The 113,087-nt window shown below is 39.9% G+C and overlaps 2 protein-coding genes across 4 annotated transcripts; both read right to left on the bottom strand.

The window, feature by feature from the left end:
• Positions 1–10,845: 10,845 nt before the first annotated feature.
• On the bottom strand, positions 10,846–52,843 carry LOC113893980 (ceruloplasmin-like). The gene is made up of 19 exons (XM_027543702.1): positions 52,689–52,843; positions 51,392–51,642; positions 49,505–49,717; positions 48,843–49,013; positions 47,321–47,563; positions 44,019–44,184; positions 40,561–40,691; positions 39,961–40,101; positions 39,472–39,683; positions 36,381–36,531; positions 35,581–35,793; positions 31,521–31,728; positions 29,403–29,542; positions 27,442–27,570; positions 21,910–22,016; positions 20,695–20,896; positions 18,147–18,286; positions 13,068–13,230; positions 10,846–11,008 (listed from the first exon to the last, which is right to left on the bottom strand). The coding sequence occupies exons 1-18, from the start codon at positions 52,841–52,843 to the stop codon at positions 13,072–13,074; spliced, it is 3,132 nt and encodes a 1,043-aa protein (XP_027399503.1). The 3' UTR covers positions 10,846–11,008; positions 13,068–13,071.
• Positions 52,844–70,345: 17,502 nt separating this feature from the next.
• On the bottom strand, positions 70,346–95,079 carry TM4SF18 (transmembrane 4 L six family member 18). 3 transcript variants are annotated; one of them, XM_027543682.1, is made up of 6 exons: positions 94,824–95,073; positions 94,531–94,724; positions 91,258–91,347; positions 76,576–76,718; positions 71,409–71,589; positions 70,346–70,645 (listed from the first exon to the last, which is right to left on the bottom strand). In XM_027543682.1, the coding sequence occupies exons 2-6, from the start codon at positions 94,705–94,707 to the stop codon at positions 70,631–70,633; spliced, it is 606 nt and encodes a 201-aa protein (XP_027399483.1). In that variant the 5' UTR covers positions 94,708–94,724; positions 94,824–95,073; the 3' UTR covers positions 70,346–70,630. The 3 variants fall into 3 exon arrangements, with proteins under 3 accessions (XP_027399483.1, XP_027399477.1, XP_027399492.1); XM_027543676.1 differs by lacking the exon at positions 76,576–76,718 and having other exon boundaries at positions 70,361–70,645; positions 94,824–95,077; XM_027543691.1 differs by lacking the exons at positions 76,576–76,718; positions 94,531–94,724 and having other exon boundaries at positions 70,361–70,645; positions 94,824–95,079.
• Positions 95,080–113,087: the final 18,008 nt, after the last annotated feature.

Below are 113,087 nucleotides of genomic sequence, written 5' to 3'. Positions count from 1 at the left end.
CTGGATCTCTCTCTCTTTGTCCTCCATCCTACCCTCTGAGTAAGTTACCCTATAATAAATGAATCCAGTGATTATGTGAAGCTGCCTGCCTCATTTTCTGGTGTCAAGATACCTTCTCAGTTCATGGGCACTTTTTGTCCCCTCCATGCCCCAACAATTGGTGAGCCAGCCAGGAGACTGAAAATGAGACGGGAATGGGCCATGCTGGGGGAAAGCCAGGTGCGGTGGGGTAAACCCAGGCTGGCCATCTCTTCTGTGTGGGGTGACCTAGCTACGTTCATGGGACCCTTCGGGCTACTGTGTGAGTTCAGGACACCTGGAAAATGTCAAAGCGCTTCCTAGATATATTAACTGCAATGGTGGGAAAGGGAAAGTGGATAAAAAAAGAAAGTGAGCAAACTATTTTAGCTATTGCATGGCCTTTGTTATATCCTATAAGGATTAGCACAGAAAAGGAATTACAGTTCAGCAGGAAACTAGAGAAAACGAGAGATTTTGGTGTTAGAGGGGGATGACTAGAGGGCTTGTTCTGCCACTTCTTTTTTTAAAAAATAATTTTATTGATTTATTTGTTTTTGACTGTGCTGAGTCTCAGTGTGCTGCATGTGGACTCTCTCTTGTTGTGGCAAGCAGGGGCTACCCTCTCGTTGTGGAGTGCAGGCTCTAGGGCATGTGGGCTTTACTGGTTGCAGTGCATGGGCTCAGTAGTTGCAGCTCCTGGGCTCTAGAGCACAGGCTCAACAGTTGTGGCACCCGTCTTAGCTGCGTCATGGCATAAGGGCTCTTCCCAGACCAGGGATCAAACCCGTGTCTCCTGCATCAGTGGGCAGATTCTTTACCACTGAGCCACCAGGGAAACCCATGTTTTACCACTTCTGACTTCATATCAAAGAAAATACAACAGGAAGAGCATACTGAAGTGATGGCAGGTAAGATAGCTAAAATGCAGGGCAGTAGGCTCAAAGGTGAGGACTCTTATTTCACAGCAGAACTGGGACCTAGAGGTGTGATCTTTGGGATAAAGACTTGTCAGAAGATGAGGACATAATTATAGAGGAGGAAGAAGAAGCACGGCCTCTGATACAAGCTGAAACACAGGCCGCTAGGGAACCAGGAGATAATTGAGAGGAGACCCTCACAAACTCCAAAACAGCAGTACCAGCATATTCCTCTCCCGAGTTAATAGAATTAACTGTCAGGTTTAACCAAAATAGTAGAGAAGGAGTGGCAGCCTGGGGGCTCCATTTTGGGATACTTGGGGAGATGGCATCATGTTAAATGGGTCAGAAATGTCTAAGATGTCTAAAATTACCACAGTTATAGTGCAGCCTCTGGCAATGTTTGTATGTGGCCAAGGTGGCCTAGCTAACTTGATTGAATTGGTACATGCAAGCATTTGTCTGGCTTAGCCAAATGAGTGAGGCATACTGTACCCACCCTTAGGATGGCATCTTTGCAAGATTTACAAGAAACAGTGAGGGAATCAGGAATGAAGCATGCTATCTATGCTCCTAATTTCCAAGACCTGTTGAGGAGTTATTTGTAGCAGGTATGAAGGATAATATCCTGCAGTCCACTCCAGGAGCTTGGTTGCTGACCTGAGATAGGGACCTTAGTTTCAGTTTTGACTGGGATGGTTCATCAACCCATTCAGACTATGGTGGCTATGACAGCTGAATTAAGTGAGACTGAAAAGATCTGGCACGAGGGAAATGAACAGGTGCCATGCTTAGTCGCTTCAGTCATGTTCAACTCTTTGTGACGCCATGGACCTCAGCCCACCAGGCTCCTCTGTCCAGGGGATTCTCCAGGCAAGAATACTGGAGTGGGTTGCATGCCCTCCTCCAGGGGATCTTCTTAACCCAGGGATTGAATCCCCATCTCCTGCATTGCAGGTGGATTCTTTACTGTTGAGCCACCAGGGAAGCTCAAATAAACAGGTAGATAAAGCCATAGAGAGAGAAAAAACAACAACAAAAGTGAGGAAATTAAAGGGGGCTCGACTAGAATTTCCTACAAACAGTTATGGCAAGACCTTGTATTAATCAGGACCCCTGAAAAGAATATAAACAATCTTATGGGGTCTTTTTAACCTTATGGAAAGTGTTATTCAAAGAAAAACCGTTTATTCTACTGACAGCAAGAGGAAGAGGCACAAGCCTGCACTCTGTCACTTTGGGAAGATGAAGAATAGGGGTTGATACTCTCAGTTCTGGGGATCAGGGCTGGGGTAAAAGCTGCTCCTTGGTGTGGGCCATAGGGCCACAGATACATAACTGTGGAGGCCCCATGTTGAACTATTTATCAGTCTCGCACCAATAGGAAGACCACTCTGGCTTAAGAGATATCTGTGCCCAGTGCACCCAGATTTATGGGAATCCATCCAAGTTCCAAGGGGCAATATGACCCACTGATGGATATGGAGGCTGAACGGTATGGATGAAACATATGAACTTGTATTTACTAATTGGAAGATTGCCTCCCCATCCCTTTCTGGTTTATATTTCACTCATCAGTTCAGTTCAGTTCAGTTCAGTTGCTCAGTCACGTCCAACTCTTTGCAACCCCACAGACTGCAGCATGCCAAGCTTCCCTGTCCATCACCAACTCTTGGAGCTTGTTCAAACTTATGTCCATTGAGTCAGTGATGCCATCCAACCATCTCATCCTCTGTCGTCCCCTTCTCCTCATGCCTTCGATCTTTCCCAGCATCAGGGTCTTTTCCAATGAGTCAGTTCTTTGCATCAAGTGGCCAAAGTACTGGAGCTTTAGCTTCAGCATCAGTCCTTCCAATGAATATTCAGGGCTGATTTCCTTTAGGATTGACTGGTTTGATGTCCTTGCAGTCCAAGGTACTCTCAAGAGTCCTCTCCAACACCACAGTTCAAAAGCATCAATTCTTTGGCGCTCAGCTTTCTTTATAGTCCAACTCTCACATCCGTAATACCCATACCTGGATATGTTATTGGGTATAGATGTCCTATAAGACCTGGACTTCACAATCACCACCAGCAAGTTCTGCTTATGAATCCATGCTGTCAAGTGTGTAGTGGTGGATAACACTAAATGGGACCCTGTAGAGTTGTCCATCCCTAGGAGAGTGGTGACAATAAAATAGTATCGCCTACCAGCGGGACAGGACGGAATATGGGCTACCATCATAGTATTAGAGAAGGTAAGGGTTATAAGACTGCACAAAGCCTATGTTGCCAGTGGAAAAAAACAAATGGCACCTGGCTCATGACAATAGACTGTAGAGAATTAAACACAATAACACCCCTTATTTATGCAGCAGTTCCAAATACAGCTGAACTCTTGGACACAAATCTCCTTTTCTCTCAAGACAAATCACTGAGTCTACAATTGTGTGTTAGTTGCTCAGTCGTGTCCAGCTCTTTGCGACCCCACAGACTGTAGCCCGTCAGGCTTCTCTGTCCATGGATTCTCTAAGAATACTGGAGTGGATTGTCATGTCATTCTCCAGAGGATCTTCCCAACCCAGGGACTGAGCCCTGGTCTCCTACATTGCAGGCAGATTCTTTACCATTTGAGCTACAGGGAAGTCCCATAGTCTAATGCCCTTTTCAGTATTCTCTTAGATAAGGGGTATCAGGACCAGTTAGTCTTAATGTGGGAAGGGAGGCAATGCACTTCTACTGTCTTAGCCCAAGATTATCTGCACAGCCCTACTATATGTCATGGGATTTGGCTTGGGACTTGGAGAAATGGGCTCTCCCTCCCTCTTTCTCTCTCTGTCATTACATTGATGACATCACATTAACCCATGAAGGCTTGCTGTCTCTTCTCAAGCTGCTGCATCACCTCAGGGATATTTAAAAGCAAGGGGATGGGAGGCAAATGCTGACAAGGTGCAAGGACCAGGAGAGTCACTAAAGTTCTTGGGAATGATGTGTACTGGTAAGACTGAAGTGATGCCTGAGGTTGTTTTTTTTATAAAATACAGCAAGTCTCCTACATATGAACCTTCAAGTTGCAAACTTTCAAAGATGCAAACATGCATCTGGTTCCAGCAAGGAACTGAAACATGTGCCATCAGTCAGTTCCCTTTGCTGATGCTTTTATTGTTGGCTTACTTCTCTCTAGCTAAATGAGGAAGCATAGTTCTTAGTATTCTTTTATCATCAGTAGGAATTTTTTGTTCTTGCTGCTGCTCATATTGTTACTGTGGGTTTGGGGCACAAGCCACCTCTGGTATCTGACCCTAGGGTCTCTCAACAAGAATAATGATAAGATTGTTGACCCATCACAATATTGAGGGTGGAGTGTATGGCTGCTGACATAACTGATGCCATCTTGGTCTCATACAGTTCCTCCTGTCCTTCCACTGACCCTACCCAGGACTGTAGTACATGGGAAATCACTTCTCTATCATCAAGGGCTTTGTAGCTAATAGATATTGTTTGATGACTCTTAGGTCCAGGTGGCCTCGGTACTCTGTTAGCCTCCAATGATGAAGACCTTTTCTGACACATTCCTGGTGAACCATGAGACCAGTTGCATGCATGCGTGCATGCTTAGCCACTCAGTCATGTCTGACTCTTTGTGACCCCATGGACTGTAGCCCACCAGGCTCTTCTGTCCATGGATTTCCCAGGCAAGAATACTGGAGAGGTAACCATTCCCTTATCCAGGGGATTTTCCCAACCCAAGGATTGAACCTGGGTCTCCTGAATTGTAGGCAGATTCTTTACTGTGTGAGCCACCAAGGAAGCCCTTCCATATTCTAGGTTAACTATAAAATTGCCTCAATGGCCCCTCAGTGATGTGGAGTGCAGCTATAAATGCTTCTGGGTCATTGTGCACCTAATCCTACTCAGTGAGTAAATTATCCTGTAGCAGATGGATTCACTGATTATTTGGAGCTGCCTGTCTCATTTTTTAGTTTCAAAATACCTTCCAGTTTAGGTGAGCCCATTTTGTTCCCTTTCATCTGAGTTTCCAGGCATTTTCTTCTTACTCATTTTCTACTCTATGTAGGATGGAAGGATGGTGCTCAGAGCACCGCACAAGTCCTGAAGTCACTTCTTCCAGAAACTTCTACCCTCCCCCTCTACTCATGCTCAGATAGTTACTGAGCTGAAGGCTCCAGAATATATCCTGATAGAACTCATCAAGTGTTAGTCGCTCAGCCGTGTCTGACTCTGTGAATCCATGGACTATAACCCGACATGCTCCTCTGTCCAAGGGATTCTCCAGGCAAGAATACTGGAGTGGGTAGCCATTCTCTTCTCCAGGGGATCTTCCCAACCCAGGGATCAAACCCAGGTCTCCTGCATGGCAGGCAGATTCTTTACCCTCTGAGCCCCCCAGGGAAGCCCATAGCACTCATAACTGTGCTGAAATGAAACGGTTAAACAGTAACACCCTTGACCAGTGCAAGTAAACATTTTATGGTGCAATACAGGAAGGGTCAGGAAGTCATATTTCTGTCCTGTTTTGAGACAGTTGACCTTCCAGTTAAAACGCAAGTAGCTGCTTTCAGGAAGTGGGGAGACGGCTGTGAACCTCAGGGCTGTCTCAGTAAGAGGCGAGGTCACTGGGCCCTAGTAAGTAGCCAGTTGTGGGCAGTTAACCCTAAAGAACCTCCTTACAGTGATTCCAGAGTTGGTACTCAAGGGTGAACTTTGAATAATGTTGCAATTGAGAATTTCTGCACTCTGCATAGACTAGGATGATGCAAGAAGGCAGAGGAACCAACAGGAGAGATTTAGCTGACCGAGGGCATTTTTGAAAAAGAGAAGAGAGAACTCTAAACTGGATCAAACAGCCATTCTCTTAGCTGTGTATGTCAGAAGGTTTTTTTTTTTAGATTTTTTTTTATGTCTTTATTGAATTTGTTATAATATTGTTTCTGTTTTATGTTTTCCCACAACCTCTGTATTGGAAGGCCAAGTCTTAAATAACCACTGGACTACCAGGGAAGTCCCTGTCAGATTTTTACCTCAGAACCCCAAGGTATAACTTTGTAGCTTGTTATAATTAATTACTGTATTCCCGAGTTAACCATTTAGTAACCCAAGTAGAGTTATATATAAATTTGGGGTTTTTTTTGCGAGTAGGGGGAGCGAAGGCCTCAGCTTGTGGGATCTCAGTTCCCCAACCAGGGACTGAATCCAAGCCTTCAACAGTAAAAGTCCAGGGTCCTAACCACTTGAACACCAGGGAATCCCCACATATCACAACTCTTCATTATTTTCCACAATTTTTTTTCTTGTCAACAGAAAGACTTCTGGACTGGGTGGTTCTTCTCTACATTTAGCAATCAAAATTCTGAATGGCTACAGAATATCGCTCCAGCTGTATCTGGCTGGCAAGACGCAGTCTTTTTGTTACCTCCACTATTCATTCAGTTCAGTGGCTCATTCGTGTCCAACTCTTTGCGACTCCATGGGCTGCAGCATGCCAGGCTTCCCTGTCCATCACCAGCTCTCGGAGCTTGCTCAAACTCATGTCCATCGGGTCGGTGATGACATCCAACCATCTTCATGCTTATACTCTAATTTGTTTCTTTTTAAAAAAATAATTAATTATTTTTGGCTGTGCTGGGTCTTTGTTGCTGTGCACTGGCTTTCTCTAGTTGCAGGGAACAGGGGCTACTCTCTAGCTGCAGTGTGCAGCTTCCCATTGATGGGGCTTCTCTTGGGGAACACAGGCTCTAGGGAGTGCAGGCTCAGTAGCTGTGGTTCTTGGGCTCTACCACAGTTTCAATAGTTGTGGTGTGTGGGCTTAGCTGCCCCTCGGCATGTAGAATCTTCCTGAACCAGAGATTGAACCCATGTCCACGCCCCCTGCATTGGCAGGCAGTTCTTAACCACTGGACCACAGGGAAGTCCTCTAATTTGTCTCTTGCTGACTCGTGAGAACTGGCTCTTAACCTCTACCCTATGTCTCCAGAATTATTAACAAAGCAACCACCACTGTGACAGCAGGAGACAGTGAATATAAATAGCAGGTCATTCTGGCCTTGACCAGTCAGACTCCCCACAGTGTTGTCTTTTTCACAGGAAATTGCATGACTCTGGAATTTCATCAGTGAGTGGGTCACACGCAGAACTTTGATAGTGAGTCCCTGACTGACTCAGTGCAGGGCGAGCATGGCCTAACCTCTTCTCTGCCATGGATCAATTCAGGACTGCTTAGGGAATGATCGGCAGATAGGTCCTTGATGACTTCATCTCCTTTGGCTGCCCATTAGTGGATCAAGGTCTCACTCATCACCTTCTGTCAGGTTAAGGGGCCATAGGCAGGGGAAGAGAGAAAGCCAAAACTCTAATCTAGCAAAAACTCTTATCTATGGTATTGATGTCTACAGCATTAAGGGAAAGGGGATTTTTTTCTTTAATGGCATAAGGTTTTCAATTGTTCTTTCATCCTTGTTCTTTCTCTCCCTTGAATAATATAGAAAGCAAAGGATTTCATTTATTAACAATGAAAGAGAACCACAAGGAGGCAACTAGGGATATGGACTTGGGATTGAGGGGTTTTTGTATATAAAAGTCTGGCTCACAACAAGTTGTTACAATTTCAAGGAAATAACTAGCTCTGGAAGCAGCAGTCCCTCCCCAGCTAGCAAGTTCCCCCGAAGATGTCACACATCATAAAATATTAAAATTTAAAAACATAATTTGTACATGTTTTATATCAGAATGGTCTGTTTATGTGACTGTCTCCTCAGATGGCTTCCTTGGTACAACTATGCTCTGTTTTATATTGAATCTCAAGAACCTAGCATGGTGCTTGATACATAGCTTAATAAATATTGAAAGAATGAATGAATGTTAACTCTAATAATGTTGTTGTTTAGTCACTAAGTCATGTCTGACTCTTCTGCAAACCCATGGACTGTAAACCAACAGGCTCTTCTGTCCATGGGATTTTCCAAGCAAGAATGCTGGAGTGGGTTGCCATTTCCTTCTCCAGGGAATCTTCCTGACCCAGGGATTGAACCCTGTCTCCTGTATGAAGGTGGATTCTTTACCACTGAGCCACCCGGGAAGCCTATAGTCTACTCATAATTATTAGATGGTTACTGTATGCCAACACAGTGTAAAAAAGCCTTATACATTTTATCTCATTTAATTTTCACAGCAACCAATTAGATAGATGTGTAAAAGTTTTTTATTGCTGCGTCACAAATGGCCATAAACTTAGTGACTTTAAACATATACATTTATTATCTTACAGTTCTGTATGCTGAAAATCTGACATATGTGTCACTGGACTAAAATCAAGGTATCAGTGGGCCTGTTTCTTTTAGGAAGTTCTAGGGGAGAAGCTATTTCCAGTCTGTTCCAGTTTCTAGAGGCTGCCCACAGTCCTTGGCTAATGGCCCCCTCCCATCTTCAAAACCAACAGGGGCAGGGGTGTCTTTCTTTTTTTTTTTTTTAAGAAAATTTATTAATTTTAATTGGAGGATAATTGCTTTACAATATTGTGTTGGTTTCTGTTGTACACCAACATGAATCAGCCATCAGTCAGTCAAGTTCAGTCACTCAGTTGTGTCTGACTTTTTGCAAGCGTGCCAGGCTTCCCTGTCTATCACCAACCCCCAGAGCTTGCTCAAACTCCGGGTGCCTTCTCCAGCACCATGGTTTCAAAGCCTTTTAGAACTGAATTGCAAGTAGTGCTAACCAGGTAATTCCAGATCAACTGGATTAAAGTTCCATTCTTGGGAGAAGCCAATGCTTTTATTTTCAGTATTAAGTCCCAGTTTGGTGACATAGGGCTTAGCATATGTGAGTCAATTTGGGGCCTATTCTCTTTCTCTTTTTTTTAAACATCAAGAATATCTTCATTTTAAAGATAAAGAAACTATGGATGAGAGAGATTTTATACTTTGCCCAAGATTCCATGGCTAGTGAGTGGCGTAGCTGGAATGCAATTACAGGCCTGCCTCCCAGAGCTGCACAGTGGACCTAAGGGCATGAGAGCCTGGCTCCAGACTGTGTCAGGCTGGGCCTCCAAGTTGCTCTGCCCTTTGGAAGAATTCTGTTCAGGGTTTTGATTGGCAGTTGATGGATTCAGAACCTTCTTTTTGTCGGTTTACATAAAGATGACCAGGTTCAGAGGGCTAATTGATTTTAAACAAACTTGGAGAATATATCAATATAGTAATTTATACATTGAAAAGTAAAGCAAGATGGGCATATATTATTGGCCTCTGAAAAACTTTGTTTATAGACTTACTCAGAAAATATTTATATTTATACTCAGAAAATAGACTTACTCAGAAAAGTTGTCTTAGTAAATATAGAATTTGAGCAAAAAGGTATATTTCCTTTTTTTGGCTTTAGCACGTGGCTTGCAGGATCTTGTTTGCTCAACCAGTGATCAAACCCATGGCAGTGAAAGTGCCAAGTCTTAACCATTGGACCTTCAGGAAGTTCCCAAGTGTATTTTCTTAAAGCATGTTCCTTTAGTTTTTTAATTTAAAATTTTTCTTTTGTACTAACAGTGTTTCTGTTTAGATACGGTTAGGTACTAATTGTTAGAATAAGAAGCACCTTCCAATAACTGTACAGGAGACACCACCCACTGACACATTCTAAGTCTTTGACTCTTCCCTGTTAAGACTGCATTGCAGAGACTTCTCTGGTGGTCAAGTAGCTAAGACTCTGCCCTCCCAATGCTGGGTGTCTGGGTTCGACTCCTGGTCGGGTAACTTGATTGCACATCCTGCAACTAAGAGTTCACATGCCACAACAAAGATTGAAGATCCTGAATGCCACAACTAAGATCTGGCACAGCCAACTTAAAAAAAAAAAAAAAAACAAAAAAAAACGCATGCAGACATTTACTCTTCCACTCAACTCCAGTCACTAAATCACACTCCACATGTCCATTAAACCAGGGTTGATTTTAATAGACTATGATTCCTGTCCACCTCTGAATCCCCAAATCTAAGATTATGCTCTTAAATAAATGAATGAGTGCATGAATTAGGGATTATTCTTGGTGAGATCTGGTCAATATTTTTTGCAATTTCTTAAAGAATATTCTAGTTTTATCAGCAAAACTTTTAAAAACTCTGAGTCTTGGATGTTTCTTGGGGTGAGTGGGGGGTTCTAGTTGCCTCTAAGCTTTACATGTTCTTATTAGTTTCAATATCAAAGAGTAAAATAATATTGTCAATTTTGTTTCATGTTACAATCACTTTATTAGTATATTAATTTTTAAAGTCCTCTTCTGGAGACACATATTGGAGTATTTTGTGGTGAAATGATATCATGTCTTGGATTTACTTGATAATATTCCATGTATTCATGCCTTACTTATGAAATTCAGAGGCAAAAAAGTGAAAAGAATGAAAAGTGATTTTGGTTTCAATTCTCATGTTGAATGCTTTTGTTTAACTAATTCCTGCTTGCAAATATTCTTACTTATTTTCTAAGGCAGAGACTTGTTAGCCAAACCACAAGAAATTTCTAATTCCTTTTCCCTGTTATTTACATTATAGAGGCTACAAAGGCTTGTTTCCAGCCTTTTTTGCAGTGAAGAGTAGCCAGATAATAGCTGTTTGACCAATGAGATATAAGCAGAAATTGGCTGGGTCTCCTTGGAAGATTTTTGCTTTGTTGATAAAAGGAAAAGGTGTGGTTAGTTTTCCTTCTTCTCTGTCTTCAACCTAGAAGTAATGTATGGAGTTATAGCAACCATCTTGCAACCATGAGGCAACAGTTTTTTTTTCTACCTGAGCTAGACTTTTATTTGCACCTACCCTTTTTGTCCTGCTTGCCCACTTCCACTGCTATTTATTAAAAGCCTTGTTACAGCCCTACAGATGCTATTCCATGGACAGAAAGATGAAGCAGCTCATATACAAAGTTTACCAAGAAAACTTTTATTTGTAGCTAGTTTTCCTGGCACATTGCCATGAACATCTTTAGACAGCCCCTCCTGTACTCCTTCATTCCTACAGTTTTTCTTCTTCATCAACTTTAACTCTGCTCCCGGACTTGTCAACATTCATAGCAGGCAGATATTTGTGCTACAGAAAAGAAAGTTTCACACAGTTTCAGGGTGGAATGTTAAACTAAAATGGTTACATAAATTTAAGGAAAAAATATTAAGTTTGAATAAGTCTTAAGAACATCCTTAAAATGACTACCAGTGCTTTTGCAAGAAAAGTTTACTCACCAAATCAATAGCAACATCACTGTCACTCTGCCATGTGGGCAGAAAGACCTGAAGACCCAACCAAGTTTTGCTTTAGAGTATTTGTAACACAAAAACCTAGTTTCCCAGAGAAACCACGTTAAAAGTGGGGAGTTTGTTTCTTGGACAGCACACCAAAATATCGTTTATTAAGGATGAATATGTTGGGAGTTTGGAATTAACATATATACACTACTATACATAAAATACATCACTGGGACTTCCCTGGTGGTCCAGTGTTTAAGACTCAGCACTTCCACTGCAGGGGACATGAGTTCGATGCCTAGTCAGGGAACTAAGATCCCATAAGCCATGCAATATAGCCAAAATAAAAATAAAATAAAATAGGTAACCAACAAGGACCTACTGTATAACAGAGAACTATATTCAATATTTTGTAATAACCTATAAGGGAAAAGAATCTGAAAAAGAATATATGTATATTATATATATATAATATATATGTATTAAATATATGTATATCTGAATCACTTTGCTATATACCTGAAACTACCACAACATTGTAAATCAACAATACTTCAATTAAAAAAGAATGAATATGAATGATTACAGGAATAAGAGTAATAATTACTATTACTGTGTTAATAATATTATTCTTGATGTTAATATTTTATTGTAGGTAAAAATTATATTTGGAGCTAATACATCTTTGGTTTTGTAAGAAATGTGGTCCTTAAATTCAAAGAGGATCCCAAAGAACTCAAGAGTGGCACAGCATATTTTAAATAGTGTATGACATATATGTTCAATAGTGTTCCTGATTTTAAAAGTAATCTGCTTTTAAAAGTAAAAGCAGAAGTAGAAGCATACAAGAAGAAAATAAACCTCACTCAGAATTTCACCACCTAGAGAAAGTGACCATTAACATTTCTGTTAATGTACATATATCTATTATATATATATATATATATATAAAATTTGGATTATATTTCAAATACTATTTTGTAGACTGGTTTTAACCACTTAGTATTGTATTATAAGTATTTTCCCATTAAAATTTTAAGGCATGATTTTTTAAATGGGATAATACTTCAGATAATAAATGTAGCAAAACTTATAATAGATCATTTCCTAATTTTAAGTTTTCTACCAGCATAAAATTACATAGTGACAAATATTTTTCAGTATTGCTGATAATTTTCTGAGATCAACTGTCATGTAAAATTACTGAGTCAAAATGTTAGAATCATTCTGTCAAAAGACCAAAGGATAATGATTTCATGAATAGTCTAAGTAACCAAGGAACTGATAAAAATCTCAGTAACAAAGACACTATTTTCATAAAAAGTTGCTAATAAAATGTATCCGAGAAGGGGGAGATGGAAATGAGAGAAAATAAAATGTCACTTGAATGTGAAAATGAAATTATTAGAATTGTTACTTATCAATAGTTTCTTACCAGAACTGTGAAAACAGTATATACTTCCACCAAAGTATGTGCAATTACCCTCTCACCACACTGTTATTGATACTATCAGTGAAAAAAAACCTTGCCAAATAGATTGCTTTCTTATTCAAAAGTATCTTATTGTTGTCTAAATGCAATTTTAAGTGATTTGATTATAAGCAAGTTTGTATATCTTTATAGGTTCAGTAGTCACTTGTATTTCATCTTCATGAACTATCTGTTCAAATCTGGATGCAGATATTATAGGAATCTAGAAATTACATTTAACTCTAAAATATCTTTTATCAGATTATACACAATTTACCTAAATTTATAAAGAAAATAAGCTAGATTATCTTGGTCACATCAAAACAGTAATCTTTGATTACTGTAAATGTAAATATTCAGTAGATCAGATATACTTATATAAACACTTTTATATGAATTTATTTAAATATCAGCACTTCTAATGAATTTCACATACCTTTTCACTCGATTACAGTGTAAACGCTTTCCATTCCTGCCCCGATGTGAACGTTGACATGGCAATGAAATAACCATATTCCAACATCTTTTGGATACATTTTTACAGTTTGATAGCTCCCAGGAGGAAGGTCATACACATCAGAGCGAAACGCTCCCATGTCCTCAACAAAAAAGGCAAAACACAATTAAATAGCTTTTAAGAGATATCTGTCATTTACACCTTTTGTTGTCGTTCAGCCTCTAAAGCATGTCCGACTCTGCAGCCCCAAGGACTGCAGCCCCAAGGACACCAGGTTTCCCTGCCCTTCACTTGTTCCTGGTTTACCCAACTTACCGTTTGCTATAACTCCTCTCTTGTATGTACTTTATCAGATGATGATTAGAAAGCATTAGGTGCCACTGAACCTCTCCTCTGAATACAATTGAGAGTTTGGCGAAGGAAGTCCCAGGGCTTTTTAGCGAAACGCCACAGGAGAAACATCTCGCTCTAAAAGGGTGCTTGTGTGAGTATAGGTTTTAGATACCTTGTCAGAGTCTCATACAGAGTGCTACAGGTTTCAGAGAACATCAGTTTCACAAATCCCAAATGTTCTAACTGTAACTAGGGATGTTGGTGACATGAATATGACCATTTCTCAAGATGTAACTAATCAGGAAAAATCACAGTTTCAGGAAAGAGAAGAGCCACATCTCTGCTCTCTGGGGTTGAGCCTGAAGGCTGAGGGCTTAATGGCTAATTCCTCCCCTAAACAGAAAACCTGAGGTTTAGCAGACTATCTCGTCTGTAGGCTACTTTGATTTTGATAAATGAAGTGCAAGGCCTGGCTTGGATGGATTAGAAAAAGAGTAAGAGGGATTGAATTTCTCTGCATCATATTGATAGATGGGAGGTGTTTGGAGGGTGGGGGATGTGTTGGAGAGTGCAGCTCATGATGGGGTCCAGAATAATTTGAAGAGAAGAGAGAAGAGAGTCAAGAGAGGAAGAATGCAGAGAAAGAAGTGTTGAGAGTGACAGTAAAAAGCAAGAGAGCCAAAGGTTCATGGTGGAAGGAAAATTAAAAACAGCGACATTTAATGTCAACTGATAACAACAATAACAGTTTCACTGTGTAATAATAATAATAAAACCCCTCTAACTTACCCCCAAAATTTCACTTGAACTCTATGACCCACAATGTCCTTGATTTTATACTTGCACAGGTAAATCTTAAGTAATGGGGGTGTATTCCAATTTGGAGCTGCTCAGAGAGATGAGAAAATACCAGCCACAGGAGTTAGGGGAGAAGGCAGGAAGCTGAGCAGATGCAGGAAGTGAGAGTTGTAAATGACTAGAAGAAATTTAGGCTGTTAAGACTCTCTGGAGAAACTGGAAGGTAGAGAGGAGGAAGGCTGAACTATTTCCCACTAGAGGCAGAGTGGGGCCTTAAGTCATTGCTATTTAGGGAAATTAATTTTGCATCAAAGGTGACAATAATAAGGATGACATTAGATACATTTCTAAGATGTCAGAAAATTTAAGAAACAATTTAAATGAATTGACAATGTCAGGCCGTAAAGCATCTGTCTACAATGCGGGAGACCTGGGTTCAATCCCTGGATCAGAAAGATCCCCTGGAGAAGGAAATGGCAATCCACTCTAGTACTGTTGCCTGGAAAATCCCATGGACAGGAGCCTGGTAGGCTACAGTCCATGGGGTCGCAAAGAGTCAGACACAACTGAGCACATTTTCACTTCAAGGCGTGCACAAGGTACTGGGAAATGTACCATATATACCTGGAAATGTATACGAAGGAAATCATAGCCTTAGGGAATAGGAGGTGACTGGCTGGTCTGTCCCAAGACCCAGTTAGTAACCCCAGAGGGCTGCTCTGCTGTCCCTAGATGTCCCAGAGAGTAGATTCCAGCAGCTGGATCATTGCTGGAGTAATTAAATTCAGCCTTAGTACCATTTTTCTAGATTCCATATATACGTGTGTTAATATATACTTGTTTTTTTCTTTCTGACTTATCTCACTCTGTATATAATTATGACTGATTCCTCTTGTTGTATGGGAGAAGCCAACACATTATAAAGCAATTATCCTCCAATAAAAAAATTTTTTTAAATAAAGATAAATTCAGCCTCAAGAGAAGGGAAAGACTTCTTGTATCCATCTGCGGTGAATTTAGAATGGGCGGCTAGAGTTGATAACTGGTGGTACTAGTCTGCATGGTACAAACTGGATCATTCTAAAGGAAGGCAGTTTTGTGAAGAGGTTGAGTGAGGGGCTCTGGAGTGAGAGCCAGGGGTTCAAATCCTAAGTTTAACACTTCTTGCTTGTAGGAAAGTTCTTTATCTTGTCCATCCTTCACTTCCCTGTAAAATGGTGATAAAATAGTATGTCTTTCACGGGAAAGTTGTGTGGGTTCAATGAAAAATCCATGCAAAACACTAAGCATATCATCTAGCACATAAAAACTCAAAGGTTAGCTATAATCACCACTATAGAAGTGTTGCCATAAATTCCACTTAATTTGACACCTTATACTGTGATCATTTATATAAATGTAGCTCCTGAAAGATAAATCTGATTTCATCTCCACATAGCACTTGGCATGGTTATAGGAATATCACAGGCATTGCTGAACTGAACAATAAGTACACTGTAAAAAACTATATCTGGGTTTTAATCTCTTTTATTCTAATTTTTTGGAGAAGGCAGTGGTGACCCACTCTAGTACTCTTGCCTGGAAAATCCCGTGGACGGTGGAGCCTGGTAGGCTGCAGTCCATGGGGTCGCTAAGAGTTAAACACGACTGAGCAACTTCACTTTCACTTTTCACTTTCATGCATTGGAGAAGGAAATGGCAACCCACTCCAGTGTTCTTGCCTGGAGAATCCTAGGGACGGGGAAGCCTGGTGGGCTGCCGTCTATGGGGTCGCACAGAGTTGGACACGACTGAGGTGGCTTAGCAGCAGCAGCAGCATTCTAATTTTTAAAGTCTAATATAAACATCTAAGAACTTAACAACAACCCTAGGTTTTTCCTTAACAAATATGAGGAGTGTAGATGGAAGCATGGAAATGTCAAGACTGCTGGACCTGGGCAATGGATAAAGAGATTCATTATATTATTCTGTGTACTTTATTATATAAAATTCCCTATAATAAAATTAGTTTTTTAAGCAAAAAAAATTTACAGGGAATAATTTTTTTTATTAAAGGAAAGAAAGCAACACACAAATAAAACTTTGTCTAAATTAAGTTGTACATAATAATTTATTTCTATGATAGACCCAAAGCATTAAAGAAACTATGAACGGAATGCATCTAGAATTCAGGAAAGCTTTATGTGAAACTTCTATAAATGTGTAAAAGATAGACTGTATCATGCCAAGCGGTTAGATTGGAAGTTTGAGGTGTCGAATGCAAAAAATATAATTGATCCTGCATTGCACATTAACATTTATATAAGGGATTAGGATGAGGAAATAAAGAGAAAGCTCTCTACGTAAATAAATGATACTAACTTGGAGACAGAGGAAGGATAAAATTGAAAATACTTATAATAAACTAGAGAAATAGCCAGCAAGAATGGTCAGGAAAAACAACTGTAAAGAAGTATGACAGGTGGAGGGATGGGAAGCAAACCAGACAGAAGCTATAAGGAAACTAAGAAATCATAAAGTAGAAAAAGATGGCAATATAATAATAATAAAATAAAGGAACTGTAAAGCCACTTCACACCTAGTTCCATATTTTAATTTTATAGCAAATGTTAAAAGAATGGTAGAATTGGAAAGTCACCATTTGGAATCCCCATTAGAAAAACTGAGTCAGGCAAGGATCATCAATGGATACTTTTTAAACTGTAAGATGAAAAACTGTTGTAATAAACCACATAAAAATCACCTCACAGATTACTTATTAGTTACAATAGGAAAATGATACTTTCAAAATGGGGAGAATGGTACCCATCACCTTCAGAAACTTATCAAACTTTAACCTTCACAGTATTAGGACCTGTTGACACTGTGTACCTCTTGATGTTATATACGAGAAATACACAGCATCCCCTAGGTAGTGTTCTTGCCAAGGGGTTTGACATGGATCCAATCACAAGGAAATGATCAGAACAATACAGAATATGGCACATTCTACAAAACTGGCCTGGACTCTTCAAAAATGAAAGATCATGAAAGATCAGGGAAATAAACGTCATATGGTATCCTGATTTTAGGAAAGATATTCAGTTGGTAAAGAATTTGCCTGCAATGCAGGAAACCTGGGTTTGATTCCTGCATTGTGAAGATCCCCTGGAAAAGAAAATGGCACCCCACTCCAGTATTCTTGCCTGGGAAATCCCATGGACAGAGGAACCTGGTGGGCTATAGTCCATGGGGTCGCAAGACTCAGACACGACTTAGTGACTAAAACCACCATGACAATGACAACCAAATGCTAAGTATAAATGGTTAGATCTGGGATTAAAAGAAAAACCATTACAACTAGCATTTTGGGGCCAACTAGTGATATTTGAATGGACTGTATGTTAGATTATATTATCAATGAATGTTAATTTAAAGGGTATGATAATATTATTGTGGTTGAGGCAGGATTGTCTTCATTCTTAGGATACACCTGCTTTAGTATTTAGGAGTGAACAGTCGTGATGTTTGCAATTTACTTTCCGTTGGATTCAGAAAAAAAAAAAAAAAAACAGAGAGAAAGCAAATGCAGCAAAAATATATAGGCGTGTTCAAGGTATTTTTATTTTATGTGACTGAGAGTTTGAAAATTAAAAAGATAAGTTGGGAAAGAGGGGTAAAATTAAGATGATTATAGATGTTTTATTTACTTATTGAGAAACATCAGAATAGAGGAAGAAGTGCAATTCATGTATTCAGAAGCATTCATCAAATGTCTGTAGGATACAAAGAGCTAAATGTGTAACTATTGCATCAGACATACTGCAGATTGTATGTAATGAACTTGCGTTCTGGTGTGGTCATTTCCTTTCTTATCCTGTTATCTTTCTATGCTACCCCAATAACAAGGTACTTTAGTAATTAAGAGGAGCTGCCCAGGCCTCTTACCGTGAAGACAAAGCTGTGGCCGTGAAAGTGAACTGTGTGCAGGCCAGACTCATCCCCTATGCCAATCAGATACCAATTCACTTCACTCCCCACGTGAAATACCAGGCCTTGGTTATTTGCAAACATTCTTCCGTTAATTGCTGTGGGTGGAGAGGGGGACACAGTTTGTTATATTCGACCAGGATTTGAAATAATGTTTTTTAAAAAACACCTTATAGAAAGCACCATGATGTGTTCAGAGGCCATGAGGGTTTTCAAGCTAGCCTAAGGACGCTGTTAAACATGACCAAGCCACCCTTTCATGGGTGTGTCTGATGCTGGAGAGTTTTTCCTTGCCCGAGGAAATGAGGCACTGACTTTAACATAAGTGGGTTGTTCTAGAATAATTCACAACTAAGGATACTTAAGTTGGTGGATACTTGAATAGGTCTATAAATTTAAAGCATACTTGAAATTATCTCAATAGGCTCAGAACATTAGCAGTGTGATCCCATTTCCTTCATGACCTGTCATGAGTATGACTGGAATGGCCATTTGTTGTTCAGTCACTAAGTTGTCTTGTCTGACTCTTTGCGACCCCATGGACTACAGCCCGCCAGGCTCCTCTGTCCATGGGATTCTCCCTGCAAGAATACTGGAGTGGGTTGCCATTTCCTTCTCCAGGAATGGCCATTTGCCTGAGGTCTTGTCTTGCCCCCGCTTTAATCCTCACCAGATATGGCTTCCAATGGGTAATAGGAAGAAAATATTAAGATAAAAAACTATATATCCTTCTTTTTCCTTTTCTATTTTGTGTCTGTCTTTGGAAATACATGGAATATATTATCACAGTGACACAAATATATAATTAATTCAGGAAGCCCTTTTTTTGGGCTTCCCAGGTGGCTCAGTGGTAAAAGAATCCTCCTGCCAGTGCAGAAAACACAAGAGACATGGGTTCCATCTCTGGGTCAAGAAGAGCCCCTGAAAGAGGAAATGGCAACCCACTTAAGTATTCTTGCCTGGGAAATCCCATGGAGAGAAGAGCCTGGTGGGCTACAGTCCATGGGGTCGCAAAGAGTCAGACACGACTGAGCACAAGGGCACACACATATCATATGTAATTAATAACCATTTATCTGTGGAGGTTGAGCTCTAATGCTTTTAGCTGATGGAGGGAAGTAACAGGAAAAAACTAGGAGACACTGACACGCTGCTTTAGATCAGTGCTTCTCAAACTTTAGTGTGTGCATGGCTGGGAATCTTGTTAAAATGCAGATTGTGATCCACTGGGTGTGTGAAGGCTGAAATACTGCATTTCTAACAAACTCTGAAGGGCTGCCACTACTACTGGTTCACGGGCCACACTTGGAGCACAACTGCCAGAATTGTTCGGAACACATACATCTATTTCTATTGTTCTCTAGCTCACTGCTCTTGAAACCTTTAGCATAGTGGTTCTCAACAGGATCTTCTCCTCTAAGGGAGGCAGTGTCTGGAGACATTTTTTTAGTTCTCACAACCTGAGCAGAAGGGCTACTGGCATCTAGGGGGTTGGGAGTATGGCTCTGCTAAACATCCTACAATAGGACAGCTCCCCCACAAGGAGTTATCCAACCAAAAATGTCAATAGTGTCAACTTTGAGAAACCCTGGTTTAGATCAAGTTTAAATTATTAACAGGGTATTCATTCCCCACACTGATGGCTTTTTCTTTCCAGGTGCTCTGTGACCTAGCTTACCTTCTTCCATCCACCCGGAAGGTCATTCCCTTCGTTTTCCACTAGAGAGGCTCCTAGGCATCTTTAAATACTCAAAGTTCTCCTCACCTTCATGAAACCTTTCTTGACCTCCCAAATAAGAATTTAAAACACAGTGCTATTTATAATGCTGTCAGAGCATCCCTTTGAGTCAGCCTTTTACTGTGGAAACACGCTGAACAACTTGAGAGATGATCCACCTTATGGCTTTTGTATCTCCTCAAGGCCTCAGACAGTGCTTTAGAGCATGTAGTTAGACCTTCAAGGAATGTTAGCGGATATCCTCAGTTTTACATTGTCCTCAGGGCTCCAGGGACATTAGAATTCACCACGCTGCTAGGACAGTGGTCTACAGCCTGAGTGCCAGCTCCAGCTCACTCACTGTCCTTTTCTCTACTGCTCATGAGCAAAGACTGGTTTTTAAACTTCTCAACAGTTGAACAAAATAAAAAAAAAATATATTTCCTGATGTGAAAATTGTGTGAAATACTATTTCCAGTGCACTTTTACTGACTTGAAGCCACTTACATTTGCATGTAAATACTCACTTACATGTGAGTGTTTTGGTGTCACAAGGGTTGAGTAGAAGAGTTCAAGGCAGAAACGCTATGGTCTACAAGTCTAAAGTCTTTACTATCCAGCCCCTGATGGAAAAAGTTTGCTGGCCCCTAGTCTATGTGATCTGCACCCCAGCTCTATGGATTGTGTTCTTTAGACTGTGCTGAGAGTGACGGATGCAAACCTTTATCTGTTCCCTTTGGGCAGAACCACCTGTAGGCGCCAGTCAGTGAGTTAGTGAGTGGACATTACCATGCATTCTGTTGCTTCGTTTAAAAGTAATATCATTCCTGTCTACTTGGTTTGGTTCTTGAGCATAGGTATTGATGTTTTCTTCAGTGTACCAGGATTCATTCTCATCAAAACTCAGGAAGAGGAGAACACGGTGAACTATGTTTTCTTTGGTGTCTTTTCGACATACAATCAAAGGACCTACCAGTCCACTATTAAGATCCTGGAGAGACAAAGCAAGATGATGAACTGTGTCCACAGCTAAAAAACTCCCCCAGACAAGGAAAAGAGTGGGAACAAGTTTTTGTTTGAGTGAGGTTAGATCCTGAGTTTTGAATGATTAGGGTTCTAACTCTGAGCATAAGGAACAATATTTGACTTGCTAAATTCTCTTCCTTTTTTCTTTTTTTTCAAATCAGAATTTCCACAAATAACTTGCTAAATTCTTGATTGGAAAAAAAAATCATCATCTCACTCATTAGAGTTGAGGTCCAAAGTGAACAACAAACTCTTGAAAGGGATTTTAGATACATTCCTGAGTAGATTTAGCTTTATCTTTGAAATTTTAATTAAAAAACAGAACTTCGGTTTTAATTAGAATTCCCTTGCATTGGAGTTGGTTGACAGACTTGTCTAAAGGTCATGGATCCTCCCCCACCAATGATACATTTGTTCTTGCAGCCACTTTCAGTTGGGATTCCTGGTTTGTTTGTATTTATTTTCTTTTGGGGTTGAATGTCTGTGTCTGCTCTTGGTTTTGGTGGAAAGCAGGCCAAAAATAACTAAAAGGCCAGAAAATGAGCTCTTTTTTTTTTTAATACAAATGAACTGGACCTCAAGTTGAGAGTTTTTAAAAGATAAATACTGTGTGTCCATTAATTTGTAACTAATTACAGAATTTTAAAACTTCATCCTTAATTTTCTGGAAACTAAATCTTATTCAATGAAACAAAGAAGAGGGTATTATCATATAATTATACATATATATGTGTTTATCCCATATATATATATTCCATATATATATATGTACTTCAATCCACAGTAACATGTTGGAAAATATCCTAAATCTAAGTAATCATAATGTAATAATTTTTTGCTCTTGAAAAATGCAAACTTGTATAGAATTAAAACCTAAGCAGTATTTAGAAAGTTTACATAAAACTGAGATTTTAAAGAAAAATAAAACCTTGCTTTTGTCGTAATTTCTAAGTATAAAAACTGGAATTTGAAGCTTACCTTAACCATGTCCACGGTCGAATAGTAAAACCAAGGTATGCACTCAAAGTCATTTGAGGTAGGACCAGATCTTTCAGGAACCTGCCAAACGTATGTTCGGATCTCTCCTGAAATAGGTAAATGCAATGGGTTTAAACAGAATCTTTTAAATCGCATTTCTTTATGGAAAACCAGGAAATGAACAAACCCTAAAGCTATACAGATATTAAACAGCATAGTCCTCGTTTTCACTCCTGGCTCCACAGCTTCTGGCTTTGTGATCTTAGTCAATGTGTTTACATGGTTTAGACTTCTGTTTCTTCATGCTCAGTCAGGAAGACCCCCTGGAGGAGGATGCAACCAACTCCAGTGTCCTTGCCTGGATGATCCCAGGGACAGAGAAGCTTGACAGGCTACAGTCCATATGGGGTCACAGAGAGTTGAACATGACTGAGCGCCTAACACTTTTACTTCACTTTGCTTTTCCTCATGCACATAAAATGGGAATTTAGGGATTAGACAAGATGGGGAAGGGAAGCCCTTGGTGTTACGTCATCTGACCCACAGGGCAAGGTTGATGTCACTGTCAGGGTTGGTTGTTAGATTCTCAGCATTACAGGATCAAAACTTTATAATGGGGGCTTCTCTGATGACTCAGCAGTAAAGAATTTGCCTGCCAATGTAGGGAACATGGGTTCAGTCCCTGGTCTAGGAAGATCCCATGTGCCAAGGGACAGCAAAGTCCATGTGCCACAAATACTGAGCCAGTGCTCTAGAGCTCTAGAGCAACAAGAGAAACCATCGCAATGAGAAGCCCGCGCACCGCAACTAGAGAGTAGCCCCTGTTCACTGATACTAGAGAAAGCCCAGCACAGCCAAAAATAAACAAGTAAACTAAAAAAAAACCTTTATAGTGATTCTGCCATTGAAAAATATCAATTGTTAAATCTAATTCACTTGTTCAACAAATACTTACTGTCGTGAAGATAACTCAGTCTTTGAAATGTGACAGAATTGTTTTGAATCACAGCTCCGAACCTTCCAATCTGAAGATCACATGCACCTCCTTCCCCTCCCGACCCCAAGGCTGTTTGCATTAATTTGAATCTTCTTGACTCTTGCAGGAAAGTTCTTTTGGTCCCCACCCTCACCCCTTGCTGTATCATTCTACATCTCTCCCTTCCAGAGGTGTTTCCAAGCACCTGTGACATAGTCTTCCTTCTCTACTAACCAACCCCATCCTCAGCCTCCCCAGTTCCAAATCTTGAACAATCATCTTAGTATTAGCCCTCTCCTTCCAGCACACTGCACAGGTCCAGGGACACAGCAGGTACTCAGAAGTGTTAGTGAAATGCATGTAATGTGATCCTTTCCTGGCTAATCAGAACAAAGTGCTGACTTGCAAACTCCCTTGGCAGGAGATTCATCTTGGTCCCATGGTAGGACTGTCTACTTTTAAAATCAAAAGGGAATGTTCCACCTATCATCAAAGTCTATCTTTAGTCTTTCTGCCCCACAAATCTTTTTTTTTTTCTTCTGAATTTGACTCTTTCTTTGATTCCCTTAATTCCCAGAACTACTTATTGTTATGGGCACCTTTAGAGGACATTCTGCTGCTGCTGCTGCTAAGTCGCTTCAGTCGTGTCTGACTCTGTGCGACCCCATAGACGGCGGCCCACCAGGCTCCCCTCTCCCTGGGATTCTCCAGACAAGAATACTGGAGTGAGTTGCCATTTCCTTCTCCAATGCATGCATGCATGTTAAGTCACTTCAGTCGTGTCCGACCCTGTGCGACCCTATGGACAGCAGCCCACCAGGCTACTCCGCCCATAGGATTCTCTAGCCAAGAATACTAGAGTGGGTTGCCATTTCTTTCTCCAAGAGGACATTCTGGATGCCTCTTTTATATCCCCCTTGAAATATACTCCACCAGGTATCAACAGCCATGTCCCCCATGCCTGCATCCAATGACTGAGCAGGGATACAAAGGTGTCAGTTCTCTTACCCCAACTCAGGAGAGCTGCTGCTGCTTCTGCTAAGTTGCTTCAGGCTACCCAATCTTTGACATTTCTCAGAGTTGTGGCTGTGACTTCTGTTGAGGTTACATCTCTGTTAAACCTTTTTTCCCTGTCCAATTTTGCTTCTTTCTTTTTTTATTCCCCCAAAGTTGTTTATCCCAAGACCACTGTCTGCACACAAATCTTCATTTTAGGGTCTCCCTCCTGGGCATTTTTATTAAAAAGCATTCATTTCCTTTGAGTTTAGAATGCTGAGTGGCATGCTGTACAGGGTGATGTCACGATGATTAGCACATGAGGTTTCTCCCTTTTTCTTAGCTGCTCAACTCTTTCCCTTGCCTCCTCCCTCACACACTGCACCTTGTACTCAACTCCTACTTTGGCACTTGAGTTGCAGACATTGAACACAGCATAAATACCTGACAACTGGACAGGTAAAGAGGTGGGAGAGCTGCACACAAATTGTATACACATGGTGCCCTATCCTGGAAGCAAACTTCATTTGCAAAAGCAACTTCTCTCTCAAACTTGTTCTTCAGGCCCTTCTTGCTGTTGTTCAATTGCTAAGTCAGGTTCAACTCTTTGGGACCCCATGGACTGCAGCACTCCAGGCTTCCCTGTGCTTCACCATCTCCCAGAATTTGCTCAAACTCATGTCCAGTGAGTCAGTGTTGTCATCCAACCATCTCATCCTCTGTCGCCCCCTCTCCTTCCTAGTCCACTAATGTCTCTCACCTGGAACTATAATTCTATTTAAGAAAGAACATTAGCCCCACAGTCTTGCATAAAAGCTTTGGGGCTTTTCTTTTCCCCAAAGCAGTTACTTGGCCGTGTTTGTTTATTTTTGGTGGGATAGTTTGTTTTCATTCCAGGAATGGAATATCTTTCCATCTGTTTGTGTTGTCTTCAAATTTTTTTCTCAGCGTACAAGAGCTTTCTGTACTTTCTGAGTACAAGTCTTTTACCTCTTTTGGTTGGTTTGTTTCTAGGTAGTTTATTCTTTTGGTGTGATTGTGAATGGGATTAATTTCTTAATTTATTCATTAATTTCTCTTTCTGATATCTTGTTGTTAGTGTATATAAATGCAATAAATTTCTGTACATTAATTTTGTATCCTTCAACTTTATCAGATTCGTTGATGAGCCCAAGGAGTTTTTTGGTGGTGGCTTTAGGATTTTCAGTGTACAGTATCATGTCATCTGCAAACAGTAAGAGTTTCACTTCTTCTTTTCCAGTTTTGTATTCCTTTTATTTCTTTTTCTAGTTTGATTGCTGTGACTAGGACTTTGAATACTATGTTGAATAAAACTGGTGAGAGTGGGCATCCTTGTCTTGCTTCTGATCATAGAGGAAACACTTTGAGCTTTTCACTGTTGAGTTTGATGTTAGCTGTGGTCTTGTCATATATGGCCTTTATTATGTTGAGGTATGTTCCCTCTGTACTCAATTTGTTGAGACTTTTTATCATAAATAGTTGTTTAATTTTTCAAAAGCTTTTTCTGCATCTATTGAGATGATCATATCCTTTTAATCTTCAATTTGTTGATGATTTGTTGATGTGATGTATCACATTGATTGACTTGTGGAACGAACTATCCCAGGTGACGCTAGTGGTAAAGAACACATCTGCCAATGTAGGAAACATAAGAGATGCAGGTTTGATCCCTGGGTCAGGAAGATCCTTTGGAGATGGAAACGGAAACCCATTCCAGCATTCTTGCCTGCAGAATCCCATGGATGGAAGAGGCTGGCAGGCTACGGTCCATGGGGTCCATGGGGTCGCAAAGAGTCGGACACAACTGAAGTGACTTAGCATGCATCCCTGGGATAAATCCTACTTGATCATGGTATATGATCCTTTTATTGTATCATTGGATTTAGTTTGCTAGTATTTTCTTGAGGATTTTTGTATCTATGTTTATCAGTGATATTGGCCTGTAATTTTCTTTTTTTGTGGTATCTTTGTTTGGTCTTGGTATCAGGGTGATGCTGGCCTCATAGAATAAGTTTGGAAGCATTCTTTCATCTGCAATTTTTTGAAAGAGTTTGAGAAGGATAGGTGTTAACTCTTTTCTAAAAGTTAGGTAGAATTCAGCCATTAAGCCATCTGGTGCTGGACTTTGTTGTTTTTTCAACAGATTCAGTTTCATTTCATGTTTTCAATTTTTCTTCCTGATGCAATCTCAGAAGATTGCATATTTCTAGGAATTTATCTATTTATTCTAGGATGTCTATTTTATTAGCATATAATTGTTTGTAGTAATCTCTTATGATAATTTGTATTGCTGTGGTGTCAGTTGTAAGTTCTCTTTCATTTTTTATTTTATTTACTTGCACTCTCTCTCTTTTTTTTTTGATGAATCTGACTAAATGTTTATCAATTTTATCTTTTTGAAGAGCTAACTCTTAGTTTCATTGATCTTTTATATTACTCTTAAAATCTCTATTTCATTTATCTGTGCTCTGATCTTAATGTTTTCTTTTCTTCTGCTAACTTTGATTTTGTTTGTAAGTTGGAACAACCCATTATGGACAACAGTATGAAGGTTCCTCAAAAAACTAAAAACAGAACTACTATATGATCCAGCAATTCCACTTAAGGATATACATCCAAAGAAAATGAAAACACTAATTTGAAAAGATGCATGGACCCCAGTGTTCATAGCAGCATTATTTATAATAGCCAAGATATGGAAGCAACCTAAGTGTCCTTCAACAGATGAATAGATGAAGGAGATGAATATATATATATATATATCACTACTCAGCCATTGAGTCCCTGGTGGCTCAGAGGTTAAAGCATCTGCCTAGAATGCGGGAGACCCAGGTTCAATCCCTGGGTTGGGAAGATCCCCTGGAGAAGGAAAATGGCAACCCACTCCAGTACTCTTGCCTGGAGAATCCCATGGAGGGAGGAGCCTGGTAGGCTACAGTCCATGGGGTCACAAAGAGTCAGACACGACTGAGCGACTTCACTTCTCTCAGCCATTACAAAGAATGAAATTTTGCCATTTGCAACTACACAGATGGACCTGGAGGGCATTATGTTTAATGGAATGTCAACTACATAAAGACAAATACTATACTATCACTTATATGTAGAATCTAAAAATAAAGCACTAGTGAATATAACAGAAAAGAAACAGTCATAGATATAGAGGACAAACTAGTGGTTACCACTGGGGACAGAAAAGTGAGGAAAGGCGAGATAGAAGCAGGGGATTAAGAGGTACAAACCACTATCTATAAAATAAATAAGCTATAAGGATATATTGTACAGCATAGGGAATAAAGCCAGTATTTTATAACAAATAGAGTATAATTTATAAAAATTTTGAATCACTATGTTGTACACCCAAAACTAGTATAATATTGTAAATCAGTTACTATACCTCAATAAAGAAATAGGCATGGAATATAGTAGGTATTTCACAAAAGAAAGAAACAAACAAAAAAGGGGGAAAAAAGAGCAGATGTTATCCTCACAGTCCTGCATAAAAGCTTTGGGACTTTTCTTTCTCCCAAAGCAGGTACCTGGCTGTGTTGCAACAACAGTGGGGTTGTCTGTTTTCACTCCATGAGCATGAATAGAATATGGTCTTGAGGCTTTATTTTTGAAGACAACATAGATTTTCTCACCAGGGCTGAGAAATATTATAGGACCTAGGAAATACAAAAAGAAAAATGGATGGATAGTTGTTATTTATTTTAAATTATGAGTCATCTGCCCCCTTAAGATATACACAGTGACTTATTATATTCCTTAACATGCAGCCAAATGAAACACAAACACATTTAACAAATGGACCATTGCTGTTTTATGACACATGGTTTTTGCCTGGAAAATTTAAATCATCTAGAATTTTTATAAGCTCCAGTTCTAGAAAACTTACTTCAATGAGCATTAGTTAATGCCTATGAAAACACACAATTTAGAAATGGAACATTTTCTTTCTTGACCAACCTCACCATTTAAACCTTTTGTTCTGCAGCCACCCCCCTTTACCCTAGTGGAAGACTGGGAGAAACTGCAAGGTGTTTTCATTGACCCAGGGCTATTATCTCTCACAAATTGACCCTTCATTTTACTCTCTTTTTTATCCCATGCTAAAAGCTGGAGGTATATAATTCATTATAAAACTTCTATTTGAAGGCAGATAGAATTTGTGGCTCTAAAAATTCTGAAACAGAGATGGTTTTGAGATGAACTAAGGCTTCCCTGATGGCTCAGTGGTAAAGAATCCACCTGCCAATGAAGGAGATGCAGGTTTGATCCCTGGGTTGGGATGATCCCCTGGAGGGGGAAATGGAAACCCACTACAGTATTCTTGCCTGGGAAATCCCATGGACAGAGGAGCCTGGGGGGCCACAGTCCATGGGGTTGCAAAGAGTCTGACACCAGTTAGTGACTAAACAACAATAAAGCAGACAGAACTCTCCTTAAACACGTGCTATAACTATTAATATCAGAACCCCGAAGAGACATGGTAGATACTAGATACTAATGAAGTAAAGCACCTCTTTGCTGCCCATGGCAATTCTACCATCTCAAACACTATGCTTGCTTTTCCTTTTCTAAAAAGTGGGGTTTGTGTGTGTGTGTGTGTGTAAATAAAGGAATCTAGAGGGTCATATTGTGTTATTTATCTTAGTGCATTTGGCCAGAATCCTAGAGAAAACAAATATAATACTGTTACTTTTTTTGAAGGGTCCATTCAAAAGCACTGGAAACTGAATACCACAGACCTCCCTCCAGGGGTTGCAAAGCCCAAGAGGCTGACGCGGAGCCAAGAAAAGTAAAAATTCCTCCTTGTCAGCATGCACATCCATCTTCTCAGGGTGCCATGCCAGAACATGGCCTCCAATAGACACACAGATATCAAGACAGAAATAAGATCTGGACGTATGGATATGCCTTGTGACCTCTGGAAATATTATGCAATGTATGGACATGCCATTTGACATAACAAGTGAATACATTGTGTGACTTATGGAAATGCTGTGTGACTTATAGAAATGTTACATGTGGGTGCCTGGGAGCCACTTACTAGTTTTTTAGCTGATCTGTCAAAGGTGGGCTATATTTTTCTCACTCCTAGACAGAAGAGGAAATTAAATCTTGAGCAATTAACTGTTTTAACACTTAAATTTAAACAAAGAAGGCCCACTCCTAACTATATGAGGGTTTCTGGGATTTGTTTTAACTTCAAAGAAATTATCTTTAAATGTTATTTCTAAGGTCCCTCCCAGAATCTTGGGATTCTGTGTGCAAGAAGCCAGATAATCTGAAACTAACCGTATTCATTGTCTATGATATATTTGAATCACTTTTCTTTTCCCAATAAAAGTGTCTACCAGCAAACAAATTAAAGTTAGAATTATAGGCACTTTTCTCCATTGAGGTAGAAGTTGACAATATCCTTATGTAGACAACAATTTCCAGTGGTTGAGGACAAGATGACAAACCCCAAACCAATCTTCTAGTGTATCAATACCTAGTATATCCAGATGTATTTCATCTTCATTTCGTACTGTTTGATTTGTGAATGTGATGTCATCATATTGGCGGTATACGACCTTCTTGTATTTGGACCCAAGATATGTATCAACTCTATCCAAGTATATGTTTGTTTCGCTTTGAGAAAATAAAAACAAAAAAATACAGTTAATTAATTTAACCATTAAATTAGACAAATTCTCGTATGGAAGAACTTATTGGAATAATGAAATTTATTAATATCTAGAGTCTATTACATGAACCGTGAACTTCCAGATGTTCAAGCTGGTTTTAGAAAAGGTAGAGGAACCAGAGATCAAATTGCCAACATCCACTGGATCATCGAAAAAGCAGAGAGTTCCAGAAAAACATCTATTTCTGCTTTACTGGCTATGCCAAAGCCTTTGACTGTGTGGATCACAATAAACTGTGGAAAATTCTGAAAGAGATGGGAATACCAGACCACCTGACTTGTCTCTTGAGAAACCTATATGCAGATCAGGGAGCAACAGTTAGAACTGGACATGGAACAACAGACTGGTTCCAAATAGGAAAAGGAGTCTGTCAAGGCTGTATATTGTCACCCTGCTTATTTAACTTACATGCAGAGTACATCGTGAGAAACGCTGGGCTGGAAGAAGCACAAGCTGGAATCAAGATTGCCGGGAGAAATATCAATAACCTCAGGTATGCAGATGACAGCACTCTTATGGCAGAAAGTGAAGAGGAACTAAAAAGCCTCTTGATGAGAGTGAAAGAGGAGAGTGAAAAGGTTGGCTTAAAGCTCAACATTCAGAAAGCTAAGATCATGGCATCTGGTCCCATCACTTCATGGGAAATAGATGGGGAAACAGTGGAAACAGTGTCAGACTTTATTTTTTTGGGCTCCAAAATCACTACACATGGTGATTGCAGCCATGAAATTAAAAGACGCTTACTCCTTGGAAGGAAAGTTATGACCAACCTGCTGCTACTAAATCACTTCAGTCGTGTCCAACTCTGTGCAACCCCATGGACAAGCAGAGACATTACTTTGCCAACAAAGGTCCGTCTAGTCAAGGCTATGGTTTTTCCTGTGGTCATGTATGGATGTGAGAGTTGGACTGTGAAGAAAGCTGAGCGCCGAAGAATTGATGTTTTTGAACTGTGGTGTTGGAGAAGACTCTTGAGAGTCCCTTGGACTGCAAGGAGATCCAACCAGTCCATCCTAAAGGAGATCAGTCCCGGGTGTTCATTGGAAGGAATGATGCTAAAGCTGAAACTCCAGTACTTTGGCCACCTCATGCGAAGAGTTGACTCATTGGAAAAGACCCTGATGCTGGGAGGGATTGGGGGCAGGAGGAGAAGGGGACGACAGAGAATGAGATGGCTGGATGGCATCACTGACTCGATGGACATGAGTTTGGGTAAACTCCGGGAGTTGGTGATGGACAGGGAGGCCTGGCATGCTGCGATTCATGGGGTCGAAAAGAGTTGGACACGACTGAGCGACTGAACTGACTGACTGACTGATTACCTTAGAAATTAATTTCATTAAAAAAAATATATTTATTTTGGTAAGATTGTTGGATATTCATCCTGTACCTTAAAACATGTTTTTAGAATGAAATTCAGTTTTGATCAAATGAATAAATAGTAAGAGAGAAAAATCAGAGACATATCAAATTTTATACAAAAAGAAAAATTAGTGTCTTCAATTTGAGGTTCAAAGAAGAATAGCAATAGCCGGAAACAAATGAAGACAAAAAAATTCTGACTGATTCCAAATGTTAAATGTAGCTGAAATTATACTTATTATACCTAAAGTGGTGAGATTGGGTAGTAAAATACATAAGGAAGAGAGAAGACAAGAAATGAAAAGAGAGACAAGAGGAAACAGCAAAGAAGAATTATGTTAATATTTGGAAAGATTAGAAGTATTTATAACTGAAGACATCGCACACACATTTTGAAGTTATTTTAATTAAATGTGTCCTAAACTACACATGCCATACACATACCACACACAAAAAAAGGCACACACCACACACACACACACACACACAAGACTGAAGGGAAAGGGTGGAGGACTACAGAATAAACCCTGCCCAATTAGAGGTGGAAGTCACTGACATACTTATGTCCTTGGAGACGACGCAGTTCTCTCTCCCACTCCCTGCTCGGAGAATAATCCCACACAATTTCCTCGGCTGCGATATAAATAATCTTCGCCTCCTGGTACTGTGTTTGATCCGGGTTTGGCTCTGAACACTTCCTTACTTGGTATTTATGTTTCATGCCTCCAATATAGTGCTCTGAGGTCATACAAACCACATCAAAAATGCCTAGAGGGGAATAAGAAAAGAATACTTAAGGCATTGCATTCAGATTTCTTTTCTCTAAGTCATCTATAAGATATACATCCCCCAGAGAAATACTATAAGATGGTTCATTCATTCTTTCACTAATTTGACAAGTATTTATTGAGTATCTTCTTTATGCCAGGCATATTTCTGGGCACTTAGGAAACATTAATGAATAAAATAGGTAAACATTCTTGCCCTTGAGGTTTATATTGCAGGGTGTTGTAGAGACAGACAACCAACCTAGTAAGTAATGTTGATGTGGGTTGGAAGGTGATAAGTGCTATGGATTAAGGAAAATGTAGGACAGTGTAAGGAGTATTGAGAATTCTGGATGAATATGTGGAGGGAGAGGGCAATGAACAATATTTTATAGGATGATCAGGGTAAGTCTTGATGGGTGAGTGACATTTGGGCAAAGATTCACAAGAGGTAGATGGTGGATCCAGAGGAAGGGCAATCCAGCAAGAGGAAATAGAAAGCAAAATTCCCTGCCTGAGGGTCTGCTTGGTGTGTTTGAAGGCCATCTAAGAAGCCTGGGGGTCTGGAGTAGTGTGAGCAAGGCTGAGGGTACTAGGAGACAGGATTGGTGGGGAATGGAGGACAAAGTCACATAGGCCCTGTGGGCCATTGAAAAATCTGTAGCTTTAACTCTGAGTCTATGAGTGACATAGAACATTCTGGCAGTTGTGCTGAGAATAGACCAGAGTGGGCAAGGGAGGAAGGAAGGAGACTTGTTAGAAGGCTATTACAATAACCCACAAGGGATGATGATGGTTGGAGCACAGAGGTAGTGTGGAGGTAGTGAAAGGAAGTTGAAGGAAATCAGAATAATATGCAGAGTACATCATGAGAAACGCTGGACTGGAAGAAACACAAGCTGGAATCAAGATTGCTGGGAGAAATATCAATAACCTCAGATATGCAGATGACACCACCGTTATGGCACAAAGTGAAGAGGAACTAAAAAGTCTCTTGATGAAAGTAAAAGAGGAGAGTGAAAAGGTTGGCTTAAAGCTCAACATTCAGAAAACGAGGATCATGGCATCCGGTCCCATCACTTCATGGGAAATAGATGGGGAAACAGTGGAAACAGTGTCAGACTTTATTTTTGGGGGCTCCAAAATCACTGCAGATGGTGACTGCAGCCATGAAATTAAAAGACGCTTACTCCTTGGAAGGAAAGTTATGACCAAACTAGATAGCATATTCAAAGGCAGAGACATTACTTTGCCAACAAAGGTCCATCTAGTCAAGGCTATGGTTTTTCCAGTGGTCATGTATGGATGTGAGAGTTGGACTGTGAAGAAAGCTGAGCGCTGAAGAATTGATGCTTTTGAACTGTGGTGTTGGAGAAGACTCTTGAGAGTCCCTTGGACTGCAAGGAGATCCAACCAGTCCATTCTGAAGGAGATCAGCCCTGGGATTTCTTTGGAAGGAATGATGCTAAAGCTGAAACTCCAGTATTTGGCCACCTCATGCGAAGAGTTGACTCATTGGAAAAGACTTTGATGCTGGGAGGGATTGGGGGCAGGAGGAGCAGGGGACGACAGAGGATGAGATGGCTGGATGGCATCACTGACTCGATGGATGTGAGTCTGAGTGAACTCTGGGAGTTGGTTATGGACAGGGAGGCCTGGCGTGCTGCCATTCTTGGGGTCGCAAAGAGTCGGACACGACTGAGAGACTGAACTGAACTGAACTGAACTGAATAAGAACCCAAAACAATGACCACAATGAAAACAAATCACCTCAACAACAACAAACTCCAGCATGGATCAGACCAGAAAATTCCACCTAAATTCCAGTTGCCTTTTATTTTGGTAATTGTATGCCCTTCGTGTTCTGACTTAGTTTCTATTAATATTTATATCACCTTCATCAACATCAGCATACTCTTTCAACTCTGTACATATTTCTGTGGTTATTGTTACTTATCATTACACTGCCGTGTGTTTACTGTGGTGGATACTGTTTAGGAAAGAGGAAAAAAAGCAGACTACTTTTTTTTTTTTTTTTAAGACCAGGGAAACATCTACAGAGGAAAGGAGAGGAAGAAGTGGGAGGGGAATGGGTGATAACTTGCTACTAGGTGAATGACTACAGCAGAGAAGAGAAAGTAGTGAAGAAAGACCTTTCTTTTCTTCTTGTGATTACTTCTTTTTGGATAATCTTTTTAAAATATTATTTTTAAAGTGTAGTTGATTTGCAATGTTTCTGCCATACAATAAAGTGATTCAGTAATATGTATGTATATCTTTCAGAATCTTTTCCATTATAGGTTATTACAAGATACTGCATATAGTTCCCTGTGCTGTAAGTAGGTCTTGTTGTTTATCTATTTTATACATAGTACTGTGTGTTTATCCCCCTTTCCTCTTTGATAAACATGAATTTGTTTTCTATGTCTATGAGTCTACTTCTATTTTGTAAAGAAGTTCACTTGTATCGTTTTTTTAGATTCCACATATAAGCGATATCACACGATATCTGTCTTCCTTTGTCTGACTTACTTCACTTAGTATAATAAAGTCCATCATTGTTGCTGCAAATGGCAATATTTCTTTTTTTTAAAAATGGCTGAGTAATCTTCTGATTACTCATAATCACCAGCACTGTTTGTTTGGAAAGTAGAATAAAAAAATTTGAAATGTAAATATATAGTCAGATGAATTTGTGATATCACAAAGAGTTAAGACACAAATCCATGGTATTTATAGAGTAATTTGTTTATTGCAGTGCTTCCCGTATAGCTCAGTTGGTAAAGAATCGGCCTGCAATGTAGGAGACCCCGGTTTGATTCCCGGGTCGGGAAGATCCACTGGAGAAGGGATAGGCTACCCACTCCAGTATTCTTGGGCTTCCCTTGTGGCTCAGCTGGTAAAAAATCTGCCTGCAATGCAGGAGACCTGGGTTTGATCCCTGGGTTGGGAAGATCCCCTGGAGAAGGGAAAGGCTACCCACTCCAGTTTTCTGGCCTAGAGAATTCCATGGACTGTATAGTATAGTCCATGGGGTCGCAAAGAGTCAGACACGACTGAGCGACTTTCACTTTCACTTGTTTATTGTATAGCCAGTATTCAACTGGTGTCAGTACTTTTTGACCAAAAAGAGTTTTGTTTGCTTGTTTATTTTATTTTTTGTTAAGGTGGGATGAAAGAAAATACTAAAATTTTAAGTCTAACATATACCAGGCCCTTCACTACATTGCATCTATCTCATATGATTGTGTTTATTGCTTTTTATGGATTGTAAATTATTACAATCCCTGTTTTATAAACGAGGGTATTAGATTCAGAGGAAAGGGGAGGCTCCTCTGATTCCCTTAACAATTTTCTATACAAGGTGCTTTTAAAAAACTGCCAGAAATAGTCAACCTCGTTGAAGTAAAAATATTTCCCAAGGGAGCAAAACTAGCAAGGAGAGGGATAAGAAAGGAAGGCGAAAAAGAGACGGGTAAAAAAGAAGGGAAAGGTTGATGAAGGAGGAAGACCTGGGAAACAAATGGACAGAAGAGTAAGAAATGCAGCAGATAATAGAATGAAAGCAAATTAAAATGCTTCAGAGCATATTCGTTGCTTTTGAAAAGTATGGGTTGATTTAGAGCCTGATACCTGGGAAGAGAAAAATGGAAAGGGCTGAGAGGATTTTTGTGTACGGGAAAATGATATACTAACACTCCTATAAATTAAATGGAGCAGGGCAAAAGTATTCTTAAACATTATTTGGATAGCTTCCTTTTTTCCTGTACAAACAATATTCAGTGCATATGAAGACATTGCTTTTTCATAGTTTGGGCATATTTCAGGCTGATGGAGAAGATCTACAACTTACCTGTGGAATCAGGGGTCATAAGAAGTGTTTGGGAGTTATGGGGATTCACAACTATGGTGTCATCCCTTGATCCTAAGGAAGTGAAGGTATTTCCTGAAAAATATATCCCATGTAAGTCTTGACTTGATCCCACACTAAGAACATGCCATGAAACATTGTCTCCCAAGCACATATCTAGTCCAGGCAGATTTCCATACATGTATCCATTTATCGCTGCAAGATATTGTGACAAAGAAAAGATTGTTTAATTTATTGGTACTTGACATCTCTTGGAGTCAACCAAGGACTATTCATTAAGCAGTTCATTCATGTAAGATATCAAGATTACCCAAGCCAACCCCCTTTTTTTAGATTTGATGAAACTAAGGTCAGAGAGACTTGTTCAGTGTCATGAAGCTAATGAATGAAAATGTTGAGACCAGAGTCCAAGTCTCCAGATTCTAGACCATTCTTCTTTCCCTCCACACTTAAAAGTCTTCAGAAACCAACCAACCAACTCAAGAAACACCCCACCTATCCACTCCATTACTTTGGCAATAGAGAAATATGTCTTTTCTGTATCATATTTAGTAATAGCTAAAATAATGTATTGCACCAAAAAAGCATTGGTAAACATTTGATAGAATGTAGCATAATCACCCTAGTAGGCACTATTTTTATTGGGAAATTATATTTAAAGAAAACATGAAACATATTAGCCAACCATTGAGGGGAAAATATGTTTCTCTTAAAAAATCTGTAATTCTTTAGGCCTAGTGAAATTAAACTGCTTAATACATTTAAGTTAAGTGTTCTCTTACAATACATCTTGTTAGACTCTTGGAAGTTTGGATCCTCTGTATCCACATTTTCAGGCTCTGTGGTAAATATCCTGATATTTTTATCTAAGAGATAACTTCGATTTTCATCAAATATTGTGGCAAGTAGGTAAAATTCTTTGTCTATTCCTTTCTGTGGATGAGAACAGAAAAAATAAACAGACACAAAATATGCATAGTACATATCCAAAGTCTAGTCAAATGGTTGGCCCTCGTATAGGATTTCCCATGCAATGGGATTTGTATGTTCTTGGAAAAACTGATCAATTAACTTCCCCACTTATGGACTTTTTATACAAATGTATGAATCCCAGTGAATAGATTTATCGCAGAACTAAGAAGTTGGGAGAAATCTCTACCACTGTTTTCATGTAAAGCTCTTACTCTAGGGACCCCCTATATCTTAACTCCATAAAACTAAACACTATAATCACAGATGTTTATAGTGGCTTATCTTGGAAGCTTTGTAAAAAGTAAGTTAAATAAAATGTTTTCAATTCTAGAAAGTCTATATTTTAGGGTTTCTGAAGAAATATATGTATATATTTATATTTTTGGATAAAATAGAAAAATTATATGTACTATAAAAATATGAGGCTATATAATTTTGAACTGTGGTGTTGGAGAAGACTCTTGAGAGTCCCTTGGACTGCAAGGAGATCCAACCAGTCCATTCTGAAGGAGATCAGCCCTGGGATTTCTTTGGAAGGAATGATGCTAAAGCTGAAACTCCAGTACTTTGGCCACCTCATGTGAAGAGTTGACTCATTGGAAAAGACTCTGATGCTGGGAGGGATTGGGGGCAAGAGGAGAAGGGGACAACAGAGGACGAGATGGCTGGATGGCATCACTGACTCAATGGACGTGAGTCTCAGTGAACTCCAGGAGTTGGTGATGGACAGGGAGGCCTGGCGCGCTGCGATTCATGGGGTCGCAAAGAGTAGGACACGACTGAGCGACTGATCTGATCTGATAAATACATAGCCATATTTTAAAATAAAATATACACTCAATTTTATATATTTACACTGGGGATTTATAAGGCTTTTTTGTTGTTCTTTAGTTGCTAAATTGTGTCTGACTGTTTTGTGACCCCACAGACTGTTGCCCACCAGGCTGCTCTTTCCATAGGATTTCCCAGGCAGAAATACTGGAGTGGGTTGCTATTTCCTTTTTCAGGGCATCTTCCCAACTCAGGAATCAAACCTGTGTCTCCGGTATTGCAGGAGGATTCTTTACCAACTGAACCAGCTGGGAAGCCCTTATAAGGCTTTCCAATACATGAATTACAAAAGAACTTGGATATTACTTCACTTGTGAGTAAAGAACAAGGGAAATTCACTCATTAAGCATTTATTGAGCACCTACTACATGCCACAGAAGGACTGGGTTTGTTACCAAAAATTTAATAAAACCTTATCTATGGTTTCAAGGCACTTAGAGTCTAGTGGGAGAGACAGGCCAGTAAAAATAACTGCCTGGGGACGTGCTCTAACAGGGCTTCCCAGGTGGCTCAGTGATAAAGAATCTGCCTGCCAATACAGGAGACACAGGGTCAGTCCCGTGGTCAGGAAAATCCCCTGGAGAAGGAAATGTCAACCCATGCCAGTATTCTTGCCTGAAAAATCCCATGGACAGAAGAGCCTGGCGGGTTATGGTCCATGGGGTCACAAAGAGTCAGACACAACTGAAGTGACTGAGCACAGTGCTCTGACAGAAACCTACAGAAGGAACTGCAATAACCTGCGGGAACTTGAACTAACTTTAGTTGCAGAATATAGTTTGAAGAAAATGAAGGGACTCTCAGTCTGAGTTTTTATTAAAAAGTCTCCCCTTTTAGCAGGTAAAACCGTGAGGAAAGTCCGTTCCAGACAGAGAGAAGGGCAAAATCAAAGAGATGTGAACTAGCCATGCTTACTCAGGACTAACAGGCTAACTTTGCAGTAAGACCAGAATGGAGTGTGCAGGGTTGGGGGGCAGGGGGTGGGGGGGAGCATGGATCTGGAAGGATCCATGGGGTCTGATATGTTGCCTTCTGAGCCAACAGACTGTAGGGTGATTTTTAGGGTTGAGAGTGCTATAATCTGATTAGAAAGGGAGGAATGTGGAGCTATATTGAAGCAGAATGGAAGCAGGGATAGGAGTTAGGAGGTTACAGGAATTCAGAAAGAGATGATGCTGCCTCAAATAAGGCAATGGGATCAGAGAGCCAGTGACCAATGCTGGAGGTGAGAAACAAGGATTGTTGATCGAAGTCCTGGGCCTGGTGGTGTCCTTCTCTAAGACACAGGATAGAGGAAAAAGAGATGACTCAGAGAGGGGTGGGACACGCAGTGGCTGTCTAGAGGGAGACAAAGAGTTAAAACAGTCAAGTGGGGACTTCCCTGGTGGTCCAGTGGTTGGTACTTTGCCTTTCAATACAGGGGATGTGGTTTTGATCCTTGGTAGGGGAGCTAAGCGGAGAAGGCAATGGCACCCCACTCCAGTACTCTTGTCTGGAGAATCCCATGGATGGAGGAGCCTGGTAGGCTACAGTCCATGAGGTCGCCAAGAGTCCCACACGACTGAGCGACTTCACTTTCACTTTTCACTTTCAAGCATTGGAGAAGGAAATGGCAACCAACTCCAGTATTCTTGCCTGGAGATTCCCAGGGACAGAGGAGCCTGTTGGGCTGCTGTCTATGGGGTCGCACAGAGTCGGACTTGACTGACTCGACTTAGCAGCAGCAGGGGAGCTAAGATCCCACATGCCTCGTGGCCAAAACACCAAAACATAAAAAACAAGAAGCAATACTGCAAGAAATTCAATAAAGACTTTTAAAATGGTCCACATAAAAAAAAAAAAATCTTAAAAAAGTAACAGAACAGTCCAGCAGAATTAAAGGTGTTTGGAACATGCCCAGAGTTCACTGGGCATGAGAAGACACAGGTCTGAAGCTGAGGAAAGAGTAAAACTGAGAGACACCAGCACACAGAAGTTGAAGGTGCTCACTGCACACTGCCTTTCCCCTGAAGATCCGTTTCAGGCCACCTCTCACCAAGGCATACCCAGACATAGGTCCCATCACTTAACCTGTTTGCCATCCTCTCCAAGACTTCCATTTCTGCACACAAGAAGAGGCCCTATAAGGCCGCTGTTGATGTCTGTTTTAAAATCTACTGAGGAGAAGTATGACCAGGTCAGGCAGTTGGGGTCTGTGGAAGTGGGTCCCACATCTATTGGAACTTCCCATGTATAAACGAATGTTGCACCAGGATTTACATACGAGGAGGGCGACGGGGTACCTAGTAAGAAAGAAACATTTGTGAAATAGGACCTAAGACCCAAAGTACCCTAGTCTAGCTTGTGAGATCTCTGAGATCAAGAACTGTGTCCTGCTCACACTGTGGTACCTTGGGTGACAGCTGAACAGGGCCAAAGGACCCCCTCTGCCACCGTAAGTACACAGATCTGTGATGATGTGAAAAGTAAGCGGCCCAAGGATTTTAGGAGGAGTCTGATTTTCTTGCCACTGTATTGCTGTCTGCCTTGCTTGCGCCTGGGTTGAGCTGTGGTACTTGCCTCCTCCAGGTGTTCTGTAGAAGGAGCCCTCGTTGTTCTTGTTGTAAAGCAATCCATGGGGATGAATGCTGAGCGGCAGGGAAGCATTGTTATAGAAAGTGACCTGGATGATCTGCCCCACTTCTGCCTTAATGACAGGGCCTGGAAACCAACAGAGTTAGGAGTTGTCCTTGGTGTTCATAAATGTCATTGTCAGGTTGTGTTACTTGGGTGAGGTTCTTCTAGGAACAAACTGAAGGGATGATGCCATGAACCAGAAATGTGTCCAATGAAAAGAAGTCTAGGTGATTCAGTATCTTAGAAACTCACATGGATTTGCAGGGACAAAAAAAAAATGTAGTTTCAAATTGGATGAATCCCGCCAGACTCCTCTGTCCATGGGACTCTCCAGGCAAGAATATGGGAGTAGGATGCCATTTCCTTCTCCAGGGGATCTTACCAACCCAGGGATTGATACTGGTCTCCCGCATTGCAGGCAGGCTCTTTACCATTTGAACCACCAGGGAATCCCAAAAACTGTGAGTTGGTGAGTATTCTTTTGATGGCACAGAATATGTATAAATTGTGTTTATAATCCCACAAGCTATGAAATAATTTTACCAAGGAGTCCAAGGTGTGTTGCTTTTGCCTTCTGAGTTTGGAAGGAAGCATCTGTGTATTCAAAGTAAACTAGTTTTTTGTAAGTTCCTCCGATCCTGGTTGGGCCTTGTTCAAAATAGAAGTGGGATTCACTGTGCAGAGAAAGTAGAAACAGAGAACTTTTACACTTACAATAACCATGTGAAAAGAAAGCAAGAACCTACATGCATCTTTTAAGGTATTTGTAATCTAGTACTTGTAATCTATTTGTGGAAAACTCAGCAGTGGCCACAGGACAGGCAAAGGTGTTTTTGTTCCAATCTCAAAAAAGGACAATGCCAAAGAATGTTCAAACTACCATACAATTGCACTCATTCCACGTGCTAACAAGGTTATGCTCAAAATCCTTCAAGCTAGGTTTCAGTAGTACCTGAATTGAGACCTTCCAGAGGTACTAGCTGGGGTTTGAAGAGGCAGAGGAACCAGAGATCAAATTGCCAACGTTAGTTGGAAAATAGAGAAAGCAAGAGAATTCCAGAAAAACATCTGCTTCGTTGACTACTCTAATACCTTGGACTGTGTGGATCACAACAAACTGGAAAATTCTTAAAGAGATATGAGTACTAGACCATCTTACTTGGTTCCTGAGAAACCTGTATGCATGTCAAGAAACAACAGTTAGAACCATACATGGAACAACTGACAGGTTCAAAATTGGGAAAGAAGTACGTCAAGGCTGTATATTGTCACCCTTTTCTTGTTTAACTTCTATGCAGAATACATCATGTGAAATGCCAGGCTGGATGAATCACAAGCTGGTATCAAGACTGCTAAGAGAAATATCAACAACCTCTGATATGTAGATGATACCACTCTAATGGCAGAAAGTGAAGAGGAACTAAAGAGCCCCTTGATGAGGGTGAAAGAGGAGAGTGAAAAAGCTGGCTTCAAACTCAACATTCAAAAACTAAGATCATGGAATCACTTCATGGCAAATAGAAGGGGAAAAAGTGGAAGTAGTGACAGATTTTCTTTTCTTGGGCTCCCAAATCACTGTGGATGGTGACTGCAGCCATGAAATTAAAAGATGCTTGCTCCTTGGAAAGAAAGCTATGACACACTTAGACAGTACATTAAAAAGCAGAGACATTGCTTTGTCGACAAAGATCCATATAGTCAAAGCTATGGTTTTTCCAGTAGTCATATATGGATGTGAGAGTTGGACTAAAGAAGGCTGAGCACAAAAGAATTGATGCTTTCGAATCATGGTGCTTGAAAGACTTTTTAGAGCTTTGTGGCTCAGCTGGTAAAGAATCTGCCTGCAGTGTGGGAGACGTGGGTTCGATCCCTGGGTTGGGAAGATCCCTTGGAGAAGGGAAAGGCTACTCACTTCAGTATTCTGGCCTGGAGAATTCCATGGACTACAGTCCATGGGGTTGCAAAGAGTCGGACACGACTGAACGACTTTCACTTTCACTTTTGGACGGGAAGGAGATCAAACCCTTTAGTCCTAAAGGAAATCAACCCTTTGCTTTGAATATTCATTGGAAGGATTGGTGATGAAGCTCCACTTGGCCATCTGATGTGAAGAGCTGACTCATTGGAAATGACCCTGATGCTGGGAAAGATTGAAGGCGGGAGGAGAAGGGGACAACAGAGGATGAGATGGTTGTATGGCATCACCGGCTCGATGGACCTTAATTTGAACAAACTCTGGGAGACAGAGAAGGACAGAGGAGCCTGGTGCACTGCAGTCCATGTACTGCAAAGAGCCAGACATGACAGAGGCTGAACAATAGCAATGTATTTATAAAAATAATGCATGCTCATTGTAGAGAATTTGGAAAATAAAAATATATATATAACAAAAAATTTAAGATCCTCATAATTCTACCATCTCTATATAATCACTATCAACATTTTCCATGGATATCTTTTCAGTCTTTTGTCTGTGCGTGTATACAAGTCTCTGTCTGATCTATACATTTTTCTTTTGGAATAAAATTTTAAAAACATTAAGACTGATTTTTTTTAAGGCAGGTAGTAATAAACATTGCTTTTAAAACAACTGTGCTGAGATGCTAGAGTACTGAGATAAGAGATGTCATTCTTAACTTTTTAATTCTATTGTAATAACGTAAAATGAGGACAATTGTTTCCTAGGAGGAAATAATGGCTTGCAATGCTGAGACAGCATCAAATTTCATAACCAGAAGAATCATGTGAGCTGAAAGAATCTATTAATTCATACTTATTTTAGTCAATATAAAATGAGAGTTGAATCTAATTTTTGTTCTAAGCCCTGATAGGCTTTTCATAATTAACACAAAATTTCCATTACACAGATTGAATAATTTGTTGATGAGCGTTAAAGTAAGAAAATATTCTTAAATATTAAAGTAAGAAAATATTCATTTGATAGAACATTCTCAGTTTTCTTAAAATTTCTATGAGTAAATTAAAAAAATAAATACTATGGGAATATTATTTTTTGGTGGTTATAGAACTTAATATTTTCTGACATAAAACTTTCATTCAATAGACCAAAAGAATTACAACTCCTCTAATTTTCAAGTTGGTAAATATATTTAGCAGTCAGACTACAGCAAAACTTTTTGTGCACTTCTAAAGGCTGATACCACAGTAATGTATTTTAGTCTTAGTTTTTGGTTATCAAAGAAATAATTGGTAATAAATTCTTAGGTGTTATTGAGTAAATATATATATATATATACATACACATATAAAATATGATTTAAGGATGACACAAGAAATGATCGACTATACCCTCAGATCTTAGCAGGAAAGTACAAATTACATGTGAGGAATATTTTTTAATTTTTGTAAAATTGCAATTGACAACATGATTCACTATGTTTTTAAGTATCTTATAATTATAAACAAATCCATTTTAAAATTTAATGCTAAGAAAAAGATGAGAAGTATGTTTTTCTTTGCAGTGGCTTCTAAGGCATTTAGAGAAAAATGCTATATAGCAAAGATTCTTCGGCTGAATATTTTCCAATTATTATTATAATTATTTTCCCACCTTTATTTTTTTTTCAATAGCCTCCAGCTGCCAAATGCTAGATTTAATTATTTATCAGGACCAGCGTGTGTTTAGACATACTGCTTGCAGTATAACACGTCAGCATTATTAAAATTGAAATTAGAGATCCAGTAAGACTCCATAAAAGCCAAAGAATGCCAGTATTTGGGGACCTTGGAGATTTTCATTCTATTTTGTTTTTTTTGTTTTTTTAATTTAAATTTATTTATTTTAATTGGAGGCTAATTACTTTACAATATTGTATTGGTTTTGCCATACATCAACATGAATCCGCCACAGGTGTACACCATCTTTATTTTATCAGTATCTTTTTATTATAAAATGCTTAAGTCCTTGTAGGAATAGCTAGGTTATGAAAAAGTCCAATTATCTTTATTTAACCATGAATATTTTAATCACTGAATATTACCTTCCAGCTTCTGTTAAACTATTTCCACTGAAGAAATCTATGCCAGATGGCGCATAGTCCCAAAAAATTTCTTTAGCAGCAATGTAATAATGAACAACTTGTGTCCCCGTAACATCTGCTGGAGATTTTTGGCAATCCCTTACATTGAAGAAAGCCTGCATACTCTCTGAAAAATAGTAAATCCAAGTAGAGAATGTTATGAAAACATTAAAACATTTTTCTTAGTCCATATATATATTTTTTAAAACTGTAGCCAACAACATTGCAACTTCCTTTTCTTTTCAGAAATTTGAGGTATTTTATTTAAGGAATCCTGAAATGTATGAAGCAAGTATAAGACTCAGGATGCCAAAGTGAATGTTGAGGAGTGGATATTAGTGGAGATTAATAACCAGCACTGGACCAACTCCTAAGGAATATGGTACCTGCCTACTGAGAGGAATTTGAGTCTGTTTAATCAAAAGTATCTTCCCTTATGGTTCTGAAGTTGTTACCATTAATTACTAGATTAACTAGTTGGCAGGCAGGAAGAAAACCAAGGCAGGTACGTTTTCATAAGAGCATAAGTCCTGTGTTTTGATTTAAGAGCAACATAGGTGGGAGTGTAAATTCATACAGACTTTTTGGAAGATGATTAGGCAGCCTTTTTTAAAATTAAGAACACTTCCATTAAAAACTTTCGCTTCTTTCGGTTAGGCAAGATAAAAATTTGCACATACATAAAAAGATACAAATAAAAAGTGGCTAGCTATAACACTGTTAGTGACTTAAATGGGAAAGAAATCCAAAAAAGAGGGGATATACATATATGTATATGTATAGCTGAATCACTTTGCTGTACAGTAAAAATTAACACAACATTGTAAATAAACTATACAATAAAATTTTTAAAAATAAAACACAAAATAAAGGAGTAGCTTTATTTTGGGAATGTCATGGAAAAGATTCTTGCCTGGAGAATTCCATGGACATATTCTTGCCTGCAGAATTCCATGGACAGAGGAACTTAGCAGGCTGCAGTCCATGGGGTCACAAAGAGTCGGACATGACTGAGCGACTAACACACACATACACACACAGTGAACCAAGAAAGTGAAAGCAATTTAGATATCTATCAATAGCGGAATGGTTAAATAAATTAGCCTACATCTCAAACAAACACAGAAAACTATACAGCCATTTAGAAAAGTAAGCTAGACAAACCTATGGATACTAAATGGGAAAGGAGGGGAGAGGGAAGATTGGGACTGACATATATACACTATTGATACTATGTGTAAAATAGATAACTAATGAGAACCTACTGTATAGCACAGGGAACTCTACTCAGTGCTCTGTGGTGACCTAAATGGGAAGGGAATCCAAAAAAGAAGGGATATATATATATATATATATATATGTATGTATATGTATAGCTGAATCACTTTGCTGTACAGTAGAAGTAACACAGCAACTTAAGATAAACATTTTAAAAATAAAACTTAAAAAATAAAAGAGTAGCTTAGAAGTATAGGGAATGTCATGGAAAAGATTTTGAGATATAAGGATGAGTAAAGAAAGCAAGCAGCAGAAGATAGAAAAACCTATTATATACAAATAATAACCTATTTTTTTAAAGTTAATAGTTAAATAAAACCTATTATATGGGGTGTGATCTCCTTATTTAAAACAGTACCTGTGCATTTTTATTTCTAAGCGTTCATGTATATTGTATGAAAATACATAGTAAACAGCTAAATACACATTTGTGTAAACACAAATGGCTTACAGGGATTATTCACTGGAGAGGAACTGGGATGGTGGTGGGGTAGGGTTGGACTAATGGCACATTCTTAAACTATTTCTCCAAAGATGAATGCTAAATCTGATTGTGTGTGTGTGTGTGTGTGCGCGCGCGCACTAATTTTGGTGGTGTAAGCACTTTCCTGTGGCCAAATTTGAAGCTACCACAAGTTTATCACCTGGCTTATTTAATTAATAAGTAGCTTAGAAGCTCTCTGGAGCTCCTAAGAGGTGGCTGTCATATACCACACTAGACTTTCGCTCTTTCTGCCTGCTGCCTTCACCAAATTCTCCCCTCCCTCCACTCCTTCCTCTTTGCTTTCTTCCTTTCTTTCCAGCAAGTCTATTCATGCATTCTTATAATTACTAAAAACAAAACATACACAAAAAAGCCAAAACAACAGACAAACCAAAAAACACCCCAAACTACACCATGGGAAGAGAAGAAACACAGGGGAAAGCTGTGTAGTCCACTAGCCAAGCTTTTTTCATTGTGTCCAAGGTTGACCCTATCTTTCCTGCAGAGTTGAAGAGGAAAGACCTGGCTTAAAGGCAACATCTATAAATGAAGTCAAGAGGAGAAGTAGGTCTGGTGTACATTTTAACCTTTAAAACATATTTTAACCTTTAAAACATATTTTAAAGCAATATTCCTTTCTAAGTGAGAACTTTTGTATTAATATCATTAAATTCTGTCCTTGAGTTACAACAGCCGTGTGTGGGTCTCCCTTTTCTCACAACCCTGGGAAGGAGGGACACAGCACACGTGAAATCCCAATAAGTACGTGTTGTTTAGTTGTTGTTGTTGTTGTTTTGTGTGTAGTTGTTTAAATAATTAATTGAAGTATGGTGCTAACCAAAGTATTGGACTTAGAAATAAGAAAGGTTTTGATCAGAGAAGTAAATCCCATTTTTGTAAAAAAGGGAGAAAAGTTAAACTCTTCAGTTCAAGTAACAATTGTGTTTTCTGACTGAAAAATAATACAAAACATTTTACATGATTGCATGCAGAGTTTAGTCAGATTTAAGAATAGAGAAGATCAGTAATTTCATAATGGGCCTTTCTATTATTAAATATGAAGTGTGATTGAAGAGGGAAATAAACCAGGAAACCATTACTGGGTACCGGTTCAGAATTTACATAACACTTGGACCTATATAATTTCTGACTCTCACAGGGTTTTGGATTAGTGTTTCAACCTCTTGGAAGTTGTCTTCTCAATTTAAAATAGAAGAGTAATTATATGAACTCTGTCAGACACTCAAGGCTCACTGGATAACAAATATATACTTTTTTTGGTAAAAACAGCAACAAAAATAATCCTATATGACTAAAAGTGCTTATTACCATAAAGTTAAAAGTGTCAGAGACCTGAGTTCTGGTTCTGACTGTATTACTGACTTTGCAAAAGGCAATCCTGTCACCTGCCCGATGGTGACATCTTTCCCCATTTGGAAGATGAGGCGTTTGTTATGGGAGTCCCCTGACCCTGTATTATGTAAAAGGAATAAATCCCTACCGTGTATCCGACAGTCCAGCAGCCACTCTCCAACACCTTTGGCCACCATGAAGGCATCATGCATGGAGGCAGGGAAGACGGTAATGGTGTCTTTTCTATGATTCTGAGATATCAGAGTTTGTCCATGGAAGTAGATGGGGTGTATGTCCAACAGGCTACCCATGCTGATGAAATACCACTTGACCCTGTCTTCTGCACACATGGTGAGATCAGGTAGATTTGCATACAAGTATCCATTTATTGCTGAAAGCAGAAGTAAATTAACCTTTCAAGCAAGCATGTTGCCTCAAGGCCACATGGTATATATTCTATGCATTTCCTTATCACATGAATCTGGCAGTGCCATCATTGTTCTCATGCATAATCTGCAACAGGATTCGGTTTGTTTCTCCCCAAAAGGAGGCTATAAACATTATCTGTGATTAAAACTGAGGACAACACAAATTTAAAGGCAAGAGGAAGAAAAGTAAGCTGCAAGGTAGGAAGCAGTGAAAAGGGGAAAAGAATAGAAAGAAGCTAAGTCTGTGGAAGAAGGAGACAAAGCTGAGGGTGGCTGAGATAACAAGAGCACCTTTTCTGAAAAGTTCTGTGTAGAAGCACATTTCCATAAAAGTTCTGCTCAGTTATGTCTTTGTTCTTCCATAATATTTTATTACCCTAAAATTAAATATTTGGGGACTTCCCTGGCAGTCCAGTGGTTAAGAATCCACCTTGCAATGTAGGCGACATGGGTTTGGTCCCTGGTCAGAAACTAAGATCCCACAGGCCATGAAGCAACGAAACCCTGGTGCCACAACTACCAAGTCCTGTGCACCACAACAAAAGATCCCATCTGCTGCAACTGAGATCTGACACAGCCAAATGAATATGTAAAAAATTACATCTCTCTGTCGTCACCATCTATTTTTATCAATATCAGATGTTAGGGAAAAAAATACATCTATCTAACTTCACTTGCTATGACACTTTGGAAACCGGCAGGATTTTCTAGATGCCTTCATAGCAACACTGAGCTTCCCTGATAGCTCAGTTGGTAAGGAATCTGCCTGCAATGTGGGAGACCCCGGTTGGATTCCTGGGTTGGGAAGATCCGCTGGAGAAGGGATAGGCTACCTACTCCAGTATTCTTGGGCTTCCCTTGTGGCTCAGAGGGTAAAGAAACCGCCCACAATGGAGGAGACTTGGGTTCATCCCTGGATTGGGAAGATTCCTTGGAGAAAGGAAAGGCTATACACTCCAGTATTCTGGCCTGGAGTAATTCCATGGACTGTATAGTCCATGAGCTCGCAAAGAGTCTGACATGATTGAGGGACTTTCACTTTCACTTTCTTTCACAGCAAAAATGGCATGTTCGTGTCTGACTTTTTGCGACTCCTTGAAACATAGCCTGCCAGACCCAGAATGAAGAACTGGGAAACAGAAACTCATTAAAGCAAACTTAAATGAAAGGAAATCACAAAATAAAGTCATAGAAGTTAGAACCATAGGATATACGGAATGAGAAATTTCTTCATAATCTTACAGCGCATGACATTGCTCTCCTCAAAGTCAGGATCACTGGCATTAACTTGACCAGCTTCAGTGTATGTACGAATGTTGTCATCGATATACCAGCTATGTTTTTCATCAGTTATAGAAAACACCAGAATGAAATACTCATCGATAGATTTTTCCATATCTCCATCCAGGGTTCCTAAAACAAAAACAACGGCAAAACTTACTCTTTGCGAAAATTATTTTTGCTATGAAATAACCTAGTGATTCTGATTCTGATATTCAAAATATAAAAGGTAAACCTTTCACCTCCATAGACAGAACCCTAAGGAACTAAGCGTGCAAGGAACAGGCAGTTTCTCTTCTCCCTATTTCCCCCCACCCTGTGGGTTCAACACTTCTCTATAGGAGAAATGTGGCGGAATTTTGTGTGAGGGTGACTAGGATGAAGATTACTGGGTTTGGCTACTGGCTAGTGTCCAACCTGCTCTATTGGACTTGAATGGAGACATTGGACTCAAGCGCGCCATCTGGTGCTCAGAGGCCAAATGGCAACGTTACTTTTCTGACTGGAGAATCAAGGTCAAGACCGGAAGAGAGTTTTTTAGCAAAATTCTACTAGGAGAGTGAGGCAGACCCTACACATCCTAATTGGCTCTATTTGCTACAGTGAGATTTTTTAAATGTTACCTCTTTTACAAGTCAGAATTGGTCCGAGAAGTCCTGAAGACACATCTCTTAGAGTGTCTATATGGGAGTGGTACATCCGTGTCACGCAGTTACTGTCACTGGGACCAGGCCCCTGATTTTCTTCTACAAACCACGTGTAAGTGTATTCTGCCCCTGGCTCTAGATGGTCGTCTTCCTTTTGCAGGCCCGTAGTGTTGTCTGGATAGAGAGCGCCTAGAAAATGGAACTTGCACTGTGGTCACAGCAACCAGTGGACAACATTTTTCTTAACGTGACTCATGCTTTCTGCATTAAGCCATGAAAGTGTGTTAATTTGTATTTTTAGAAAGTCTGTGTTTCCCCCTTCCTGTCTCCTGCCTCCTGTCTCCCTAGATTCCCCTTAGTTGGTTTCTACCTGAATGCCCAGCTTGGCCAGTTTCCAGACTTAAATTGAAATGAATCAGGCAGCCTATGAATGAACTATCATCACCTTTATCAATAGATTCCACAAATATTCACTGTGCACCATCTGTGTAGGTCTTAGATACAGAAAGTTCCTGAGTTGCACTCTTTATCATCTTCATTGCAAATCAGATTTGGGAATGAGGGCATCAAGAGCATCCAAGCTACTGTTGTTGTTTAGCCGCTCAGTCGAGTCCAACTCTTCGCCACCCCATGGACTACAGTCCGCCAGGCTCCTCTGTCCATGGGATTTTTCAGGCAAGAATACTGGAGTGGGTTGCCATTTCCTCCTCCAGGGGATCTTCCTGACCCAGGGATCCAACCCCAGGGATCAACGTCTCCTGCTTGGCAGGCAGATTCTTTACCATTGAGCCACCTGGTAAGCCCCATGACCTGGCTTTACCTGAACTACATCTTCCAGAGGGCATCAAGAGCATCCATATTACTGTACACACTGCTATATTTAAAATGGATCACTAACAAGGATGCAGTGCATAGCACAGGGACCTCTGCTCAACATTATGTGGCAGCCTGGATGGAAGGGGAATTTAGGGGAGGACGGATACACGTATACATATGGCTGAGTACTTTTGCTGTTCACCTAAAACTATCACAACACGTTAACCGGCTATGCCCCAACACAAAATAAAAAGTTTTTTAAAAAGAAAAAAGAGCATCTGTGTTACCTACAAGCTGCCCACTGATGCCAGGAAGTGGTCTTCTGCATAGACGACATTACCCTGAGCTACTACCTTTGTTCTGAATCTGGGGCCTTGCCCTCTTCTTTTTTATTATCCTGGAATTTTGCCTCAGATCTCCACCATTTGAGGCTGGAATCTAATAAGTATGGATAACATTCCCTCATTCAATAGGAGACTTTGAAGCATGACCAACCTCTCGTCCTTTATCCTCTTTTGAGACCAACCTGCTCCGTGTAGAACACAAAACCCTATTTTGTGTTAGCATTCTCTTCCCTTCCTTTTCCCAACACCATCAAGCAGCTGTGAGTGTGGATGTTTAAGACAGAAGATACTGTCTGGAAAATAGTGACTTCACCTGACACTGATGTTTTCTAAGAAGCTAACCCTCATTCACCAGAAAATGAGATGACAGGACATGGATATGAAATGGCAGGACAGTATTTCTGCCAACTTAACACTTAGCTCATGAGTGTCTCCTACCCTCCAAACTTATGTATTTATTTATTTACATGAGAGAAAAGTGTGTTTTCTTTCCCAGAAGTTGAATGGGGGAGGGGGATTGTCATTCATTAATTTCAAATGAGAAATTGAAGAACAATCTGGGATATAAAAATTTGAGACATCTGAAGTAAAAATCTGTATTCACCCAAACGACTCCTTTAGTTCATGACTGCCTTGCTTTTCCTGAGGTTTGTACTCTTCATTAACAAAAACTCAGGAACCTAAGGAACAGGAACTCACTTACCTTCATTATCTTTAGTGTAGGTGAGTCCATGAGGATGGAAACTGTACTTTCTGGAAGCATTATTTTTCACATGTACATGAATGAGGTCTCCAGTCTCTGCTTTTATGATTGGACCTAAAAATCCCAACCAGGATGGTTTTTCAATGGTGGTTTGAAATGTATCATCCGTGTACCCAAAATACAAAACCTTTTTATAAACAGATCCTATCCTATCTCGGCTTGGTTGGAGATATGTTTCAGATTGAAACTCTCTGTAAACAAACAAACAAGCAAGAACTTTAACAAATTTTGACTGAAAACAAAGCAATGTCAAATCAGCTGAAACTAGGAGTAAGAATCTTTCCAGTCTAATTCTGCAGAGAAAACCCAGACACTGGTGAAAATCTAGAATGAGTCAGAAACAATACCATAGGCAAGGAGAAGCCTGGAAAGTCTGGTGAAGAGACGAAATGCATATGTATCAAGTCATAGGCATGGCATTTCGGTTCTAATGACTTAGAAATTCTTTGTACTGAACCATGTATGGAGGAAGGTTTCTGACCCTACTTCGAGGTTACTTTAGCTCTCAAACATTAGATCAATGTTACAATTTAAGATTCTTTACACATTTCAATGATTCAGGGATTTGTTGGTAGAATTGGGGGCATTTTGGCAGACAAACAGTGAATCAGAAGCCTGCATATAACCTTTAGATTTCTTTGTCCCAATCTTCTGAACAGAAAAATCAAGAAGAGAGCTGCAATTTTACAATCTCTGCCATAGACTCCATACCAGAAGGAAAAGCGTTGTTTCAGCTCTTGAGTACCATTCATACTCATCTCTGATGCAGGAAAGACTGAAGGCAAAAGAAGAGGGCATCAGAGCATGAGACAGTTGGATGGCATCACCAATGCAATGGACATGAACTTGGGTCAACTTCAGGAGGTGATGAGGGACAGAGAGGCCTGGTGTGCTGCAGTCCATGGGGTCACAAAGAGTCAAACATGACTGAACAACCACAACAACAACCACTTATACAAAATTGATGATAAATACAGGATTAGAGATGATCCCTGAAATATGTATCGTGAAGGCAAGAGTGGCAGGAATCCCAGGAAGGAGCAATTTCTGATTTATATTAATAGCTGGCTTCCATGTTACGCTTATACTAAAAAACTCAAAGCAAGCAGTTCTAATAGCAAAATGTGCCCTTAAAGAGTCTATCATGGAAACTTCTTCAGCAGCATTTTATCAGTGTATAACAATTACCAACATTTGTGTCTGATAGCAAATTTTTCAACGCGAAGGTATCACTTACTGATCGTTCGAAAAAGGCATTCCATTGAGCATGTTTTTACCAGTAGGAGCATAGTTCCAAGTAGTTTCTTCAATGCCTATGTAATAGTGCCTATCTATTGTCCAACCTAGAGAACTAATAAAAACCAGATAGGTCAGTGAAAAAAGGATCTTCATTTTCAAACCTTGCACCTGGAGAGGCTAACTGAGTTATGTTTCCCTTCCTTTTATAATCCACATAGTCTTCCTTTATTTATTTATTTATGTTTGTTTACATAAGTCAGAGTTGCATAAGAGTTCATCAAGTGCTACGTCTACATATATGTCATTTCCATTTCAAATGCATTTAGTTTTCGCGAGTCAGCTCAGGTGAAATGTTGCACAACACATAGAGAATGCCGGTTCTTGACCCCGTACACCTTACCAATTAAGAGCTTGCTTGAATTACTGAGTAGATGGGCTACACAGATTATTCATTAGCCCCTCAAGATTGTTACCTATTTCTGCATGATAGGAATCACCTCCAGTTTAGTCTAGTCTACAGATATACCTCTCTTTCTCAATTTACTGTGTTACTGAATCAGGTTTATTTGTCCAATGGGAAGCAAGTCAAACACAGAGATGCCAAGGTTTGTGGCAAAGAAAAGATTTTTACACAAAGAGGAGAACAGGTCTCACATCTGTCTCCTCAAAGCTGGGATACCTATGAGTTAAAGAAGCAGAGTGGTCTGAGGCGTGGGGAAAGGTGATTGGAGGTAAGAAAATGGTGAAGTAACTGCTGTTCTGCATGGGTGCAGAAGCCCCTCATTTATTTTTTAATAATACACAAGATCAAAGTATTTTTTTCTGGCTGTTTATATAGATAAATATGCATACTTAAGGACATAATAAACTAAATACAGCTCTGAGAGGAAGAGAAAGGATTATTATATTAAAAATGTTTTTTATGAGAAGAGTACATTTCCATATTACTTGATTTTAAAAATCAACAAAATATTTGCAATTTTTAATCCTTTTTTCATTGAAAAATAATGAAAATATAAGTATCTTCCTTATAAGCAACAATTACTAAATTCTACAAAGGCTAAGACATCTAGGCTGTCATATTACTAAGTTTTTCACATTTGTGAGTGCTCTGGTTAGCTTTAAGAGGAAACTAGGAAAACAGACCACTGCTTTGGGAGATTTATATGTCACCAGCAGATACTAGAAGAAATTCAGAAAAGCTAGGCCTGGAGGAACCATGGTGGGTGGAGAAATCAGCCCCAGGAGAGCAAGCACCCTTTGGGAAGCAGCTGAACAGGGTTGGGGGAGGACCCAGGTCATGGATGATGGGTTTCATGAAAGAGGAGCTAGGGATGGGCTCTCTGGCCTCAGTAAGGAGATCCAACTTGGTTGGAGCAGTTGGATGCCGCAGTCATGCATATTCCTCTGTGTATGGAAAAACCTTACAATCTTCCCTGCCACTGTGTCTTAGACTAGTTGCCATAGAAGGGGCCACCTATCAGGCAGGGGGCAAGATGCCCTTAAAAGGACTTTCAGATGTTCTTTTACCTTCTATTACTTCTTTTCTCTTTCTTTTAGGCACATTAATTTTAGTCTGGAATGTAGATAATAGAAGAGCCATTGAGCTGGCATATTTTTCCCTCAGTAAGTTACCCCAGTAAGTTCAAAGACATCACTTCAAACAGATCTATCTCCAGTTCCCACTCTGCCGTTTACTAGATGTGTGATTGGGAATGAAGTGCACACTCCTTCTGAACTCCCATCCTTTCCTACTTGTAATATGAAGGTTATAATAATTAAATTTCAGGACTCCTCTTCCAGCCTGACACAGTGTACGCATTTAAAGAAACTTAGCATCCTCCCCTGAGACAATGAAAATGATGTTAGTAAATGTCCATTGTTTCTTTGTTTTCTTCTCAACAAATGACTAGAACTGACTTCCATTTTGGGAGTTGGGGTGGGGAACACTTTGTCTTGGGTAATATACTTTATGGCTCATCCATAGAGGGAGAAGGCAATGGCAACCCACTCTAGTACTCTCACCTGGAAAATCCCATGGACGGAGGAGCCTGGTAGGCTGCAGTCCATGGGGTCGCTAAGAGTCAGACACAGCTGAGTGACTTCACTTTCACTTTTCACTTTCATGCATTGGAGAAGGAAATGGCAACCCACTCCAGTGTTCTTGCCTGGAGAATCCTAGGGACGGGGGAGCCTGCTGGGCTGCTGTCTATGGGGTCGCACAGAGTCGGACACAACTGAAGCGACTTAGCAGCAGCAGCAGCATCCATAGGGAAATTTGGCTTCCCAGGTGGAGCTAGTAGTAAAGAACCCACCTGCCAATAAGAGATGCAGGTTCAATCCCTGGGTCGGGAAGATCCTCTGGAGGTGAGCATGGCAGTATTCTTGCCTGGAGAATCCCGTAGACTGAGGAGCCTGGCTGGCTATAGTCCACAGGGTCACAGAGAGTCAGACGTGACTGAAGTGACTTAGCACACACGCACCCATAGGCAAATTATGTTTGCAGTCCTGTCCTTCTCTTCCTGCTTAGCCCTCAGTAGGTCAGTTTTTTGGCACAGCAGGATTTGATGTTAGTCATCATTATTTGACTATATTCTTGGTTGGTAGCCCAGGAACATAATGTGACTGATTTAGAGAAGCTTCACTGAATTTTGTCCCAACATGTGAGCACAAACACCTTGGATAGAATTTGAATTCTCCTCTGGTTTTCCTCTTTCATAGCTGAAAATAAGTTAAAGAAATAAACTGAGCACACAAAACTATGCATAAAGACCCAATGATAATGGAACTTTATGTTTGTAAAAAGCTTTACAATATTTAAAATACCTTACAGAAAAAAAAAATTACCCAATGTAATCTTCAAAACACTGTCCCCTAACTTCCACCCCTCATACTTGTTTCACACTTGAGGTATGGACAGCTCAAAAGTTCAGGTATGTAGTTGCAGGATGTAAACCCCCCAGTTATGGAGCCAGGATTCAAATATAAATCACTGGATTCCAAGTCAAATGTTTATTTCAAGTGACCTTACTTGTCCTCATAATTTAGCTCAGTTGGTAAGGAATCTGCCTGCAATGCAGAAGACCCCAGCTCAATTCCTGGGTTGGGAAGACCTGCTGGAGAAGGGATAGGCTACCCACTCCAGTATTCTTGGGCTTCCCTTGTGGCTCAGCTGGTAAAGAATCTGCCTGCAATGCGGGAGACCTGGGTTCAATCCCTGGGGTGGGAAGATCTCCTGGGGAAGGGAAAGGCTACCCACTCCAATATTCTGGCCTGGAGAATTCCATGGACTATTTAAGTCCATGGGGTCTCAAAGAGTCTGACACAACTGAGTGACTTTCACTTTCACATACTTCTGTATTATTAATATCAACAAATGTTAAGTTTTGCTCAGAATGTATGATGCTAACCATATCTTCCAACAAGGCAAACAAATGGAATATAAATGGTGTGGGGACAAGATGAGGAGTTTAAAAACAAGAGGAATGTGCCAGCAACTTTCATACCCATTTCTATTTTTTCTATTACATTTACCAATAATTACTATTTGTTGAAACGGCCATCAGATTTTCCTTAGCTGCCTTCTAAACACTGGTTCTAATTGTGTCGGCCAATCCGGAAAGGGAAGTTTACTAAGGTGTTTTTCTAGAGGAGGAAACTGAAACTTGAGTGCTTTAAACAACTTTCCAAAGCAAGTAGGTTTTGGGTTAGCCAAAAAGCTCATTTGGGTTTTTCCATAAGATGTTTCTGAACAAACTTTTTGGCCAACTCGATATTAAAGCTAAAATTTAAATGAAGGCCTTAAAGGCTGGTGGATGGTTTTACTACTAAATGTTCTGCCTTGTAATCTAGATTACTCTGTAGCAAACTATCAAGTAGGATATTGATATTAGAGGAAATTCTATAAGTAGAAGAGCTAGGAGCCAGGACAAATGGGTGCATTTGAGATAAATCCCTGTGTCCTTTTTGGGTTAAGACTATAGAAATTGCAAGCTTTCACAATATGTTCTAGACTCCATGAAGGACCAGATGTCCACAAAACAAGGCATAGAAGGGCATAGAGGTAAGATATGGAGGGCTGATGAGAAAGAGAAAAGCAGCCCCTGACATCCAGAATTGGCCTGGCATTCACAGGTAGGCCTGGTGTTCTGTTGGACGTAATTTCTAGAGCACCAATATCAGACAACACCACTGGTGACCAGGACAGATCAAGATGAAAACAGGACCATTCCATAATCATGTCTGAACACACACGAGGGAGCATGAACATTGTCCAAACCTTTACAGTAACCAAGCATTCCCTTATTCTGGCCAGAACTGAAGGCTACCTCTTTACCAACTACACCTTTGGTTTTAACCCTCTTGCCTCATAGACAAGATTTATGAAGACATCCAATGGTAGAATTATCCCTACTTCTTTACTGCATTCAATCCAGAGCAAGGCCTTGTTTCCTTCCACACCCTCTTAAATCACTTAATGCAAGCCTTAATCCTGTAACCCAGGGCAGAGGGTCCTATCTTGCTTATTTCCAGGCTTATTTCTAGTTTTGTTTTTTTTCCCTCCCCTGGATCTTTTGATAATAACTTTATGTACCCCGAGGCCAAGAGAACTCAGTAGTATTCAATGAGTAGGTTTCTGTATTCTTCATCTGCAGGAAAAAAAACTCAGCTCCCAGCCTTAAAGATCTCCAACTTCAATGAGTACCTTCTGCTGTGCCCTACGTTAGATGCTGTGGTTCTGCAAGTGGAAAACCAGAGTCTCATGAAGATAAAAGGGTGGAGGGAGAGTTCAGAAGTTGCTGTCTGAAGCTCTCAGGCCTCCAAGTGGGTCTACAGATAAAAATAAATTTCTCCAAACGTGTCTCTGTGTGGATTTAGTTGCTTCAGTCGTGTCTGACTCTGTGCGACCCCATGGAATGAAGACCCGCCAGGTTCCTCCGTCCATGGGATTTTTCAAGCAAGACTACTGGAGTGGGTTGCTGTTTCCTTCTCCAGAGGATCTTCTCAACTCAGGGATAGAACCCATGTCTCCTGTGTCTCCTGCATTGCAGGCAGATTCTTTACCCACTGAACCTTGGGGGAAGAGCATTGCTCAAATATATAAACCCTAGTGTCTAGAGTGACAAGTTATAAACTCTACTACCACCAGAGCTCAAATATCTGAAGCAACATGGAGAGAACTATAGGACTAGATCTGGGTTACACAGACAAATTTTGGAGAATATGAGATCAAGATCTCAATATTATTGTGAATCTCTGGATGCTGTACTTGGGGGTTTCCTTGAACTAGAATTTCCCAAGACTTTCAGTGAAACTTTTTTTTTTTTTTGCTTTGTAATCAGTATATTAAAGAAACATTCATAAATTTCAAGAATTGCTTAAATTTTGATACCATATTTAAGCTTGTGAACATATGACTTTAAACATACAATTAAAGCTATTCATCATAATTTTCTATACTACCAACATTAAGTTACAGTTACTCTGGAGCATAAGTTAAATGGTTTAAAGTAAGCCTGTAACATACCTACAAAAACACCTTCCTATCCCATATATGCAAATTACTTCTCCATGTAAAGTTCTCATCGCTCTAACCTCTAAGTTTCCCTGTTCCAGAAGTCACTACTCTAAGGCTTACTGTGGTCCAAAGAGAAGAGGTTGGGGGGAAGTAACCAGGACCAATGGTTATATATATTCATAAAAGATGGCACAGCAGAAGGGAATGCAATTCTACAAGTGCAAGCCCTCAAGAAGCAGCATATTATGATAAACCCCTTCTTTAGAAAGGTATCGTCTCTATCACTGATACCACAGGCTAAATTAAATTATACAGCAGGCCATCTTCAGGTAACAGTTAAGGCAATAGAATAAATGCAGAAGCATTATAATGAATCCCACTTAATACAACTATACAGACGAACACTTCTCTACAAATTAAGTTCTTTGTCTGACTGTCAGTTAAATACAGTTTTAATTTCATAGCTTAGTAATTAAGGGTCATACACTGAAGTCAATACATACACCTGGCATTTCAGTCTAAGCTATTCCATATACATAGCTGAAATCAATTACAAAGTATGGCCTGACAAATGCTAGGGGAAATTTTTTAAAGTTGTTTTCACTAGTATTAAACTTATCTTGCACATTGAAGTCATCATACATACAGGGCAAAATCAGAGCTTTTATATTCGAGTTTATCCTTCATTTAACTTTAAACACTACCAATGGCAATCCACTCCAGTACTCTTGCCTGGAAAATCCCATGGACGGAGGAGCCTGGTGGGCTGCAGTCCATGGGGTCACTAAGAGTCAGACACAGCTGAGTGACTTCACTTTCACTTTTCACTTTGATGCGTTGGAGAAGGAAATGGCAGAAAAGCTTGGTGGGCTACAGTCCAAGGGGTGGCAAAGAACTGGATATAATTGAACGACTAACACTTTCGCTTTTCACTTATTCAGTCTATCACAGTAAGTATCTATATTTTCCTCTTGTACTGGCCAGACTCCTGGGAAAGAGACTCCAGCTTGGAAAGCAAAATAATGGCTGCTGTTCTAAGATCTTACGGGGATGAGAGGGCTTGGAGATGAGTGTGCCTTCATAGTCATCATTAAGAATGTACCAGTCCCTTAATCTCTGATTTTGGTGTAGTAGCCCTATCTTGGGTGAACCTGGTTCTCCAGTTCAGAGACCCTCTGTTTGACCATTTCCAGAGAATATACTTTAAGATGTCTGCCCCTTCCCAGTGGCTTGGGGAGCAGAGGGAACATAGGGATGCACCCAAATCTTCTTGTTTTAGAGGTCTTCCTCTACTCCCAGTTTCAAAGGAATCTGGTGCTATCCACTTGGGAGTATTTTGAAGATTTCAAGATATAAGTCAGGTTTTCTCAGTTTCCCCAGTGATAGCTCAGGATTTTCATGTTTTTTGAGTTGTTTTTTCAGTTACATCTCATCAGTATGCTTCATAGCTTCCAAAATTTTATTGCTGTTGTCTCCTCCCATAATTTCCCCATATTTGTTGGCTTATGTCTTTAAAAAAAAAAAAAAAAAACCTCTTTATTGTAAATCTAATGTAATATTAGGCAGGAATGAAATTAGATGTGTGTCTGCATGTGTGCACTTGTATGCATGTGTGTGTTTTCATATTAACCCATAAAAGTCTTTTATTTTGAATTGCTTGTGTTCCTTGGGTCAGGCATGGGTTGGCTCTTACTTGGGTGGCCAGGTTTACAAAACCTCCCCACCTGCCCCATTACACACCCTCAAGCTTGACTCTTTGCTTAGGTTTCCTGCCAAGACTGGAATCTTGTCCCTAATTCCCATTTTCATCTCACAAAGCAGGAAGCAGAACTGGCTGGAGTCTTGCTGAATATAAATAGTGTTTTCATAATACTAAACTTGAATTGCCTCTACTCCTTATAGTTATTCTTGTGTTGTTGGAAGAGGGTATTTTACTATGACCATTGTGTTCTCCTGGCAAAACTCTGTTAGCCTTTGCCCTACTTCATTTTGTACTCCAAGGCCAAATTTGCCTGTTACTCCAGGTATCTCTTGACTTCCTGCTTTTGCATTCCAGTCCCCTATAATGACAAGAACATCTTTTTGGGGTGTTAGTTCTGGAAGGTCTTGTAGGTCTTCATAGAACCATTTAACTTCAGCTTCTGCAGTGTTACTGGTCAAGGCAGAGACTTGGATTACTGTGATATTGAATGGTTTGCCTTGGAAACGAACAGAGATCATCCTGTCGCTTTTGACATTGCATCCAAGTACTGCATTTCAGACTCCTTTGTTGCCTATGATGGCTACTCCATTTCTTCTAAGGGATTCTTGCCCACAGTACTAGATATAATGGTTGTCTTAGTTAAATTCACCCATTCCAGGCCATTTTAGTGTACTGATTCCTAAAATGTCGATGCTCACTCTTGCCATCTCCTGTTCGACCACTTCCAACTTGCCTTGATTCATGGACCTAACATTCCAGCTTCCTATGCAATATTGTTTTTTACAGCGTTGGACCTTACTTCCATCACCAGTCACATCTGCAACTAGGCGTTATTTTTCTTTGGCTCCATCTCTTCATTCTTTCTGGAGTTATTTCTCCACTCTTCTCCAGTAGCATATTGGCACCTACTGACCTGGGGAACTCATCTTTCAGTATTATATCTTTTTGCCTTTTCATACTGTTTATGGGGTTCTCAAGGCAAGAATACTGAAGTGGTTTGCCATTCCCTTCTCCAATGGACCACATTTTGTCAGAACTCTCCACCATGACCTGTCCATCTTAGATGGCCCTACGCAGCATGTCTCATAGTGTCATTGAGTTAGACAAGGTTGTGGTCCATGTGATCAGTCTGATTCATTTTCTGTGATTGTGGTTGTCTTCTGTCTGCCCTCTGATAAGGATAAGAGGCTTATGGAAGCTTCCTGATAGGAGAGACTGACTGCCAGGGAAACTGGGTCTTGTTCTGGTGAGTGGGGCCATTCTCAGTAAATCTTTAATCCAATTTTCTGTTGATGGGTGAGGCTGTGTTCCCTCCCTGTTGTTTGCCCTGAGACAAACTATGGTGGAGGTAATGAAGACAATCACCCTTATGGCAGAAAGTGAAGAACTAAAGAGCCTCTTGATGAAAGTGAAAGAAGAGAGTGAAAAAGTTGGCTTAAAGCTCAACATTCAGAAAACTAAGATCGTGGCATCCGGTCCCATCACTTCATGGCAAATAGATGGGGAAACAGTGTCAGACTTTATTTTTGGGGGCTCCCAAATCACTGCAGATGGTGACTGCAGCCATGAAATTAAAAGATGCTTACTCTTTGGAAGGATAGTTATGACCAACCTAGACAGCATATTAAAAACCAGAGACATTACTTTGTCAACAAAGGTCCTTCTAGTCAAGGCTTTGGTTTTTCCAGTGGTCATGTATGGATGTGAGAGTTGGACTATAAAGAAAGCTGAGCACTGAAGAACTGATGCTTTTGAACTGTGGTGTTGGAGAAGACTCTTGAGAGTCCCTTGGACTGCAAGGAGATCCAACCAGTCCATGCTAAAGGAGATCAGTCCTGGGTGTTCACTGGAAGGACTGATGTTGAGGCTGAAACTCCAATCCTTTGGCCACCTGATATGAAGAGCTGACTCATTTGAAAAGACCCTGATGTTGGGAAAGATTGGGGGCAGGAGGAGAAGGGGATGACAGAGGACGAGATGGTTGGATGGCATCACTGACTTGATGGACATGGGTTTGGGTGGACTCCGGGAGTTGGTGATGGACAGAGAGGCCTGGCATGCTGCAGTTCATGGGGTCACAAAGAGTCGGACAAGACGGAGCGACTGAACTGAACTGAACTGAATGAAGACACTGGCAACCTCCTTCAAAAAGTCCCATTTATCCACTGTCACATTTTTAGTTGCCCCTGACCCTGCAGCAGGTCACCACCAACCCATGCCTCTGCTGGAGACTCCTGGACACTCACAGGCAAGTCTGGGTCAGTCTTTTGTGGGGTCATTGCTCTTTTCTCCTGGGTCCTGATATGCACAAGGTTTTGTTTGTGTCCTCCAAGAGTCTGTTTCCCCAGTCCTGTGTAAGTTCTGGCAGCTCAATGGTGGGGTTAATGGTGACCTCCTCCAAAAGGACTTATGCCACACCCAGGTCTGCTGCACCCAGAGCCCCTGCCCCTGTGGCAGGCCACTGATGACACTCAAACACTCAACGGCAAGTCTGGCTCAGTCTCTGTGGGGTCTCCTGGTGTGCACAAGGTTTTCTTTGAGCCCTCCGAATGTCTCTGGTGGGTATGGGGTTTGATTCTAAACACGATTTCACCCCTCCTACCATCTTGCTGGGGCTTCTCCTTTGTCCTTGGACGTGGGGTATCTTTTCTTGGTGGGATACAACATTCTCCTGTGGATGGTTTTTTAGCAGTGAGTTGTAATTTTGGAGTTCTTACAGGAGAAGATGTGCACACGTCCTTCTACTCTGCCATCTTGTAGAAGATGTCCTCTACAGATGGTCAATACAAAAATTAGATTGATTATATTCTTTGCAGCCAAAGATGGAGAAGCTCTATATAGTCAGCAAAAACAAGACTGGGAGCTGACTATGGCTTACCTTATTGCCAAATTCAGACTTAAATCGAAGAAAGTAGGGAAAACCACTAGACCATTTAGGTATGACCTAAATTAAATCCCTTATGACTATAGAGTAAAAGTGTCAAATAGATTCAAGGGATTAGAGCTGATAGACAGAGTGCCTGAAGAACTATAGACAGAGGTTGGTGACATCGTACAGGAGGCAGTATCAAGACCATCCCCAAGAAAAAGAAATGCAAAAAGGCAAAATGGTTGTCTGAGGAGGGCTTACAGATAGCTGAGAAAAGAAGAGACACTAAAGGCAAAGGAGAAAAGGAAAGACATATCCATTTGAACGCAGAGTTCCAAAGAATAACAAGGATGGATAAGAAAGCCTTCCTCAGTGATCGGTGCAAAGAAATAGAGGAAAACAACAGAATGGGAAAGACTAGAGATCTTTTCAAGAAAATTAGAGTTACCAAGGGAACACTTCATGCAAAGATGGGCACAATAAAGGACAGAAATGGTATGGACCTAACAGAAGCAGAAGATATTAAGAAGAGGTGGCAAGAATACACAGAAGAACTGTACAAAAAACATCTTCATGATCCATATAACCACGATGGTGTGATCACTCACCTAGAGCCAGCCATCCTGGGATGCAAAGTCAAGTGAGCCTTAGGAAGCATCACTAGAAACAAAGCTAGTGGAGGTGATGGAATTCCAGTTGAGCTATTTCAAATCCTAAAAGATGATGCTGTGAAAGTGCTGCACTCAATATGCCACCAAATTTGGAAAATTCAGCAGTGACCACAGGAGTGAAAAAGGTCAGTTTTCATTCCAATCCCAAAGAAAGGCAATGCCAAGAATGTTCAAACTACCGCACAATTGTACTCATCTCACATGCTAGCAAAGTAATGCTCAAAATTTTCCATGTGAGGCTTCAACAGTATGTGAACTGTGACCTTCCAGATGTTCAAGTTGGATTTAGAAAAGCCAGAGGAACCAGAGATAAAATTGCCAACATTTGTTGGACATCAAAAAAGCAAGAGAGTTCCAGTAAAACATCTACTTCTACTTTATTGACTACCCCAAAGCCTTTGACTGTGTAGATCACAACAAACTGTGGAAAATTCTTCAAGAGATGGGAATACCAAACCACCTTACCTGCCTCCAGAGGAATCTGTATGCAGGTCAAGAAGCAACAGTTAGAATTGGACATGGAACAACAGACTGGTTCCAAATTGGGAAAGGAGTAGGTCAAAGTTGTATATTGTCACCCTGCTTATTTAACTTATTTGCAGAGTATATCATGCAAAATGTCAGGCTGGATGAAGCACAAGCTGGAATCAAGGTTGCCAGGAGAAATATCAATAACCTCAGATACACAGATGACACCATCCTTATGGCAGAAAGCAAAGAACTAAAGAGCCTCTTGATGAAAGTGAAAGAGGAGAGTGAAAAGGCTGGCTTAAAACTCAACATTTAGAAAACTAAGATTTGGCATCTGGTCCCATCACTCATGGCAAATAGATGGGGAAACAGGGGAAACAGTAACAGACTTAATTTTCTTGAGCTCCAAAATCACTGCAGATGGTGACTGCAGCCATGAAATTAAAAGATGCTTGCTCCTTGGAAGAAAAGCTATGACCAATCTAGACATCATATTAAAAAGCTGAGACGTTACAAAAAAAATTTTGTTGTTTTGCCAACAAAATTCTGTCTAGTTAAAGCTATGGTTTTTCTAGTAGTCACATGAGGTGGGTAACGGGCAGGAAAGCCAAGGGTCTCCAAAATGGAGGAAATAGGCTGCAAGTGTCTCTTAAAATTCTGTGTTTTCTGTGTTTCTCTTAAAATTCTTGGTTCTGTGGAACCATAATAACACCTGGTTCCACCAGAACTTAACTTTTCTCAAACCTTGGGCTGATAATAGCTCAACAACAGTATTCATATCAACTGTTTTATGGCTGGGGGATGACAAACCTCATGCCATCCTATCTCAAAAATGGATATTGTAGGAGAAGGGCCTGGTGAAACTCCATCAGCCTTGAGGTATCTCTCTTATCTGATTAATAGCTTTCTAACAGATAGAAAACATCTGGCTAAAGACTAGCAGAGGGGCACTCTCTATCCCCCTTCTGATGTCTATGTCAGAAGTTAATTCTGTCCCTTTTTCACTTTAAGAAAACCCTGCTACACAAAAGCTCTTGAGTGATCAAGCCTGGTCCCTTGTACCGAAGCTAAATCTTCTTCTTTGGAGATCACAAATCTGACATTGTTCACCATAAGCTATCACATGTTTGGATGTGAGAGTTGGACCATAAAGAAAGCTGAGCACCAAAGAATCGATGCTTTTGAACTATGGTGTTGGAGAAAACTCTTGAGAGTCCCTTGGACTGCAAGGAGATCAAACCAGTCTATCCTAAAGGAAATCAGTCCTGAATATTTATTGGACAGACTCATGCTGAAGCTGAAACTCCAATACTTTGGCCACCTAATGAGAACTGACTCATTGGAAAAGATGCTGATGCTGGGAAAGATTGAAGGCAGGAGAAGAAGGGGACGACAGAAGATGAGATGGTTGGTATTGCCAACTCAATGGATTTGAGTTCGAGCAAGCTCTGAGAGTTGGTGATGGACAGGGAAGCCTTGGCATGCTTCGGTCCCTGGGGTCACAAAGAGTCAGACATGACTGAGCAACTGAACTAAACTTACAGTTTTTCAGTGAGATGGAAGTGTATTGGCCAGAGGCTAGGGTTTTAGGAACCTGAGTACGATGGCTCTTATGTTCACAGTCTCAGAGTGGGCAAGAAAAGCTGGTCTCTCCTGCACTCTGTCTAGCCTAGCAATACCTTCTCTTACCTTTACCTGCATTCTCTCCCCAAACCCTGCACCCTGTGCTGTTCGTATGACTCTCTAACATGACTTCCTTCTACTCTTTGTCCCTTCTGCTGTTTTTGTGGCATTTCCAAGTCCAACAATTTCAAGTCTTCTCTAACTGCACTTGGATTCAGGTTTAAGTCACCATGGTTCTAAGAGCTTTATATGTACTAACTCAGTCTTTGCAACAACTCTATTATTATTCCTGTTTTACAGATTCAGAACCTGACACACAGAGAGGTTAAGTAAACTTGACCAGGGTCACCCAGCAAATAAGGCAGAGCCCAGATTTGAATCTGAGCTATCTCACTCCAGAGTACATCTTTAAACCACTATGTTTAGGCCACTTGTCAATCTCATCCATGTGTCAGACACCATTATTTATATATATGTATATATATATATGATATAGTTTTATATATAAATATATCATATGTTATATACTATAAACATACATATATAATAGATAAAGTTACTACACACACACACACACATATAATACTCATTTAAATCCTCATAGAAACTCTAGATCAAGAAAACAAAAGGAAAGATATTGAATATATGAACAACAAAATTAGCAGCTTACCTGATGGACACTTATAGAATCCTATACCCAGTTTTTAAAGAAGACAAAATATTTAAGTACATTAGAACACTTATAAATTTCAGCCAGAAAACAAGCCTTAAAATGTTCATAGTATCAGAATCATATATGCCACATTCTATGATCAAAATACATATAAAGTGGAAATCTCAAAAGATAACAAAAACTCATATATTTGGGAATTTTAAAGTACATTCATAGCTTGAGCAAGAAATTATAAAGAATATTAGAAAATATTTATAACTTAATAACAAGTTAAAGACAACATTTCAAAGCTTGTGAGATGCAGCCAAAGTAGTACTTAAATAAAAATGAATAAACTAGTCCCACCCTTGCCCATGGTTTCACCTTCTGCATTTTAAACTGAGGTCTGAAAATATTAAATGGAAAATTCAAAGATTTAATTAAATATGCTTTAAATTGCATGCTTTCTGAGCAGTGTGATGAAATCTTACGTGGTCCTACTCTGTCCTGCTCGAGATCCCCAACCATTGACATCATCCACTCCCCACATCTGATCATTATTGATATTATCATGGCTCAATGATCCAGATAACTGGAAACAGATGATCCTCTGTCAGAAGATTAGTAGTAGCCTAACTCTAAGTCACAATCCCTTCATCATTCACCTTATAGCATCACGTGGTCATTTTATTGTCTCATAAGCAGCAGCAGTAGAAAGGTAAGTACACTTCAGTAAGGTATTTTGAGAGAGATCACATTCACAAACTTTTATTACAACATGCGGTTATAATTGTTCTACTTTATTATTAGGTATTGCTGTTATTTATTTATTTATTTTTTACTGTGTGTAATTTGTGAATTAAACTATCGTTGGTTTATAGGTGCAGGAAAAAAAGTTAGGATGTATAGGGTTCAGTATTACCCATGGTGTCAGGCATCCAGTGGCAGCCTTGGAGTGTATCTCCTGCAGATAAGAGGAGACCACTATAGTCTTTTTTTTTTTTAACTTATTTTTGACTGTGCTGGGTCTTTGTTACTGTACACAGGCTTTCTCTAGTTGTGGCGAGTAGAGCTTACTCTCTAGTTGCAGTATGCAGGTTTTTCACTGCAGTGGCCTCTCATTGCAGACCACGGGCTCTAAAGCATGTGGGCTCCAGTAGTTGTAGCATACAGGCTCAATAACTGGGGCGCATGGGCTTAGTTGCCTTACAAAATCTTCCTGGACCAGGAACTGAATCCATTTCCTCTGCTTTGGCAGGTGAATTCCTAACCACTGGATCATCAGGGAAGTCCTGGGACCACTTACATGCTTACATGCTTAAAAAAAGAAGAAAAATTAAAATTAATAAACTAGGCTTTCAATTTAAGTCAGAGAAAGTACAATGAGAAAGAAGCAAGGAAAATAAGAGAGAGATAATAAATATAAGAGCATAAATGAACAAAATAGAAATCATTCCCCATTAGGATTAATTGGCAATACTCAACCTGAGACTTAAAAAATGAAATAGGTCCCTTCTTAAAAGTGTAAGAAAAAGGTTATCATACACAGTTTCATGTCCAGTTCTTTCCTATTTTAAGGTCCTCAAATGGATTTTTCAGAAAGGATTAGAGGACAGTTGTTTTTTAAATGACATTTATTTTTTCTAATTCTTCAAGTAATGAGCAATATGAAGAAAAGAAATACAACCCATATTCTTGTCATTAGGTGATAATTATTAATTATTAACATTTAAGTATTTTTTCTATGTGTCTGAATGTTTGTACATGTCCACATGTAGTTACGTGGTGACTTGAAAATTTGGGTTCAAACTGCATAGAGAGATTTGTATACAGATGTTTTACTTAAAATTGCATCATCAGGATATACTTGTTTTTGGCCATACTGCCTGGCTTGTGGGATCTTAGTTCTCTGACCAGGGGTTGAACTCGGGCTAGGCAGTGAAACTGTGGAGTCCTAGCCACTGGACCACTAGGGAATTCCTAGCATATACTCTTTAAATATAAAAAAAAAAATTTGGATGGCTGGTTAATATTTGGTTTACTGATAGAATACTGTACTGACTGTGCCCTTCTTGTGGATTACCTGATGGCTCAGTGGGTAAAGAATCTGCCTGCAATGCAGGAGACACAGGAGATATGGGTTTGATCCCTGGGTTGGGAAGATCTCCTAGAGGAGGAAATGGCAATCCACTCCAGTATTCTTGCCTGGAAAATCCCATGGACAGAGGAACCTGGTGGGCTACAGTCCATGGGTCGCAAAGGGTTGGACACGACTGAGCAACAAACACTTTCTACTTTCTTTCTTCTTTCTTGTTGTTAGAGAATACTCCCAATTGGGAATATTAGGAAGTCATTCAGCTGACATCAACTCACTGTCCGCTCAATGTGTGGTACCATACTGAATCTAAACATGACTGAGAGAGTCTTACTGACAAATCTGGTGGTGCTGACCTGCTAGAAGTTCACTTCTAAGAGGAGTCTTTCAGAGACCTGAAAAACAAGACTGCTGGATATGACGAGCTTGTGGGCATGATAAAGTAATCAGAGAAGCTCTCTGATGTTGGCTTCCTTCCTCATCTTTAATTATTTTCCTGATGGCATTGTCTGCATTGCTTCATTTTTGGTTTTGCAATTCAAATTTTCAAGGAAAAATAACCACCAATCTCATTTGGACAGTGTTTGCCTTTAGTCTAAATCATCTGCCACTAGAGTAACAGTAGGTTGCCTATGACTTGGGTGCTGGTCCCAGTTCTGTTAGTTAGGTCCCAGGCATGGGGATCATGTGGTATCCAACACGCCTTGCTTTAGGATGCTCATTAGCTTCAGCAAAGGCTGTGGACAGGGCACCTTCTTTAAAAGAAGCTATAGGTTGAGCTATAGCTATTTCCATGGTGTCTCAAAGAGTCAGACATGACTGGGTGACTGAACAATGAACAAGAGGTTGAACAGGCACCAAGGAAAGAGCCATTCTCCAGACTGCTAGTTACTGTTGCACAGCTTTGGCATAGAGTAGGTGCTGGTAGAGCAACATTGACAGTGTCAATGGAGAAAGGCAATGGGGAAGTGACAGAAGTGGTAAGGCCCAGTGGGCCTATGATGGAGACATACTCAGGGGAGCAGCCACAGAGAGCAGAAGAGCCTGGCATGACTGTGAAACGTTAAGTATCTCCTATGCCCACTTTGTGCTATGCCCTATGGATGATGGGAAAATATAAGACATGACTGCTGTCCTCCAGGAGGTTATATCAAGTATAGGTAGAAAGCTCATAAGTGTTTTACTTCTTAAAAAATTAAAAAAAAAATACAGTAGTGGTAACTTCCCATGACACAGGTATCAACTAGTCAGTCATCACTTTCTCTAAACCACTGAGCGTGTCCTCAACTGCTCATTCATTTAAGTCTACCTCTTGTACCCACCATAGTCACCACCAGGAGTGAGAAAATAAGGCCAAGGCCTAGTTAGAGTGTATAAGTTTATGTACAACTTTTTTTTTTGGCTAATCTATCTCACTACTTTCCCCACTGAACATTGACTCAAGTGTTATTCTGTGATGTTTACAGATAGTCAGGGTTGGAACACATTTGGAAAAAGCATATTCCTTTAAAGTTTGGGAAAATAGCAAAATTTTTACAGTAAAAATATGTTTTTTAAATAGTATTTGAATAGTAAAAAGTAATTAAAAAACATGAAAAATATAGAAGAGTAGGAAGGGTCACCTGTGACCCAAATCAACCACAGCTGACATTTTTGTGTAAATCCAGCTAGATTCAGTTATTAAAAACTATATTTTGATTGTTTGGTTTTGTTTGTTTTAGATAGTTATGCTTATACTGCAAATATAAATTTGTAACCTGCTTTTTCACTAGTACAACTCATAAGCTTTATTTATTTTTTGATTTTTTTGGCTGCCCCATGCAATGTGTGGGCTCCTAATTCTCCAACCAGGCATCAAACCCTTGCCCCCTGCCCTGGGAGCTTGGAGTTTTAACCACTGGACCACCAGGGAAGGCCCCAGTACTCATTATCGTTAAAACATCATTTTATATCATATTACAAGGAATGTACCATGCTTTATTTAATCCTTTCCATAAAGTTTGATTTTCTGGGTATTTCTAATTTTCCAGAATATTAAATAATGTTCAAATATATGTGTTTGCATAAAGTTTTATCTTGTATTCTTATTTATTTTCAGAGTGAAGTTTACTGAAGTTGGATTTATTTTATTTTATTTGATCAAAAAGGTATGAACATTTCTGAAGATCCTGACACATATAGCCTTGAAAAAAATTTTAAAAGGAAGGACGGCATTCCAGTGAGGACAGCAAACACCATCTGGAGGGAAAAAAACATCATTTGAAAATGACCCTCAAGTCCATTCAGAAGACATAGGTAGATGGCCATATCTTGATGAAGAAAAACATTCTTGTCCTTATTCAAATGATTCCAGGCTACAAAAAATAAAGAAAAACAAAGTGAGTAAACTTGACTTGATTAATGATCCATAATCCAGGTAGCAACTTAAACTTATAGTATATATTCTAAAGGTGATAGAACAGGAAAATATCTATTTGAAATTACTAGGAAAGGTATTAACCATTATATGTTGTTAAACAATATGCAAGATGTCTCATTCTTGATTTCTCTTTAGTCTGAACTTGCTGAATAGTTTTAGCAGTTTCAACATAATTAAATTAACTTTAATATTTTAGCAGATGAAACAGAAGTACTGTCATTTCAATAGGATAAAGACATATTTCCCTTCTTCAAAACCACTCACTAATAACTCGATAATAAAGAAAGATTATTATGAATAGCTGAATGTAGCAGCATTCAAAAGAGAAATTACTTCACTGGGATTAGGTTGTGAGCCTTCGACAATTTTATGAACAGGGACATTCTTAATGAATGGTCAGATTTCTTTGAGCTTTGAGTTATTTCTACATAGAAATGTTGCTCATTCAAAACATTTGAATGAGCAACATTTCACCATGGTACACAGAAGATGATTTTATAATTATTCCTTTGGTTCAGTCCATTTAGACAAGCCAACAGACACACTGGAATATAAGGAAAAATTGAGATATTAGAGGCTGAGTAAAGATGAGGGCAGTAGGAATGGAAGGAAAATGATGCAATTCCAAAAAGTCTTCCAGCAAGACACATTGAATCCTGGACAAAGGAGGAGGTACAGGTGCCAGGGGGGTCTGGTACCTGGATGATGACTGAATAGGTTCCACAGAGACTCTTGGACAACTGAATGACCACTCTGATGAGGCAGACAATCACTTGAAGTCCACTGAGAGCTATGAGAATAGAAAATAAGATGATGTTCCATTCCACTACGTGCGCGGGTTCCAGGCACTGAATCCATTCTCTGGAATCTGTAAGGAAACTGAGAGAGAAGAAGGAGTTGGTCAACATGACACATGGCCAAGCTTAAAGACTTGGTCCAAGGAAGAAGGATGTAAGTTTTCATACGTTTGGGAAATTAATATATATATTTAATACATAATATTATTCAATATTAATTTATCAAATTATTCAAATATAAATATTGAACATGTGGTATACACAGCACTGGGCTATGTTTATTGTGAACATGCTTGCCTCAGACAATTCTAATTCACTTAGCAGGCAAGATGCATACTGAAGAATTCAACAGCAATGAGAAGCTGCACATGTCAACACCAAGAGAGGCAGAGATTGACCATTTCCTAGGAACCTGAAGTTAGCCTGGGCTCTCAGGGACAGGGCTGAGCTAGCATTGGATATAAAATAACAGGTGGTAAAACAGCAAAGAGAAATGATGCTAGTTATTCCTATACTCTGTCCCAAAGCCCTTTATAACAGTGGTTCTTAAATTTGAGCATGCATGCATGCATGCTCAGTTATGTCCTACTCTTTGTGACCCCATGGAATGTATCCTGCCAGGCTCCTCTGTCTATGGGATTTCCCAGGCAAAAATACTGGAGTGGATGCCATTTCCTTCTCCAGGGGATCTTTCCAACCCAGGGACTGAACCCGAGTCTCTTGCGTCTCCCGCTTTACAGGCAGGTTCTTGCTGAGCCATTGGAAAAGCCCAAATTTGAGCATACATCAATTATCTGGAAGGCTTGTGAAAATGCAGATTCCTGGGCCCCAGCCCAGAACTTCAGATTCAGAAGGTCTGGATGGGACTGGAGACTTTGTGTTTCTAAGTTCTCAGGTGATGCTGCTGGTCTGGGGTCCACTGTATGTTCTGCAGCTTTTAAGAAAATTGAGCATATGAAGGGAAAATGCAAAAGACCCAGCAGTTTGATCCATCTAGCTAAGCACAGGATTCTGAGGATTAAACCACCTTCCTTTAAGATAATCTTAAAACCATGTTGAATTATCCTGACTGACTTTTGCCCACTTCCAGGTCAGTTATGGCCATTAGAATTTCTCCAAATGTAACACTCTCTTTGTTGAACTAAATTGAAATAAAAACAGATCGCTTCAAAAAAAAAAAAAAAATCCCCTGAAGAAAAACAATCAAGTTCGATTACAGGGTAGAGTTGTTTGTAAATATCTTGTTAATAGCAAGATGATTTTTTCCAAAGCAGCCATTCAGGCAACCTTGGTGCCAGCCAAGTGGCATGTAACTCTCCTTCTTCCCTTTCTTCATTTCCTTTTCTCTATGTTCTGGGACATTCAGAGGCACTCTTGAAAATTTCTTAATATTGCTAATGAATGTCTGAAGTGGTAAACAGTACTGAATATGGACTCAGAACTCCTGGATCTGTAGGATCTAGGGTTAGGAACTTTACCTCTTTGATCTGGACAATGGGTGTAAAATACCTAACCCTAGGATTATTGTGAATATTTGATAAGAAGAATGTAGAAATGCTTTGGAATCTATAAAGCATGATGCAGATGTAATTTCCTGTGATCATTTCCCAAGAGCCATTTCATACACCCTCCTAATCCTAGTTCAATCTCAGCCATCAGGAAAGATAATCACTTCAAGATCCTTTCTCTAGACTGTTCCCAGTCTATCCTTTGCACAGATCATCCAATACCTTAAAGGAAGACGACTTGCAAGATTTCTATTTTTATCCTAGGATATGGTTCTATTTATTTTCCTTGTATAAATAGAATGAGGCATGAGTACACTAGCAGGGTCTGGGAAGCAACAGAGAAGTTTGCCCTGATGTTCATTCTCTCCACAATCTCTATACACAGTTTAACACAGCATTTACTTCATTATGTTATAAATATATCCATAGCTTTGTCTGTGTATCTAGTTCCTCACTAAATGGTGTACTATGAGAAGACTGTAGTGATTTATCTATCTCTGAATGGGCACATCTAAGGCCTAAGGCAGTGCCTGGCACATTGCAAAGATCAACAAATGCTTGTTGAATGAGACTGATTCAGGATTCTCACTGGTCAGGATGCCAGAGGCTGAACCAATGGCTGAACTTGCCTGCCACTAGCAGATGGAAGACATCACATGGTAAAGAAGGTTATGCAAAGCCATGATTTTAATAATAAAACTTGGCATGTTGAGAGATTATTACATTTAATTTGTGCTTTACTTCTGTTTAATTTTCAATTGCGAGATGATTATTACCTCCAGTTTACAGAGTTTCGGAGATATCCAGACATTTGTCTAAGGCCATTCAGTTTGTAAGCAGGAGATGGGAAGACTTGAACCCAGAGTCACAAGCATAGAAGCGCTGTGCTCCAAGGGAAATGTACATTCTCAGGCTGTCATCTCAGCAGAATGTTCTCTTAGGTTTGTGTGAGTTTCTAGAGGGAAGTGAACCTGTGTGATTTATTTTTGATTCTCTAGCACCTAATCCAAGGCCTGGACATAGTAGGTGCTTAATAAATATTTGTTGAATAAATGTACATATGAATAGCTAGGCTGGGGGGAGCTTCCCTCGTGGTCCTAAGACTCCAAGCTCCTAATTCAGGGGGCCCATTTGTGATGCCACATGCCACGATGAAGATCAAGAATCCTGCGAGGCGCAACTAAGACCTGGCACAACCAAAAAATACATAAAATAAAAATACATATTAAAAAAAGAACTGATTTGGGCAACTTTCACATTGAAATTGGAGCCTTATTTGGTTTGATGGTGGGGAAAACTTTAAGGGTTGACGGCATAAAAAATGAATCTTTGTACCCAGTGAGACTTTCTACATTAGGGCCCCCTTTCCTAGCCCCTTCAGTCCCAAAGGAGTGTCTCCTTCAAGTGTTCAGAAAAAACCTGAAATAATTTTCTAGGTTCTCAGACCTGAAGGAGAGCTCTGCTCACAGCATGTGGAGTCTTGAGGAAGCTTTAGAATAAAAGCAGCTATGGGCACAGAAGCAGTTGTGCTGTCCAGCAGGATGAGGTGAGTATGTAAGGCCTGAAATGGATGTGAGCTTTGTTTTCCTTTTTAAAATATTTATTTATCTACTTTTATTTTTGGCTGCACTGGCTCAGTAGTTGGTCAGTTAGTTGCCCCAGGGCATATGGGATCTTGGGCTTCCCAGATAGCACAGTGGTAAAGAATCCACCTGCCAATGCAGGAGATGCAGGAAACTTGGGTTTGATCCCTGGATCAGGAAGATACACTGGAGAAGGGCATGGCAACACACTCCAGTATTCTTGACTGGAGAATCTCATGGACAGAGGAGACTGGTGGGCATGAGATTGCACAGAATCAGACATGACTCAGGATGTACCCATGTGGGCTCTTAGTTCCTAGACCAGGCATCCAACCTATGTCCTCTGCATTGAAAGTTCAGTTCAGTCGCTCAGTTGTGCCCAACTCCTGTCCATCACCAACTTCTGGATCTTGTTCAAACTCATGTCCATCAAGTCAGTGATGCCATCCAATCATCTCATCCTCTGTTGTCCCCTTCTCCTCCTGACTTCAATCTTTCCCAGCATCATGGTCTTTTCCAATGAGTCAGTTCTTTGCATCAGGTGGCAAAAATATTGGAGTTTCAGCTTCTGCATCAGTCCTTCCAATGAATATTCAGGACTGATTTCCTTTAGGATCAACTGATTTGATCTCCTTGCAGTCCAAGGGACTCTCAAGAGTCTTCTCCAACAACACAGTTCAAAGTATCAATTCTTTAGCACTCAGCTTTCTTTTTGGCCCATCTGTCATATCCATACATGACTACTGGAAAAACCATAGCTTTGACTAGACAGACCTTTGTCAGCAAAGTAATGTCTCTGCTTTTTAATATGCTGTCTAGGTTGGTCATAGCTTTTCTTCCAAGGAGCAAGAATCTTTTAATTTCATGGCTGCAGTGCTTTTGGAGCCCAAGAAAATAAAGTCTGTCACTGTTTGCATTGTTTCCCCATCTGTTTGCCATAAAGTGCTGGGACCAGATACCATGATCTTCATTTTATGAATGTTGAGTTTTAAGCCTTCTTTCACTTCTTTCACTTTCAAGAAATAAAGAGGCTCTTTTGGAAGGCTCTTCCTGCATTGGCAGGTGGATTCTTAATCACTAGACCACCAGGGCAGTCCCATGAATGAGACTGAACAATAGAGCCAGTCATGGGGAATTGAGAAGAAGGTGTAACTTCCCCAAGGAAAGGTACAGACCCTCCTTCATTTATTCTGTTAGAATTCTGAGCACAGAATGAGACAGGGAGAGATTCAGTGGATCTCTCCCTGTATCTCTGTCCAGGCCCTTCTTCTCGAGCTGAAGGGCCTATAAGTCCAGTACAATGCCAGTATGAGGCATTCCGTAATCCAGGCTTGGGTCCCTCAGCACCTGACTGAACTACCAGCCTTCAGAGCAAGGCCACCCGTTGGAGTCTTCTTTGCGACACACTCAGTAAGCTCCTGGCTGCTTCCACAAACTCTTGCACCTACTCTGTCCTTGGATCTCAGACCACACTTCGCTGCCCATTCTGCCTGGTTCTATCTCTGTGTGGCTCCTGATGGTATAGCTCCAGATGGCACTATTTGAGGGCACTGTGATGCTATCCCAGCCAAGCCATTTTACATCTGTAAGAGTCTACATGTCCAATGTGCTTTGGCCACAAAACAAGACTGATTTCTCAGAACAACTTAGATCCTCAAAGCTCCAGCAATTGCCAGACCACAATAACCATGAAGTTGTTCTGCAGTAGAGTAGAAACATGGCTTTCATCTGGAAATGCTAATGACAGCCTCAACATGCTGTCATGCATGTGGGATTAAAAGACTGGAGGAAAAAAAATATATATAAACAATGACTATGTCGGAACAAATTGGTCAGAATATCAGTAAACTATTAAGAAAATTCTGGACTAAGGTAGATGCACAGAACCACAAAGTGATCACGAAAAGTGAGTATGAGCATGAAGTCAGGTGTTTCTGACTTTCAGATATCCTCCCAAATCAGAGAATTATTCCTTACCGTCCTGCAGTGCCTTCAAAGGCATACTCCCAGCCATCAAGAGTACGGCAATACGGACCTTGAAGAAGGCCCAGAGCAGATATGACCAGGCAGTATCCAGAGAAAGCAATTCCAAGAGCAGAAAAGATCATCGACAGCACTGTCTAAATTAAACATAGAAGGAGGTTAGTGCCATAGAATGAGATAAGAGGATATTGTAAGCAAATAATCAGGTAGGTAACCTTCCCCTACTCATCCAAGCCTACTGAAGTCTGTGCAATACCCATGTCCACAGAAAAATAGAAACATTCAATCCAAACCCACTTGACCTGAAAAATAAGTTTTTAAATGATTTTTTTCCTTGGCATGTCACAGAGAAAATTAATTTCTTCCTTTTTTTTTCCTGGAAGTTTGATATCAAAATAATGATAAACTCATATATGAATACAATTAAGGGATGTGTATCAATCAATCTATACTTTGTTATTGAAGATGTTATTTTCTAGGTAGGGTGGATTCTCTAAGAATCAAAAGTTATGATCCTTGTATTTCTCTTAAGATCATAATTGAATATCTTCACATACAGGAATGTGCAGGGAAATATCAGGTGTTAGCCTATATGGTCATGTTTATACTCAAGTGAGAATGGATTGATGAGGAGCAGGGTGTTTTCATTTGAGTAGAAAGAATGAGCAGTGTTTACTGATAGATCTATACAAGCTAAGTTGTGAGATTAAGTAGATTGGTCTGATCTAAAAGGGAATTCCACATCTCTACAAATGACCTAATTTTGTTTCTTTTTATGGCTGAGTAATATTCCATATATAAAACAGATAGCTAGTGGGAATGTGCTATAAAGCACAGGGAGCTCAGCTTGGTACTCAGTGATGACCTAGAGGGTGGGATGGGGGTGCTGAGGGGGGCTCAAGAAGGAGGGGATATATGTATATATATATACAGCTCATTCACTTCATTGTATAGCAGAAACCAACACAACATTATAAAGCAATTATACTCCAGTAAAAAGAATAAGAAGGAATTCCTGCAGAGGAGTAGAGGGGAGTTTATGAAGACCAAATGGGCGTGGTGCTGATACTGAGAAAACAGGGTCAATAGGACATGATCCAGCTTATAAAGTAAATGCAGCTTAGGAGATCCAGGCAAAAGATGCCTTGGATGCTGGATCAAGGAGATCAGACATCATCCTTCTGGGCAAGTGGCTTCTCTCCTCCCACAACCTTTCATTAAAAAATTTTCAAGTTTACACAGATGTTGAAAATATACTACCCTTTACTTGGACTCACCTCTTGTGACATCTACCATTTTTGCTTGCTCTTCCTCCCTTCTTCTCTCTATGTATATGTACATCTATACACACATCAATTTAAAAATACATTTATTACATTTTTGTTGCTTAACCATTTGAAAATAGCTTGCAGGTATTGAGATATCTCATCCCTAAACACCAGTACTTATCTTCCAAGAAGAAATATATTCTATTACTCTGCAATTGGTTTTCACTTTTTTGTACAGGAGCCAATGAAGGTTTATGCACAAGGCTACATCTCTTTAATTTCCTTTAATCTATACTATTCATACTGACTTTTTTTCTTTTAGGATATTCAATTATTTTTTAAGAGTCCCAGCCAGTTTTCTTGTAGAAAGTCTCACATCTAAGAATTTTCTGATTGTTTCTCACAACTGGACTTGAATGAAACGTTTTGGCAAGAACACTTGATCTGTGTGTGTCCATTATGAGCTTCTCACTGCTACTGATGATGCTAAATTTGATCTCTTGATTAAAGTGGTGTCCTTTGGATCTATAAATGGATATTTTCTACTTTTCAATTAGAAAGTAATTTGTAAGCTAATACTTCGATACTGTCATATTTTATTCCCAAAAGACATTTCAGTGGATGGATTTGGCATCTACTGATCCTCATACTGGAAGAAGCACAAGCTGGAATCAAGATTGCCAGGAGAAATATCAATAACCTCAGATATGCAGATGACACCACCCTTATGGCAGAAAGTGAAGAGGAACTAAAAAGCCTCTTGATGAGAGTGAAAGAGGAGAGTGAAAAGTTGGCTTAAAGCTCAACATTCAGAAAACGAAGATCATGGCATCTGGTTCCATCACTTAATGGGAAATAGATGGGGAAACATTGGAAACAGTGTCAGACTTTATTTTTGGGGGCTCCAAAATCACTGCAGATGGTGACTGCAGCCATGAAATTAAAAGACGCTTACTCCTTGGAAGGAAAGTTATGACCAACCTAGATAGCATATTGAAAAGCAGAGACATTACTTTGCCAACAAACGTCCATCTAGTTAAGGCTATGGTTTTCCCAGTGGTCATGTATGGATGTGAGAGTTGGACTGTGAAGAAGGCTGAGGGCCGAAGAATTGATGCTTTTGAATTGTGGTGCTGGAGAAGACTCTTGAGAGTCCCTTGGACTGCAAGGAGATCCAACCAGTCCATTCTAAAGGAGATCAGCCCTCGGATTTCTTTGGAAGGACTGATGCTAAAGCTGGAACTCCAGTACTCTGGCCACCTCATGCAAAGAGTTGACTCATTGGAAAAGACTCTGATGCTGGGAGGGATTGGGGGCAGGAGGAAAAAGGGACGACAGAGGATGAGATGGCTGGATGGCATCACCGACTCGATGGACATGAGTTTGAGTGAACTCCGGGAGATGGTGATGGACAGGGAGACCTGGCGTGCTGTGATTCATGGGGTCACAAAGAGTCAGACACGACTGAGCAACTGAACTGAACTGATCCTCATACTCACTGATCGCCACTTATCACAATCAGTGGTTGTATTATGTGCTGTGCTTCATCGCTCCGTTGTGTCTGACTCTTTGTGACCCCATGGACTATAGCCCGCCAGGCTTCTTTGTCCATGGGGAATTTTCCAGGCAAGAATTCTGGGGTGGGTTGCCATGCCCTCCTCCAGGGGACCTTACCAACCCAGGAATCAAACCCAGGTCTCCCGCATTGCAGACAGATTCTTTATCATCTGAGCCACCAGGGAAGCCCAATGCTGCTTTCTAATTCTATCATTTTTCCTCATTTGTAAGTTATCATTTTTCTGCACAGAAGAACTTCTATTTCTTGTTTCTCTTCTCTGCCTCTCTCTTTCTGCTTTATTGTGGACTCATGGATTTTCTAATTCATTGTTATAACTCATAATTGTTATTATTTTAGGTGCTCATATGGCCCAAATATGACCAGTGGGAACATCCCTTCAAGTCAATCCCTGTGCCCTTGGACATATGTCTGTCATTCTTGAGCCTATCCTTGCTTTCTGGCACAAGGTATCCCTAGACCTGGAACTAGTAAAGAATCCACCTGCCAATACAGGAGATGTGAGTTTGATCCCTGGGTTTGGAAGATTCCCTGGAAAAGGGAATGGCTATGCACTCCAGTATTCTTGCCTGGAGAATCCCATGGACAGAGGAACCTGGTGGGCTATAGATTATGGGGTCACAAAGAGTCAGACACAACTGAAGTAACTTACAATGTAGACCTGGAATAGCCCTTTTCCCAACAAGACATAGGATTAGCTTTTGGGCAACAAAGTGACATGAGCCAATAAATTATTTTGGAAACTTCTTATAACAAGGGTAGCCTAACAACCAGAAGTGAGTGAGCCCCAAAGAAGAATTCCAAGTAGAGAAAACTTCAAGTTGTGTTGACAAAGACATGCACTGGATGGAAAGAGACATTAAAGAAGCAATGAGTAGCTAGAAATGGGCTGAAAAAAATTCTAAAGTTTGGGACTTGAATGAAAAGGAGACAAAACTGGGATGCCAAGAAATGTAGTTTGGTTAGGGAGAAAATTTAATTTAGTTTTTAAAATGTTGATTTCAAGTGAGAGTAGGATGGCCAAACAAAAACATGCAGAAGCCAGTTGATAAATTCAAAAGCTGAGATAATTAAAAATGAGAAGAAAAAACCTGTGATTTGTGGAACAAAATTATCTCAAATTATATGTCTTTGTTTAGAATTATTTAGATGTTAGATGAATGTAACATTGATATCAATAACCTCAGATATGCAGATGACACGACCCTTATGGCAGAAAGTGAAGAACTTAAGAGCCTTTTGATGAAAGTGAAAGAGGAAAGTGAAAAAGTTGGCTTGAAGCTCAACATTCAGAAAACAAAGATCATGGCATCCGGTCCCATCACTTCATGGCAAATAGATGGGGAAACAGTGGCTGACTTTATTTTTTTGGGCTCCCAAATCACTGCAGATGGTGATTGCAGCCATGAAATTAAAAGATGCTTACTCCTTGGAAGGAAAGTAATGACCAACTTAGACAGCATATTAAAAAGCAGAGACATTACTTTGCCAACAAAGGTCCGTCTAGTCAAGGCTATGGTTTTTCCAGTAGTCGTGTATAGATGTGAGAGTTGGACTATAAAGAAAGCTGAGCACTGAAGAATGGATGCTTTTGAACTGTGGTGTTGGAGAAGACTCTTGAGAGTCTCTTGGACTGCAAGGAGATCCAACCAGTCCATGCTAAAGGAGATCAGTCCTGAGTGTTCATTGGAAGGACTGATGTTGAAGCTGAAACTCCAATCCTTTGGCCACCTGATGTGAAGAGCTGACTCATTTGAAAAGACCCTAATGCTGGGAAAGATTGAGGGCAGGAAGAGAAGGGGACGACAGAGGATGAGGCGTTTGGATAGCATCACCGACTCAATGGACATGAGTTTGGGTAAAGTCCGGGAGTGATGGACAGGGAGGCCTGGCATGCTGCGGTCCATGGGGTCTCACAGTCGGACACGACTGAATGACTGAACTGAACTGAACATTGATACATGATAATTATGGAAAATTAGAAAGAAGCATTTTAAAAATGAAAGAAAGAAAAAACAATTATGCTTTGTTTTCCTATTTGATATTAGTGATCTCCTTGGTGGCTTCACATAGGATGAAAGCTCTTTTAAATTATGTTTCTCATATTGATTACAATAGAGTTTTGCCACCTCATAGGATGAAATAAATAGTTATTTTTTCAGTAGATTTCTGTTATACTTTGTAAAAAATATTACCTATTCATCAAAGCCATCTTTGAAAAAGGAAGAAGGATGTTTTCAAAAGACTGAGTTCTTTATTTACCAAACGTAGCCTTAAGCAGTTTGCTAAAAGGATAAGTGGAGAATTTTCTTATTTGGGGAAGTTGCAGCCATAGCATAATACATATATATGTATACATATATAGATTACACTCTAATGAGAGGATACAATTGGACAATCAAACAAAGTAGCTTCAAAATAAAGTGGGAATAAGACTCTCTGAGTCACAGTTTCATTTTCTATAAAATGTAGATGATGCAGATAGTTAGAGCACCCTAGGTTTGGTTCAAAAATTAAAGCATAGAAAAAATTATTTGAAAAGTGAACAATATAATCAAAATATTATCGATTATTTCAAGTGCTCTTATCTGGCCAAGATTTGTTTTCCAAAGATAATGACCCACAGAATGTTGGCAGAAAATGACACTCCACAGAGGAAATGATAGCAACCAAGAAGTTCATGGGGTTCAAGTCATGGTGCTCCAGTATATGGCATCTTGGCATATTAATATCTTAAGCTGAAGGAGTCTGAGGAAACGGCAGAAGCAGGAAGTTCACTCTATCTGACCTCCCCCACCTTTCCACCCTTCTTCCTTGAAACGGGTCATAAAACTCCCATGTGAAAAGTACCCTAACTGCACCAGGAGGAAGGAAGACATTCCTACCACCAGACTGGAAATTTGGGGCCAAGAAATCTGTGTAAACCTTGTTAAACTAAACCTTACCTTCCAAGCTACTTTTTCACCATTTAGTACTCCTAGCCCAAACCCCTCTGACTTGCCAATTCTTTGCAAGTTAATTGTTGTTTCTTTGTCTAAAAGGTACAGAAGCTTCCTACTCTGCTCTTATCTTTGGATCTTCATTCTTTTGTGTAGACGCCTGTGGAAGTCTCACCAAAACACGGATATATTCTATAAAATCTGTATGCTTTTCTCAACTTGTCTTTGTCAGTTTAATTTTCAGACCTAGTTAGGGACCCTAAAAATGTGGAGGAAAACTTCATTTTCTTTCTTACAGTTTCTGTCACCACCATGGAGTGCCATTTCCTGAGGACACCCTGCTCAATTCTGAGGTTGCAGTCAGAGACCCTAGACCTCTGACATAAGCTGGCAGAAGAATTCTTGCTGAGTTAGTTTCTTAACTCTCTAAGAAACTGGGTGGGCCAGTTGGACAAAGGTGATAAAGATCCATTCCTTTCCAGATTCAGACTGGCAGGAGAAAAGCATTTGTAAGAATTAGTTTTTGAGATTGTGACTCTGATTACAATTTGGTTTGGGGGTACTCAATGGTTATTTTTAAAAAATATTTATTTTTATTTATTTATTTAGCCATGCTGGGTATTAGTTGTGGCACACAGGATCCTTGCTCTTCATTGCAGGATGTGGGATCTAGTTCCCCGACCAGGGATGAAACCCAGGCTCCCTGCATTGGGACCTCAAAGTCTTAGCCACTGTACTAACAGGGAAGTCCCTGAATTGGTTATTGATCCTTTCCCTCCCAAAAATGGGTATTGCTTTCCTGATTGTCTCTTGTTTTGTGTCCTCAAAACTTGGCTTGGCTTTCTGCCCATCAGGGCATGCAAATGTCAGTTCTTGCTTTAGCAGACAGCCAAACGTCAGATTGTAAGCCCTGTAAGGATGACTATACAGAAATGTGGTTGTGCCCCATTTGTGGCTAGCATCCTCCCAACTGCTCTTTGGAGAGATTGTCTGAATCTTTTTTCTTTTGGCTATTGTATAGTCAGGCCCCTCAAGATGGCCGCTCTTTTGCTGTCTGTACATATCCTGTTCAACCAGTGCCTGCTTCACTTACACCTTACTCACAAGACTGACCCTCCTATATACTTGCCTCAGGCCTCAGTTAATGATTGTTCTTATTAAAGGACCAGTGAGAGGTGTGCCCTTCTGATGGTTTCCCTGGTAACTAATGAGCCAACTGAAGTAAATTCACTATAGCTGGCAATCTCCCCCCACCACCACCCCAGGGAGTGAAGACTGCCACCATACCCTGCCTGCCATCCACTGCACGTGGATGGGGGTGGGGGTTGTCACTCCAGGACCTTGCTTCAAGTGTGTAAGGGCTCCCATCCATTAAATCTCTAATGTCTCAGTTGCTGACTCCAGGAGCTTTCATCTGTCTTGAAGCTTGAAAGCCTGTGGGGTGTAGCCCAACAGCTATCTTTGGAAGAGGTTTTGGATCTTAATAAGGCTGTATCTCTTATACCCTATTTAGGGACATCTTTTGTGCCCATGGGCTTCCCTGGTGGCTCAGATGATAAAGAAATCTGCCTGCAATGCTTGAGACTGGGGTTCAATCCCTGGGTTGGAAAGATCCCCTGGACAAGGGAATGGTTACCCACTGCAGTATTCTGACCTGGAGAATTCCATGGACTGAGGATCCTGGCAGGCGATAATTCATGGAGTCCAAAGAGTCAGACACGACTGAGCAACTTTCACAATTGTGCCCATGGTTAAGTGCTAATTTTGAGTCACTTGATAAGTATACCTTTGGTTTAAATACTTGAAACACTTTTTAAAGAGTTGTATGGTTAGAAGTTGGCTGAATTGGAGGTTGATATTCAGAGACTGATAGAAACCTTTTAAAAAAAGCTTTCTCTCCTAAGTGACAATAACACTCTACTCACAGGAAAAGAAAACATGCGGAAGGCTTTGTAGAATGATTTATGAAAATGTTCCAAACACACACAGATCTAAATCTAGAACATGGAGATATTTCCATTTGCATCATAGCTGGAAATCTTCTCCCCGACGTAAGGAAACAGCTTGAGGATAATGTAGTCTAATGGGCACGTCAGCCTCTTGCCGTCATTCAGGCTACAAATCAGTTCTTAAAGGAATGAAAATACAATTGTCTGTCTTACAAATTGAGTCTTTACAAAACCAGAAATGCAGCTGTAAAAGCAAAATTTCACCAAACTACCAATCCCCAAACCTCTTCTAACACAAAATGTTGGAAGAAATTATAAAAAATAAGAAACAATTATAAAAGACATTATAAAAGATTGGAAACAGAACAGTTCTGCACTTAAGAAAAAGAAGAAAAAATTTAAGCAGGGTTACCCCAGTCCTCTGATAATAGACAAATCATTTGAGCTTGTTAGTGAACATGTCTTGTGCCACATTGAAAAACTGTATTAATATTATGAGGAAATGTATTCTTCCAGAAATTATGAAATAATATGATATATTCATAAACTTTTCAATCAATAGAATGTTGATATGTAACAGTTCATAATTGCTTACTTCTTAGTTTACACTAGAAATGAAAATTTCTAAAGGTTAAGAATTCTGATTAACATATATAATTAAAGTTCGGTTCAGTCACTCAGTTGGGTCTGACTCTTTGCGACCTCATGGACTGCCGCACACCAGGCTTCCCTGTCCATCACCAACTCCCAGAGCCTACTCAGTCAAAGTTACTAGAAGTAATTAAGGAATGACTCTGTATGGAAGGAAAGTAAGATGTGCTTTTGATTAAAGGTATGAGCTATAGAGATGAGTTTTTATTAAGGGAAAAGAGTAATTCCAAATAAAATAATTGGTTGTTTCAGAAAGCGGAAGAGGAGAAAAAAGGACAAATTGGCTGAATATAGAGTTGAAAAAAGAGAGAGGAAATTGTATGCTGTCAGTCTGGCTTTAACATGAAAAGTTGTTGTTTCACTAATCATGTCTGACTGTTTGCAACCCCACGAACTGTAGCCCACAAGGCTCCCCTGTCCATGGGATTTCCCAGGCAAGAATACTGAAGTGGGTTGCCATTTCCTTCTCCAAAGGGTCTTCCCAAGCCAGAGATCAGAAACCTGTGTCTCCTGCTTGGCAAACAGATTCTTCACCAGTGAGCCACCTAGGAAGCCCTCAATGTCAAAAGCACATGGATGAAAAGCTAGAATGGGGTCTTATCACAAATTTTATTGGACTGTTGGTATCCTCTTGATAAGAAATCATGAAAGGTGTTTAACCTCTTGTGTAATCTACCCAGAAGCAAAGATTTTGTGTTTTATCAAAATAATTTCCGGGGCTTCATGTTGTTTTTACCACATCTTTGATTATTTAAGACAATAGAGTCTTCATTACTTAGAGTCAAAGGTTTTTGCTTATTTGTCTATTCTGTCTTACAATTATGTAACTTTCTGTATTTACCTTTGAAACTGTTTATCTTTAGTGAAATGGATCACAAGTATTGTTTCACAGTTACTTGTGATCCTATTAATGTTTGATATTTTTGACAAAGTTACCCCCAAATCAAATTCTAAAGTCTTTTTGACCTCCAACTAAATTTGGGATTTTCCAGAGGACCAGTGAAACATCTCTGTAATATTTTCTCTTTCCTTAAAAAGAGAGAGAGAAGGAGAGGGAGAGAATAATTAGGTTTACTTGATATATTAAATTACATGGAAAGCTTTGTCAAATAAGAAGTGAATTTTAGCCTTTTTAGGTTATATTTGTAGGGTGCATGTTACTAATATAAATGTTCCACAAATTATATGGCATTCCTAGAAAAGTATGTCCTAATATAATGTGTGTGTGTGTGCTCTGTCACGTCTGACTCTTTGTGATCCCGTGGACTCTAGCCTGTCAGGCTCCTCTCTCCATGGGATTTCCCAGGTAAGAATACTACAGTGGATAACCATTTCCTCCTCCAAGGGATCTTCCAAACCCAAGGATCAAACCTGAATCTCCTGCATTGCCAGGCGTCTTCTTATACCACCAGTGCTGCCTGGGAAGCCCCAGTATAATGTTAACAGTCATAATTCTAGTTATTATCTTAAAATGTTGTAAGTCTCAGAAGTAATCAAAGTTTATTGTCTTTTGTATTATATTAAACTCTCATTAGGGCTTCCCTGATGGCTCAATGGGTAAAGAATTCATCTGCAATGCAGGAGACACAGGAGACGTGGGCTCAATCCTTGGCCAGAAAGAGTCCCTGAAGGAGAAAATGAGAACCCTCTCCAGTATTCTTGCCTGAAAAGTTCCACGGAAGGAGGAGCCTGGTGGGCTACAGGCCAAAGGGTCCCAAAGAGTCGGACATGACTAACTAAGCACACAAAAACTCTCATTAAGTCTTTAACCTCGGCCATCTTAAAGTCTTTTGTCATTAACAGAGAGTCATTGTTTTATTCTGATGCTTTTGCAGAAGTATTTATTTTCAAGGAGATTCATAGAAAGAATGCTAACAGGTACAGGTTTGTGATAACTTTAACAGCATATCACTGAACTGAGTAAAACTTTCCAAAACTCTTACAGAGAAACTGATGGATTCATAAAATGGTTAACACAAGATCATGCAGGAGAAAAATTAAGTACATGGAACTGATGAGTTACAATTCTTTATTACTTTCTCTTTAAAACACTGCTGGTTCCTTAGTGTTTTGCTTTCCATATTTAAGGAAACTGTTTTCTCTTTTCTTTTCAGCTATCTATATCTTAGAGCAATTTTGTAAAGTATACCTTTATGAACAAAGATGAAATAATTACTTTATCTTCCTACCTGATCCCTCCAAAATTTGAAAACTCTTAGTGATTATTTTTATTTTTCTGGCAATATAATTATTTGCATAAGTTCAATAAGAATCTGCTCTTCTTTAACATGACACAATTGGAAAAATTGGTTATATTACCAAGGCTTTGACTAGAATGTCGTATTTGAGAATATGCATGGAATTATATATGACCAGACAACTTTAAGGAACTAAGGTTGACTTTATGGAGCCAATGAAGTCCCTTGGAAAAAGTGGCCTGGTACCTTGCTTACAGGATTCCCAGCGGCTTTACCAGGTGGGTAATGAAAGTCACTTCCTGGCAGGTGCAGAAATCTCAGGATATTTGGGGGACCTAAAGAAGAAAGAAATTAACTGAAATCTATGGGAATTTTACATAAAGTCTGATGGCAATCCTTGGCTTGTCTTTCTAGCCTGGGGAGAGGATTAGAAAAGTCTCATCTGAGATTCCTTATGAAAAGTTCCAGCAAAGAGGACATTAAAAGAGTCTATATGGTCATCACTATTCTTGCTGAACTTATGTAAATAATCAGGCCAAGTTTAATGCAACTAGATTTATTTCATAAATGAATTAGTCTTTGGCTATTTCTGGTAGAAATGAGGGTTATTGTATAGGAAAAAATATGGAAAATCATTGGAAAATCATAACACACTTTGTGGATATCAGATTCTAGTCTTATTCATTGTCTTAGGATCCACTGGACTGGATCCTAAATTCTTTTAGTTTCTTTCAATATCTGGCTACAATTCCCCAGATTAATGTTTCCAATTTTTCTTCCACCCTTCTGACTTGGAATCATTAAGAACTAAAACTTCCCCTTTTCTGAAACTGGACAAGCTAAAGCTAGGCAACTTGATATAAATGTTAGAGAAAACACCACCATAGCTCATGTTAGACAATCTGTTCCTGTTGCTGTGTGAGCCTTTCAGAAAGTTCAGCAGAACACCTGATGACTTTTCCAGAGACATTCAAGCTACGAAGCAGAAAACTCGGTTAGATTACCTTTCCCTGCTCTCACTCCATCTGACTTAGAGTTTCAACAACTAGAAGACTTCTCAGTTAGAGACCTTCTCAACTAGCCACCCTCGGGACTCAAAACCTGAGTTTATAGTTCATTCTAGCTGTTAACTTTTTGCTTGTTTGCTTTCATGCGAATGTCCAGGACTGAGAGACTGATTCACTGGGTTATTGGACAATGTATGCCCTCATTTTCTGGACTGTGAAACTTCTTCAGGGAAGTTTCAGACAGAAGAAGAATGGGATTGAGGGCACACTACCCCAAAATATGGCACCTTGGCACATTAATATCTTAAGCTGAAGGAGTTTGAGGAAACCACAGAAGCAGAATGTTCACTCTGACCTCCCCTACCCTCTCACCCGTCTTCCCCATAAAACACCCAGGTGAGAGGTACCATCCCTGAACCAGGAGGAAACAAGACATTCTTACAGAGTCTGAAATTTGGGGTCAAGAAATCTGTATTAATAAACGTTTCTTTTCCTAGTTACTTCTTCACCTTTCTCTATCCTAACTCAAATCTCTCTGTCTTAGTCATTCTTCACAATTTTATTACTTCTTTGTCTAAAACGTTTAGAAGCTTGGTGTTCTAGTCATGCGTTCGGGTCTTCATTCTCTTACGAAAATCACCATATACATGTAAAAATTCAATATAGTTTGTATGCTTTTCTCATGTTAATATGTCATCAGTTTAATTCTCATACCCAACCAGGGATTTTAAGAGGGTTGAGGAAAACTTCTTTCTCCTCTACAAAATAAATCTTGGCTGACCTAAATTTGCACTCCAGAGCTTCAGAAGTCACAAACTGGTGCAGGCCCAAATCTGGCCTGCACAGTGTATTTAAACGAGAATTAATTGCCAACATTTTATAATTGTAAAGTGTTACTTAAAAACTCCGTATTTCCACTTCCTATTGAAAGCTGAGAATTATATGGCTACCAATATAGTGGTAGCCATTGGTTGGATCTGAGTAGCGGTTCCCTCTCCTCCTTAAATAGAAAATTTTCTCTAATGTCTACAGCCTCACATATTTCATTGCTATCAAATATTTGGCATCTGGGAGTACATCAGCTGGGATCCCTATTCTAGATCATACTTTGAAAGAACCAAGCAGGGAATCCAAGGAATTCTTTCTCCCTTCCTCCTGCTCTTCTCACTGAGACGCCAGTTGTCTCATGCAATGTCAATTATAAGACAGTATCAAAATGCTACAATATTTCTAGCATCACTTTGTGCTGGAAATGCTAATAGTGAGTTAAGGCAAACTGAACACATGGATTTTTTTTTAAATACTTAATGGTATAAACATTTATTTTCTAGAAATTTCCTGAGTATCGTAAGTTAAAATTTACTTGAATCCATTGTTTCACCTAAACAATTTTGAAAACTTTTCTGTAGTATCACACCAGCAATTACTGAGGGCTGTTTGAGTCAATTGCTTAAAAAAAATAGACACACAGAGGGAACATATTTCAATCTTCTAACTCTTCCCCCACAAGAGGCACAGTGGTAAATTACACAACTAATTCAATCTTTCAAAAGCAACAGTCAAGGAAAGCAAGCCACACAATCCTGGCTGCACATTTAAATTTGATTGCACCTGGAACCAACCAAGTCAGGGTCTCTGGGGGTGGGATTCTAAGACCAAGCTCCCAGATCATTGTAGTGCACAGCCATTGTGTAGAACCACCATTGCAAAGAATGCCTCCAAGACCTCTGGTAAAGCTCCTCCTAGTTAGTGAATCATATTCTCTTTGAGTCACAAGTGACTCATCTGTAAAACAGGAATAGCAATAATATAATTCACTGAGTAAATGTGAACCCACTGTGAAGTGTTATGCAAATATGAATAAGTGATAATGATCATGAGGAAGGGAAGTTGGATAATGATGGAAATACAGGAGCCCAACACCTCAAGGAGATCAGCCCTGGGATTTCTTTGGAAGGAATGATGCTAAAGCTAAACTCCAGTACTTTGGCCACCTCATGCTAAGAGTTGACTCATTGGAAAGGACTCTGATGCTGGGAGGGATTGGGGGCAGGAGGAGAAGGGGACAATAGAGGATTTGATGGCTGGATGGCATCACTGACTCGATGGACGTGAGTCTGAGTGAACTCCGGGAGTTGGTGATGGACAGGGAGGCCTGGCGTGGTGGGATTCATGGCGCCGCAGAGTCGGACACGACTGAGCGACTGAACTGAACTGAACACCTACTTGTTGAGCATAAGCTTAGAAAATGTGGTTGTATTATTCTCTCTTGATTCTATTTTAATTATTTTTAAAGTTCCAATTTGAAAATGTACATAATATATACAGGGATAAATCTCACACTACTTGGAAGGAACTAGACACAGAAGACGAATTTTCTGTGATTCCATTTATATAGAATACAAACTAATCTATAATGATAAAAAGCAGATCAAAGATTAATCTTTTGGGGATGGTGGAAATGTTCCATCTCTTGACTATGATGGTAGTTTCATGCGTGGAGTTCACTGTCAAAACTCATGGAATTTTGCACTTTTAATTGAAGCCATTTCCTGTTTGTCGAACTTCCCTGTGGCTCAGAAGGTAAAGCGTCTGCCTACAGTGCGGGAGACCTGGGTTCGATCCCTGGGTCAGGAAGATCCTCTGGAGAAGGAAATGGCACCCCACTCCAGTACTCTTGCCTGGAAAAATCCCATGGACGGAGGAGTGCAGTAGGCTACAGTCCATGGGGTCGAAAAGAGTCAGACACAACTGAGCGACTTCACTTCACTTCACTGTTTGTAAATTAGCCTCTGTAAACTTGATAAGGGAAAAAATAGACTCACAGAAACCCAGTTAGGAAGAGGTAGTATTATATTCTAATTTCATGTATCTTTAAATCTTGAATTTCTAGAAGAATATAAGCAGAACAAAAGTGGAGGAAAACTGTATGCAAAATGGAAGAGAATTTTTGTGAAAGTAAACTCTTGGACTCTGAAATGAAAGGATCACGGAAAGGGTATGATAGTGCCAGTATTTTCGTGTTTCTGAGTGAGAGGAAAGAAAGCCAGAGCCCATCAACCATCCTCAAAATACTATTTGCTCTTACCATGTATTTTTTGCTGCAGTTTTCACTCTGGCAACACTTATAGTTGTTGTCATTCTCCAATACAAGAAGAACTGCTGCTACTACAAGCATCTATTGTAAGGAAGAGAAACAATATAAGAAATGAAATACTAGTTTGCATTCAAGCTCATAACCAGAACTCGGTGTTTCAGAGCATAGACTCTGGGATCTCGTAGATCTGGGTTCAAATCCCAGCTCTTCCTCTTAATAGCTGTGTAAACTTGAGAGTCCTTTCCTATAAAATGGTGCTGAGAACTCACCTCTTTAGGTTATTATAAGGTATTGCATGTAAAATCTTGAATAGAGTACTTGATTTATAACCAGTGACTGATAAATATTAGCTATTATTATCATGGTTATAAACTATGAAAGGCTAATGATTGGCCTGCCCTGGTAGTCTAATGGTTGGGAATCTGTCTGCCAATGAAGGGAACACGGGTTTTATCCTGGCTTTAGCAAGATTCCACATCACCCAGGACAACTAAGGCCATGGGTCTCAACGTGAGAAGCCATTACTATGAGAAGCCTATGCACTGCAACAGGAGAGTATCCCCCACTTGCCACAAGTAGAGAAAGCATGCTCGTAGCAAGGAAGACCCAGCACAGTAAAAAATAAATAACTAACATTTTTAAAATAAATAAATAAAAATTTAAAGAAATAATGATTAAGTAGGAATAAATAGTATAGACATGAGATGACCATTCTCTGTAGCAAACCTACACTTCTTACTGACTCGGTTGTAGAACAAAGGAAAACCATCCTCCAGACCTTGGCATTTTCCATCCTCTTTCCACTTTCTGCCCTCTGAGAAGGCAGGTGAAAGGTATGGTTAATCTGAAACTAAATCTCTTAATCCAGAGGCAAGTACATTCAGATCATCTCAGATTCAAATTTTCCAATGTATTTTGCCTGTATCAACAAACTGGGAGAACTCAGTGTATTCTACTTCCCTCTCTTGATATCTTAGGCAAAAGATTTAAGTTCTGGAAAGAACATGGATTTCTTTATGTTACAGTTGTTGGTTTGGCGAAGTATGAGTTGTGAATTGTTTCTGGCAAATTCTCCACCTACCCTTTTCTCCTACTGTTCAGTACTGAGTCCTGCAGTGGAGTTAGACCATTGTTATTTTACTGCTTGGAGTGAGCATTCCCAGTTTCCAAATTCCTTCAGCCTATCATTTATTTACCTATGTATTTAATTATTTATCTATATTCCTCTCTTTTCTCCTAAAAGGATTTGCTCTTGAAAGAGTATTTTTCAAGAAGTCCTAAACAGTAAAAAATAGAGAATAAGGTCTTTTCACAGTTTTAAATTTTACATGGACTATAAGCAAAAGTTAGTCCTACATTCCCCTCCTTTCAACACTGCTAGTTATCACCGTTTCAAAGAGATTCTGGTTTAACTTTCATAATGCCTTGCAAATCTCCTGTTTATTACAATTATATATTGAGAGAAAGAATGTCAAGATAAGACACAGTAAACTAGGTGCTGAAATCAGCTTCATTACAATACTGTTAGAAATAATTAAACCTAAACCCTAGAGCCCTGTGTCAAAGGAGAAACACAGGCAAGTTCTGTGTTGAAAGAGAAACTGCTTTCTCTTTTTGTTGTAAAGTATAACTGCAGTACAGAGGGCTCAAGAATAATGGAGGAAAATTACCAAAAATTCTACTACTTTCTCATGTTTTGACTATTTACTCCCACATGTGTGTATTTTACATAGCTGCAACCATAATGTATTAACAGTTTTGTTATATCTGTTTTCCTTAACACAAAATAATATGTCCATGTTGTTACATGGTCATAATCATAACTTTCACCAGTTATGAAATTAATAGACCATAATTTATTTGGCCATGTCTATACTATGATGCTTCTAGCTTTATGCTATTATAAATAATGCTGACGGGCTACAGTCCGTTGGGTTGAGGAGAGTCGGACACAGTTGAGGAAGTGACTGAGCACACGCATGCAAATAGTACTGCCACAAACATCTGTGTATACATTTCTTTCCTTATTTTGGATTATTTCCTCAGAATGAATTCTCAGATTTAGGATCACTGAGTCAAAACACATAAGCATTTTCATAGGTCTTAATATATCATATCAAAAATTTCTCCCAAAGGGTTACATTTATTTATAGTATCACCATCAACATCGGTTATATACCTAGCATATAGCACGTGCAGTAGCACTGGGTATTAATAATTCAAAGTTTATTAATTTAATGTGAAAGCGGTAACTAAATGAAACCATTTTTCAACATAGCTGTTCAAATATTACAAAATTAAACACCCACAAAAGTGTAGAGATAGACTACAGTGGATTTTCTTTTCTGCTATTATTAGTGTAGGAAAGTTACAGCACACATGTGGGAGTTTTTAGAAATGATACAACCAGGAAAAATGTCTTTTCCTCTGAATTGCCAACATGATTTTTTATCAGTTTGTTTTTAAACAGCACAAAGTCATCAGGAAAACGTTCATTCGTGGATTTTTACTGTAGATACCTTGATTTAGTTTTCAAAAACACCACTATCATTAGGGGTATAATGTCAGACAATTTAATAATGGTATGGTCCATCCTTCAGTCAGTATTAATAATCACGATAGTCACTGGCTGCCTACATGTCAGTCTCTATCCTGGGCACTTCGTACATGAGATTTTATTTAATCCCCACAATTTCCCTCAAAAATAAATGTCATCATTCACATTCTTCAAATGAGGACACAGAGGCCCAAAGACACTGAGTAGCTTGCTTTAAAGTCTCATGATACAAATCACAGAGCTTAGGCTGAAACTCAAATTTGTCTGAATCTTCAAGTTTATGCCTTTTCTATTGTCTTAATACCCCTCCAAGCTAGAGAAATCCTGAGTGTAAATAGAAAATCCATTCTGGAAAAGGGCAATGCTACTGGAGATTCAATAGCATAAGTTCACATACAACTTTCATGAGGACATAATGTTGTGTCCACAGCTTTCATAAGGACATAATATTTCTACGTCCCATCAACTTTTAATAGGACTAACTTCCTGCATTGCTGAAGCTATATAAATAAGCAGTTTATTGAATACAAAGCTACCCTCCAAGTCCTCACTGACTTCCTGCCTTTTTATCCCCTTCCATCTTCCAAATCCCAAACCCAGGACTTGTAGAATGATTTTTCCATGATTCATCATTTTCACTAGGAACAAGTCAATTCTTAGTAAAAACTCCCCTTCGGCAATCCCAAGTTCTCCAAAGTTACACTTACCATGATACCTGAGAAACAGATTCCTTCAAAATACCAGACGTAGTTGGTGAGTTTATTGCTGGATGCATAGGAAGCTTGCCCATTGGGGAAATACAATAATATGTTCACAATTATACTCCAAAGTGCAAGAGGAATCAGCAAACTACTCAGGCAGCTTCCACATTTCCGAGACCCCATTTTACCCTGCTCAGAACCTGCAGGAGATTTCAAGAGTGTAGAATTACATCAAGCCTGTTTTTTGTTTTGTTTTCCCCCATACCTGTCTTTTTTTTTTCTTTCTCGAGATTACCTACCACTTTCTGGGTCAGAGCCCTTCAGTTCATATTCATGAGGAGCCAGGACTCGGACAGAAATGCAGCCCAGGATCTTGTCGATGTGGAAATAGTGGTTTACTGTTTGGAGAACAATAGACAAAGATCAACTGGCTGAAGAGCTGAGCTGGTCTTCATCCTGTGCCAAAGGAATGCGATGCTTTTACCGCTTTTTAAAATAAGTCATTTTCCTCTGAGTTAGAGCACTCAAGACGGAACCCTGAGCGTGTTTGCAGAAGGAAGTTGGGGTGGGGGTTGGAACTGAGTCTGGCAAGTTTCATACCAAGCAAAGGACAGGGCTTCACGAGGAAACGACCAAGGGATCTTATACTGGCATGGGATGTGCAAATTGCTCAAATATTTTGACTCTATGTATCTGTCTTTTTTTAGTATTCTTTTTGTTTCTCTATGCTCACTATTCACCAAGCACTGTTTAAGCTACAGGGGACACAAAAAGGACAAAGAAAGCGGCAAATCGGTGGCTGAAGAAACATTACAGTTGATGAGTTTATTGGTAGAAAACTGGAACAGCTTTCCTCTTAAGAGTTCACATCTTTGTCTCTACTTCTCTGAGAAATAATAACAGGAATTAAATTCATATCTCTTACTGTTTAGGAAAAGGAAGTAAAAAAAAGTTGAGTGATTTGATTATCATTTTATGAGTAATAAGACTGAAGTGAATTGAGGAACGCTCTCTTCCAAATTATTGCCCTAAATTTAATGAGCCACTGTTGCTGCTGCTAAGCCACGTCAGTCGTGTCTGACTCTGTGTGACCCCATAGATGGCAGCCCACCAGGCTCTGCCATACCTGGGATTCTCCAGGCGAGAACACTGCAGTGGGTTGCCATTTCCTTCTCCAATGTATGAAAGTGAAAAGTGAAAGTGAAGTCGCTCAGTCTTGTCCAACTCTTCGAGACCCCATAGACTGTAGCCCACCAGGCTCCTCTGTCCATGGGATTCTCCAGGCAAGAGTACTGGAGTGGAGTGCCATTGCCTTCTCCGTAAAGACCCACAGACCCCTCTAATTCTGATGAGATAAGGAGAAGGTTATGGGAAGGAACCTTGGCTCTAATATGTTAAATATAATGTAGACAGTGGTTTAAAGAATTCAAGGTTTGGGAATTCCAATTGTTAGGACTCTGCCAAGGGCTTGGGTTCAATCCCTGGTTGAGGAACGAAGATTTCACAAGCTGCATGGTGCAGCCAAGCAAAATGAAAGAAAAGAACTCAAGGGTTGCCTGACCTCATTGCCACTGTTTCTGCTGGTAACCTCAGAACACTGCTTGACAACTTTCTTAAGTCTCAACTTCCTAACCTGTGAGATGAGAATTAAAAAATGGTACATTTCCCGCAAAGATAAATGTGTGGGTTAAACAAGATTGTGTGTGCAAAACAGTGTCAGATGATAGAGAAGCAGCAAACAATAAATGCAAGTTATCATTAATAATAAAAACAGGAGTTATAGGAACATAACGGGAAAAATGGTACAGAAATCAGAAGTAAAGTCTGTTTATTTATTTTTCTTGATACCCAAAGAGTTTTGTATCATGAAACCTTAAAATGTTGATCCCAGAAGTATTTATGTTTAATTTATTATCTTTTGGAAAGTATTAATACTCTGCAACATATTTTCTTTTAATTCAAGAGAAAAAAACTTATTTTATATAAATATTTAAAATTGTACTGTACTTATACTTTTTAAAAAAGTCGAGCTACATGGAGCCACATTTGGATTCAAACAAAACAAACCCAGAACTAGTTGTCTTAAACTATAATATTGTTGTTGTTTCCCTAAGTCATGTCTGATTCTTTTACGACCCCATGGACTGTAGCCGACCAGGCGCCTCTGTCCATGGGATTTCCCAGGCGAGAATACTGGAGTGGGTTTCCATTTCCTTCTCCAGGGCATCTTCCCAACCCAGGGATGAAATTCAAGTCTCCTGCTTGGCAGGCAGATTCTTTACCACTGAGCCACCAGGGAAGCCCCCAATATCAAAATTGCATCCAAGCTAAGTTGCTTCAGTTGTGTCCAACTCTTTGTGACTCTATGGACGGTAACCCACCAGGCTCCTCTGTTAATTTTCAACATTAATAATGTTTATTCTATAGACATTATTAAGTCATTGGCAATTAGTTGATATGTCAGTCTCCAGCCCCTTTCCCCTCCCCAGAGGCTGCAGGGTGGGGTTGAAATTTCTGACCCTCTAACCAGGTCTCTGAGATTAGTTTTGAATAGAAAAATGACTTGACATGTTTAAAGGCTCAGTCTAGCTGTTGCATCATGATTAGGTTATAAAGGGTGTGGGTGAAAGAAAGAGATGAATTCTGAAGCCATTTCACCAATCCAGTATTCCCACCAATGACAGTGGTTCAAGCAATGATAGTAGTATCAGAGATGGTGATAAAAGGCTGGGTTCTGTCTATATTTTGAAGATAGATCCAACAGTATTTGGTGAGACATTGGCTGGAAGAGAAGAGAGGAGTCAAAGATGACTATGTGGTTTGGGGCCAGAAAAACAGGAAGAATGAAGCTCTCATTTACTGAAATGAGCAAAACAGCAGGTTGAGCAGGATTAACAGGGGAAGAGAAGAGGGTTAGTTCCAGACTTCTCAAGTTTTGAGACACTTCTTAGAATCCAAGTGGAGATGCCAATCAGGCTATTGGATACACAAACATGAAGTTCAAGGAATAGGTCTGGGGTGGAGTATGAGAGTTGTCAGTGTATGGATAATATCTAAAGGCACAAAACTCTGGGGGTGAATGTAGATTAGAAAAGAGGGTCAAGGACTAGGTCTTGGGGATTCCAGAGAATTGAGTTTGGGGATGTGAAGGGGGAGTCAGCAAAGGAGACTGAGAAGTGGCCAGTGAGTTAGAAGAACCAGGAACTTATCCTGGAAGTTGAATTCCTAAGTTGAGAAAGAAGTAGTCAGTTAGAAGAGTTAAGACTACCTATAGAGCAAGTAATGTGGGAGGACTGAGAAATGGATATTGGATTTAGCAACATGGAGGTCATCAATGAGCTTGATAAGAGGAGCTTTAGTGATAGGACAGATGTTGAGTCCAAATGGAATAGGTACATGAGGGAAGAAGAAAAGAGAAATTGGAAACAGAAGAGATAACACTTTTTAGAGAGTTTAGCTAAAGGGAAAGTGGGAGTTAAGGGGAAAAGTTTAAAGGGAAAAATTATAGCACATTTGTATACTGATAGGAATTTTTTGTTGGGAGTGGTGGAGGGGAGGTGAGTGCAAGAGAAAAATGGGAGAATTGATAGAGTGGTGTTTGTTTTTTTTAGTTTATTTATTTGGCTGCATCAGGTCTTAGTCATGGAAGACAGGCTCCTTGTTGCCTCATGCGAGATCTTTCACTGAGGTGCATAGACTCTCCAGATGCGGCGAGTGGACTCAGTAGTTGGGGTGCGTGGGCTTAGCTGTTCCACGGCATGTAGGATCTTAGTTCCCTGACTAGGGATTGAACTGTGTCCCCTGCACTTCAAGACAGATTCGTCATCACTGGACCACCAGGGAAGTCCCTGGAGCAGTGTTCCTGCGTCAGTGGGAAGCAGCAGGAGTGTACGCACAAATGGAGGAACTGGCCTAAGCTAGCAGCCCGGGTAGTTCATGCTCAGTAACAGAAGTAAGATGGGACACATGGGATTGGAAGTGTGGGAACTTCTGAGGGCTCCTGTTTTTTCAGTGAAACTGGAAGCAGGTTTATTGGCTGAGAATAAAGATGGGGAGAGGGTATTACAGGTTTTTAGAGAGAGAAGAAGGTATGAAACTGTTGCCTAGGAAAGCAAGATAGTGAAAGGTCTAGAGAGAGATGGCAGATGCCAACAGGCATGGATGACCCGCTTAAGGTCAAGAGTTTATAGTGAGACTAGAAACATGGTCAAGTGCTTTTCCCAGGGCAGTGCAACTGCAAAGGCATGGGCAGAGAGTAGTAAGAAAGCTGGAATCAGCCAGGATTTGGACTTTGCCAAGCAAACATCATAAAGAGAGAGAGAAACGGGGGAAAGGAATCAAGAAAATATATGAGAGTGATTATAGTGATCAACTATGGAATCTAATCCAAGGAAGGAGGGAAGTAAGGACATGAAAGAATCAGAGCGACAGTGAGAAAAAAAGAGGGCTGGATTTATGTGTCCTAGTGGAGTTGAAGAATTATTGGTTTGGGGTAGCAAAGAGATAAAGAGCTGAAAAGATAGAAGGTAGTGATTGAGATGAAGAGATGATAGAATTTGAAATTCAGATGTTTCAGTATTCAGCAAAAAGAATATATTTATTACTACTGAATTATATAGTTAGACATGGTTAAAATAGTATGTTTTATATTATGTGACTTTTACCATAAAGAAAAGCTTTAAAAAAAAGTTGTTTCAGTAATTGGTGAAGACAAAGTCTAGAGGTGTATTTTGGGTTGAACTGTGTTCCCTTGAAATTCATATGTTGGTGCCCCATAACCTTAGAACGTGACTATATTTGGAGAGAAGGCATTAGTTAGAGTGAGGCTGGTAGTGTGGACCTTAATCCAATCTGACTAATATCCTTGTAAGAAGAAATTTGAACACCCAGAGAGAGACTAGAAGGGCCTGTGCACAGAGAAAAGACCATAGGAGGATTCAACAAGAGGATAGTCATTTGCAAGCCAAGGAGAGAGGTCTCAGGAGAAACCAAGCCTGCCCACATCTTGATCTTGGACTTCTCGTCTCCATTACTGTGAGAAAATGCACTTCTGTTGGTTAAGCCACCTATTCTGTGCTATTTTGTCATGGCATCTCTAGCAGACTAATACAAGTTGTGACCATGGCAGTGAGTAGCTGAAGTAGGGTGGCTACTTTACCCAAAGCAAGAGAATTGTAAGAAAGCAGTGGAGACAATTGGATATTGCACTAATGCCTTGAAATGAATATTAAAATCAATGCTTATGACAATGGCAGTCTGGGAGAGAATGACTGTGAGCCTGGTACTAAAATCTTCAAGGAACAAAAGAAAGTAACTTTGATGGGAAGTGAACTGAGGTGGGGCAGAAGACTGCAATATCATCTAGCATTTAATTTACAGTCTCTCCAGCCAATAGTCAACCATCTCTCTCCCATCAACTTTTAAGCAAAAATGTTGAAAAAAAATGAAAATGCTTGATTTGGCTTTTAGTTTTAGAGTCTAACAGGCACTGAAATAAGGTGAACATGAAGGGGAGAACAGGATAATCTCTAAAGAGGGTAACTGGTTACCAAGAAACCCAGAAAGAATGGTGTTTTACCAGACTTATTTGTGAGGCTCTAAGAGGGTTTAGTTGAAACTTCATAAAAGTTCTTATTGCCAATATTTTGCCCTGGAGAGGAGTGACTAAGAAGACCTTTCGATAAAATTTATGGAGAGTGGAATCCTTGCGCTGTTCCTACCTTGTTTCAGTGCTGTGGCTTCCAGGAATTTTTAGTGTCAGCAAGGTGAGCTCCCAATCAGAGCCCCCCTCAAAATTATCATAATGAATTGACATCCATTGAGTATCTTTGTCCTAGGCACTGTGCTAAAAGCTTTCACATACATTAAAAACAATCACAAAATGAATTCTTACAGTTATACTGAGATGAAGGCCTTAACTCCATTTTGCATGTAAAACAATGGCTCTAAGAAACATTTTTAAAACTTTGCCCAGGAACTAGAAGTTGAGCCCAAGACTTAAGACATAATCTTTGGACTCTCCCACCATGTTCACCTGATACACCTCTATATATTAAACCCCCTCTTCTTCATTGCAAATTATTTTCTTCTTTTTTAAAAAATGATTTTATTTAAGTTTACTTGTTTACATTTGGCTGCCCTGGGTCTTTGTTGCTGTGTGCAGCCTTTCTCCAGTTGTGGTGTGCCAGCTTCTCATGGCAGCGGCTTTTCTTGTAGTAGAGCACAGGCTCTAGGCATGTAATGTGTTTAATTGTGGAGCAAGGGCTTAATTGCCCCACAGCATGTGGAATCTTCCCAGAGCAGGGATCGAATCCATGTCCCCTGCATTGGCAGGCAGATTCTTAACCACCAGGGAAGTCCACAAATAGGTTTCAAGTTTGGATATTTGGATTCCTCCATAATGGCTGCCTACATTGCTATTTTGAAGACACGTTGGTTTCAATGGGAGAAACATACAGGCCAGATAGTTTGGCTGGATAGATTGCTGATGTCTGTGGACATGGGGTCAGGGAAAAGCAATGTGCCTGGCTACTACTTCCCAGTCTTAGTCAAGCCCCAAAAGATGTCTCTAATGATGCTTCCGTGTCACAGATAGCTATAGATATTTTTTGGGGGTGGGAGGTGTAGGATCCATCACCATTTGGAAGACTGACAGGAGTGAATGAAGAGGGTATGAAAAACTTGATAAAATTGTGAAAAGGGGAGATGAATAAGCTTCTTGGCTTTGGTTATCTCATTAATGAGAGCATCTAATGAAGTCTCCCTGGACAATTTAAAAAGTTATTTAATTTCATTCCTAAGAGAGCTCATTCTTAACCTGTCTCCTTAAAAAAATATCTGGACTTATTTTAAAAGAACCTTCCTAAAGCCATGTGTCTCCAGCAAAATCCCAATTTTCTTGCCAAGGAATTCTTCCTAAATCAGGATTTTCTTGCTAGTCCTCCAGGAACCAGGAAGCATCACTGGTTTGCTGTGCTTACTGGCTACTTTTGGCTTTGGTTTCCTGTTCTCAACAGCGGAGCTGAGGAAATCCGCAGGATGTCTGCTATGAAGGGATGGGGTGACTCAGGAGGAAACACTCCACCTAAAATAGTCTTGGTGTGCAGTTTCTGAGTCACTCTGGAATCAGAATTAATATATGATCCTGGAATTAATCCCACAGGTGGTGGGAAGTGGAGAAGAAGGAAGTATCTGAAAGAAGTTTATCAAAGAGAAAAATCTGCCACCAAGATAAAAGCTGAACTGCAGAAAAGGCTAATATTCAGAAAGAAAGTTCATTCTGGGAGTTCAGAGTAGATGCGTTGGGATTTCCCTCATTTCACTGTGGGCACAAAGTTCTGGTCCCAGTCCAGTATAGGGACCCGCTGGGAATGGCTATTTCCTTAAAAGCACAGCAGGAAAGCAGCAGTTGAATAGCTGTGTAAACAGAAATGGACCACTGGAATGCAGTCCCCTTGATTTTGGTGTTTATAATTCTTTCTCTACAATTATCTGGTCCAAAATGTCTATAGGGCTGCTAGATTCTATGTTTATCACCAACTAATGATAAATATCAAGCCTATTGCCTCCTGAGAGACAGGAAGGCATATATTAATGCAATTTTTATCCACAGCTCCCCAAGCAATATTCTGTATTTGAAATGACCTCTCAGAACCTTGTTGTACTTCCCTTTACCCTCTTCTCCCTGGCTCCCAGCCCTGAGTCCATTTATTTACCCCAGCTCTTCACAGTGAAGAGAAACCATATTCTGTCATTTATTCCTTTTTTTAAAAAGGATTTTTAAAAGTCTTTTTTAAAGACCATTTTAAAAATGGACCATTTTTAAAGTCTTTATTGAATTTTTTACAATTTGTTGCTTCTGTTTTATGTTTTGATTTTTTGGCCGTGAGGCATGTGGGATCTTAGCTCTCCAATCAAGGATCAAACCCCCATCCTCTTTTGGAAGGTGAAGTCTTAACCACTGGACTGCCAGGGAAGTCCCAGGCCCTCATTTATTCTTTGAATAGATATTGAGCAAGTACTACACAGCAGGGAGACTACCAAGGCAAAGAACACTAGTCCTTGCCCTCAAGATGCTCTGCCCAGAGTCTGGTAGAAGAAATAGAAAAGTTCAACAAAACCTTTGTAATACAAAATCTTGGCTCTCCAATAGATTTACGCAAAAGCTTCTGGAAAGTACAGAAATTCACAGGAACCTGCCTGAATGGAGCTGGGAGTTCATAGAAGATTCCTTGGAAGGGCAGGGACAGAACTGAGTCATCTAGCTTAACAGAAGCAGGTAGCAGGGCAAACTGATACCCAATCCAAGATAAATGTTCACTGGTGGATAAATGCTATGTATAAAGCTCAATGAGATATTGATGTGGAAAACAAACGTGATGAAATACATTTTGGGGACAATGGGGAAAATATCAATGTAAATAATGTTAGACAATATTAAAGTGGTTTTATGCTTTTTGGGGAGATAGTGGAGATAGTGGAGGGGTAGTTATAAAGTAGGTTGTTCGAGTTTTTAGGGGACAGATATGCCTGAAACATATTTAGAAAGTGGTTTAGCAAAAATCTGAAATCTGAAATGGCTTTGCGGAAGAAGGGGGAGACGAAGAATGGATGCAATGCAGACAGAAAAATGAAGCAAATGTAACAAAATGACAACAATTGTTGAACTGAATTTAGATGTTCATTGTACTAGTTTTTAACCTTTCTGAATTTGTGAAAATTTTCATGAAAAATAGTTGAAAAAAATAGTTCCCTGGTAGACAGTTGAGTAAATACCAGCACTACCCAAAATTCAGAGGGTACTTTCATCTTGGGAATACAAAATAAAGAACAAATGCTCTGCCCAAACAATTGCCTTCGGCTGCACAGAAGCACTGAATCGGGAGAGAGCATGGTCCATGCTATAACTTGGAGTCAGTAGAGCTTGGGTGTGGCCAGCTGCCCAGGTAGGACACAATGGATGTTGTTGGTGGAGGGGGTTGGTGAGAAGGAACTCAGAGCTAGAAAAGTCTGAGCTGTATGTCAGTCTGGAGAGCCTGAGAAAGTTGTCAGTCTGACTTTGACTTATCCTGAGAAAGTCAAAGTCACCAAAGAGTGAAGGACATTTTAGAAACTGGTTCTGGTTTCAATTTGAAGGATAAATCAGAGTTTGGAAGGCATGAACCAAGAGATCATTCCAGAAACTACTGCAGCAATTTCATCAGAAATAAAGAAGGCCAAATGCTGGTGAGGATGCAGAGCAGCAGAAACTCTCATTTTTGCTGATGGGAATGCAAAATGGTACAACCACTTTGGAAAACAGTTTGGCAGAGTCTTACAAAATTAAATGTACACATACCATATAACCCCAACAATCTCACTCTGAGATATTTATTCAAGAAAAGTGAAAATATGTTTAGGGATGTTTAGAGCAGATTTTTTCATAACCACTAAAACCTGGAAGCATCAACTGGTGAACAGATAATAAATAAATTTTACATCCATGAATGAATACTATACAATAAAGATGAGTGAACTACTGATACCACAGCAACTTGGATGACTCTTAAAAGCATTATGTTAGATGACAGAAGGCAGACTACATGCTGGATGATTCCATTGATAGGACATCCTGAAAAACACAAAGCTATCTGCATAGAAATAAGATCATTGTTTTAAAGGGGCTGGTGTGGAGGGAGGAGTTGATTATAAAGAGGCACATAGAACTTTCTGGGTGATAGAAATACTTTATATAGCATTTTCATTGTGGTGGAGATTACACAGTTGTATACATTTATCAAAGCTGTGTACCTATAAAGTGTGAGCTTCATTATATAGAAATCATATCTCAACATACTCCACTTTAAGAAAAAAGAGAAAAAGAATAATAAGACTTGAGGAATGACTGAATAGAGAATAAAGGAAAGAAAAGCAAGATATATTTCAATGGTCAAGAAAACATAAATACTAATAAAAGAAGCAGTACCTGATATAGCCAGTTAACTGCTGCAAGAATGAAATGCTGAACTGAGTTACATTGAGAAGTATTTCAGAACGTATTAAAATAATTTCATCCATTCTTATGTTATTACTTTAGTGGCCAATTTGGCACAAGTCTGAGGAAAGTGTTACTAACTTTTAAAAACATATAATGGATTCTTGAGAAGTTTATGTTCTGGGAACACACAGAGAAAGTTCTGTATATATAAACATGCATGCCCATGACTGTCTCAAAGCATCTGATGATACTTTTCCTTGAAATTTGTTTTTCACTGATTTTATGTTCTTTAAACAATTAAAATGTATCAAAATGCTTTATTACTTCTAATTAATAAAAGTACTAAATATTAATTTTAAAATGAAAAATGTCTATAATACAGTGACAGAAGTGGGCATGGAGATAGTTTGGAGAGAATTTAAGAAGGTAGAATCTTTTCCAAGAAGTGATTTTTCAGGTAAGATATGCTTGCACATGGGCATATGGACCAATCAAGTAAGAATACTATTTGTAAAGAGAAAGGACTGGAAATGATCTCACTGCCTACCAGTAGGAAACTGGTTAAATAAATTATGGCATAATTCTTGCCATATAATGGCAGTCTATATAATAATGGAATACTATACAACTGTTAAAGTGAGATAAATCTATATGTGCTGATATGCAATGATGTCTGAGTTAGAAAAACACAGTATGTTACATTACTATTTATATAACAAAAAGATATGATCTATCTATCTATCTAGATACCTATCTATCTGCATATACTATATAGGTGTAGGATATCTCTGGAAGACCATGACAAGGATCTGTTTTATCTGTCACGATCCATTCAGGAGACAGAAATTGCACAATAATTTGAGTAGTGAAGCTTTAATGTGGAAAATGATGAATAACTTACTAAATGTAAGAGAATTCTGAAGAAAACTCTCGGGCTTCCAACACTGAGAGGACTTAGCTGTGGAGTTTGCCTTAGGGCTGTAAGAAGCCAAGACGCCACTCTTGAAGAGTTTGCTCATAGCATGGAGGCAGTAAGTGGAAAAGTACCCGGGGTGCTGGCTTTGCTTGCTAGGATCACGGCAGCAATGCTTTGTTTGTTTGTTTTTTGATCTGTCACCTCAGGCAAGGGAAACAAAAGCAAAGAAAAGCAAATAGGACGTAATTAAATTTAAAAGCTATCTCAAGAGTGAAGGAAACTACCAACAAAATAGAAAGAAAACCTACTGAATTGGAGGAGATATTTGCAAATGATATGTCTGATAAGGGGTTAATATATAAAATACCCGATGTGAAGAACTGACTCATTGGGAAAGACCCTGATGCTGGGAAAGACTGAAGGCAGGAGGAAAAAGGGATGACAGAGGATGAGATGGTTGGATGGCATCCAGGATCTCCCAGAGCTTGCCTAAGTTCATGTTCATTGCATTGCTGATGCCATCCAACCATCTCATCCTCTGACACTCTCTTCTCCTTATGCCCTCAATCTTTCCCAGCATCAGTGGCTATTCCAGTGAATTGTCTGTTCACATCAGATGACCAAATACTGGAGCTTCAGCTTCAGCATCTGTCCTTCTAGTGAATATTCAGGGTTGATCTCTCTTAAGATTGACTGTTTTGATCTCCTGGCTGTCCAACAAGGGACTTTCAGGAGTCTTCTCCAGCACCACAGTTCAAAGGCAGCAATTGTTTGGCATTGTGCCCTCTTTATGGTTCAGCTCTCATAACCATATGTGACCACTGGGAAGACCTTAGCTTTGACTATACAGACCTTTGTCAGCAGAGTAATGTCTCTGCGTTTTAGCATACTGTCTAGGTTTGTCATCGCTTTCCGGCCAAGAAACAATCTTCTGATTTCATGGCTGCAGTCACCGTCTGCAGTGATTTTGGAGCCCAAGAAGAGGAAATCTGTCATTACTTCCACATATCCCCTTCTATTTGCCACACAGTAATGGGGCCAGATGCCATGATTTTAGTTTGTTTGTTTGTTTAATATTTAGTCCCCTTTAAGGATCACTGCCTTGTTGGGGTGAAGGGGCTTGTGTAACTCAATGAAGCTATGAGCCATGCCATGGAGGGCCACCCAAGACAGACGGGTCATAGCAGAGAGTTCTGACAAAATGTGATCCACTGGAGGGAATGGCAAACCACCACATATATATGAGGTTGAACTATATAAAAAGCAATAAAGAAGACATACTGATGGCCAGCAGGCACATGAAAAAATGCTCAACATCACTAATCATCAGAGAAATGCATATCAGATCTACAATCAGATATCATCTCTATTGTAATGGCTATCACCACAAAGATCACAGGTAACAAATGTTGATGATGATATGGAGAAACCTATGGGAACCCTAGTTCACTGTTGGTGGGAATGTAGATTGCTGTAGCCACCATGAAATGGTATAGAAGTTCCTAAAAAAAATAAAAACTGATCTACCATTTGATTCAGCAATTCCATTCCTCTGTAGATGTCCAAAGAAAATGAAAACACTAATTCGAAAAAAAGTATGTACCCCAATGTTCATAGCAGCATTATGTGCAACTGTCAGACTATGTAAGCAACCCAAGTGTCCATCAGCAGATGAAGAGACAAGATGTGATATATATATATATATGAAATATTAATGAAATATTATGCAGTCATAAAAAAAATGAAATTTTTATCTTTGCAGCAATATGGATGGATCTGGAGGTTATTATTCATAATTAAGTAAGTCAGAAAAAGACAAATGTTTTATATTTCACTTATATGTGAAATCTAAAGTAAGAAACGAATGGATATAACAAGTAATAAACAGACCCATGGCTATAGAGAGCAAACTAGTGATTACAAGTTGGGGAGGGGCAAGATAGATGGAAGTGATTAAGAAGTACAAACTATTATGTATAAAATAAATAATATACAAGGATTAATGAATAGCACAAGGAATGTAACCATTATTTTAAAACAACTTTTTAAAACTTTTTTTGGGGCCATGCCATGCGGCCTGTGGGATCTTAGTTCCCTGACCAGGGATTGAACCTGTGCCCCCTGCATTGGGAGCATGAAGTCTTAACCACTGGACCACCAGGGAAGTCCCCATAATAACTTTAAATGGAATATAATGCATAAAAATATGGAGTTGCTGTGTTGTATACCTACAACTAATATAGCATTGTAAATCAACTGTACTTTGATTTTAAAAAAACAAAAAACAAAAAACTGTGGCTCAGATGGAAAAGAATCTGCCTGCAATGCAGGAGACCCAGGTTTGAACCCCTGGAGAAGGAAATGGCTACCCACTCCAGTATTCTTGCCTGGAGAATTTCATGGATTGAGGAGCCTGGCAGGCTACAGTCCATAGGGTCACAAAGAGTAAGACATGACTGTGTCACTAACACACACTAGGGCTGAGAAAGGGTACCCAAGAAAGGGGTGAACTTGGAAGAGTGAGCTTCATTGGACACAGACCTCCTTGGAGAAGGGGCAGCTCCACTGATGGTGGAGTATTTTGCTAGATTGCTGGATTGCTTGAACTAGTTCACAGTTGACAAACTTCAGGTCATAGGCCAGGCTGACAAGTGGGGAATTCCTCAACTGGGAAACCTGGAGGCTGAGGCTGGTGGGAAAGAAATCACTTGCCAGAGGGTAGGGTGGGAGAGCTGATGAAATTCAACTGGAAACTGCCTTGTGGCAAGAGCTGTGGAACTTGATGGGAAACTGCCTGGGCCATGACTGGACTCACCGGAAAGCTGCCAGGAAGCTGTTTTACAGAAGTGTCTCTGAGATGGCCCAGGGGAAGCCGACTGGGGTGCCCACGGAACTTGCTGGATGAGATCCATTGTTGGGACTAGCCTAGCACCACAGGAGCAAGACCAGAAAGCCCACTAGAACCAGGAAAAGAAGCCTATTTGTCCTCCAGAGTCTCTCAGCGTCCTCTACTGGCAAAGTTTAACACTGTGTCAGCTGGCAAAGGAAAGATGTTTCATTATCACAGCAGAGAAATGAAGGGGGGATTTGGGACTAAAAGGTAATAAATTCATAAATGCCACAGCTGGTAACAATTGTACCTGGGGAGGAAAACTGGTTGATCAGGCTCAGATGTGAAAGAGAAATTTACGTTTCAATGCACGTCTTGCTACTGTTTGGTTTGGCAGAGGGGCATTGCAAAATTTCTTTAATGCATTATACTGAATTTCATATTGTAAAATAATAATGCTGTTGATGATAGTAGTATGCCAGTCATCATTCCAAATACTTTAACTATACTAAATCAGCTAACCTTTCCCAGAGCAGTTACTCTTATTAGACCCAGTTTTTATACTGGAAAAAACTGAGGCACAAAGAGGTTAAGGAATTTGTTCAAGATTAGCTGTCAAGTTGTCATGGTGACTGCAGTCATAAAATTAAAAGATGCTTACTCCTTGGAAGAAAAGTTATGACCAACCTAGACAGCATATTAAAAAGCAGAGACATTACTATGCCAACAAAGTTCGATCTAGTCAAAGCTATGGTTTTTCCAGAAGTCATGTATGGATGTGAGAGTTGGACTATAGAGAAAGCTGAGTGCCAAAGAACTGATGCTTTTGAACTGTGGTGTTGGAGAAGACTCTTGAGAGTCCCTTGGACAGCAAGGAGATCCAATCAGTCCATCCTAAAGGAAATCAGTCCTGAATATTCATTGGAAGGACTAATATTGAAGCTGAAGCTCTAATACTTCGGCCACCTGATGCAAAAGAAACCCTGATGCTGGGAAAGATTGAAGGTGGGAGCAGAAGGGGTCAACAGAGGATGAGGTGGTTGGATGGCATCACTGACTCAATGGACACGAGTTTGAGTAAGCTCTGGGAGTTAGTGATGGACAGGGAAGCTTGGCGTGTTGCAGGCCATGGGGTCACAAAGAGTTGGACACGACTGAGCAACTGAACGGAGCAACTAACACTTTTCACACTTTCATGGTGTAAGATAGATATCTAGTTTATCATTTTTGAAGTGGTAGTTCAGTTGTCCCTACAGCATTTTTTTAAAGTTAATGTTAATATTTTCCCTAGTGACTCCCTTAATCATTTACTAAATTTCCATATATACTTGGGTTTATTTTGAGATGTTTAGCCTTTTCCATTGGTCTGTACGTCTATCTAGTCATATATTTTTTAATTGAAGTTTAATTGATTTACAACATTAATATATGAAAAGCAAATCTGTGGTTATCAAAGGGGAGAGGAACAGAGAGTGGGACAAATTAGGGGTATGAGATTAACAGATATTGAAGGACAAAACAGACAGAGCTGGACTCCATCTTCGGCCTGTTCATGCTAATTATGCTTGGCCACCTCTCTAATGGACTCTGAACTCTGTGCTTAGAGCCTATGGAAACTACAATAGAAGGATAAGCCCCCCTCTGGACAGGGGAATCCTGAAGCTCACATGCAGGTTACTCATGGCCTAAGAGAAAACATACTCTAATCACCCCTGCCTCCGGACAGGTCATAAATTCTTTCTGTATCTATCGGAATGTAACCGCAGGCTTTTGATTATTAACTGTTTGAACACATAACACATGAATGATGGGGTTACTGTGACTGTATTTACCCTTCCTTTGTTTTATGTAAGTCTCAAGGAAATTGGGTTGGTGGGTTCAGACACGTACACATGGGGTATAGAAGGTTTTCACAAATGCTTGTCGGGGTCCTTGGCTAAGAGGAGACTCTGCCTTGGGCCCACCGGTGTAATAAACTGCACTCCACTATCTGCATTGTCCTTCTGAGTGAGTTTGTTTCCCAGAATGCATGGCTACAACAATATCATCTATTCATGATATATTTTAAAAAATCATATGCAAATGTTATTCCCCATTACTCTTGAAAATGAATTTTTGTAAAAGTTCAGTGTACATGTACCTGATGACTAGTGGAATTGTTAGGGGAAGCAGATTGATTGAAACTGCTCATCCAGGCCAGGCACCATGGTTACCATTGGCATGAGCTGTTTTATGACAGGAGGTCCTGGTAAGAAACATGGAACCACCAACTGGAAGAGTTCAGGAAAGGTCAAAGGGTGACACCACATGCCCAAACACCTCCCAGAATCCTTCTTGTTGGCGTCCATCTTGGCTGAGTAATGTGTGCACCACCAGGAAGTACTCTGAATTAGAATAATTGGCCAAAGACAACCCGGAAACTAATCCCATCACCATAAAACCTTGTGAGCCAGGTGGCAGAGCAGCTCTCCTGGGTTCCCTTGCCCTACTGCTCTCCACCTGGGCACCCTTTCCCAATAAAATCCCTTGCTTTGTCAGCACATGTGTCTCCTCAGACAATTCATTTCTGAGTGTTTGACAAGAGCCTACTTTTGGGCCCTGTGGGAGTTGAAATAGAGGAAAGTATCCAAGCTGACTCCCAGACTTCTTTCCTATTTGCCGTGAGTTGGTAGTAAAGCTGTTTGTCAACAGGAGCCAAGGAAAGGGTGTAAAGAAAGCAGATCAACAAAGAATGGAAACCCTGTATCACACCCAAGAGTATGCACAGGAAGAGGAAAACAAGAAAAGGACTGAGAATGCACAGTTGAAGAGATGCGTAAGAGTCTCCTAAGGCCACCATAACAACTCAGCACAAACTGGATGGCTTAGAACAGCAGAAATCTATTGTCTTCCAGTTTAGGAGTCTAGAGGTCCAAATCAAAGTGCCAGCAGGTTTGGTTCCTTGGAGTTTCTGAAGCCGAATCTATTCTATGCTGAATCATCCAGCTTTGGTGGTTGCTGGCCGATCATTGGCATTCCTTGGCTTGAGCTGAATCCTTTCAGTCTCCGCTTCTGTCATCACATGGCCTTCATCTTTCTGTCTTCACATGGACTTCCTATAAGAACACTGAAAAGTGAAACTGAAAATCACTCAGTCATGTCCGACTCTTTGTGACCCATAGACTATACAGTCCATGGGATTCTCCAGGCCAGAACACTGGAGTGGGTAGCCTTTTCCTTCCCCAGGGGATGTTCCTAAACCAGGGATGGAATCCAGGTCTCTCGCACTGCAGGCGGATTCTTTACCAACTGAACTATAAGGGAAGCCCATAAGAACACTAGTCATTGTATTAAGGCTTATCCTAATCCATCTAACTAACCATCTTAACCAATTACATCTGTAAAGATCCTATTTCCAAATAAGGTCACAGTCTGAGGTTCTCAGTTCAGTCGCTCAGTCGTGTCTGACTCTTTGCCACCCCATGAACTGCAGCACTCCAGGCCTCCCTGTCCATCACCAACTCCGGGAGTCTACCCAAACCCATGTCCATCGAGTCGGTGATGCCATCCAACCATCTCATCCTCTGTCGTCCCCTTCTGTTTTCAATCTTTCCCAGCATCAGGGTCTTTTCCAATGAGTCAGCTCTTCGCATCAGGTGGCCAAAGTATTGGAGTTTCAGCTTCAACATCAGTCTTTCCAATGAACACCCAGGACTGATTTCCTTCAGAATGGACTGGTTGGATCTCCTTGCAGTCCAAGGGACTCTCAAGAAACTTCTCCAACACACAGTTCACAAGCATCAATTCTTTGGCGCTCAGCTTTCTTCACAGTCCAACTCTCACATCCATACATGACCACTGGAAAAACCATAGCCTTGAGTAGACGGACCTTTGTTGGCAAAGTAATATCTCTGCTTTTCAATATGCTATCTAGGTTGGTCATAACTTTCCTTCCAAGGAGTAAGCATCTTTTAATTTCATGGCTGCAGTCACCCCAGTATAAGAAGGGAGAAAACCAAGGGGGTAGAAGCAACATGAAAATCAAGGGGAGTCAATGTCAAGATTCAATAGGTCTAGTGCCTTAGAGACATCAAGTGAAACATGCCCAGAGAATCATCCCCTGCTGGCCATCTTCTTGCCTCCACTATCAACCACCCAAATTGCCTTTCAGCTGCTATTAATAAAAACTCAAGTGTGTCCTGCTCCCAGGTCCTATCCTTGCTAAAGCTCTGTCCTTACCTGTCCTGGCTCCTGGGCACCATCTCATCCTTCACGTCTCCTCTTGGAGCCCACAGGGCAGGATTCACACCCATCCTAGACAAATGTAGTATATCTAGTGCCTTTCACCATGCTTGGTGCATAGCTGATTCTTAATAAAAATTTTTTAATTAATGAATGAATGTATTAATTAAATGACATTGTGCAAAGCCCATTATCCAATAAGTTGCTTATTTGTTATTGTTATCGTTTGCCATATTTTCTTCTTACCAATAAATCAAACAGCTCACCTTCTGGTACATATTTACATAACAAAACTCAGCTCTAGCCTTCTGTGGAATGTGGACTCTCTAACTGGTTATTTCATTGTTAATTTCCCAAATAAAAAAATTTTCATATGAAAAAGTTTATTTAACACTTAAAAGGTACTTACAATGTTCTGGCTGTTTTAGGCATTTTATAAATATTAACTAATTTAATTCTTATAACAAGTTAATGACTTTTATGTACTTTTATTATCTCTAGTTAATGAAAAAGGAAAGAGGCACAGAGAGGTTAATTTTTTGACTGAAGTCACACAGTTGGTAAGAATTAAAACTGGGATTCAAACAAGGCAATGTGACTCTAGATGGAGTCTGTGTGTT

This window comes from Bos indicus x Bos taurus, chromosome 1 (assembly GCF_003369695.1).
Source record: "Bos indicus x Bos taurus breed Angus x Brahman F1 hybrid chromosome 1, Bos_hybrid_MaternalHap_v2.0, whole genome shotgun sequence".
Taxonomy (NCBI): domain Eukaryota; kingdom Metazoa; phylum Chordata; class Mammalia; order Artiodactyla; family Bovidae; genus Bos; species Bos indicus x Bos taurus.
Note: the sequence above shows the minus strand (reverse complement) of the source record. Positions and strands in the feature narration are given on the sequence as shown.

Coding starts and splice junctions, on each gene's coding strand:
- LOC113893980 (XM_027543702.1), bottom strand. CDS start 52,843: ATGAAGATCCTTTTTTCACTGACCTATCTGGTTTTTATTAGTTCTCTA. Junction 40,692..44,018: donor AGTTTAACAGAAGCTGGAAG/GTAATATTCAGT, acceptor TTCTCTGCACAG/TGAATCCCACTTCTATTTTG. Junction 35,794..36,380: donor AGAGTCTAACAAGATGTATT/GTAAGAGAACAC, acceptor AATATCTTGCAG/CGATAAATGGATACATGTAT.
- TM4SF18 (XM_027543676.1), bottom strand. CDS start 94,707: ATGGGGTCTCGGAAATGTGGAAGCTGCCTGAGTAGTTTGCTGATTCCT. Junction 71,590..91,257: donor ACTGCAGCAAAAAATACATG/GTAAGAGCAAAT, acceptor CTTCTCTCTCAG/TTTCCTTACAGATTCCAGAG. Junction 70,646..71,408: donor CCTATTCAGTCATCATCCAG/GTACCAGACCCC, acceptor TATTTTTTGTAG/CCTGGAATCATTTGAATAAG.